The sequence below is a fragment of the Megalops cyprinoides genome, chromosome 8 (assembly GCF_013368585.1).
Source record: "Megalops cyprinoides isolate fMegCyp1 chromosome 8, fMegCyp1.pri, whole genome shotgun sequence".
Lineage (NCBI taxonomy): Eukaryota > Metazoa > Chordata > Actinopteri > Elopiformes > Megalopidae > Megalops > Megalops cyprinoides.
Genome location: NC_050590.1, coordinates 6,631,709 through 6,775,887, shown reverse-complemented (window position 1 = coordinate 6,775,887; position 144,179 = coordinate 6,631,709). Strand labels below are relative to the sequence as shown.

Genomic DNA, 144,179 nt, shown 5'->3' with positions numbered 1-144,179 from the left:
CCACAGAGCTGCTTCTGACCAGTATAAATGTGGGCATATGAGGAAGAAAACTCCATACAGACAGCGCTCTCCCTCCCCTCCCCAATATGTTGGCAGAGCAGACCTGTGGGGTGGCAGTATCTGGGGCAGCCTCGGTGCATTGGCCCCGGGTGCGGAAGACGCCCGACGCAGAGCGCTCTCACCCCTCCCTCCGTAGGCATGCACGCCAGCACCCTCCTCGCTGGGCCGCTCCACTTAATGAACAAAGAGGGCTTTAATCGTTCCCCCATCACGCGTTGCAGGATGCGTCGCGGCTGTCACAAGCTCTCAGGAATAAAGTCGGTAAAAACCCCCACCGCTTCTCTCCAGGGCTTTGCATACATTTGGACGCCTCCTCTCTGTGCTCCTCCTCCTGAATGCAGATGCCTATCACCAGCGGGATTATACCCTGCCGGCCGACGCCATGTCCCTCTCCCCCGGGCCCGGGTTCCCTGCGCTCTCCCTCGGGTGTCTGAATCACAGATCTACCCCCACTTCAATCCACGCCACCACCCCCATCGCCCCGTAGCCCAGTAGCGACAGAATTCCCAGCATTCCCCCCCCCCCCCCCCCCCCTTTCCATCCTGCCAGAGTTAGAACAAAAAAAAAAATGAACGCACTATGTGCGGAGAGGCAGCTGGAACTGCAGCGACTGACAGCCGGGCAGACCAGAGGTATGGAGATGGCAAGGTCAGGGAGGAGTAACTTTGGGAACTCCAAAATGGGATGGTAACAGGGACAGGGCATCAGCTCGCTCCGCATGCCCTCCCCCCCCCCGCCCCCCCTGACAGCGCACGCTTCCCGCCCGACTCTCCCGCTCCCTGACGCAGCAATCCGAAAGCAATCCGTTTACCGCGCTGAAAGCAGCCAGCCCTTTTACCGTAATCAACCCGCAGAGGACACGCTCATTACAGAGAGATGAATCGCACTCGTTACACGGAGATAAATCTGCAGCTGGGAACCGGCTGTAGGCGGTTCCCCCCCCCCGCCCCCCCCCCGACAGGTGGAGCGGGGGCTGCGATCAGGGGGGACAGGGATCCATTGGCGCGTGGGTCCGAGGTCCAGTTCTCGTATCTGACTGAGCCAGGAGCGAGAGCAGCTCTCTAGGGGACCTGTTGCACCCCTCCAGAGAGAGTAGTGTTTAAAATGACACCAGCCTCTTGGGATGATGGCATCACTGCATGGTTGCAGAGGCGGGGCTTCCCAGATACAGAGACGGAGCTTCCCAAGCATGTAGGTGGAGCTCCTCCGGTATACAGGTGGGGTTGTCTGCTTGGAACAAACAGCATCTTAAAGAGATTCTACCTCAAACATCACCCTCAAGAGAGGCGTGGACTTGACCCACCAGCTAGCCTTTCTGATGGAGATACAACCAGCAATCTGCAGCACCTCGCTTGTGTCTGCAAAAAGATACCCGGCTCAGAATGCTGAACAGCAGCAGATGGAGTTGAAAAGATCTAACACCAGCCCAGCGATCTCTGAGTCTCTCCATCTCTCTACCTCTCACTACTCTCCCTCTCTCCATCTCTCTAGCTCTCTCTCCCCTCCCTCTCCCCATCTCTCCCTCTCTTCCCTCTCTCCATCTCCTCTCTCTTTCCCTATCCCTCTCTCTTTCCCTCTCCCTCTCTCCAGGCAGTGGATGTACAGCAGCGCTTCAGGTGAGCACGTGGTGGGCAGGGACACAGTATGCATCAGCAGGAGGGTTCATTCACTAATCAAAAGTCTCTTCTTTCACACCCAGCTGTGACTCTCAGAGGGTTAGCGTGGGGACACTCATCAACACACGGCAGCCTGTCTGACACCGGCCTACTCGCTGATCTACTCTCCTGTCACAAAAAAACGGACTGCAGTCTCCTGACAGTTATCTCTTAATAGTACCCTTTTTAATTAGCACTGCATGTGTTTAACAGCTAATTTGTTGTGGACAAACGCATCAATTTGAAACACGCTGTCAGCAGCCATGACACACTGAAAAAATTTTGGGAAAAACAAGAAAAAAAGAGGGCAAGTCTGTTTGCTCTTTAGCACCGACGGAGTCAGACCAGGAAGCCAACACAAACATATCCTCTGAGGGCTGGGAACCTGTCAGCTGCTGTAGACACAAAATCAACAGTTATATAAAGTGCAGGCAAAAAAAAAAACGCGGAGAAAAGCATGCAATAGGAAACGACAGCGTCCTGCTTAAAGGGATTACTACTTTTATTTAACGCTCCCTCAATATCAGTCTCATAGTCTGGAAACACAGCACCACTCACTCACAGGTGTTGGAGGTGGGCACTGATGTCTGGGAGTGGGCAGAGAGGGTGAGAGCAGGCTAGGCACTTGGAAAAAATACAGAAGGGTGCACTTGCAATCCACGGGGGGGGGACTTCAAAATGTTAAAAAACGTAATAAATACTATGCAGACATCAAGATGTAAGGAGACAACTGGGGGTGCACTGAGGTCTGTCTGGGGTCTGTCACCCCTTAACACCCCCATGGCGCCGGGTCTGGGCGAGAGTGACCTCACTGGCTGCATAAGGCGCGGCACACAGCAGAGGAATATCGTATCGGAGAACGTCGTCTCTGTGTCTGCCTCTGGGGCAGAAGTTGGGTGGGGTGGGGGGTAGGGGAGCTCGAGCTGAAAGGAATCGTTAGAGAAGCGCTGCTAGGGCATGATGACAGCTACAGCCGCGCAGACATCGCCAACCAGTCACCCTGTCATTACCCGCGCCAGCTCACTCCCGCCGCCCACCACGCCGCCGAGACTCCTTCCCGTTCGCTCTCGGCAAACTTCTGACACAGGTTCGAGGCGGCTCAGGGATTCTGGAACGGCGCTGACATGGAGGCGGGTTGGCAGAGGTGGGGCGGCGGAGATCGCGGGCTTGGTGCACCCTGAGCTTCAGAGCTGTCACACCTGCAATATCAGCTCCCACCTCTTCCTGACTGGCACCTTTGCCACTCAACTGGAAAACGCCTGTTTTTTTTTTTGTTTTTTGCCAGCACTCAGCCCCCACCACGCTGCATAATTCAACAGGATCTAACAGGACAAAGATCAGAAACCTTTCCATTCACACTCCCAGCCCTGGTGTCAGTCTTTTTTTTTTTTTTTTTTAACTACGCTCATTTAAATTCAGCTTCAGAGCATATGAGCCTGTTTTCGTCTCTAATGGAGGCAGGTAATGATGTGAATCAAGCAAACGATCCTACTCTTAATGTTGTTTTTTTAAAAGAAAAAAAAAAAAGCCGTTGATTGAAAAATGCGCAAAGCAGCAGGGTTTCAACCTCAACACTAATGTGTTCCCCATTATAGAAGCCCATGAGGCTCCACAGGGTTTGGGGGGAGGGTCATAGGCCTATCAGCTGGGGCTGCACAGAAGACCATCTCATCAGAGGAGGCATAAATGTGATCAACCTTTGCATCTTCTGGAGTAAAATTCATTATCTGTGAAAGGTATGCCTTATATACGCTGCTACCAAATGCTATTAACACAAAGATGAATATTATCTAACATGTATGTTTTCTGTTATATCACATTCTTGTAAGACTTCACATGGAAAGAAACTAACAGCAGTTTAGCATTTTAGTCTGAATAAGCAAGCTACGCATGAGTCTTTATCCCACCTTGTCCATCTACTCCATAAACACATACACACAGCGCTGTCTGGATTGACAGGATTTTAATTGCCCCGCGCCTTTAAACGTCGAACTTACATAACGCCAGTGCATCGATTTGCACGTAAATCTGCACGGGTGGCCAATTTATAAACCTTGATGAAAATTCATGCCTCAATTGTTGTGTCAGAAAGGGTCTCTCCGGGTCTGGCACTGATCTACTACATTTGTAAGCTAGGAGAGGCTGGGGGAGGCTCCAAGAACTGTCAAGCAGTCAAAGATGTCAAGCAGTCAAAACACACAGTTGAGAGGGCAGGGTTTCTTTTCTGGTCTATTCAATTAATGATTGGTACCACCTGACCAAATACCCAACAGGGTTTTGGAAATTTAGAAATTTTCTGTATTACCGTTATGTCTTCTTTCCACCCAGTTACATGTTGAAGGTATGAATTTAACATTTAACTCAAATAAATTCATTATACACGTGTGTAATGTCAGAATTTAACAGAACGTTTTGTACCATGCCTTCTCCCAGTGAACAACAACAAGAAAAACAAGAAAAACCTCAAATTACAGCTAATATTATATTTGCTCATAACCGACAGACAGTGACTGCACCTGCTGATAAACATAATTAAAAGCTCTGAACACTGAATTCATTTGTTGAAATACCTTATAAATGCTGTGAAGCCTCAACTTCGATTAGAAAAGTCCAATTCAACAGACATAAGAGAGCAACACTGTACATGTACAAGTTTCTCAAGCAACTCTGACAGCATATTATATGAAGGCAGCAGGGACGCTGTGAAGAAGCAGCATATGGTGTGTTCTAACAGGTCATGTTCCAGCGTCAGGAACGGTGAATTACAACGCCAACACAAAGCAAGCGCTAAAACTGGAACGAATCATAAGCCGCATGTCAGGTTTTTTCACACACAGACACACACACGCACGCACGCACGCCCGTACACATGGACACAAGTATGCGCGCACACGCACATGCACATCACTACCAAAGCTTGCTAAACTCCAGCAAGTATGTTCTAAGAATTGCATACTACATCTAATTAATGGCTGGATACAGAGGTCACATCACTTCTCATAAATATTCATTACCTCTCCCCCACGCCCCAAAAAAAGATCAAAAGGAGTAAAAACGTGGGTCAGTAATCACCTGAGAGCCGAAAGCCTTTTTCCCCCCCACATAGCACAGACTTCCTCCTCTGATCTGCTTTAAACCTGAAACAGCGTGGAGACCACAGATCTCCCTGCCTGGCACAGGCGTCCACTCCACATCCTCTTAGGAGGCTTCCCATGAGCCTCAGCAATCCCAGAGAGGACCTCCAAGACACCGCGCACCCCAAGGCTCACCCCCCGACAGCAGAATATTCCACTCTGGGAGCCGTGTGCGTGCGCCTGGCCCGTGAGAGCCAAGCCAATGGCGTGTGCATACAGGAGCTCCAGCCCTCGGGCTGAGAGAGAGAGAGAGAGAGAGAGAGAGGGAGAGAGGGAGAGAGAGAGAGAGAGAGAGAGAGAGGGAGAGAGGGAGAGAGGGAGAGAGGGAGAGAGGGAGAGAGAGTGAGAGAGAGAGGCAGAAGGAGAGAGAGAGAGAGAGAGGCAGAAGGAGAGAGAGAGAGAGAGAGAGAGAGAGAAAGAGAGAGAGAGAGAGGGAGAGAGAGAGAGAGAAAGAGAGAGAGAGGGAGAGTGAGAGAGAGAGGCAGAAGGAGAGAGGGAGAGTGAGAGAGGGAGAGAGAGAGAGGGAGAGTGAGGGAGGGAGAGTGAGGGAGGGAGAGTGAGGGAGAGAGAGAGAGAGAGAGAGAGAGAGAGAGAGAGAGAGAGGAGAGAGAGGCAGAGAGGGGGGGGGGGGGGGGGAGCTCCTGGGGATGTTCTGTCAGGAGAACCCATGCATGGCAACCACTCCTGCGCCTTCAGGCCTTGCTTCAAAATTAAAAAAAAAAAAAAAAAAAGCTTTGGCAGAAGCAGCATGCACTGCTATTGGACACAAGGCAGCACAGGTCTTTCATCTAAGACCCTGTTCCCTCCTGCCACTCATGGATAGTGCACAGCAAACCCACTTTCTTTTACCCCCTCTGACGCCAGGACTTTTCAGGAGAGGAATCTCCCAGCTGTTGGAGCTACAAATGACAGTTATGCTAACACTGTGTGCTGGGACCTCCTGCCCCGTTGCTGCAGCTGTGAAGGGCAGCTATTCTCAAAACATACTTCCCCCCCCTTTTTTTTTTGCCGGCCAGTCAGTGCCCGCTGAGAAGAGCTCCAGTCAAACTCCAGCGCTTGCACCACTGAATCCTTCACTTCTATGCTTTTTATCTCAAGCCTGTCTAGTTCACACAGACACCATTTTTGAGCGGGAAAAAAAAAAAAACCCAACTGATACCAAACCGCTCTCGCCTCTTCTCTGGCAGCTCCATCTAATGCAGAATAAAGACATCAAAGACTGCCCTTGAATACAAACTGACTCAAACTTCCTCTTGAATGCTCTCCATTACTGGGGAAAACTTTTAAACTCCTTTCGAGTTTAGAGGAGTAAAAAAAATATATATAAAAGAGCTGGATATGAGAATAATTTTCCACATGAGGAGAAAAAAAAAATGCAGTGGAATTAGGATGAATATCCTGGCAGGAGCTGAGAGCAGTTTTATCTGTCCTTGGCTTTCTGCTGCTGCATATGATTATGTAGTCTGCTGACAACGTGCAAACAGGGTTAATGCCAGCCAATGGGCTTCAGCGTGATGACAGGGCCTATCACAGCCTCTGGGGGCTGTCTGCAAGTGTGCATGGCTGTGGGTGTGTTTATGTGTTTGTGTCTTTGTGAATTTATGTGAGTGTCTGTATGTGAATGTCAGCTGAGTGCCAGTCAACAGTTTGGGTACACCCACTCATACAAGGGTTTTTCTTTATTTTTACTGTTTTCTACATTTTAGAATAACAGTAAAGACATCAAAACTATGAAATAACATTGAAATAATAGAATTATGCAGTGGCCAAAAAAAGTATTAAACAAATCAAAACTACCTTATATTTTAGATTCTTCAAAGTAGCTAAAAAATATCTTTTTTAATTCAATTTTTTGGAAAGAATTTCACACATGGACATCAACTTCACTATTTATATTTGCCTAGGAAACAAATTTCAAGCAATTAAGCATAAGTCTTTAGATCAAAACGTCTTTGAATGCATGTGTTTCGTTATCTTCCCATTATCTTATTCAGATGAGTCTTTTGACTGGTACTGTGTGTGTGCATGTATTTATTGGCTGGTCAAGCTCACATTTACTAAACCTGTCCCAAACCAAAGTTTTTTGGTGATAATTCGTTAAATCGGGGCAACTGTCTCCCTCCATGCCCTGTCCATACAAGCATCACATAGCTCAACTGATCTTGGGGTGGCTCTGTGGTTTGACCCAGACATACCTGAACAGATTTCTACCATAGTGGGGTGCAAAGGGTTAAGCAAAGGGACAGAAATGAAACCAGGCAGGGTGGCCACATATCAGGGACAGGCAATGCGGAGGATCCAACTGACTGCAGTGGGAAGCAACCTTCCAAATGCATTCTGTCAAAATTTGGCTAATGATTTTGTCAAATTTGGAGAGAGGGAGAGGAGCGTAGGGGCGCCACATTCCTCTGGGACACATATTCGGGATGGAGCTTGCCTAAGCTACTTTTTTTTCTTCCTCTCAACAGCAATGTCATCTTCCATTCACTTCCACTGCCAGTTATGGCAACATAAGAATCCACAATTCGCCCCAATGCTCTCAACGGTCCTTCTGCCCTCTGACATACTGCCTGATGAAATATCAGGCCAATCAGTTCACAGTTTGAAATTAGGCGCATCGTCAAGCTGATCATTAACAAACGGGGCCCCACTGTCAGCCAGATAACCGTGAGCATCGCTAATTAGTCCCCAATCAGCAGTCAAGCCACACGCGCAAACACCAGGCGAGCGCGCGTGCGAGGACCAGCGATGTACCACCATCAGTGCTTAGGTTACACACCTTCACGACACGCACTCTGAGTCTATTTTCCATCACAAGGTAAACGGAGCAAAAGTAAAATATGCACACATCCGGCTGATGTATTCTGCACTGAAATTCGTGAGAAACTGGATCCCATTCAAGTTTCTGCCAGGCTAATGGTCGCTCAAGCAAGCGAGCGACCCGCTGGCATTCCTAATTGGCCGATCACTGTCAATCATCTCTATGATGACGGGGGGGTTTGTGTGTGTGTGTGTGGGGGGGGGGGTTACTTCAAACTCCAGTTGAACAAATTAGAATGATGAAACCACGGGCAATAACATAATTATTAACAATTTAGCAAATTGCAGCCTGAAGAGTGGAATTACTCCACGTGAAACTGGCTGTCCAAGGAACAGCACACATTCTCTGCCCAGAACGAAAAATTTTTTTTTTTAAAGAAATCAGATAGAAAAAAAAAAAAAAATGTCTCTCTCATGGCGACCCTTTCACTTCTTTTGGAAAAGGAAAATTTTAAGGCAATCTGTGAGAGTAATAGTCTCCGCATATCACCCGGGGCGGGGGGGGTGGGGGGTGGGGGGGGGGTATCAGGGTGAAGGGCCGGGCGAGGGGGATGGCTCTGCAGAGAAGCACAACACAACGCCCCCGGAAACGCGTCTATGTCTGCTGTGGAGAACACTGTGCACTGACAATTATTAAAACGATTAAGTGATCAAGATATCACTCCAGGAAAATGTCAGGGAGAAGGGGCCTTCTGATGGCAGAAGATGGGCCAGAGAGAGACAGAGAGAGGCTGAGCGGGAGAGAAGGGCACACACAGTGGCACAGGTCCGCCTGGCTTTACACCGAGCCTCCTGCTGTACTGCTGCTGCAGGCCGTGCCTGTCGGCGGGAAATAAGCTGTTACTGAGATTCAAATATACTTAAGAGTATAATTTAAGCACAACTTTGTAATTGCGCCGGTTTCTCACCTTAACTGTAGTAGAAATGCACAACAGAAGGCCATTATTTTATTTATTTCTTTTTTTTTTTTTTATATATACAGCAAAAATGAAAGCTAACTTGGGAGTTATTTTGTGGTTTCATGACCAGCGAGCTCTCTGGTAATGGAAGTCTCCTAGAGACTGCGTAATGCATTTCACATTCAAATGACGAGATGAGGCTCAAACTGTTTTGCTATGCCTGCTGTGGACCGGAGGCAGAGAGCAGTGAACCTGTGAAGGGATCACTGCCCATTTCAACTGAAATATTAGAAAATAACTTCCCTATTGAACTATAAATGGTTTAAGCGGTCAAAGTACTTGTCTCAGGGAATCAGAACTCCACTCACTTCTCACTTTGTGGATAGTGATATGTTGTTTGCGAGAAATTCGTGAACAAAAATGGGCAAACCAGTAGGAGAATTCTCTGCTCCCAAGAAGATACAACGCATGTAACTTCCATGCCAAATAAAGTGAAAGGTAAGGAACATCATTAGAACAGAGCTGAACAAAGGTTTGGGGCCTAGTCATGAGACATGAGGGGTAGGAATTATGTGTTATGCAGATATTATGACCATGTAGCGAAGGGTGAGAGCAGTCACCCCGCCCGGCCTTGAACCCGGGTCTACAGGGTACCAAACATGCGACTTTGACCGCGACGCCAAAGAGCCAGGCTCGTTGGTATGGCAGTCAGAGCACATACTCAACCGTAGTGACGGCACTCCGTCACAGACCACTTTACACATAAATGTACATCACGTATTACCAAATACCATTTTTGCAATAAATTTCCTCTACCATGGAAGTCTGTCACTGCCCCGTGATTAGAAATATCACACTCCTATAGCTGTTCTCTGTCTCCCATCACCTGCGGACCTCAAGCGATTTTTGCACTAGGGATCCGGTTTACGGCACACACCTGGCAGAACAGCGTGAGCCTACAGGTAAAGACCTGCGCAGCGGTATGAAGAGGACCGTCTGTGCTGTTAGGCTTCAGAGAAGCCTCCACGCCGCTTCTACATGACTGGAAATGTGCAGATAATCTCACCTTGACAGCCTCGCGCACTCTGGGTTGTTGAAGGTCAAGACACTTATCTCCAGGCCACAGGAAGCCAAATACAGCAGTGCCAGGTGTTTTGCTTCCCTCTCCACCCCCTCAACCCCCCACCCTTCGCCCCTCGCCCCCCCTCCTCCCTGCCGTACCCCCATTGTGCTGCACAGCACTGTCAGCCATTCCAGAGACCGCTCGGCTAAAGCAGAGAGCAAATTTGCTCATAAATTCATGAGAAAAAATATATTCCAATTGTTCTTCTTTCCCATCGCTGGTTGAGTGACAACTCTCTGATCGAGGCATCTTGCACGAGCTGCCCTACAAGAGATTCCAGCTTTTTTTTTTCCCTCTTTTTTTTTCCCCCCACCAAAGACCAATCCCACCCACTCAAAATCCGTCAGGGAGCCTGGGCCGCGCTTTAATGACATCTGTCCCGGATCGAACACGTCAAGCGGGCTGCGACTGTAATAGGAATGAGGAAGAGAGGGGTTCGGGGGGTGGGGGGGGGGGGGGGGGGGGGGGGGGAAGGGGGTTTGGGGAGTGAGGAGGCGAGGAAGGAGGGGAGAGGGGGGGAGTCCTAGGGGGTGGGGGGTGGGGGGGGGTAAATGCGTATCCCTGCTGTGGACAAAATGAGACAGGGGTGATTCACAATGACGATCAATATTCAGCCGACGCTCCATTTCCTCCTCCGAGCGCAAGCCCCCCCCGCGCCGGGTCACACTCCCTGAACAGATACCATCATCCCGGGGAAACGAAGGAGCGTGAACCCAGCAGGGCGGCTCCACGAAGCAGGCGAAGGGGCCACCACCAGTCACTTCTGCTCCTCGACCCGAATCAATGGCACGCCGCACGTGTCAGGCTAGACCACTTTCAGAGCTCAACTCTACAAATAACCTGCAAAGAATAAAAAGGTATCGGCTAATGCTACATAGTACTGCTACTGAGGCAGTACTGCTACTTACAGCGATAAGGAGCAAGGCTCTTAACCAAAAGTTGCTGGTTTGATTCCCCACTTGGACACTACTGTTGTACCCTTGGGCAAGGTACTTAACCCACAATTGCCTCAGTAAATATCCAGCTGTATAAATGGATAAAATGTAAAAACTGTAACTGATGTAAGTCACCCTGGATAAGAGCATCTGCTAAATGACAATAATGTAATGTAATAGTGAAAAAACTACTGAATGCAATTTACATTTAGCTACCAAGCAATGCTGTGCTATCCACTAGCCTGTTGTTGTCGCCGCGCATTGTCGATAATCCATCTTCAAAGGAGGTATTGTTTTGTACTGCATGAAAAGCCCCCCCTCTTCCATCCCCTCAACTATGTATTTTTATAAATGTATGATAATTTTTGTGCATCTAGTCCTTGTCTCAAATCCCTGTGAAGGTGAGCGTTTCTTTATCCATTAATTCAGTTCACGGTGGGCTGTGGTTACATTTCTGTTTGATGGCAGTCAAATCCGCCATGGCACACGTCCTGAACATGTCCTACCCTCTCCTGCTTGCATAGGTGTCCCACAGACAGGTGACCCCTCACCCCCCACCACAATCGTGCCAGTCCACAGGCTTTCCCTTTCACGCCCACCTACAGCCAAAGGAGTCTCACACCCTCGTACACCATGTCTCCCCCTCCCTGCAATAGAGCTCATTTTGCCCAGGAGTGTCCGTTCTTGCTTTCGGGATCTGAAGGTGATGGCACAGGGTGAAATTCTATTCATCACGAAGCCCTGTGGACACACCGGGCCTCTGTGCTGTGCGGCTGGTCTGAAGCTCTTCTTGCTCTGTGTTTGGGGGAGATAGCAAGCAGAGGTGGGGGAGCCAGTGAGAGGTCTGGGCTGAGGCACCTCAGAACCAACCCCCCCCCCCCCCCCTCCTCCCCCAACCGCAGACAGCAATGACTATACAACCCCCCCCCCCCCACGAGGACCTACGGTGGTGCACGCACCCTACTGTTGTAGACCAGGTTAGGACTTGAGTCCTGAACTGAAAGGACACGATCGTGACACAGTCAAGTTACTGTTTGCAGTTAGATTTCAATCAGCCCAAACCAGGAAGCCTTCAATCCAAGGTGTGTCCTCCTCCTCATTCAACCCAACCCCCGGCGCATGGAGCATGGCTCTAAGCACAGACAGATTCACCTCATTATTTGATTATATTTTTCTGGGCTTCGCAGCTTGACATTCAAACACAACGGAGGACAAATCTACTCCTAAGTTACCTACAGGGAGTGATTTTTTAAAAATGATTTTAATCAGAGAAGCCCAACTGTTTAATCACAAGATAAACACACACTGACACAGCAATTCAGGTTTTTTTCTTTTTTTTTCCCCCCATCAGACCGATGATGCCAGCGAGCAAAGAGACTGTAGCTGCCTCAGACAGGCATTTGATACACCAGTATTCACATAACATACTTACTATACTATGATAATATTATATAACGCAACAAATTATTCTCATTATTATGTTATGCATTATTATATCACAAAATGACATAATATTTCCATTATTATGTTAAGAATTATTACATTATAATATGCTAATGATAAAAATACTGCATATGCAACACTTAACATTACTATACTATAGTAATACACTATACTATATTAATGCTAAGGTGTTGGTGTTTCAGCCATGGCTGGTGTTGGCATCACTGAGGGGGGGTTGGTAATCCATCACTACTCTCCCATGTTACTCCCCTGCTGAAATCCCTCCACTGGCTTCCTGTCGCTGCCAGGATCAGATTCAAGACCCTGACCCTCGCCTTCGCTGCAGTCAACAGGACAGCCCCTGCCTACCTCCAAGAACTCATCCAGCCCTACACACCAGCCCGACCCCTGAGCTCAGCAGCAACTGGACGCCTTGCTCCCTGCATGGTCAAGGCAGGAGGTGCTCGTTCTGCCAGACATCGGCGTTTCGCCTACATCGCTCCCCAGTGGTGGAACGAACTCCCGGTCTCGCTACGGACAGCTTCTTCACCCCAGTCCTTCAGACGGGGCCTGAAGACGCACCTCTTCAGACTCTACCTGGACTGACCCAGCACACAATTGCTGCCCCCCCCCCCCCCCCCCCCCCCCCCCCGCCCATCAGTGCTGTCGTAAATTGCTGTGCTTTTTAAATTGTGCTTTTAAATTTCTCTTGTTGCCGCCTTTACCCTGACGCTCATTGTGCCATTTGAAGTTGTTGAAGTTTGCCGTTTGAAAGTGTATCGTATTAGTTGCCCTATAGGCTGTAATTGTACAAATCTGATAGTACTGCGTCCTCAAACAGACCTTACTCTCAGCTGAGAACTGTCTCATTGTGGAACTGTACACATCCTGTCCCCGTACTGTCGCTGTACTTACTGTATGCACTTTTGTAAGTCGCTTTGGATAAAAGCGTCTGCTAAATAAATAAATGTAAATGTAAATGTAAATGATGGCAGAATCTGCCTTTGCCATGGGTACCGTTTGCCTGTAAAACCTGTGCTGTCTCACCGGTGTGACGGGGAGTGACCCTGGGGGGGATGCGGGGTGGGGGGTTATGGTTAGGGTTAGGGTTATGTTTTGGGTCGGGGGAGGGAGAAAGATCCAAACCTCTGTGAGGTGAACTAAATACAGGAGGACACCTGAGCTGTTTTAGGGGCACTCACCACAGGTGACAATACTCCCACACATAAACAGCAAGCTACGGACGGCTTAGTAGCAGAGGCAATCGAACATCTGGCGTACTCCTAGCTTGGGATCTTCATCTATGGTCTTTAGCTTACCGAGCTAATGGTATCTGATCAGTCTTCATCATACTGGTGCTGTGACTCGGATGATGACTGACGTCTATGGCAAGGACAGTGTGGGAGTTTCCCTTGGGAGAGCGCTGAGCAGGACTCAGTGGCTGGAAAGGGCATGCAAGTGCCTGCTGCAGGAAGTGACTTCATCACTTCCTAGAGCCCATATATGAATCTCACGGGCTCTCTCGGCTCATGAACAGTGGCAGGCCAACGGCCAATCACGTCTCTCGACTGCAGTTCAAACCCCGCAGCAGACCCATTTCTGCCATGCTGGGTTATGAGTCAACATAAAAAATTATTTCTGGGAGAGATGTCCTTAAGCAACTTTCCCCAGAGCCCTGAGCCACCCTTGCAGTCTCACAGTAAAAGCAACGCCCGTGCCCCCGACCCTCTGGCCTTAACTCAACCTACCAAGGCTTTAAATCAAACTATTACATCCAGACAAGCTCAACTTAACCCCCTCCACTCTTCAACTCCCCCGCGACCCCCCCCCCCCACCCCCCCCCCAGCTGCCCTCCCACACCTCATCGTCTATTTCTAACCTGCAACATGGACGCTGTATTGATCACTCGTGCGATGGGTACCATAAACCTCTGCTGGATGCTGGTTTTATCGATCCCGCAAACCTCCAATCCATTTAGCGTGTTTTACGCAGACGCCCCCCTCCCCCCCTCCTATTTACGTTCCCGCTAAAACACATGAGCCTGGCGTTTCGACACGCTTTCAGGGATCTGTGCAGGAGGGGTGTACAGTGCCACCACGTTGCCTGCAACGGCTAATGGGCCGGGCTCACACTGGTCTCCTTTTAGCCAGGTCAATCCGGACCAGGACCGAGAGTGGGGCAGGCGTCCTGTGTTACTCCATTATTAGCCACTGCGGGGGACCTGGCTTTTCGCCTCGCCTGCCTGAAGTCAACACACACAATAAAAACCCTATTTAGGTATTTAGCCCAGGTCCAGACCTTTAAATCAGAGGGCCACATAAACTGGCACACGGACGACCTATAGAACAGAAAGTTAAGACAGACAGAAAGCGAGAGAGAGATAGGATGGCAAGAGAGAAAAGGGGGGAGAAAGAGAAAGACAGAAAAGGTGCTGGAAAAAGAAGTTGTGGGAGAGAAGAAGGAAGGCAGAAAGAAAGAGAGAGAAAGGGACAGGGAGAGACAGAGGGAAGGAGAGAGAAAGAGGGACAGAAACAGAGACATCGTGAGAGTGAAGACAGGAGTGGGAGAGAGACAAAGAATGAGAGAGAGAGAGAGAGAGAGAGAGAGAGAGCCAGCGAAAGATACAATTTCTTGCAGCTTTAAGTCTTTAACATTGCTTGGCAGGGCTGAGTAGAGGGGTGCCAGTGTTATCGAAGCCGGACCGTGGGGGCCACGGCTCAGTTCGCGCCAGAGCTGACGATGACATTCAGCATCACCAATCAGCTCGCTGGGCAAAATGCTCTTTGCTCCTCTGCTTAATTTCCTCCAAACTGTGTGTCTAAGATGCTCATTACCCGCGCACAGCATCATCGTATTAAAAATAGCCTTCGTTATCAGGGAAAGCGAAGGCTAATTTACTCTCCCGATTCCTCTCGGTCTCCTTTGTGCTCAAAAAAAAAAAAAAAAACCCTCCTCACCAGAGATCACAGTCAACAAACTCCCCAAACAGCACAGCACCCAGTGCAGTAATTAGTCCTCAGAAATATCATATGCATCTTAATTAAAGGACTTTGCTGGCCTTGGTGGAGTCCCTGATGCTTTTACCAAAAGTTAACTAGATAAAGGAGGAGTGCCACATCTAAAAAATGCCAGGCAGGTGAAAGATTACATTTTACTTTTATTTTATTTTTCTTATCACAGCTGACCGCTTAATTATGATTCGATAGCATTTAATTCGTGTGCTTTCGACGACAGCCTCTCTGGAATGCATATTCATCACTGCTGACACAGAGTGTGCATGAGAGATGGGGAATTACTGTTCAAAAATCCAGACAGAATTCAAATGAGCCGTTCAAATCGGATGTCTGGACCACCTTCACAAAACAAATCCTTGAAGCTCTTTTCTTTTTTTTGAGCTTCTGATGCACCATCCTCCATGAAAACTGCTGCATCATCTTCCAGTGCAAAGTAGTCCTTATCTCCCCAAAACTATAAAAGGAAAGTCTTCACAGCAAGGAAAAGAACTGCTGTGTGACAAAAATGGAAGTTTCAGTAATGATTCACACAGACGTCAAACGTGGAAGGACAGTTTGGACAGGAAGGACAGCGTTTTGTTTTTTTTTTTTTTTTTTGTTTTGTTTGTTTCATCAATCAAAGACGGATTCTTTTCAACAGGCAATAATGCCCTCTTTTCTTACTCTGGTACATATTAACTTGTTTCATATTAAAGCAACTCCTATTCTTTTTCCCAGACGTTCTCAAATTAAAACGGCACTGCCGCCATGGTGGAATCTGAGAGGTCAGTCATTTGTTTCAGCCCCCGAGTCCAATAATGGCTACCGTCAGCTTTCATGTCATTCTCAGAAGCTATTGTGCAATAAAATACCGCCTGGATAGAAAAAAGAAAAAGAAAAAAAAAAAGTTCCTGTGATCCGCTTTCAATAGATGAGAACGCAGACATTCTTGTTCAGCCAATCAGTTTAAGGGGTATGGTAGTGACATCGCGGCTAGCTTCCTCAGGAACTCGTGAGGCAGCTTCAGGATTAGCAAAGAAAAAAACGGGGCAGAGCTGGCAACCAATGACAATATTTTATTGGAAAAAAGACACAGAGCTGGGAATTTGCTTGGAACATAATTTAGGCGGGGAATTGGCTTCGAGACGAAGATCATTTTCAGCCTTTCCCTCTCACGCCTTGCACGGTTTCGCTTCCCCCTCCTGCATTTGAATATCATACTTACAGAGGTACGAAGCACAAAAAAAGCGCCGCTCAACAGATAGACGCTACAGCGGCAAGGCTGGGAACAGGAGCAGATGGCAACAAAATGGGCCAAAACAACACAAATGACAGTGTCATTTGTTTTGAGACTATTTAAACAAATCTTAAACTAGAAACGTAGCTAATTGCTATGACAGCACTCCACGCTCTGTCGGAGACGTATAAAAAGTTTGCATTCCCTGTTTGTCAGAACCCGGCTGTAGTTTCAGCTACCAGACCCACATCAGTGTTATACAACTCAACACCAGCAGGTGGCTTTAAACAGCTTGTCAATTAAACCAATATACAGCAATTAATTTAAACAACTGACGGAAGGACACTGATCACAGCTTATGATCACACACAAAATCGCATTTCCAAAAAAACGCCTCAGTTCAGTAAAATAGTACCGTTTAGTGCACCACTTCAATATCATAATATCCTCAATGGCCACCCCATCACAGTGGGGATTCAAGTAAAAATAGCAGAGATTCAAATATACGCACGAGTTTAAATGCAAGGCCTGTGGTTCCTCCATCAGCAAGCGTAATGTAGATGAGGGGTCTAGTAAGTGTGACCCCTAGAGAAACATCCCACTTCTGGTTCTGATCCTATTAAAAATAAACTCAATGATTACATCGCTAATATGAGGTAAGTTTCATGTCTGGGTTGGAAAACTCCAATTCTGTCAGGGTGACACACAGCCTGCTTTTTGCTCCAAACCCTGCTCTTCATTAACCCAACCTTTTTACTCTTTTTGACATTTACAACACCTCCTATCTTGATACTGCACTTGTGCTACACACTCATGTATTACTTTCCTGCAAAGCATCCTGGGAAACACACGGGGGTTAATGTATACAGCCAAATGGTTACCGGAGCAATTAAGGCAGGGCAATTGGTGAGGGTGAAAACCAGGGCAGGGGTGAATACACATGCAATCTAGGGGTGTGACACCCAGTGTAGAAAGCTGTAGTAATGTGGTGCAGATGGAATGGCAGAGTTAGCCAGTGTGTTGCAGTGATGAGTGACACTTTTTACATTTTAAATTGGTGCAGCCATTTGACCAGCTAATCTGGACATGTAAATTTTAAACGTTAAAAAGAATGAAATGCACTTCATTAGATGGGCATTCGTGAAATTATATGCTTGTAAATGTGAAAAAACGTTTTTTTTTTAAAAAAATTGTAATGGTTAGTGCTGATTACACAAATGGCATTTAGAGAAACAGTTTACTGTTCACTTCTGGAAATGCTTCTATTTTATCTGCAAATAAAGACGACCACTTACATGATGACTGTGTCTGCTTATTCACAGCTGAACATTCAAATGCATCCAAATCCAGTGTTTCTGTAGGTCAGCTCAGCAAAGCAAGGCTAAAGACACAGCATCTGCTGAAGACCAAACAATCAGCAGTATCATTTCAACACAGGCTGTGGATGAGAGGGTGGTGGCTGATATTTAAGATACGGGATAAAATCCAACAACCATTCCTACCCTTATACAACAGCCAAAGCATTAGACACCTGTCATCTTCTACAGCCAGTAAATCAGGGAGCAAGGTGTAGCATAGCCACTTTATTGCTAGGTTCACTGCAAATGTGAAAAGCAATTTAAAGAAGATTTCCTGGTCAGCAGCAAACAGCAGGGGATAAGCAGCACAGAGGGGACCATCTGCCTCCCGGCCCCACAACGATGCCACCTCCAATAATCCCACTACTGCCACCACGCTGACCCATGTAGAGCATGGGTCAAACCACAGGCATTACAAGAAACCACCCACCCCGTTTTATCTCCGCCTTTCCATTAAAAAAAAAAAAAAGGCACTGCATAAGAAACTCGTGAATGAGAATAAATTCCATATAATATTTTCTCTTTATAAAGAGAGCACCTTCAGAATTTCACTTCAGGGCTTAGAATTCAGGGCATTGTTAAGATATGCTTCCCGAGGTTCTATAACAGGATGTCAATACAGTTTCAGAACTCCACCCAAAGTGGAAGAGAAAAAAAAAGAGAGAGGAATTCTGTGGCCGGATGCTTCCCTTCCGCTGTGCAGTAAAAACAGACGCTAACAAGTGGGTAGGGAGCATCATGCTACAGCAGGCAGAAATCACTACACATGTAATCAACGTAGCGACACCGTTGCACTAAGCTCCAAGGTTACAAGCTACAGACACTTCCAAGGACACAACGTAAAAAAAAAAAAAAAAAAAAATCTTACTCCACGAATTCCATCAGTGGAAAAATACATGCCAGAATATCTGGTGAGATCCAGTTGTGTTGCAACATAACATAAGTTGATACCAGTCCTGACAAAAGTGTTGTGGTTGTTTTTTGTTGCTGTAGCAAACAGGAGAGCTGGGTCGTCCGGTCACCTTCAGGAGCCACGGGCAGCCCCCGCCTGCACTCTCTGTATGTCTGAGAAGCATCGCGGGCAGACACAGCAACACCCTGACGCAACCTCTCTCTGCCTTTCACCATGCCCACTTCAATGCAGTCGCAGAACGCAGCATGTAAAAATAACAACGGTATCCCGGAAACCACAACTGTAGGCATCGGCTGCAGGTGGATCAGAGAGAGCAACACACGGGAAGAGGGTTCAAACCCGTGTCTTAGTTCACCAGGAGACGCTCAATGTGGACACTCTTGAGATACACGTCTTGGGTTCTACAGAACCCGTTTACCACATCAGACTTTGGGGCGCAGACAAAGCCGAGACTTTCGAGATACCAAAGCCCTGACGCACCACACAAAAACTCCCGACATGTCTGAGGTGAAAATTTAACAGACACTCCCTTCTTCAAAGCCATTGCCAAGGCAACATAGGGTGACACTGCCAGAGAAGAGTACTGTTACTGCACCAAAGAGCAGAGGAGGGAAAGATAGAGGGGAGATGGGAGAAAGAGAGAGAGAAAAAAAGGATCTGTCACGACGAAAAACACAAGGATTCTTGACAGGATAAGAGACACACAAGCGAGACTGAGAGCAAAAGCTCTTGAGACAAATCAGGTCAAGATTTTAAATAATGCAGGCAGTTTGTTTTGTGCCAAAGTCCCTATAGGAGCTGCCCTTAGGTTCTTCAGCACGCTGCTAAAATAACAGACAGACAACAGGCCACTCACCAAACCCTTCAAATAAAGCAATACGTTCTGCCTTGTGCTACTTCTTAATTAAACTTTTTGTTAAAATTAACCAATTAAAACTTTGGAAAAACAGATTTCACGCTGAATCACCGATGGCTGCTAATTAGCACTAGCATCTGAAAAATTATTCATATTTAAAACGCCTCAGCCTTAACTGACATATAACTCAGGAAATTAAATGGTGATATAAAGCTGTATTATTCACTTGTATGTGAACCTCTTAGCCAGACACAGTCATCTTGTGCGTGCGGAGCCATGTAGTTTTTTTTAAATCTGCTGTTACTGAGGAGTCAAACACTGAGTCTTTGAGCAGCACCCGCCAGAAGACCAATACACATTCACTCTTTGAAACACCTTAAAAATCAGCCATGAAAAGGAATCTCTAAATGCACAAAGACTTTTCCTTTTACTGATAGATTAGCACCACAGCATCTTAATCCTTTTTCTACATCACAACTTTCAGGTTCACAGTACAAACAGGGCTGCATTTGGCAAGGGAAAAAAAAAAAACATGCCAGCGTGAACTATAATTTAAATGATGTTATGAACCCCCTGACATTTAGCTTACATCACGGATAATTAAAGTCTCAGCAGAGTGCTTAAACTGATAATACACTGCTTAAGAGATCATAAGGACAATCTCACATTCCTTATCTCGCCTGGCAGTCTTTGCTGTGGTTTATCTGAAACGAGGGCCGGAGTTTTCTCCCCCCTCTATAAATTTCGGTGCAAAACCCGCAAACGGTGGCCACAGGCCACCCAGCAGGGAGGGGAAAAAAGACGACTGAATATTGAGCGGAAACCGTCAGCGCCGGAGAACCTTTGGAACGGCCAAGCCGTTCCGAATCCCTCTTTGACGCGGGGTCCCAGATTGCAGCTGTTACCGCTGCCAGCTGGTCTCCAGAGTCCAGCACCAGCAAAACCTGGCAGCCAGATGTGACTGATCCTCACTAAAGCCCCGAGATAAAAAAGACTCAGTCGAGGGCTGGTCGTGCCCACCTACGTGAGAGCAGGCTACATGATCGAAAACCTTGAGAAAACGATTTTGGAAAGTGGAGTGCCCACACTGTGAAGTGAGACGTAACCTTTTCAGGTCTTACAGACATAATTTAACCTGCCAAAAAATGAAGCTATGCAAACCATGCGCACTCAGAAGGGCAAGCCAGTCACAGCTTGCACTGTTTAATGTGCAAAATACAGGCCCACTTATTGGAACAGAAGACAGAGGGAGACAGGCAAAGCCAGAGTTGAAACCACACAGAGGAAAAAAATGGCTGTTATTTCAGGTTATTAATGTAGGCCTTTTAGCTTTTACCACTGCATTCTTAAGCTTTTGTTCAAATGGCATTTAGAGGAAATAGATTATTTTATTGAAATATGTATTGATCTTCATCATTCATGCAAGACCACGACATCGATCCATTTGTTCTTCCTCGATTTCAGTATGCACAAAATTAAACGCCCCCAACTGGAAAAGGGGATCTATTTTTGGAAGTGTGTAATAAAATGCCTTGCTAATAAAAAGGACATTCATTAAAGTGAGGATTTTGAATGGGGTTTGGAAGGACACACATCAACCATAAATCACATTCATTTAGATAGCAGAGTGCAGTCTGCCAAAGTCTGACCATGGCTCTTTTTTTGGACATTAAAAATCAACACAGCACACAGACCTCCACACTGTTACCAGAAAAGAACAGAACCAATGCAGCCCGGTTGCACAGCTCAAATAAATGAAGCTCACAACTGTTACTTTACCTAGATTAACAGAATTCCTTCTGGGGGACAGACAAGGGGGAAAGCAGGCCAGATGTGGTATTCCTCCAGTGCTGAAGAATTTTAGGAAGAAAAATGACACCGATAATAAGGAGAATTACAGTCTAGACAACGCCTGGATGAAAGGAATGGAAATGAACTTCAAGCATTCCAGTTTCTGCACTGATAATCACCAGAGTAAGCCACACATCGAACAGGAGTCCTCGGGCTTTAACTTTGATTACGATGCAAAATGCAGTGTCTATAACCTGTAACTGCGTAATGCTCAGGCCTGTACAGGTAACACGTTGCTAGATTAAGCCTCGTAATGCTGTCTGATGTGGCGTGACAGCTGGGTGATTACACAGAATAAGGAAGGAATACGACGGCGGGCACGAACGTGGTGCTACTTAGAAAACCCAACCGTCTCCGCCGGATTTTACATGTGAGCGGCATATGACAAGCTGGCCGTAACAGAGATTCGTTGACTCTCCTTTAGTCCTTCAACGCGGAGAGCAATATTAAAATATGTAAAGCACGAATTAAAGTCATCGGTTAAATAAATAACGACATCACTGTACAACGGGGACGCGAGCAACAGTGCCAGCGTGGAACATCACTGAAAGAATGAATCTCAGATTGATAGTGTTACTGCGAGGACTACCCCCCACTACATCAAACCAAGTTCCGCAAAGCAGAAATAAGCGGGTGAAGGGGAAAAAAGCCGATAACTAACACGGATCTCACAATAAATGTGCCAAGGGCTGTTATGCGCTATTACGCATACATTTCATTCTTGGTGTCACAGAACACCCCATGTGGGACGGAGAAGACGAGGTTTGGTGACTACAGCATGAGCAAGGAGTGCAGAAACTGGCCGACTGGCTCGACTTCACATCAGCAACATCTTTCGCTCGCTCCACGAATGTTCAGATATTGAGTTACACCCTTAGCGCTACTTTTTTCCCGACCCATCCCGTGTAGCTACTTAGAAATAGGAAGCTTGGTAGCAAGCTACAACGGTGAAACACATCGTTAGGGTAGCCAACGTTCGCTCGGGAACGACACACTGTCCTCGGTACACGTAGCTAGCTAGCTGAATTATAGCCTTCTGATGTCTGCTTAACGGAATGTCAAATGAAATAATCTTAACTAGAGGGAGGACGAACGCAAACAATAAGACATACAGCTAGCTACGTTTTACAGCTAGTTGTGCATAAGGGCATAACATTGGCAACCTAACTATCAAGGTATCTATGAATGTTCTCTCCCTATCCAAAGCAATGTAAGGTTAGCTTACTAGCGATCCAGCAAGCGCCTGCAAAGAGAGGGAGTAAATTAAAGGATATTTATTATAAACTGAAAAAAGCTTTGCACCCACCTGTAAAGCAAACAGGTTGTACCCTCTTCAGGTCCTGGGCTGAGTGTCAGACAATATCGTGAGGCCTCGGTATACAGTATAGGGCAATTTATACCGTATCTTACCAGTCTTCCTAAAGAAAAGCAGTGCCGAACTTCTCACCGAAACCACATAGTACAGAGCGCACTGCCCTGCCTTCTTAACCTGAAAGCACAGCGCTAACGCGAGAGAGTACGAGAGGGAGGAGGATAGAAGAACCAATTAGAAGGCTCGGTGGGAGACACAGTCACCAATAAAATTTGCGCTACCCTCCTCTTTTTGACACCACTCTTATTGGTGGGGATGTGTTGATGGATGTGAGAAACAACGAGTCAGAATTCACAATTTGGATCCAAACAAAACACAGTCGCCAAAATCAACACTGAAAATTGAACTCTGAATTATGCTTTGATGTGAATGTTGCTGATTGCATGACTGAAATTCGTTTTTTTTTTACCTGTTTTATTATTACTTTTTGGACTTATATAACATTTTCGCACAATTTATGTTTAACTCGATATTATTTGATAAACTACTGATAAATTGTGGCTTTGATATTTAAAAACGATGCAAAATATACTTGAAGTAAATTAGCCAAGGTATTTACATTTTTAAACATGTTTACAATTAAAGACAAACAAAACAGGATTATGCTTCACATTGTGACTTCTACTCTTTGTGTGCTCTTTTGCTACATTTAAAAGGTAAATGTTTACTGTACTTAAAAGGCAATAATACCTGGTAAAATTAATGGTTTTGCCTTAGATTACACATTTAACACATTCATATCATTAAAGAAATAGTGATAAACCTGTAAAAGATGTGATCAAATGAGCAAGCCATAGAAAACAATCAATTTCCTTTCCATTTTGTAAGGCAAGGAAAGATCTCATGTACAAATTCTTTTCTTGCCTCTTTGAAGCCCTTTAAAAGTGTAAATCATCTGGGATTAAAAGAAAATTTTAGGCAGTATTTCAGCATGTTTTTTGTAATCCCCTGGAATGATGCTCCTGGTGATAAAGATGGATACACAAAGCTTCATGATCAGCATAATAGCTGGAGCAGCTGTGTACATTCAAGAACTGACTTGTCTGTACCAATCAAAAGACTTTAGCCTCCAGAAGAAGGAGAAAAAAAGAATATGATTGGCAAACAAGATCAAGGAGTCATTGACGACATCATAGCTCCACCTTGATTGTGGTTCACCCTGCTATCATGACCTGCAGTTGTTTTCCTCAGTCTTCCTTGCTGGTCGGCTCAGCAGTTCAGAGGCAGAGAGACAAAGCTGGCAGGGGGATGGTGTTAGGAGCAAGCCACAGTCCCAACCATGGGCTTCAGCAGTCTGAGCCCTGGGTCTGACTGCTGATCTCCACCGAATCACACCAGTTCAGCTGGGAGTCCCATTAGCAGGGCTGCAATCAGCCATACAGGGGGCCACATTCACCACTTAGACAGGCTCTCAGCTCATTATGACCCCAGGGAAGGTTCACCGGGCAATTGAGGGGGACAGTCTCCAGGGTATGTATGCCTCCCAAAAGTCCACTTTTTGCAATCATCTGTGCATTTTCAGAAAGACAACTAACAGGGGAATAATTCAGTCACAAGGGAGGCGTGTGTGCCAGGCACGAACAGTTCAAGGATGTGTGCACTGAAAGAGAGAGATTCTTAATGTATACCTTTGCTCTGTTTCTGAAAGCCCTCTGTGTGAAAAATGGGTTGTTATCTTTAGGACACAACCGGCTACTCTCTGAAAAAATTAACAGCGTCTGAACATACAGTCACCATCTGAGAAAGTGTTTATTTGGGTGTACAAAAGACAAATCAAATCAAAGGTCCTTTAAAAGACTGATTTGTATCATTTATAATGTGGAATATTGAAATATATCCAACTAAGCATTTCATTTTCTCAAAGAAAGTATCTAGGTATCCTCTAAATGAAGCAGATCTGCACGACAGAAAAGCTGCTTATGAAATGCTTCCTTGCACAGTCCTTGGATTTGTCTGATAACATAAGCAGACACATGGAACAGAGTTTCTAAGGCCTTTGGTGCCAATCTGACAAAAGCTGATGTTTTGTTTTAAATTAGGTGGTTTAGAAAGCCTTTTCTGATGAAGATGAAAACACTGGGGGAAGTAATAGGCAAATAATTCTATATCAGACCCTATGCTCATGATTAAATCAGCCTTCCTATGGCCAGATCCCTTGACCCAGACAAACAGCCAATCAAAGTAGAGATGGAATTAAAACAATATTTAAAAGCCATAAATATGTTAGGTTAAAGCCATATTTGAAGGAGTCTGGCCATCTACCCCAGCACAAAAAAAATGAATGCCTTCCTTTTTCGTAAATTGCATTTCCGTGCCCTTTGTTGATAATGCAGCAGTCTGTAATATGGCCATAAAGTGCACACCCTGATGTTGAGGAAAGAGAGCTCGCAGTCCCCCAGCAGCATGACATAACCCTGTCATTGATGCGGGCACGAGGTGCATCCCTCTTGATTCCTTTGACTTCTGAGAGGACAGAACAAGGCCACAGTGTGCCGGCCACAGCAGCTACCTTCCATGCAATACCCTGAGGCTACTTTGTGCCTCAGCTGTATCATGCAAAAGGGTTTTTTTTTTTTGCTCTGTAATGGGACAAAAAGGATGCAAGTATTCCACTCGAAAGGAAAAAGGCTTAGACAATAGACCCAGTGCTTTTCAATTTCATGGGTGGCTGTGTGATTGCTTTTCCCTCTGTGCCCACGTCTGGCTGTTGTTTCAGGAGTCAGACAGATTTTGAGTCCTTGCAAAGGCAAACTAGAACGGGGTCCTCTTGTGTGTTGCTGTAGCAGATTCAGGGTGAGCACCCAGAGCCGTTGCGGTGATAAAGGAGAAACACATGGACAGTTTTGCCATTACGAGCCATATTTACTGTTGATTGCACCATAAGTTCTGATCCCTCATTGGCGTTAATCAATGCCGAGCAGAGCATTAAACTGAATGATGTCAAATTAAATATGGAAGTAAAAATGCAGTTTGTTGTTTCATTGATCAATGTGAGATTTATTGTTCTCTGCGAGAGAGAGAGTTGCGTGAGTGAGAGAGGGATCAATCCAGATGGTCTGACTGTGATTACAGAGTGTTATTTGGAGGGGTGGGGTTGCGGCCACAGGCCATAATTAAGCTAATGAACTGGGTGCTCTAATGCCACTTTTTTTTTCTTTGCCAATGCCACTTTTTTGTTTGTTGATGAATACCAGTTTTTCTGTGACAAGGACAGATGCATAACATAATGAACATCATTATGCCCCTAATGCACTGAGTGCCTGCCTGTTGCTATTATTATGTACTTATTTCTTTATGTAGAGTTCAAAGAAAAAACATTATGGTAATATGTATTAAATGCATGTTGCAGAGATGATGAGAACAAGAAATTGAGTACAGAACATCCAGTAACACAATTAAATAAGCTTAATCTAAAAAAAAACTGTGAAAATCTATGCAGACAACCACAATCACCTTACACATTATGCATAACAATTATCTTCATAATTAACATATATAAATATTACTGATGTAAATACAGATTAAACCACCTAATTATATCTATAAAAGCAACACTCCTTTATATAATAGTACTCACATGGTACAAATAATCCGTTTGACATTACCCCATCTCTGACTAATTTACTTGTAGTGCTTTATAATCATCTGTAAGAGCAATGTAACACTGCATCAGAATTCACTCAGAATCTGGAGTGATTCTGAGTGAACTGGATGTGATAGTGAATGGATACATCCAGATCTGTGAAGTCTGAACAGGTCGGTATTTAGCAGACATTGGCATATGATCAATTACTTTGCAGTTGTTGCAGACGGCCTACGTCATCACTGGGGAACCAGTGAAGAAAAAAGTTTGAGATGTGTGGCCACTGGAGAGAGGGACTGCCCAGATTACCAGAGATTTTTGGGTAGAGAGCTGTTGCTGGGGTGTAAGGGGTGCTGGGAGATTGATGAGGTTGATGGGAGGAAGGCACTGTGCCCTGAACAGCTCAGTAGACTAGTGCAAATGGCTGGAATTTTATGTGAGTTGTGATCAGAGGTCAGTGTACGGGAAACAAGGAGAAGCAGGACATGGGAAAACTTAGGGAGATTGATAACCGGCCAAGAAGCAGTCTACAGATTAGCTGAAACACAGGCGGTCAGGCCAGCTGCAAAGAAGGTGTACCCTTCCAGACAGGAAAGTATACAGGCTGGAACCAGGTGCTTGAACAGACTCCTCCTATAATGCTGAGGAGAAACCTGCCGGACTGAGTGACTGATGCAATATTCTCTGTAAAGGAGTCACTGTTCGTTGCAGTCTAGGAGGGGAATTTTGTAGAGCTGTCCAGGGTGATGTACTATATACTGGTAGGTTGTAAGGAGGATGCAAGATCCTTAATCTCTTTAGTCTCAGCAAAAGGAGACTCATGTGGGATTTGATTGTGGTTTTTACATTTTTAAAAGTGAGCAACAAAGCAGGCTACAAAGGCTATTTCAAGATGAGCTCTGTCAGCAAGACATGCAGACACAGGTAGGCAGCTAGTTGAAGGTAAATCTCACACTGACACATGGCGGTATATTTTTTTTTTTCTCTCAGAGAGCTATAAATCCGTGAAATAGCTTACCGGGATTTGTAGTGAGAGCAAAGACCCATAGAGCGTTCAAGACAAGGCTTGACACAGTGCTTGATAGGCCAAATGACCAGCGTAATTGTGCTGAATAGCCTTCTCCCGTCATTAGGCTTGTTATGATCTTATAGGGAATTCACCGTCTCTGCTCTGTTGCTCCTGGGCCAGTTGCTGTTTTTAAATCCACAGGATAATTCAGGCCAAGATTTATAAATGCTTGTGAACGGGATGTCTGCTAATAAATATCTGGACATCTTTTATAGACAGAGGTTTGGCATTGCCACCTGCAGCTCTCTCTCGGCTGATACCTGGCAGAATTGTAATGCCAGGAGAAAACGGCCCATTTATAGATTATTTAAGGATGTGAAGTCCATCCAAAGAGGATTCCGAGCTAAGCAGTAAAACCCAACCGCCAGTCTGAGTTGTAAAGCATAATGATCGCTATATAAGTCGTTGCTGTGTTTTCGCCCTATTACCAGCCACCTATAAAGCCGATCTTCCCCACACAAGGCCATTAATGCTTTTCTCTCAACGGCCGGCCATGCAATATTCAGCCAGCTTGCCCACGTTACGCCCTCGTCAGCCCTCTGAGTGCAGCTTTAACCCTACCGAGCAGTCTCCACTCCACACAGCAATGCATGCAGTGTAATTAGCACCTGCGGAAAAAAAAGAGCCCTGATGTCCGCGCGTTTCAGCAAGGTGGAATGTACCATTTTGTGTCAATGGAAGGAGGAGGGGTAGGGATTCAGATGATGGGTTAAGCGCTGTAGCCGTGTCCTTCAGTAATGGTGTGTCTACCTGTCATGCCAGCTAAGTGCTGGGTGTATGTCCGCTTGGTCACCCAGTGTACCTGACAGTGAAATACCTTAGACATGTAAAAATAAGGGGGGGGGGGGGGGGGGGGGGGGGGGTCTTAAAGTGCATGACCACAGATATAATTTATGAACAGACGGTCTGCCTGCCTAGGAGGTTCTGGTGCTGCCTGCACTGCTATGCTGGGTCTTCTGTTTTAGAAAATATCCCCTCAAGAATGTTCATGAGGAGTCTGAAGATCAGAGCAACTATCTTCAACAGTGGCAGAGGGAGAACTTTCAATGTGGAATAGAATATCTCCAGGGAATTCAATATGCTTCTGGTCTTGGTTTTAACTGGAAAATCACTGAAGCTTTTAATATTTTGCCCGCACAAATCATGTGACATTCTTTTCTGTGGGATCAAGATTTTCTTGTTTCTCTGAATGGGCTATGAGAAAGCCTGAATGTTTTTGTTCATTCTTTTATAGCTATTTTTTCATCCAGAAGTACTTGCATCTCCACTGTAGTTAATACAAATCCCTAATCTCTGGCTAAGCATGCACGACTGTTTAACCTCTGGACAGAGGAAATAAGAAATTCTGAATTAATGTTTGTCTCAAAGCTCATTCTTTCCAACAGTGGCTCCTTAACTGTTAAGTACAGTTTGTTTACTACTTAATCAGTTTGAATAAATTGCTTTGTTGTTGAACCCAAGGTCTTGTGATTCATTTTGTTTTTTTATTCCTGTGGATAGAAAAAGTGTCTTGCACAATGCTTTTTTTAAGATAATGAAGCGATGCAATGGTGAGAAATACAGATATTTTGGGGGGCTGTTAACGAGCTAAATTTTATACCTTCTGTGTGTTCCAGAGCCGGTCAGAAGGACGTGACATTGACATTGTTTCAGAACAGCTTCAAGGTGATGAAAACAAGGGACTTGTTGGGAAACGGATGCGGGGAGAAGGTCATTAAGCAGCAGAGGGCATTGTGGTACCTGATCACATTTCCTGGAAGACGCTGTGCATCTGAGCTTTCCTGTCCAGGGGAATATTTTATCCTCATTAATAAACTGGGTTTGTTCCAGGTCTCTGCTTTCACTGGCTAACGAGAAACTTCATCTGAAGTGATACTTGGCACTCATTATGTTCCACGTACTGAAAACATAATATGCTATATACAGAGGCTTGGTGGTACAGCACATAACGTAGTCAAAGTAGGGCATTCTGTGTGGCTCTGTGAGCTTGTGTGCATGATTAAAATTTACCCAGAGCTTCTTGTCTGCCAATCCAACACATCTCACAGCAAATAATGGCTTAAAATCCCTATCAATGAAAACTGTATACTTTTGTATACAATACAAAACACAGCTGCTGACAATGTGCGGGTATTATCAGAATGATATTTGACAGCAGTAATGTAAGTGACCTTTAGCGGTGAGGCCCTCCAATCCCCTGATTAACTAATTATCCTAAATACAGGATATCAGGCATGCTGTCTCTGGCTCTGGACCAGGCAGAGAATGTAATTGGCCATTGGTTGGCATAGCATGCAGGACTGTACACTCAACATGAACATTATCCATCATCCTAATCAGTAGGTGTTAGAACTGGACGCCTGTGGAAATGGGCAGCCGGCAGGAGGTGCTCCGCATGTTCGGACGAGTCAGTCTCTGTGCAGAGTAGTGACACAGCAGGGAGACACCTGGCTGTAAGGATCCATTCATATCCAAGGCACAGTTTTAGATAAACCCATAAACCCATCACAAAATGCATCATCACCAGAAACGACAGAGTAGGACGTGTCTGGTGCGACTCACTGAAGAGACGAGAAGATAATTAGTTCTCCCATGACATGGATCTGTTCACCCAGTTTCAAGAGCTGCTTAATACAGGGTCTCAGGGAGCCGAACAACTGGGAGAGAGACTAGCAGAATGCAGGAGTTACAACAGTAAATGGGCAGAAATCCAGTCCATCCCGGGGCATCTTCCAATACACCCAGGTTAATGTGGCAATTCAGTCTATCTTCATCTCTTTTGGCGCAGGGAGTGAAAAACCAACAGGCAATGAAGTACGAGACCATATTGAGCTGAAACATTAATTACAGTAATATTGTTATTGCCATATTGCTACAGGAGTGCTTTGTTCAAGCACATCTTGGATGAACAGCAACGCTTGATTCACTGAATGCTGAATTCTTTTTCACAACTATATTTTTAGGAGCAGAAGGCTGAGAACTGAAGCCTTATCATCATAGTCATAATCCCACACATTGCCTCACACGGCCGTTCAAAGCCAAAGTTAGCCAACACATACTCTCATTAGACTTCTCCTCTATTTGAGCCTGACCTAGTTAATTGTGTGAAAAGAAAAAGACAAGACGCCATTGTGCCGAGTTAATTGGAAAACTGTTGAAACGGGAAACAATGTTCTTTTCATTCCTGTATTTTGCAGTCAGAAAAAAAATATAATCCCCCGAGATGATTCATGCCTCAGTATTCTCTGTCTCTCTCCCTCTCCCTCTCTCTCTCTCTCTCTCTCTACCCCCCTCCCTTTTTTCAACAGCAAATGAATTACAAGTGAGGAGAAAACAGTTGGGAAACATTGATTGTGCGGCAGCAGATGGTATCGTGCCGTGCGTTGCCCCGCGGAGCGGGACAGGGTGAAGGAAGGGCCGTATCGCTCTCCCGGTCTCCGCTGCTTGTCTGTTCCGCCGGTGACTGACTGAGAGCGATAATGCGCCCGCCCCCGAGGCGGCTTCGACCCCGGCTGTTTGTATTCTGCCAGTCTGTCATTTTCGCTCGGTGAAAAAAACGGGGGACGAGCACCGCAGCCTGTCGCACGCCGCACGCCACTCTCGTTCTCAGATGTTAACCTTTTTTTTTCCCCTCTAATTCAAAATATTTACAGTCACAACCAACGCGGACCGTGGTATGGGAAGTGCGAGTACTACATGGCGCCAAGGATGTGTGAAGCACATTAGGGAACAAGCACGCTTTCAGAACAAATTCCTGGAACAAACTTTCTCTGGCTCGAAATGAAACCTTTTTTGACAATCTTTTCCCTGTCTATTTTCACAAGTAGCATTAACCAAAACAATATATCAGATTCATTATCCTATGAATGTACATGTTTTTTTTTATTTCAAAAGCACAGATAATGTGTCATTGTGCTACAATATCGTACTGTCTAGGCCCTTTCATGTTTATTTCTATTCAGAGCACCTCCTTTTATGGGTTTTTTTTTTTAGTAAATAATGTGTCTGCAGTTGTTTAGTCAAACACAAACAGAATAAAGTCGAACGTGAGGGTTTATTTGCTTTACCAAAGGCTCCTCTGGTAAAGTAAGTGATTTGGGGGCATTGCCAGGTCGTGCTGATGTCAGAACCTGCCCACGTTCAGATACAAGGCCGTGACTCATCAGAAGCGCACAATGGAGAATGGAGCGAAACCGTGGAGGTAGGCAGCTGCTGTGTGGCTCAGAAAACAGCCGAAAAAACAGGCGCACCTGAAACGGCACGGAGGTGGAAAGGTACGGAGCAGCACCTTAACACGCGGGCACAAGCACGCACACACGCTCGCATTCACGCACACCCGGTCGCACACGTGTGAGCGCGCACACACGCTCGCATTCACGCACACCCGGTCGCACACGTGTGAGCGCGCTCACACGCTGTGCAGTCCCGTTCCGCTGTCTGTGCTCGGACCGCCGGGCCCCGCCCGTGTCACTGGGTCTCCTCTGAAGCCCAGTCAGCTGCTCCAGTTTACCCGGCCGCCCCCCGGGCCTGGAGCAGAGAAGGGCACACGGTGCATCAGGGGTAACTAAGTAATAGCCAGCTGCGCTCGGCAGCTCCGCTCACGCGCGCCCTGGGTCTGTGGGCCAGCAGCTGACAGCTGATTGGTTCCAGGGCCTCTGCGTGTGCGTGTGTGTGTGTGTGTGTGCGTGTGTGTGCGCTTGGCACAGCCCTCCACCACTTCTGCCTGTTTGCTGTTGTCTTTATTTCATTCCGTCTCCAAGGTCATGAAAGATTCATGCGCCCCTGCTTACGGTGTTTGTTAATGTACTTTAAGCAGGGTTTTGCAGGGGCCAAGAGCACAAGTGCTTGGCCTTTATGAATATTTACTGTGCCTATCTCTCTCTCTCTCTCTCCCTCTCTCGCTCCCTTCCCGATAGCCCTTTTTACCAGCCCAACCGCACAAACATTCACTGGCATTGACTTGCGCTATGAAACACAGGCAAGGAAAAGAGAAAACTAAACGAAAATGATCACTGGAACCCATTCATCACCCTTATATAATGTGGTGTACTGTATCTGGTTGTGTTATGCCATCTATTATTGCATTGTCACTACACGTGCATAACAAGTCTTGTGATATGCCAGCACACACTGTTCAACGGGCGGCAGTGTAGCATAGTGGTTAAGGAGCAGGACTCGTAACCGAAAGGTTGTCAGTTCAATTCCTCACTGGGGCACCACTGCTGTACCCTTGGGCAAGGTACTTAACCCACAATTGCATCAGTAAATATCCAGCTGTATAAATGGAAAACAATGCAAAAAAAAACTGTAACTGAAGTAAGTCGCTCTGGATAACAGCGTCTGCTAAATACCAATAATGTAATGTTATTCTGTGCTGTCATTGAGTGTTCTCTGTTTCTGTGAAGGTGTGGAACCAGGACTGACTGTTCTCTGCTTCCCCAGGCTTCATTTCCTCTCGTGCCTAGCAGACAGGTTGAATTCTGGGACCACGGAGGCAGCAGCAGACCTGAATAAAGACAGTGGGTAGAAATGGTCTGACAGGAGAGAGATAGCTCTGCTGGAGGAGAGCATGAAAAATAAACGCTCTCCTTTTTTTTTCCCCGGCGTTTCTGTGAAAGCATCTTGTCTCTGCAGGTTGGGCCTGGGAGGCGCAGCAGCTGCTAACCGTGTCATGTTTGTTCTTCCTCTGTGGTGAATAACCCAGATGAATTCCGGAATACTCTCAACCACTTTAAAGCAATTTCGGCTCTCACTTTATCTGAAATGCTGTGTTAACCTTTTCAGTTTTTTTCCCGCAGTAAAAAGGCAAAAAGGCAGATTTTTTTTTTTTTTGGATGAGACATCCCATCGCTGATGACACTTATTGAGTAGCACAGAACGTAGTAATTCCAGAATCCTCCCGTTTCAGTGCTTATTGTACGTTGATCTGCCAGAGTGCTGAATGCATCATTACATGAATAAATCCTCTAGTATAATTACAAGTGTATAATAAACATTATTGGCAATAATTACATATAATAAATAAAATAAATATTTCCCCTTTAATTGAGAGAATATAGCTGTAGTGTCAAAACCTTGCAGAGTCGAAAATGTTTTTGATATGCTGAAATACCTGAAATCCCAGTAAATGTTACCGGTTGCCAGTAGAAGCACTGGGAAGTGTCTGTGTAAGTAGGATAGAAAAACTGACCTGCTGTTCAGAAGCTACTATGAGTTTCGAATGTGATTTGAAATAGCAGAATTATGTCTAACTAAATGTTTTATGTAAAAAAAAAAAAAAAACTCATTAAGTGACAACCATTTTAAAGGTTTCAACGCAGTATCTTGTGACAGTGTGCAGCAGCCTAAAAGAAAATGAAGAAACGTGAACATGCTTATCGGATTCCTGCAAGCACATTGGTCTTCATGAAAAGAGCCAACATTTCAAGTGTCCTCTACATTGTTGTTTGGGATTGCTTGTCTTTTCTCTGTGATTGGCAGTGGTCAGAGCTGGTAATGCGGATCCAGAGAAGGGTCCAGGCCTCTTGGAAACAGCGTGGTCTCCAGAAACGCCTCCCTCGTCCCTGATCTTAATGGCTTATCTCTGGCCGCCGTCCTTTAGCCTTTGCTGCCCGTTGGTCTCCGACTTTCAGTTGGAAGTTCAGTGAGGTTTGTTTTTCTTGCTGCTTTGAGGTCCAACTCCATGTCAGCTAACCACTGGCATTCTGAGCAGCCGCTAACAGCCACTCCGTGTCACTTTACTGTTGGCCCTCTCAGCTGTGACTAGTAACAGCTCCATGTCAGTTTACTGTGCCAGCTGTTAGCAGCAACTCTGTATTTGGGTCACTGTAGGCTGTCTGAGATGTAGTCAGCAGCAACTCTTTGTTACGTTACTGTAGGCCCCTCTGAGCTACGATTAGTAACAGCCCTGTGTCAGTTTATTGTGAAAGCGGTTAACTGCAACTCTTTGCTATGTTACTGCAGGCCCCCTTGAGCTTCAGTTAGCAGCATCTCTCTTTCATTCTACCTGTAGCTGCAATTAGCAGCAGCTCTGTGTTAGTGTAACTGTAGCAGCAGTTAGCAGCGGGCCTGCAATAACAGCGCTATTAGGAAGCTGTAGGTCCTTGGAGCTGTAGTTAGTGGCTCTGTATCAATTTACTGTTGAATCCACTAAGCTGCGGTTAGCAGTAGCGCTGTGTCTGCTTTGCTGCTCTGAAGGCCCCTCCCTTTTCCCCTGTAGTTCAGCCATCCTTCAGATGGGCCAACCTGTGTAAAGGGTGTGTGGTGTGTGGTGTGTGTGTGTGCATGTGCGTGCACGCGTGTGTGTGCGTGTTGGGGGGTGGGGGCAGCCCCTGTAAAGAGACACCGGTGTGCCTGCCTCTGTCTCATTTTACACAGCAAAGGAACACCTTCACTCGCATCCCACAGAGACTTGTGCTGCACGTTGTTTCTAACACACAGTAGCCGCCGCCCACCGCGTGAGTTCAGGGAGGCGCCGCTGTAAACGCCAGAGGAGTGACTTGTCTCACACACAATGCTCCCCAGCCACCTTGGCAGGGACGGGGAGGTGGGGGTGTGTGTGTGTGTGTGGGGAGGGGGGGGCAGTGTGGGAACAGAGGAGTGGAAATAGAAACTGCCTCCAGACAGCATGGGCCTCTCAAGTCAGCTGACAAGTCGAACCGTCCCGGCTCCCACTTCGAGACGGTTCTGCAGGCGCGCCTCTCCGCCTCTTAAAACACAATCCGCTTTGCTCTGCCGTCTTTGGTGAATTAGGGCCGCCGCACGGTATTAAATAGGCCCCGAGTACCACTTAGCGGCAGGCTTTGTAGTGTGAAATTGACCTTTATTGCATTCAATTGATGGCGCGCTGTCTGAGCGGAGTGTTACAGTGTCGTAACTATATATATATACCCACGTGGGCTGAAGGGTTGGCCGCTCGGCATCCATGCCAGTGCACCACACCGCACACGCAAAAGCATCCCTTTTACTTCCACGCAATTTAATTGTTGCGCTGAATGTGATTTAGCATGGAAAAGATCAGTGGTAATCTTTATCAAATGTGCTGCAAATGCGATTCCTCCGCAAATGCTGAGGATCGCGAAGAATCCACACAGCTGGACATGTGGACAGCAGTGTGGTGTGGTGAGGAAGGAGCAGGGCTTGTAACTGAAAGGTTGCCGGTTTGTGTAGCTACTGGGACACTGCTGATGCACCCTTGGGCAAGGTACTTAATCCAAAATAGCCTCAGTAAATATCCAGCTGTGTAAATGGGTAATAAGTGTAGCCTGCTGTATGCAAGTCGCTCTGGATAAGAGCATCTCCTGAAAGAACATAATGTAATGTAATGCAATGAAGTATATACACTTCTCATGGTTGTGTTTACTCCCCACTCAGGTTAGCATGCCCAGACAAAATGCCATGGCATAGCCATGAGATCCTGCAAGCAGACGTTATCCATCTGCTGGAGGTCTTAGGTAGGTCACATAACTCTAAGCCTTGTAAATCTGATGCTAGGCTGCAGTCATTGAACTGAACCTGAAATGACCTTACCTGATATAAAACTGATTTACCGGAGGAGTTTTTCTGCCTAAAGCCTGCTTTGTGAGAACACGCCGGAGTGAGAGATTCAGGCAAAGCACTGTCTGAATGCCACACTCCTCCCGAAAAAGGATAATGGAAATTATGTAAATCGACATTGGCCATGAAAATGTAACACAGGAAGCCATGCAAATCAAAAAAAGAGCCCATGAATACCCCAGAATGGTAATTACATTTACCTCCATACAATCCCTCTTTTATTGTAGCTCATTCATCATAATACTGAAGGTGTGGGGGTGTGTGTGTGTGTGGGGGGGGGGGGGGGGGGGGGTGGGTGGTTGGTGGTGGCGGAGGGGGTGAATATTCACAGGCGGATGATGAGAACATTACGGCAATCTCATTTCAGACTGGATCCATTCAGATGACTGGTGTCTCAGTGCCCTCGGTAGCAGCAGCAGGAGAGTATCAGCCCACATTCATGTGGGAGCTCTGTGGGGAAGTGAGTAATGCCGCCGTGTGGGGCAGCAAAGCGCAGGGACGCCGAGCCGAGGCCAGGCCGCTAAAAACCAGGCGCCTTTATGGAAAGTGCTGGGTGGGGCCAAGGGGCAAATTTTCAGCACACGTTGCAGACGTAGACTGGACTGGACAGGAAGGGAATCCATGTCTGTGTCGCGCCCATGGTAAAAACAAACAGTGCGTTACATTACATTATTGTCATTTAACAGACACTCTTATCCTTACACACTTACATAGGTTACATTTACATTTATTCATTTAGCAGACGCTTTTATCCAAAGCATTACATAGGTTACAAGTTCTTTACAATGTTATCCATTTATACAGCTGGATATTTACTGAGGTGTGGGTTAAATACCTTGCCCAAGGGTACAGCAGCAGTGTCCCAGCGGGGATCGAACCGGCAACCTTTCAGTTACAAGTCCTGCTCCTTAACCACTATGCTACACTGCCAGTTACAGTTACTGTAACTGCAGTTACAGTAACTGCAGGTTACAGTTTTCACATGTCCATTTATACAGCTGGATATTTACTGAGGCATTTCTAGGTTAAGCACCTTGCCCAAGAGTACAGCAGCAATTCTCCAGCAGTGAAGCGAACCAGCAACCTTTTGGTTACAAGTCCTGCTCCTTAGCACTATACTACACATGCTCTTACCCAATTGGCTGGGCCCGCTGAGGAGTCCGGTTTCCTCGGCGCCGACATCTGCTGCGGCCACGCGGTTCAGCCTCGTGTCCACGGCGGGGGCGATCACTTTGGCGCACGTCGGTGAGCAGCAGATATGTAATTACGCACATGCTGCTCTCCCTGCATGTGATTAGCCAAGCCGCGGGAGAGTGAGAGAGAGAGAGAGAGAGAGAGAGAGAGACAGGCGGACAGACACTGGACCATGAGGGCACCTCAGTCGTATTAATGAACCGTTAAGATGGAGCAGTGCTGTTCACCAGGAGACACACTCCTGCCTCATTGTGCCTTGCGGTGGGATTGATTAGGGAAGAAGCAGTCAGGTCACTCCCAATGACCAGTGTTAGTGGCCGCCCCATAACTGAAGAATGTCCTGTCGTCTGTGAGGTCTGCAACAGAATGGGGTTTCATTAAAATGAGGTGAAAAATTGAGCACAATTGGCTACATCCCCCTGGGCTGAAGTCAATTACAACAGCCAGGTGTCTGTGGGTCACTCAGAGCTGCGTATAGAGAGAGTTTGGACAACTCCAACATAGGGCGCCATTTTGTAATCTTAAGTCCGAAGGTTCTACAGTGCGTTCCTATGTACTAACATGCTATGTCGAAGTAAAACGCTGTTTTCGCCACTAACAGGCTCATAAATGTCATTATATGTGTCGTACAAGAAGGACAGGATCCCGAAAAAAATACTCCCGTGCCTGTGTACCCCAACAAGTGCAAAGAAACCGCAAAACAACTATTGGTAGTAAGTATAGTAGTAGTATAGTATAGTATAGTATAGTAAGTCGTAGAAGCAGTCAGTGTTTACCTTTCTCTTCTTCCGTTCCCAATCTTGTAGGCTAACAGTGGTGTTCGTAGAAGTTCATTGCAAGGGATTAAAATCACTCAAAAATCACGAAAGAAATATTATTATTATTATTATTATTATTATTAGGGCTGTCAACGTTAATGCGTTAACGCTCGATCATGATTAATCTGGAAACTGCAACGCGTTAATTTTTTAACACAAATTGATCATATTTTCAAGTTTGACTGCAACTTCCTTCCTTAATTCCAGCGTGGATATTACCCTGAGTGAATTTCGTTTTAACCCTTTCGCATGTAAATTATTTGTTATGGTATGTAGAGCACGTGTTACCTTATATGGTTAGTTATGTTTTCATTTGCGTTGTTAAGTTTCTCATAGATTTCAGTTAGCATTTGCTATATTTTTAGAGTTAAATCGTTGTTTCCTCAAAGATAAAATTAGCTAGAATTTCTCCAATCTAGTGTTCTAATCGCACCAGTTTTAGCATATGCGCTACACGGCTAATCACACCAGTGTGACCCTACGTGCGAAAGGGTTAAAATAGATAGAAAAATAGAATGAACCACAACAGGTTGGCACAGATAATCGGCTACATAACTGCTTCATCTGTAAAAAAAAAAAAAAAAAAAAAAAAAAACTGGAGATGTGAAATATAAAGTCAATGTTTAAAAAAAAAACAGTAGTAAGCTCTAGGTAGCAGTGTAGCATGGTGGTTAAGGAGCAGGACTCAATCCCCGCTGGGACACTGCTGCTGTACCCTTGGGCAAGGTACTTAACCCACAATTGCCTCAGTAAATATCCAGCTGTATAAATGGATAACATTGTAAAGAACTATAACCTATGTAAGTCGCTTTGGATAAAAGCGTCTGCCAAATGAATAAATGTAAATGTAGTAGCTTGTGTGAGTCCTGCATAAAGCTGGTTGGGTAGCAGATAGCAGCACACTTTCAGCAAGGGTGTCACTTGAGTTGTTGTCTATGGAGCAAGGGGCAGTTTGCCTCTAGTTCAACGGGTAGCGATTAGAGTTTATTATGCAACGAAACGGGGCATTCCATTCTCACTCTCGGTGTTGTGGACCTCTTTTATGTTGGTTGCATTGGTGCTATGATCCGGATAACTGGATGAAGCTCAGCTTCACTGCCAGAGGTTGCTGCAGGGAAGGAGGTGAGGGCAGCAGACCTGAAAACGGTAGCATTTGTGAGTCCTGCATAAAACCGGCAGGAGGGGCAGGTAGCAGAGCGCTTTTAGTGGTGATGTCACTCCCTGAGACTTAGCGTGCGCCATTGCCTATGGAGCAATGGGCAAATTGCCTCATTGCTCAACCAGTAATGGAATCGGTCATTAGAGTTTAGTTGTGCAACGGGAAGAGGGGTTCTGATGTCACCCCTGGAATTTCAGACCCCCTTTAACATTTGTCACACATAGTCTATTGGCAAAACCAAAATCAGGGTGAAACAGATGGAAAAGAGGAAAAAAAAACCTAGCTTGGATCCAAGAGTTGGGATCCAAGCTTCAAGAAAAAAAAAGTTTTAGACGCACTGAATCAGCCTTGCTGGTATTATATGATCCATTATATGGCTACTATTGTTCCAGTGCTGAGTTATAAGTGCAATGCAAGTGCTGAAAGAGCCTCCGAAAATTACTGAATATCTACGGTTGTTCATTTCATTAAGTACATTTACGGCTGAATCACAGCTCAGAATAAAAGCATAGCTAAACTAATGTCCCTAACCCCACAACAATGGCCCAGCAATCTCAGTGCTGACAAAACACAAATACATTGTGTTGAATGCCGTTTGCCTCCGATTGTCCCTGCCTCTGGTTTTGTCAGTTTACCCACTTAAAGGGAATTCACCGAAATACCACATTTGGGCTCTTTGTCACTGGGTCCTCTAGCAGGGCTGGCATTGATTTTGCCATTATGTCTTCAGGAGGTGCTCTCATTGACTGAAAAGCATTTGGCTTCTTTGTATGGACCTCTGAGTGGCAGATGAGCTGTTTGTGTTGGTTCATCTGAGGTGAGTTTTGTTCCAGTCGGATTTCAGTTTGACACGGGACAGCCTTCAACTGATAACTCAGAGAGGTCCTCACATCTTTCTCAGAGGATGGGTCTGTGTACCCTAAATGAATTTTAGGGCCCTCGGTTATTTACTCATTAGGTAAATAACCCATTTATGGGTTAGGTACATTGCCAAAGGATACAGCAGCAGTGCCCCAGTGGGGAATTGAACCAGCAACCTTTTGGTTATGAGCCCTGCTTGCCATAAACCCTCAGCCCAGTTGCACTTTAACACCAGTGCCCACTGCCTCTCCCTTTGACTGTCAGCATTAAAACAGGGAAGGATTGTGGTAATGACCCTGTGAAAAGGCTGGCAAATTCATATCAAACTGCGTGACATCTCAAAAATCAGGATAATTGCTGGCCCAGTCTCTCAAACAGCCTCCATTTATGTAACACCCACTGGGAGGGTTAGCATTAGTTTATATGACAGCTTTGAATAAAGGGTTACACTTTACGGTAACCTGCTCAGTTTAAGTCTATAGAGGCTCGTTCCTTTACTTACTCATTTTATCCACAGATATATGATTCGGAAATTCACGGCAAGGAAAAGATAACCATGACCAGTCTTTTGTGATGTCACAAAAGAAGGCAAGTTGTCTAATCCAACTAGAATATGAATGGGTGAAACCTGGGTTTTTGTCCAAAAACATTGTTTTTTCCCCAGAATGTAATGAGACAAAGGGGCTGCATTACATCATATTATTGTCAATTATCAGATGCTGATCCAGAGCCACTTAGACATGTTTCAGTTTTTACATGTTATCCATTCAAACAGCTAGATACTTACTGAGGAAATTCTTAGTTAAGTACTTTGCCCAAAGGTACAGCTGCAGTTCCCCAGCAGGGAACTGAACCAGCAACCTTTCGGTTGTGAGCCCTGCTCCGTACCACTACGCTACGCTGCCGCCACGTGCCTTAGAATGACCCGGCCCTCTATGCACAGTGAACAGTGTGACTCTGCGGTGCTGACGGAGCACGAGAGAGTTAACATCAGCAGCATCTTGCTGGACCTCAACTCCACCAATACCCCAAAATACATGGTAGCCAGAGAGGCTTGGGGCTGTGTGTAAAACACCCCACCGGGGTCATAGTGGAGGCTCCAGCCCCGGCAAGCATCAGCCAAACAGACACGTTGTGTAATATCGCTGCAGAGTCACAGGGGCCTGTGTGTGTTACTTAACGCCTGGCATCCTGTCACTGTTACGCCCCTGTACCCAATAAATTCGCAGCTGTGAAACTGTGAGCAGCTGTGTTGGTTGGAAGTGTTGCAAGAAAGGCAAGGTCGAATGACATTCAGAAAAGCACGATTCCATCATTTGTTAATTCAGGTACGTGGCAAATATAATGCGACAGCTTAAGGAATGATAGCTGCACACTGGTATTTTTTCAGTACCTGAAAGTGACAGGCAAAGCAAGCACAAAAAAACAGCAATGTGTTCACCATATTGATCATTGTTACTTTTTTGGGTGTTTAATACCGGGGTGTGGGTACCATTCCGGCAGACTGTATATGACAAGATTTAAGAGTAGCAAAGGTCAAAGGCCCCAGAAGAAGCACTTATAGATGTGGGACATGAGGACATGAGGAGCTTAGTAGAGTCACATGCACCCGTCAAAAGCGCATGAAGTACTGTTTTGGAATGTTCACTCTGGGGCATCAGTGTGGCATAATGGTAAGAGGCAAGGCTCGTAACCCTAAGTCTGCCTTTGCAACTCTCCTGTGAGTCACTAATGTTGTACCTCTGGGCAAGGTATTTCAGAATTGCCTGAGCAAATACATCCAGCAGTAGGAAAGTACATCTATTGTTTGCAGTATGTGTAGGTCGCTCTGTGTGAGAGCATTTGCTAAGCAACTGTAATCAGTCAATCACTTTGGTGGCGGGGTGTACTCATTGTTTGTTGTGTACATTCTAGAATTCTGGTTCATTCCACGCTCTGTTCCGCAACACAGCAATGAGTGTTCCCAACACTGAGAGCTTGGGGGGAATCAGCAGTAGTTTCAGGGAATTCTGTGGGCCTACAGTAATTTCCCCTATGGAGCCATTTAGTGGCAATAATTATTTTGCAGAGCACTTGCTCCCAGATCGGTCATTGGAGAGGCAGGTGGCATAAATATCTTTAGCTCACTCCTTCGGTGATAATGGCTGTGCCACTGGTATGCTTATATCTGTGTGTGATTGTATTGGGTGGAGCGGGGAGTGGGAAGGCTATCAAGATTCAGAAATTCATTGTTCTGTTGCACTAGTAGCAATTCTTTCATTGTCCTCATTCACACCTCAGCCACAACAAACAAAATCACTTACCATGCCCTCTCTATAAGTCATGCAAAATCTTGTGCAAAACTCATGCAAGTAATCCCACCTCTCCCGCTACAAGCGTTATAACTTCCATAGGAAGAATTTACTACTCCCTACTCTACACTCCTCTCCAGCTTAAGAGCTGAGGAGACACAGCATGCAATACAAGCTAAGGCTTGTGGAGGAATTGTTTTGGCCATGTTCTGACATTCAGCTCAGACAGTCTGCATTGACCCTGCCCAGATGTTAATGCCCATAGTTTAAACTGAACGAGAGCCTATTGTTTAAAGAGCATTCGATTAAAGACTTGAGTCTGTTGAGTGTCGGTCAGAGAAAAGGCAGTAATTTTAGCGCAGATGGTATCTACAGAATGTGGTAACCTAAAGTAACACCTTTCTGAGGGCCCACTACTTCAAGTGTTAGATCAGATTTCTCTCATCTCTCGTGGGTTATTTGCCGCGCTAATCTTGTTTACAAATACCACTAATACTGTAAGTGGGATGACATTTAAATCAAAACCACTGTTATAATTGCAGGAATGTTAATCAAGAGATAAATTAAACATTCCAATGTTTTTTTTCCCTCCTTGCTCGTAAGGAGCACTTATGAAGGTAATAAATGTATATAAATGTAAACATGTGGTCCCTGTTCTGCCATGCCAATACAGTGAAGACCATTCCAGGGTAGCTATTCACAGTCTAAAACGGATGGAATCCATCAATAATATTCTGGAGGCTTTTTTTAGTCTCATGATCTTTGTTTATTATTACGAGTCGCCATCTTGTGGTCAATGTATGTCCCTACATACAAATACTGTCATCTAACACAGTAGTTTACTTTTTTGTCTCAAAACAAATACATCCAAACACTTCTACAGCTATTTATATCAAGAGTCACAAGGTTGCATGCAATTTTATTTACAATGTACAATACATATCTCTAATGCTACTAATTGCTGTATATTTGGACACGTACACAAGCTTCCTTCTATAGGACGCTTAGAGAAATAAATACTAAATTGAAGAAATAAAATACTGAAATTGACAGAGAGATGACTTTGTTCAGAAATATTAAAGCAAATAAATATGTTATATTTTTAACACAGTAACAAGACAGCAATGCAAGTTCTTTATCAGTTGATTTGACAAATGCAGGGGCACATAGCACAATTTGCTCTGTTGCTACATAACTAGTAATTCCTTGTATCCTTACACTCAGAAGTGCTTGTGCACCATATAACATACAGGATACTAACTTGCATTCTAAGCAAATGTAGTGGGAGCAATTTAAGGTGTAGCCGATCGCAAAATGCCCCCTATAATACAAGGTAAACAACACTCAAAGATCAATCTAGCTAGCTCTTGATGTGTAAAATTTGCCATAGCATGCGATGATGAGTCGTTGCTAGTCCCTCTGGGGTTGAAACAGATGCGTTTCAGATACGGATGAATCTGTGTTCTGTCTGTGTACACGCGCGCCGATGCCAGCGCAGCCGCGCGACCCGGCTCGAGTAGCAGCCGGGCGGCAGCTCGGGCCAGCTCCGGTCACGGGGTCGGGCTCGGCTCAGAAGTTCTCTTTGTAGAACTTGAAGCCAAACTGCTCGCAGTGGGCTTTGATGAGCTTGGCGAGGGCAGGCGAGCCGCAGTAGAACACGTGGACCTTCCCCTTCTTCTCTTCCGCAACCTTCTGGAAAACCTGCGAGCGATCGCAGGTGCATCAGATAACGTAAGACGCGGAATTAACCTGGACTGTCTCACCTTGCAGTTAGAAGTCTGTCTGCTTTTTACATGGGAAGACTTCATAAGGGATGTTGGTCATTAACAATTTCCAGCTAATTTATATTTTTTGTTATTAGTTGATTAATCAACCGTTTAGTCTCTTGACTGCATACTGTAGGTTGAGAACAATATATTTGATGCAATATCGTGCAGTGTACTTGTTGTCTCTTCAATTTACTTATTATTAATTATTACTGGCATCTTACTTACACTACTCTGTAGATAGTAATCCTATCTGCAGGATTACTGTCCTGTATTGAGATTGTCCTTGAATTGGGTTTTAACAGCTACCTTCTCGTCAATCATATTAAAAATAAAGTTGCTAATGACCCTCCATTAAAGACATCCAAGTCTGAACAGAGTATTGCATAGAGCGGCAGCTGATCTGAGGCTCCCCCTAGCGAAAATTTGTACCACCTCTTGACATTGCATTTTGAATTTGAGAACCTACGGTGACATGAAAGGTGCTGTGTAAAATAATGTGCTGGCCCGACCTTGCCCCACTCTGGTCTTCCTGGCTGGGTACGGGTGCGCAGCCCTGTGATGGAGTCTCGCTTCTCCTTTTTGGCCAGCAGGTCCAACGCCATCTGCAGTCCAATAGCCTTCATGTCGTTTTTGCTCAGGGCTGATGTCATGTACATATGCATCTCCAGGAAGCGGCCTGCACGCACACACAGACACACACACACACAAACACGCACATGCATGCACACACATGCACACACACACAAACACGCACATGCACGCACACACACACACACACACACACACATATACACACGCACGCACATATTCATACACATACACACATATTCTCACACACACACACACAAACACGCACATGCATGCACACACACGCACACACACACAAACACGCACATGCATGCACACACACGCACACACACACACACACACACACACAAACACGCCCATGCACGCACGCACACACACACACACACACACACACACACACACACACACACACACACACGCACACACACACACACACACACAGACACACACACACAGACGCAGATGAGCACAAATCTGTCAGATACCTAAAAACTACAAACAATTCTTCAAATTTGAGTTATGGTCTTTTTACATAGTTACATAGTCTTTTTACATTTTGACATACTAAATATCAAACTGTGAGTGGTGCAAGAAATTCCTTTTTCCCAAAACACTAAATGAAAAAATATAAAATAAAAATATATATTAAAAATAAAAAATTATTTAATATAAATTAAAAAATAGATATCAATACATATCTAACAGCCTGTAAAAGGACTCAAGAACTCAAATTGGGTTTATTAGAATAAGAGGAGTTACACTGTCTTGCCAAAGCAGCTTAGGGTATGAGCACATAAAATCACACTGAGTATATAAAATCTCTCTCTTGCCTTCTTCACAGTAAAATAGAACAAGATAATTATGAGGGAACAACAGAAGTAAATATATGATGCTAAAAATACACATAAAAATAATGATGATTCAAAAGAGAGAAAATTAAGTACCGTCTTACCCTCTGGCTCAGCATCTGCTTGGTCCATCTCTAGTTTTGTCAGGAGACTCACAAACCACTCAAAGGATTTCTGGTCTCTGTTGATCCAAATGAAATCCACCTAGCAAAGCATGTAGATGTCACAGTGTGCAGGCTAACTGTAAACCTACCTGGACTTTCCTGGTCTGTCATGGAGGTCTGTGATGGACCAGCAATCCGCCTTACCTTCCGCAACTTCATCTCACTGTCCTTGATGGTCTCACACCACGAGTAGTTGCAGTTGGGGCAATTCTGCTTCCTCATTCGATAGCTGGGGGGCAAGAAACACGTGTGCAATATTTAATTGTATTTGATGACAAGAGGGGGTATATCTCTCCCACATGCTATCTAGGAAACTCAACAATGTGTGTGACTATTAGCCTTTGTGCAGGTAAGAAATTACTGAGCAGGATACTGAAAATGAGACTTCTGGTTGGTTGTACTCTGCACTAGGAGTCAATAGTCTCAGTGGCACTGTGTGATTTAAGTGTGCTGTTTTAGTGTGTGCTGTGTTAGTGATGCACTGTGTGATTTAAGTGTGCTGTTTTAGTGTGTGCTGTGTTATTACTGCAGTGTGTGTACAATGTGCTGTTTTAGTGTGTTTTCAATTAGTGCTGTTGTCTATTTGGCTTGTGCCCTCTCTCAGTCCACAGGGGTGTGGATCTCAGTCTCACCGGTACATAATGCTCTGCAAGATGGAGGCAAAAGGTGTGATCCCGATTCCGGCTCCAATCAGGACAGCATGCTCGGAGGCAAAGATCTGCCGTGTAGGGGTACCATACGGCCCATCTACATAACACTGAGAGACACAGCGGTCATGGCAGAGGGCTACAGGTCACTCATGGTCACCAACTGCAGTGAAAATACATGCTCTGAATATTATCAAATATTATCATATTTGGTAATCTCATAAGAAGGCATCATGAACAAGTATATGACATAAAAGTAAAAAGTATTCTGAAATACATTCAGCTTGTATGAGACTTGACTAATTTTGTGTTTAATGTACCAGTGCAGTATGGTGGAAATACATTATTCATCCAAACGCAGTACTTATGCAGGAGTTCACACAACTCACAACTCGTTTATCAACATGGCACATGGTTTTAAGACGTGTGACAGAGAGAGACAGGATATATAACAGAATCTAATCAACTTCAATAACATTTAAGATAAACACAATAAATGAGTACTTACTTTTATGTTACAAAACCTGTGATTGTCGTTTAGCTTTGCTGAGATCTGTTGGATGAAAATAGAAACCTTTTTATCATCAGTCCCATAAAACAGACCGCTTTAAAACCAAATGCGTTTTCACAATTGTGAATCTGCTACACCATAAACAGGAAACTGCCTAACACTCAGGCCTTAAGTATGGTCAGAATAATTTTCAGAACAGAAACAAACACTTTATATATTGAATATATATAACTTACAGTACAGAGAGTATATGTATGGTGATGAAACATATTTGTAATATCCTGTTAGCATGAATCACTTTTTATCAGGTATTTTTTGTCAAGTCATCTGATATTATGTGAATTCCATCAATTCTGTTGCTGTTAAGAGTGCATCCTCACAACAACTCACAGCAAAGGGTTGATTTTTAACAAAGGGCCCTTCAACGTGAATAGGGTTGTAACAGCACTAGCCTTGCATTACACTTGCATTACACAGTCCACCAACAGACCCAGTTTTGGAGGCATGTTCTCTTTTGGCCAGGGGTCTCTGGTCTAGAGGAGCTGGCATGTAAAGGTCTCGGCACAGGCCCCAGAATAAGTCTGTTCCCTTCCCCTGCTGTGAGCCCCAGGGTCCCGGGTGGGGGGGTGGGAGGGGGCAGAGGGACTGGCACACACCTCTCTCAGCTGGGGGGTGTCTCCTCGCTCGACCTGGGCCAGCTGCTCTGTGTGGGTCCCCTGGCAGACCCCAGGCAGGCCCCGGCTGGGCCGGTACAGGGTCAGCTCTATGGCGTCGTCTCTGTTGGAGGCCACCGTCCCGTTGCAGCTCAGCGAGTTAAACAGGTCCTGCTGCAGAGAGAGCATTAGTCTTGCATCACCTCTCTCGCTCTATTTGCTGCACCCTGGATGTGACGGTGCTAAGGGATGAAAACAGAAATCACGTCCACTCTCTCTTTTTTTTTTTTTTGAATGTGAAACTTGAAGGGAAACTGCCTTCAGTGGATATATGTGTGCTGAACATCAGAACCTGGGAGCCCCGCGAGATTATAAGGAAGATTTCTGTTCCACACATACACTTTTTTTTTTCCTCCAAGAAACCAAGAAAAAGGACAGACACACATACAGACAAAGATGAGGAAAGACAGAGACAACAAAGAAAGCTGGGGAGAAGGAGAGGGACCTGGGTTTTCCTCTGATGTTGTCGGTCCCTCAGGCTGGTGGTCAGTCTTTTTGTGCTGACCGTCTGGGTCTCTGGCTGCCGGAAGTACTCAAAGAGGCGATTAGTCCACTGGCCCATGGAACGGACATGAAGCCACAATGTGTCTGGAGAGGGGAGGGCAGATTTAACGTTAGTTGTGCAGCTATATAGCTAGATGGATTACATTACATTACATTATTGTCATTTAGCAGATGCTCTCATCCAGAGCGACTTACGTAGGTGGATGGATATTTACTGAGGCAACTGTGGGTTAAGTACTGTCCCCAAGGGTACAGCAGCAGTGCCCTGGTGGGGAATTGAACCAGCAACCTTTCAGTTATGAGTCCTGCTCCTTACCATTATGCTACACTGCCGCCCCAGGTGCAGGGTGATATCGCTGTGGAGCTGAATGCATGGGCTATATTTCAATGACCCACAACCTGTGTCACCATGGCAGCACAGTGCAGTGGGCTCGAGATGCAGGTGTCTGCTCAGCTTGCCTTGAAGACCCTACCTTGCTGCTCCGGGGCACTGCTGATGGTGAAGGGATGCCATTCATACTTGGCGATGACTGGTATGTTGACATAGACGTAGTCTCCCGGCTTGAAATGGAAAAACTGCGGTCGTTTGATCACCAGATGGGTCACCTGGAAACCCACGGGACAGGAGAAACCTCAAACAGTAGCCCTGTGTGGGGGTGCACTGCAGCCACACATTTGGAGACTTAATGTTAGCGCTTCATGAGCAACAGGAGGACCTATCAGATGGTATCAGTTACTCACCGGCTAATCGCAGTGTTTATGTTTAAGGGCAAAGCATTATCCATTAGTCCATTTGAGCCAAGGATTGAGAGAACATGGTAGCTCCTCTCACTAAAGGTGTAATGAAGCCTCACTCTCTGATAGCCACTATGCACTGAGCCTGTTTCTCTGAAGTGAATTAAAAGTAATCACGGTCTAGTCGCTTTTAAAGGGGAAAATACTGTCAGTACTTCGGCCCCCTAGCTGTTGTTTTTGTGTTTCTCCCTGTCTGTCAGTATCGTCCATGAGCTTTTGTTTACAGTTCCCTTTTGTTCCGGCCCCGCCCCGCTCTCCGCCCTCTCCCGGCCCACCTGATTTCCAGATCACCTCCACCTGCCTGCCTGCCCCCCTGCATCCCATCTCCTCATCAGCCCAGCCCTTTATATTCCCTGCTTGTCTCTGTCTTGTTGCCAGTTCGTCTCAGTGTTTTCTCTGTTAGGTTCCCGCCTTGTTACTCATGTTATTGATCCCGTGTCGACTTCTGCCTGACTGCCTACCTCGTCCCTGCCTGCCATCCTGCCTTGGTTGCCTGTTCTACCTGCCTGCCCGATTTTGACCCAGCCTGTTCCTGTCTTTGATCCCTGCTCCTGGCTTGTTTCTGCCTCAAACTGCCTTCCTAGTTTTTGACCCTGCCCGTTCTGCCACCACGACCTTGCCCTGTGATTTCCTAATACGCCTCTTGGAACCTGTACATGCCTGGTCTGCGTTTGAGTCTGTGCCTGTGCCTTGACAAATACACCCTCAATAGCTTGAAAAGTCTACACTACTTGCAGAGAATATGTGCTCACACTGGTGTGATTATAACACTAGACTGCAAAAATTCTAGCTAACGTTAGCTTTGAGGAGACAATGACGTAACATTACAAAGTATAGCAAATATGGTGGTGAAAGCTATGAGAAGCTTAGTAATGCCATTGAAAACACAATGAATCATGTAATGTAACATGCGCTACATAGCATAAGTCAGGTACAAAAGGGTTTAAAATGTAAATGGATAAAGTGTGTGCTTTCAGTGGATGTTGTATTAGAGGCTTTTGGACTGGAGCGGGAAGTCACCTTGGATGGCAACAGGTTGACCTCCACTATGTAGAGTCCACCCATGCGAGACACCGCAATGCCCACCAGCTTCTCCAGCAGGAAGATCACCCCTGGTGCCACAAACCACTTCCAGAAGTTGGCGCAGTGGACCACCAGCAGGGCCCACACCCAGACGTAGGACAGGTGAGACCAGTAGAACACCTGTAAAGTAGAAATGACTGCCATGTGCTCTCTTACACAACAGATTGAGAAAGGGTACAGCAAATGTGCTGGCCAACAGGGGCAGAGGCAGCGATTAGGTAAGACTCACCACAGGTGTTTCAGATGGAGAAACTGAGGCAGGCTGCATTTTTTGTGGAAGCTACAACAGACCCAATTAGCCATGATTCTGGAGAGATGCAGTGACTAAAGGCTTTGATTCCACTCGCCTCCAGACGCCTATCAGCCTGATTCAACTGATTGTCTCGGTTGATCCAAGTGTTTTTCCCTTCCCAATTCTGAAAATGGCCATTTTTTAAAGAGACCCGGGAAACCCTGTCGGACTGCAGGTCCTCCAGAACCCGAGCTGAGTCACCCTGCTACAAGTGCTCTCTTATTGCAATGGTGCCCCCTGCAGGCTGCTGCTGCATATTACTCAGCGGCTGGTGCAATGAATGCACAGCGCCCTGCGATGACCAGGGCAGAGGGTGTGACCACGGCCCTCACCTCAAAATGGCCGCTGCGGCGTACGAATGTGCTGGAGCACACCACCATGAGGCTGATGATGAACTGCAGTACCACTCCGGTGATGGAAGCTGTCCCGCCCACCCAGCCGATCCCAGGCCGCGTGGTGAACAGGTACTCCCACAGCTGGTGGGCGCCGTCACGCTGGGACAGCGTCACTAAAAACACAGAGACACTGTTAAGCATGGCACTCACCACCACAAGGAACGGACGTGCCCGATGGACACTCACTGTGACACTGTGAATCTGACGGACAGCCTTATGCAGGGTAACACATGACACAACACAACAACAACTGCAGCGTTAAACTCAGTTAGAAACACAGTTTTTTCACATCTGGAAAAAAAAAATCAAGACTAACTTGTGCATAATGGCTCAAAAAAACTTCTGAGCTGTTTCTGTTCTGTTTTGACATTTAGCAAATTACCTGCGCTAATTACCTCCTAGCTGATGCAACTGTTGTTTACTTTGGTGGGCAGCTATCATCATGAATGTTACATTACGTTACAATCATTTGGCGGATGCTTTTATCCAGACCAACTTTCGTGGGTTACAATTTTACATGTTATCTATTTATACAGCTTGAAATTTACTGAGGCAATTGTGGGTTAAGTACCTTGCCCAAGACTACAGCAGCAGTGGGTACTTGAACTGACTTCCTTTTGGTTACGAGCCCTGCTCATTACTACTATGCCACACTACTGCCCCTATGTTGATATGTTGTCGGTTTTTATGGGCGGGGCTATCAGAGTGGAAGTATGGTACCGAAGTTGAAGACGTGAGCGGTTGTGTGCAGCAGGGTGAAGCTGAAGATGGCGTAGCCCACGATCTGATGGAGCAGGATGTTCTGGTCCAGGGGCAGCACCCGAACCACCCAAGTGGCCCTGAGCCAGGTGAGGCAGCGCCGCAGCATCAGCACCTGGATGCGGTAACCATAGAAACAGTCACCACCTGCACTCAGTCACCACGGAGACACTCGGGGCTTGTACACAGTCACCATAGAAACATTCAGCACCTGCACACACAGTCAAAATCGGAGTGCTCAACACTCTCACGCAGAGTCACCATGGAAACACTTCATGCCACACTGATCTCCAATTGGGTTAATTATAACCTCTAAAAACAGACAATGAAGAACCAAACAACTGGATTGAAGTGCGCCTATCCATTTCCTCAGATAACACGCAAACACTTGCACATACATTAGCACCATGAATAATGCTACAATGCAGGGATTTGCTTTTAGTGACAGTGACCGTCAGTGTGGCCGTAACTGCAGCTGCCAACATCATGCAAACAGTGCCGGCGTGCATGATGCCTGGGCCCAGGACAAAATTATTTCAATGGGCCCCCACCCCCACCCCAATTACAATGAAAAATATGCTTGACAGCACGCTTGGCATATTCAACGACATGCTTTATTGTTAGGACAACTGAAATGTCATTCTAAAACATTCAAAACACAGTCATCTGCCACACATTTTTTTCTAGCAAAGTCATGTATTATGTCCTTAAACTCCAGATTCTGCATCAAATGGCTCTCTATTGAAAGCCGTGCCAAACCATTTAATCTGTCTTGAGACATAGTAGATCATAGTAGATTTTTGTTTATAATTTTCATCTTTCTGAATGCACTTTCACCACCTGAGACAGTCACCAGCAATCACAGAAAAATGCACAGTAAGACGCACAAGTCACCATAAATGCTCTGAAGATTCAGTATATATCGTATACACTAGCTAGTGCGTAAGGAACCTGGCATGTCTCGACCTTATAACCAAGGGCAGATAGGTAGCTACCACGTTAGACTCAATAGTTACAAGAGTTTAAAATACAACAGCATAAAGTAGCAAACTATTCTAACTGCACATTAATAACAAATAATGCAAACCGGCAAGTCAAAGTAGTTACCCTACTGAAACAAAAGTTTAGCAAGATAGCTAAACTACCTCACTAGCGTCTAGTAGGGTTCTCATTTCGCTAGCAAGCTAATTTGCTGTTTTCAAACAAGACAGTGCAATGGGTAAAGTGCGTTCCTTACTTCAAGTTTTAATTTCCAGATAATCTCATTAAACAAACAGTCACAGCAAACGAACCAGCAAACTTCTGCGCTTACTTGCACGAGTATGCATTAGCAGGCTAGTCATCTTTTTTCTCTTTTCGTTTTTCGCTTTTGAGCACCAGATTTGTGAGTAGACATTTTGACAGCTCGATTTGGTAAAGGTGGTGTGGACAAATTAATGTAGGACTACCCTTAAGACCAAACCAATTTGCAATATAATAGGGGGACATGTTTAGGCTACATATTGTAGAATGAAGACAAATGATTTGCTGGCAAGCATCATTTATTCAACAAATAATGCAAACACTTTCTGAAAACATATAAATTTGTCTAAGTATTCCACCAACCAATGGCCATCATGCTGTTGATATGAGTGAGGATCACTCTCTCTCCTGGGCCCCCCCTTGGGCTTCCCCAGTTGTCCCCCCCAGATGCCGGGCCTGCATGCAAATATCCAAAAACTCTCATTCATTGTATGGATGAGCATGGAAACGCAGTCTTCCTCTGTCAGGAAAGCGCGCTTTTCGAGATGCACCATGTCAAATGTGTCGTTCCCCCCGCATCCCTCCACACGCTCTCACCATGACGAAGGTGCAGTTGAAGTTGAGGCACTGCCCGCAGCCCTTGGCCACCATGAGCCAGGGCCCGCCGGGGGCATTGTGGAGAGCGGCCACGATGAAGAGCAGGGCGTTCAGGCAGGCGTACGCGCACAGGAAGAGCAGCTTGCGGCTGTTGTTGTGCCAGTAGGCCGGGGTCAGGTACCGCGGCGTGTGGCGCTTCTTCTGCTCCGTGGCCGGGGGCTTCAGCCAGTTGGCGGCGCTGGGAGTGGACACACACAAATGCGGGCACACACACACACACACACACGCACACACACACACACACACACGCACACACATACGCACACACGCACGCACACACACACACACGCACACACACACACACACACACACACACACACACACACACACACACACACACACACAGCGGGAAGATTTACAGAGAAAATCATGGAAAAAAGGGTGGCGGAGTAGTGTAGTGGTTAAGGAGCGGGGCTCTGAACCAAAAGGTTGCTGGTTTGATTCTCCTGCTGGGGCGCTGCTGCTGTACCCTTGGGCAGGGTGCTAAACCCACAATTGCCTCAGTAAATATCCAGCTGTATAAAGAGATAACATTGTAAAAAACTGTAACTGACGCAAGTCGCTCTCAATAAGAGCATCTGCTAAATGTAGTTTAGTGGAAGAAGATGCCAAACCACCCACTGTGACCAGGGAAGCTAGTGCCACTACTCTACTCTAGTGACACTTTATTATTGTTATTTTTTACATCTTTTAATGCTTTTTTTCCCCCTTTATGTAATAACCCTGTTTTGGAACTGGCAATATTATATTATAGGCCTGCCGTAGTCAGATGAATGAAATCCTCCGATACACTCACACACAGCTGATGGATGTTTTTCACACTGATAGTCATGCAGTGCACTTCAGTGGAGTGGGCACTCATTGGAGAATAGGTGCTACCTCACTGACATCATTCAAGCAACATCCTTAATAAATTGCAGGGTGTCAGAGCAGGGGAGATGAGGAAACCCTGGCTGGCATACACAACCCTCTCCCCGGCGGAACGGTGCTGCAGGATCCTGGTCATTTTCAGCAAATGTAGGGCCAGTTACAAACGCCAGCTGTAGGGCTCAGCCTGCTCTCCATGTGAATGCCTTGCCAACTGAACCACTCGGGACTGACGGTCCCATTTTGTCACCGTAAGGAATGTGGAACTCACAAGATTGTGGAAAATAGCAAAAAAATAGGGGGAAAGACCGGGAATTATGTAATCCAATTCATTTTTCGTGGAATAAATCATTCCATTAAAAGAGTGAACTACCTGTATGTCTCCAAGATGTTAGACTCTACAGCTATCCTATTTAAACTATTCAATGTTAAATTGCCCAGTTAGTTGTGGGTGTGTGTATATACATGAACATGCATGCATTTGACTATGTATCTGTGTGTGTGTTCATGCTTGTGTGTGAATATGTTTTTTTGTGTATGTACATTGTGCATATGTGTGTGTGTGTGTGTGTGTGTGTGTGTGTGCGCACGTATGTGTCTGTGTGTTTATTTGGGATTTACCTTATAGTGAGGTTCTCCATGACCTCAGGGAAGCTCTCCAGCTCCGCCTTCAGCTCCTCAAAGGTGATGGAGCCGCTGTTGTCCTTGTCAGCAGACTCGAACAAGGCCAGGGTCAGGTCATCCAGCTTCTCCTCCGGCAGAGAGATGGCGCTCTCCCGCAGGCAGGACTTGAGCACCGTCCGCAGCTCATCCGGGTCAATGGAACCGCTGCCTGTGAGACATTGTGATGTCACACTGTTAAGAACCTCTAAAACGTAACAGTGCAGCTGTGTTGTTTCTTCCATACAAGCCAAAGGTTGCTTAATGGAATGATTTACCTCAATTTTTTTTTTAGGTTAAGGTGTATAACAAAAGATTTACCACCTCTAGCGAACATTATAATTAAAAATGATTATTATTTTAAAATGTAGGTTTGGTTTAAAATTAAAAAAAGGTTTGGTTTAAAATAAAAAAAAACATTAAAAGTGACTGATGTGCAATAAAATTCCCCTCTCCCCACTGTTTTCTGCCAGCAAAAGAAGATCAATTCGATGATCTTACACTATGAAGATAATGCTGTAAAAATGCTATTCACGCTGGAACCACAGAGAGAGCGGCAGGTTTTTTAGATCAGTGCTGCACAGGTTCATTGCTCCTTTAAATTATCAGGACAGCCTTTGACATCGACTGCACACACTACACCTGCCAACACACAGACCAATTAAAGATCAGTTATTCTTCCCAGTGTCTGTGTAGCATTGATCCGGAAAAAGAAAACAGCACCGCAGACGGACACAGACATCACTCAGGTGTTCTAACCATCGACGTCGTACACCTGGAAGAGGAACCGCAGCTTGTCGGTCTCACTCCCATGGATGAGCAGGTCCAGCGCCTTCAAGAGCTCGTCCAGGCTGATCGTGCTGCTGCCATCCGAGTCAAACAGGGCAAAGAACCGCTCCGCAAAGAACGACTGTACAAAGACACCCCACAGCGCTGCTTTAACACCGGTGGCAATAGGCCTGTCTGTAAATGAGACATAATGTAACGTCTTGGAGGGGCTGATGGCCTGGCACCCAAGGTGTTAGGCAGTGCCATGTCTGTACTGGGGGTGAATGGGTGAAAAAGGCATGAGACCTGGGGCAATAGTGTAGCATAGTGGCAAGGAGTATTGCTTGTAACTGAAAGGTTGCTGTTTTGATTCCCTGCTGGGGCACTTCTGCTGTATAGTTTGGCAAGGAACTATACATGGATGGATGACATTTAAAAGCTGTAACCTATGTAAGTTTCTCTGAATAAGAGTGCCTGCTAAATGACAATAATAATGTGAATGTAACATGCTTAGGTTTGACCAAAGTCGTTTAGCAAGGAGGGGTGCCTACACGCAACCTTTGAACACACCAGATGCCTATCATACAATCTAAAGGAAGTTTTGGAAGCTTCGATGAGGATGTTGCAACAGTGTTTCTAAGTCCCCTCTGGGTAACATGTGATAACAGCACAGTGCTGGGAAGCTCGATGTTTGATGTCGGGGCACCTCCTTGACTTTGAGCGCGGTCTTGAACTCATCCAGGTCGATCTCCTTGTCCTCTCCAGCGATGCTCTCGAACTGCTTGGTGACCCATTCTAGCCAGCGTGCATCCTCATCAAGGCTCATGGTGCTGCAACAGGAAGTCAAGGTGGGTGGTGGGGGGGGGGGGGGGGGGGGGATGAAAGCATCACCAGGAGCATGACAACACAGTTTCCATCTCTAGTACCACTCCCAGCTTCCTCCCTTTAGATTAACCAGGGCTACAGCAGCTAAGGCCACTGATTAAAATCTTCTGGCTAGAATTACACTAATGGAATAACGGGGTCTGTGGATGTGCCTGGCCTAGAAACACATTATTTAACATTGTAGTGCAAGTGCCACTGTAAAACTGTGCTCACTAGTATTCTTTCTTTAAATAAAAGAACATTTGCATGCACTTTTCTTTATGTGCAAATTGGGTGCCGTGCACACTGACAACAGATAATGAAATAAGACAAGCAGATGACTGTTGTACATCAGGGTGGATGTAAGGAAAGCAGGATTCACACCAGTTTGTGGACCTGAGATAACACTGTTTACACCTCTACTGGTGTGTCAGTGTTTAAGAGGATGATTATCATATCTGCATTTATTTTTAGCCCTGATCTCTTTTGAATTCCCCAAGCTATCATAAACATCTGAAACACTCTGGGGTTTGTGATAATGGCCCTCCTGGGAAGGGGGGTGTCACAAGAACTCAACATTGTTGATGTTACCATGGAGATGTCAGAAGCAGCAAGTGCACGGCTGTGATATCATTTGCGTCCACTAATTAGCCTGCTTAATTAAATTTCTAAATGGAGGACCCAAGCCTGTCAATCAATATATGCCACATGCATTAAAACAATAATAATGCAACCGCAAAAGCAGCTAAGCATGCATGCGCACTCACACGTAGGCACACCCACACACAGGCATATCTGCATATGCGTGCATGCATAGATTATTGGCTATCTCACCAAATAAACTCCATCAAGGTTTCAGTGTTTTTATGAAAAATATCAAACCAAATAAAGCACTCAAATAAAGAATTATTTGAAGAATAAAGAATAATTTCTTGAAACATTAACATGAAAATGATCACATCTACATGACTATTTAGTGTATTTTATGCTTTTTAAATTCAAGTCCCAGTTTTAAGAAAATTGTTAAGTGATTTTATCACTCATGGAAACCATATAGTTTAGCTGATCAAGATGTGATATTCTCATAAGAATTGCATGGCCTTGCACACTGAGTTAATAAACTATATGCATTATCGTTTTTCATTACTACTGGAAGTACATACACTACATTGTGAGATTGTGACTACATTGTAACATATAGCACATTGAAATGTGCGTTAGCTTTCTAGCTGCACTAGTCCAGAAAAGTCCAGTCCGCAATAATATTTGTGGAACTGTACCCTGTAACTTTACTCTGTTCTTTGTTGTTCATTCTTTTATTACATCTCAACATGTGCCCTGATGCTCTCTGCTTCTCCAGCAATGGAAAGTTCGTAATTCTAGTCTGATCACTTTACCTGGTTGCCAAGTTAACAGTATACTGAGATAGCATATCTCTCCGGTCGCCATCTGCTCATGCAGATCCATCCGAACATTAGCTATGCTGCGCTCCAAAACGTATGTAGATATGAAATCATACAAGGCAAGTAAACAGAATTCTCCTCTTACCTGTCATTACTTAAACCCTCTTATAAAGAGCCTCTTGGTGCTGCATGGTTCAAGTGGAAATCCGAGGGGCCGCTCCGAAACTGGGTCCGAAAATGATGCAAGGTGAGTCTGGCATCCAGGTCTGAAACGCTTGTATGAAAACCGCTAGGGGTGCACAGTGTGTGGGTGATGAGTGAGAACTGTGGTTGCCAGACAAGCAGAGGGACAGTGATTTAGCCTGTCTCTGGATCACAGCAGCTGTCTGTGACATCCCCCAGTCTTCCAGTGTAGGCCTGCCTATAGACTTCTCCCTCTCTTCTAGGGAACAGCTACAAGGCCACTCTTTGAGGAAAACCAATCAATCGTGTATACCCAGATGAATTACCAGAATGACCCTTTGTTTGATACCATTCTGACTGCAGCTGTCTTAATGCATGTTTTGAGCTGAAGCTTCAGTATGAGTTGAGGGGTTCAGTGCAGGCAATGGGGTCTATGTAGGCAGTAGTCCTAAGTAGGACCACAGTGAGTTTTACTGTGAAATTTTAAAAAGTTTGAAATTTAAAATGAAATGTAATGCTTTCATTGTAATAGTATTTTTAAAGTAATATAGTACAAAAACAAGTTAGAGGAGAGGTTAGGAACATTAAGGGAATAAGAAAGGGAATAGACCTTTCTTGATATTGTTATAACATAATTATAACATATATGTCAGACACACTCAGCCACTGGCAAACATGGATAGCAAAGTAAATTCATACAGCATGTTGATTACTTATTGTCTGCACTTTCATCTCATACTGGCAGTATCAGAAGTACTGGAAAATGTGATAGAAATAAGTCAGGAAGCCCTTATGGTTTATCCTCAAGATAGCACTAAAGAAAATCATTTATAAAACTTGGCACAAAAATTGGCATTCCTGATGACTAGAAACAAGACGGTGTAATAATACCAATATATAAGAGTTATCTGTAATTTGAGTGAAATATTCGCTTCAGTGTAGAACACAAACAATAAAGATAAGAGGGATCATATCTGACCAATTTTGTTGTGTAAGGTGAAGTTATCCAGTACATTACATCATTTATTAAAACACACACACACACACGCACACACACACAGTAATAAATATTTGGATGTATACTGTTGCTTGTTGGCACAAAAGACGATGGCAAGGAGTGACAAAATGATGTATATAACACAAAACTCAGAGGTAGAGAGACTGGTTTGGAAGTTATTAAATAATTCAACACAGTTTCAAAAGAATGTAAAACTAGGCAGACACCTAACAAATGAAATTCAACATTGCTGAATAGACAGTCTTCAATATAGGCAATTACAATTCAAGGCAAGATTATATTATGGACGGTACTAATTATATGATAGGATATGAAATATGAAAAAGACATTGGTATAGAACCAAGTCTGTATGGATGTATCAGTAACTTTTAACTTTACAGTAACGTCCTTTTTTTGGAAGGACCGCGCACCATATGTGGGACATAGTCTACGTGCGGAAAAACTAGCACTAGATGGTGGTATTGGGCTATTTTAAAGATACAGCAAAAGCATTACGGCCTGTATTGAATAGCATGTGCGGTTATTCTTGTGGACGGCGTGGCAGCTTCGCTTGTCTTAACTTTGAAAAAAAAAATGTTATCATTTCGTCGCGTATTAACATTGATGACTATTTGTGTTGAACAGTAACGTTCCATTACAACAGATCACAGGAGTTCATTAGTACTAACCTGGCGTCAGCGATAGACAACGCAATAACGTGTGTCTGTGTGTGGTGGGCTCTAAAGTTGGCTAAATATTAGTTTATTATTCCCCATATGGAGAATAATCGTTTTATGAAACAACCTAGAATGCTGGCTAAATCCAGTTTTGCGTGTTTCTGCTCGACACTAATTGAGTTTTGTTTTGGGATCCTGTTGCTGTATCAGAACTTCAGGAATACTAAAAAAATAATAATAATACGTAGTCTATGATATCCCAGTGAGCAAGCAAACTAGTTAGCTAGTTACTGGTGATGACCAATCAGCAAAATAAGCACAAAAAGCACACCCTTTACACGTTTTCATGTCGTGTTGTATCACGTAACTGACCACTAGTGAAAGTTGGGCACATGCATAGGCAGCTATTGTACACAGCGAGCTCGCTGGTTGGAAATTCACAAAGAGAGAGAGGGAGAGAGAGAGAGAGAGAGAGAGATTGTGGTTTGCCTAGGGCCGTGCTGTGTGTACATTTTGCGCTGCGTGCACCGAGCACGCAAGCCTACTGCTCGCAGCAGCAGCAGTGCAGGACAGCAAGTGAGACACACCCAGCGGAAAAATGGTCCTCGCTACGCAAGGAGACCCAAAAATGGCTCCACGTAAACCTACAGTCGCGGGCTGGAAACTGTCCACAGCGGCAGACGAAGACTCGCTTTCGCAGCAACGGCTTAAAATATGTCACGAAATTGACAAAAAATTATGACATTCGTTCTAACGACAGAGGCACCATGTAATTGCGCTTTTTTTCAAGCCAGCTTACCAAGTCGGTGCATTTGTGAAAACAATAAAATGCCAAGCAGTTGCTGTTCTCATTTTCCGTGCCTTTAAAAGCGGCAGCGGAGCTCTACACAGAAATGACCCGAATAATAGGTAATGTTAATTCATTTCTTTCGTACATTTAATTAACATGAAATGTTTTGTTTGCAATGTATGCTATATAGCGGGCAAGATGGCGCCGATGTAGTCAGGTGACCCTTTTTTCCAGCCAGTTCTTCTTAAACAAGGGTCGTAATGCGTGTGCAGTGGGGGAGCGGAAGTGAAGGATTTCAGTTGTCATCTGTAAGGGGATAAAGTGTTTCGTTTTTCTCTTCGTTCAGAATGCGCTCGCTCATTTGATTGGTCAAATTGCCCCATGTGACATCTCTGGGCCAATCATTGATAAGCGCGCGTTACAGGGCGAGGTGAAAAACAACGTTTCCCCGCTGAACCGTGATTAAGGGCGTAAATGCTTGTGACTGGTTTAGCGATGTGTCCATCAAACGTATTTTACGGGGTTTCCGTCGATGCGGTGCAAGGTTGTTGTGTTTGTAAGCGACGTTAAATTTGAGCTGTGGAACGGAACGAGAAATGCCGATTGGGTTCCGATTGTAGTTGTTAAATACAGCTAATTTATTTCGACGAAGTGAAATGTAAAACGTTACGCATGTTGTTCAGACGTCTATAGCGATGTCTCCATAAAGTTATTGCACACTAGCTAGCTAGGCAGATAGCAAAATAGTTCGCTAGCTAGTAGAAAAACCAGTGCGGTTCATTTGACACTTTGAGGACTCAAATATGACGTGGTAATTGTATAATTTGCTGAAATTATATAATTTGAAGTCATACAATGAAGTTGTGCGGACATGTATAATTTTATCGGGAACAGTTGCTAAAACCGCGTAGCTAGTTTGCTAGCTATAGTACAACTTCATTTTGAATACGACGGTGAAGTCACATGCGTGCTTTTGGTTTGTATCTCCTATTTATAATATGAAATTTCCATAGACCCCCATTTACCCCATATGTTCAAAGCACATCAAGCAGTGTTATTATCTACGAGTTTTGAGTTTTGGGCGAACCGTTCCAAAGACAACCTCAAAGATAGCTGGCTAACGTTACCTACTTGCACGCAAGAAGCTGATTTATAACTGACGTTTACGTTAGCTTGCCATCAGCGTGACGAATGCAGCACCCGCGGCACCGAACAGCCGTCAGTGTTACTCAAAAAGTTGTATGCATGTTCAGACGAAGTAGTTGGCGTTACCAGTTGTTGGTTTTGACTTAAGATTAAAATGTCGAACTTAGATTGCAAGCCGTCTAGCAAGCAATCGGGTTTTATCGTTAAAATTTAAGGAATACTTTCGGTAGGGCTATGGTCCACACAGCGGGGACAATATGTTAGCCAGCTAAAGTGTAACTTAGGTTCTTTAAATTTAGAGACCATTGGTTAAAACGGCGGGTCATTTGTGATCATAACAGAATTGCCCATTATGGCCGTTATTGCCATAGTTTGACATTTGCCCAGTTGTTTTTATCAGGTAACTTAAGATAACCTTAAATACAGTAATGGGTATGTAAATTTTGCTGGCTCCCGGTGTGTTGGACGTACGGCGTTCCACCGAAGCACCGGGTGTAAATAGTAGTTTAAATGTCGCCCAGCTGATGATGAATCCGCGTGTCTTCGTGAATACACTAATGAAGTGATTAATGTTCCAAAATTGTGTATTGCAGACAAAGTTATGAAATCGTTTTTTTTTTTTTTTTTTTTACATTACAGTAATCCATCTTCATTTTATTCTCACGACAAAAAAGATGGAAAGGAAACGAGCGTTGCTACCAAGCTAACTTCATAAACCCCATTCGCCTGCTCTTTCAAAGTCAATATGCCACGTGGTGTGACCTGTAATTCTCGAAGTAGGACAGCTGAAGAGGCAAACCGCGAAGGAACGCCTTCCAATTTGTGTTGTGGAGGAAAAAGGCTGAAATTTACGGTCTGTTGTTGTGTAGTTACATCGATTTTGCGCGTTGCATTTAACACAAGCACGCACGTTACACTGGGGAAGGGTGCCCATCAAGTGAATGAATAACAATAGGAAAATAATAAATAATAATAGTGTATGCTCAGTCTTAGTAGTTTTTGTTAGGTAGTGTGAGTTTAACTATGTTGTTAGCTATCGTAGTTAAATGACGACTCCTGACTGCATCCATACATACGGGCAGTATAGGCATGATTAGGTTTCCTGTAACTACATTATCAAAATACCGTCAGTCATAATAAATAAAGCGTGGAAGTGTTATGCACTACGTAATCATGGCCAGCTACATATCATGACCGTCATAACTTAATTGCATTCGAATTCAGCTAGCTTGCCATACATGTCACTGCTACATAATATATATGTATTTTTTTTTTTTAAAAATACTTGATATGCTTTATGATGTGGCTTTCGCTTTGGTGTTTGTGTCCTTATTTTTCATGTTTGCATTAAGTCTCTCCTTAACCAAACCAAAAGTGATGGCGATTGAATGCAGAAATGACAATTAAATGTACACTCTCACCAGCTCAACCGAACTTAATCATGGTTGCTCCGCCTTATTAAATAACTGGTTCACTGTGGGGGCTGGGCGTGCAAAGAGGCGCTCACACATTATTTCGAGTTTATGATTGGTTAGTGGTGACGACAATCGAACGGCCCGCTCCTGCCCCCGAGTGAGCATGTTAGAGTGAGCAGCGACAGTGGTTGAGGCGGTAGCTGTGCGTAAAGAGCCGTGCAAGTGAAACTGCTTTTGCTGGGTTGGTAGAATAATAATATTCAGTGTAGCTGTCTCCCTCAAGATGGATATGAAGAAAAGAATTCATCTAGAGCTGCGGAACCGAACACCGTCAGACGTAAGATTTCTTTCGGATAGTTGGGTTTTATTGTTTTGTAACAGTATGCTATTGGCTAAGCACTGCCCTTGATTTTGGGGGAAAAGCGCACGCGTGTGCAGTGTGGTTTATGCCTATCCATTGAATGGGCAGTACAGTAGAAAGAAAGTTTACTGGCGTGTGCTGTTTTCCGACTCAAAACCGATTAAGTCTCAATCGCTGCGCAGGGTTCGACAACTTTTAAGGGGCAACAGAACTGGCAGGCTTTGTGTGCGGCGTTACAGTGTGGCGCTCCTTACTTGCTGAAGCTGGCTATAAACAAGGATATCTGTGTGGAGCCATATTTGTAACTTTGTAACGTTAGTCCCGAACGCGCCCTTTTCCCTCTGATCAATAGTGTACGGTGACTGACGATTTGGGCAGTTTACCGAGGGCTTTGGCGGTTTCACTGATGTTTTTAGCCGCCAGTTTGCCCGACGCATGTCGTTATTTTTCGTCTTGTGTGCACAATCCAAGCGTCTCGAGTTATTTAATAACTTAGAATGGGACAAAAATAGTCTGTGACCGTGCCGCGTAATTTACTGAATAATTTTGACGGGGGTACTTAGCTAGCTGGCTAGCTAGTTAGCTAACTTAACTAGAATTATGACCAACAGCCATCTGTTTACTGAGAAGCATCAGTCGATAACCTTATCCGTAAGAAAAATAGATGATATCGCGGCTCACTTGGAAAAAAAAGTCGGTATTAGCATTGTTTCGACAGATGCAATTATTTACGTAGGGCAAAATTTCGAATTTCTAAAGAAAATTGTAGTCTCCGAAAAATTACCGTCTCAGTCGACATAGTAGCCTATCATGTCAAATGGCGTGAGTTGCCAACTAATTCGTTAAGTACGCGACTGATATGGACTGGCTCGCGAATGTAAGGTTATTTATTATGGCTTATTTGGCGTGTAGCTCGCGTGTACATTTTCGGGATGTGTTTACATACTGAGTTCCTCCGCATTTAACCGTGTGAGCGTGAGGATACTCTCCGCGTGAAGTGCCCGTGCACTTCTCTTGAGCGTGATAAACGGCGCAGTCACCAGCATGAACTCGCAGGCTTTTTGCCCCATGTCTCCGCCTGCCTGTTTGTTCACGACGCGATCTATCTCATCAGCAAAAGATAGCCCAGCCAGTCGCCAGTGTCTGTTTGACCTGGACGTGTGTATCACGCACAGCATTTCGCAGGAACCGCTATTAGGTATAAACTTGCAGATCGAAACCGGCGGACGTTGACGTCTCAGACAAATCGCATCATGCTATTTGTAGTTTTATTTGTTTGGTTGTGTTTAACTTCGAATTGTGCTGTGGTAGTGTGTCAAGGCATCCTGGACAAGCCGCCATTTTACTAAGCAACAAAGCCAAACGATTAACGTTAGCCTGCTAGCCAGGTAGCTAACTACGCAGAAATGAATTGCTCGGGTTGAGAGTCGTACAACACAGAACTCTTTTGGGATCCCAACATTTGATCTGAAACGTAATTATGATAACATTTGTTGTAAGGGGAAACTGGCTAGCAAGCAGATGTTAGCTGCACGGCCGAGGCTGTCAGCAAGCTAAATTACAAATTGGGATTATGCCGCCCCCCTCCCTCCTACCCCTTGAATTCCTCAGCGCACGAATCATATGTCTCCATGTTTTAGGGCTTTCAAGTACAATCTAATTTGTCAAGAATGTCTCTCTTTAATCGCGCAGTTCTGCGCAGAGTGAGAAGGGGTAGTAAACGATCTCATACAGAATCACGGCGTAGTCAGCCATTTTGTCTGTGGCGTTGTCATATTGGGCAAATGATCATTATTGAACGCATTAAATGCATTTAAAATAACTTAAACGGTGCAGTGCTATGCGCGAAGCATGTTGTTGGGGAACGTCTTCCGTTTTAGGGTTACTAGCTCACTCATGGCGAATCAAAACCTGAGTTGCGTGTACGGTTGTGAAGGTAGGGTACATAAACAATTGCAAATGTGAAATGATTGTCGTGCGAGGGTTGTCCGCGGTATCTTGCTGTTTAGCCGGTGTTAAACGGGCAAAATCTTGTCTCGCTATACTGAAGACTTGCCAGTATGGCTCGCGCAGTTTAAATTCCGTGGGTGTTTATCCAAGTGGGTGGTTTATGCGTCTGTTGTGCGCCGTTTAATGCTAGCCATAGCTACATCTTGGTGTGGCATGTCAGACTGGATCAAATTTAGAGTGCAGGCGTCTCCGTAAACAGTAGTTTATAGAGACGTTGCCTATGAGTGTATAGAAGTGTGTGACGTATTGAATTATTTTTCTGGCGTAGTTGCCTAATACTTAGGTGCATTTATACTGGCAGCTACCTAACTACCAATCGCATCGCCTTGGAGGTAGTTTCTGTATGGAAACCGTTACTTTCTGTAAAAGTTTTACTTGTGAGATGTTTGTAGAATTACAGATGCTTTCAGTTTGTACTATTTTGTGCCGAAAATATCGCGATCTGTGATTTAATTTTGTGACTTTAAACAGGCTCATACAGTGTGCAGTAATAGAGACAACGCTTTAGTGACTCGTGTTTGTAAGAATAAGGGTTCATCAAGAACAAAGTAGACAAATGTTTTTTAAGTTCTAGGAATATGCAGCTTCACCAAATGTGCGCTTTCATTTGTTCATGTGATGTAATCTGGGACCCAGCGGTGATCTCAAAGAGTAAATATTTGAACTCTGAGTGGAACTTTGGTGAATGCATTCATGAAGGGGCTAAACCTTGTATGAAATACCGTACTCACCAAAGTAAAACCAGCACACATGGTTAAATTGTAAAAACCACGGGTTTAACAGATGAAATGGCTAACGCAGTTTGCCACTATTTATTTAGAGTGGAGGTTTGACTTGAGTAGTTTGCCTGTGTATCGTTCAGTAGGAATGACTGTTTTGTTGTGAATTTCATTCAGGTGGTAACTAAGGGGAAATCAAACCAATTTTTTTTTTTTTGCCTTTTGTGTACCTGCTGGCATATGGCCTTTGTTACTGTGCATAAACAGTTGCAGACTGGCTATGCATCAGATTCTTAGGAATGATTTATGAACTCTGCAGTGAGGAAAGCTATTTGTTTACAAAGTCAGAGCGGTTTAGACTTTGTTCAGCCAGCCTTGGGAATATGACAGGTAACATTAACAAAACCACAACTTTAATTGCCATTGCAAAGTTTAATCTAAAAACAAGACAGGTGTGTACAGTAATTTGTTAGTATGCTACAGTATGTCAAACTTTCTGTCAGCGCAAGGGTGCTTGCGACACACCTGTGAAGTAAGGGTCTTCTTGCATTCAGTGAAGCGTCTCACAGTTTGGTGTAGTGTGGGTCACTGAGTTTGTGTTGAGCATTTTGAAGATGCTGGTTAAGTATTCACGAGCATTGGGCATTTGGAATTAGCTGTACTAGAAAGACCCTCCCTTTCATCAACACCATATGATGTTTGGGGAATACTTGCTGATGTCTGTTGTACAGTGCAAGCTACACTCTGTGTCAAAAGTTGGAAACAACAGTGATTTGGCTCAATTTAAGCTTGCCACAGTAAAATACAGCCTGACCTATTCCAGCAAACTCTTGTCAGTTAAGTTTGTTGTTATACAGGCTGTTACATTTATATCCATAACAACAGATTGTCATATCGGGTTTGTTTTTATTGAATCCTTAATAATTTCCCCTTTTCTTTCAGGTTAAAGAACTTGTTCTAGACAACTGTCGTTCAAATGAAGGCAAAATCGAGGGCCTCACAGATGAATTTGAAGAACTGGAATTTCTGAGCACAATTAATGTAGGCTTGACATCAGTCGCAAACTTGCCCAAGTTAAACAAACTTAAAAAGGTTGGTTTTTGTCTTTTCCAGACTGCTCAGTTCAATTTTCCTTTTAAAACGCAGCGGGTTATCGACCGTTAAGTTTGCTCTTTACTTCGCAGCTTGAGCTCAGCGACAACAGAATCTCAGGAGGTCTGGAAGTGCTGGCGGAAAGATGCCCGAACCTCACACATCTCAACCTCAGTGGTAACAAAATCAAAGACCTCAGCACAATGGAGCCCCTGGTGAGCGAGAATGTCTGCTGGCTATACGGAGAGTGTGGTGGGATCGGGGGAGGGGGGGGGATGTTTGAGACTGTTTGTAAACACATATGCGTTTATTCATGTTTTTTTTCTCCTCTGTCTTTGTCGATTCTCTTTTGTAGAAAAAGTTGGAAAGCCTAAAAAGTTTAGACTTGTTCAACTGTGAGGTAACAAACCTTAACGACTACAGAGAAAATGTGTTCAAGCTGCTTCCTCAGTTGACGTACCTCGACGGGTACGACAAAGAGGATAAAGAAGCACCAGACTCGGACGCAGAGGCTTACGCGGGGGAACTGGATGATGACGATGACGACGAAGATGGTACGTCGCAGTCAGAATCTTGCTGAGGACCATGTAGCTTGAGCCACATAGCTTGAGCAAATGTGTTTTTGTAAATCTATGGAATTAATCTGATTATGCGATGGTCTGAAGTTGATTAATTTACACCATGCAGAACGGTGAATGTGTTGTTTTTTTTGTTTATCTTAAAAAACTTGACCAACTGACTCTCAAGTGCTGTTTAGAAGAATTTTAATTCACAGCACTTTTGTGAGATTGGCACCTCTCAATTTTTGCAGAGGTAGATGAGGAGGAGTATGATGAGGCCGCTGCGGGAGATGAGGAAGAAGAGGAAGGTGAAGAGGAGGAGGAAGATGAGGAAGAAGGAGAGGAGGAAGAGGAGGATGTTAGTGGAGAGGTAAGGTTTTGGTGCTCGGGGTGATGAAGTTACCAGGTTAAACAGTATTTGTGCAGGGTTTATTGTTCGCTTACTGTAGAATGTCAGTGTCTGCATTGCTCCTGCTCCGTTATCAGAATTGTGGAAGTCGAGTCTGCTTCCCCTGCAGTCACCGTGATTTGCATGAGGGTATCACTTCAGGTTCACTGCAACATTGAGCATGCCCAACTAAGCACATGCACTTGCTGAATTTCCCATGGTTTGTCTAACCGCAAGGTGTTGGTTCTGCATTTGTTTTTCTTTTTTTTTTTTTTTAACTCCGTAAATCTTTAAAATGAGAGCCGTGGTCTCAGTGGCAAAGATATGGATGAGGCTAGCACAGGTTCTTTATTTGTCCATACTAGATGGTGAGGGATGGCACGTGCAGTGTTACGGCCATGAGGCAAGATGTCTCTGTACACCATGGGGTCACAGGGCACTGCTGCACCTGTGTTTCCACTCCCTGAGGTACACAGACAACACACAGACCCTGAGAGAGGACACCACGAGTCAGGGTGGTCTGGATTAATGGCAAATGACAGCATACTTGGTGGGAGATTTCCAAGGCCTGTGTCACAGACATGCAGATAATCAGAATTGTAGACCCACAAATTTGTCAGATGTGAAAGACTGTGTGAATTTAGTAGCATCAGCAGGTGGTTAGGTCTGTGCAAACCAGTTAGGTGATCAGAGCATTTTGCTGTCATCACAGATGCATTAACTAGTGTAGAATTCATGCGACTTGTCAGTGTTTTGTAACTATATCGTTTTAGTTTAAAGTCTTTGCAAGAAACTTGCTCAGTGTAGAACAGTGTCTTGTCCCAGTTGTATTATCAATGATGGTAGCAGGAATACAGATTTCCTCCTACTATGTGGAGCTTCAGGTGTAATGACTGTGTGTATCTCTCAAGTTGGGATAAGGTAGCTATTTCTGCAGTTACTGCCTTCAGCTGCATCTCTTGAATGGTTCTTTTCCCGTAGGAAGAAGAGGAGGAAGAGGAAGAGTTAAATGATGGAGAGGTAGATGAAGAAGAGGAGGATGACTATGGTAAGTGATGTGGTGAACATTACCTGTAGCACACTAGAAGGAGCATTCAGATTACTGTACGCCTATTTACAACTGGTATTTTGACAATATGGTATTTCAGTTCTGTTTAAAATATACCTTTGAATGTTCCAAGTTCTAAAGAAGATGCAGGGAAGATAATGAGAGGTCTGTGTGAGTAATAGGTTGGATGCAGCTATGAAGCAGAGACCCGTTTAGTTGAGGGCAAGGTTTTATAAACTTCGCAGGAAACTAGGAAGGGTGCTGACAAGATGTGTTTTTTTTTTTTTTTCCTTCAGAAGAAGAGCGGGGGCAGAAAAGGAAAAGAGATACAGAGGATGAAGGGGAAGATGAGGATTAGACCTCAAACCCACCCTTTCATCCTTAGTTGTGACCTGACTGTTTAACCGTGTATTTTCCCTGTATTTTCTAAGATGTTATGTTGCAGTGGGAATGGGCGGTGTTATCTTGGTTTGGTATGGGAGCGAGGGGTAGCCACACTTTTTTTTTTCTAAATTGTAATTCCCATTATTTCTCCTTTACTCTGTTTTCTTTGAACTGTACAGGAAAGACAGTAGCAGTAATTTCTTCACGTTGGAATGGACAGTACACCCAGTGTAAAGACTTTTTCCTTTACTGTGTTATTGATGCCTAAATGTGTATACAGATTGCTGATGACTTGTGTATTTAAAGATAAAAGAAAAAAATATACCAAAAACTTTTTTTTGCATTAAGAGTGCATGTCTGAATATAATTTTAATGTTGACCTCTGGGTTTTCAGAAATCACCTTTACGTACTTCTACTCTAAAATTTTTTTTAGTTTTTTTTTCTTTTCTGTTAGTGTAAAATGTGCACCTGTGATGTCATCAGAATATTGTATGTGCTGTTTAGGCATGGTGACAAATGCACCATTCTGTCAGTTGGAACATGCACAAAAATCACCACAATGTGAACTTTTTTGTTTGTTCCGGAAGGAATGCCTGCCATTATCAGAAAATAATTGTTTCTCCCCCGCTTGGTAGTTTTTGTTTGTTTTTTTGCTTTTCTTTTTTTGTAAATACTGACCAAAACTTTTTCTCTACTCCTTTTGATAATGGCAGATATTTAGTTTCAGTTGTAACAATTAATCTGTAATAAAAGAAAGTTGAAAATACCCGTGTAACTTGGCCTGTAAACTAGAGGTAACCTACAGTATTCAGCGTAGAGAGAATCTGTATATTTCTTGGTTCATTTTCTTTACAGATACAGAGTACAGACACATTTTAAGCATAGCCTGATATTTGGGCTTGCTTTATTACAATAAATAGCATATTACTAGTGCAAAATTGTATTTTCTTACCCTTGCAGTGAATGGCTCAACATGCCTCATGAATGTATAGTTTCTTTTCCTATCCTTAAAGGTAGTTTCTTTTTGTCATCTGTACAAAGGCAAACATTTGTTAAACTTTCTCTTAAGCCAAACTTAGTTCTCTTTTGTCATTCATCAATTTCAATAAATTTTTTTTTGTACCTTTTGTGGCTTATTTGAGTCCCTGGGCCACCAAGATAACCACACCAGGGCACGGGCATCCATGTATTAGCAGAAACATTTCAGAGAAGGTGGTTTCTGTAAATGGCCGTTTTCCCCTGAAATCATGCTTTTCGACATTGGAGAAAGAAACTAATACTTTCTGGATGGTCTACAAAGGACGAGTATGTCCTTGGTGTTGGATCTCGTACATTTTATGCCATGCTTACCCGTGCACAACACGTTCCGTTGAGGTTGACCGTACTGGCGGAGAGGACGATAAACTTGGCATCGGTCTGCGACCAGATTAGACAACACTTAAGGGACGTTTCTGTCAGTTCTGCAGATGGAACTCGTGCAGGTGACTGACAGAACGTTTTTTTTTCTTTTTAGGAAAACATAAACAGCACAATGATCCACAATCGGATAAGGTTGACGGTATATGTACGACAGACAAAATCAAACGAATTTATACCGAACGAGTTAAACGTAAACCGCAGTATGCTATTCACGCATTGTGCTTTGAGCTGACCCACAGCGGCCATTCCCTCCAGTTAGGGTTTTCAGATTCTGCAAAGCGTTCAGATTCGCCGCATGTTGACATCTGGCACGGGTCGGATCAAGGAGAATTTAAGTGACCTTCATTCCAATGTTGGCCTCCCCCACATTTTTCCAAATGAATATAGCTATATCCTTCTTGCAGTGGTGGCACTCCTGCCGGGTGATGCGGGACAATAATGTAGACAAAAATGTGTTTACTGACAGTGGCTAATACAACGTCAGAATATATCCGTTTGCATACTGTGTGCTGGTATATCAAAATCACCCCCGACCAAAACTGTATTCCTTCCATAGTTAATAGTGAAGCGACCGTGGTAAAGCTGGTGACGTCACACGGATGAACACGCGCGGACAGGGTGCGATCATGAGAAAGGTCTACCCGAGGAAATGGGGACAGTTCAAAGTACGTAATGGCACCATCACTGCGGGATTAAAAAGGGAAAGTATGCCTCCTGGTGGCAAGTCGTTTGAAATGATAAGCAGAAACGTTGGATCGGCTTTAAAAAAAACCGTGCTTCTGTGTGGAATGAGTGACAAGATTGAAACATCCATCCAAATTATCTGTAGTATTTTTAATATGTACAGTTGGTCAGTTCTGTGTCGCGTGAATTGTCTTCTCTGTCATTATTTATCAGTTGTGAGTCTGGTTAAAGATGAGGTCACCTCTTGCCCCGCCTGGAGCAAATTAACATGCTTTTTCAAACAATAAACGTGCATAGGAAGACTGAATGAACTGATCAGGTGACCTTCTTAAAACATCGTATGTCAGCCATCAGTAAAAAGACACAGGGGAAGCCTGTATTAGGTGTGACTTTGTCACGCGCTGAAATGGTGCTTTTAAAGATTGTGTGATTTAAATGATATGGGACACGGTTTATTAATAAATATCCTTTAATTGTGTTAAAGGTTAAATTAGACAAAACGTAGCAAAGCTGGGTGAACAGGACCAGCAGAGAACAATATATGTCTGAAGACTCTTTTTATTAATGCCAGTATTACAATCATTCCAGTCAGTGTAGTCATAAGCACGAACGTCTCCAGTTTAATTTTACCTACGGTGATGGTTGTGGTCTCCATTAAGTTGCTGTCTTACGGTCTGTCTTGCAGAATTCGTCTGGCCTGTTTCTTTGTCTTAGAAAACATGTTCAGACTTGTCTATATCCAGGGTCATATACACATATACATCATACATACGGGTGTCTGTCTCAGAATCAGTCTCAATGATGAAGTATTCAAATGGTTATGGGTCTTGCAGTTGGCGATGACGGTCTTGACTCTGGTACAGCAGCACCCCCTAGTGTTAGAAGAACACATGGAACAAGAGCGTGCCTCCTCATACACAAGAATATTCACTGAAGGCATGGAAGCCCTTTGTTTGAAGCTCTCACCCTCCCCTTTAGTACGGATGTACTGTACACAGCCCTTCATTCCCTGAACCCTATAGTCACACTGAATAAAACATTATATTAATACTTTAAAGTTATTTTTTTTTCCTTCTTTACATACCATTAGCATAGCGGGTTTTGATTTGTTGTTGAGTGAAGAGAAGATTAGGTTTAGCTGTCCCCATATGTCACAGTGCAGTGGCTGATCCTGCTCTGTACCCTTTCCTGTCATTAGAGCCTTCATTCTCTCAGTTCCCACCCAGGGTGATCTGACACAAAAGTGCAGGGTACTTGTGGGACAGAGAGGTTTCAACTCTTGAGTGGACGGTTCATCAGGTTTTACATGCGGGCATTGATGGAGGATGTCTACATAGCCCAGAAGAACTGTTTCGCACCCCCACTTTAAACACTACCTCCTGAAACAAGGGATAAGCCAGTGCACCGATAACCATTCTAAACCGCACGCAACAAGACCGTCTCTGTAGTCCAGCTCCTTTCATGCACTGTGCTGATGCTAAGCCCAGTCCTATCTCTGCCTAAGAACAGTGCTCTATCCCTGCAGCCCAGAGATCACTCTGAACCCTCAAAGCAGAGAGACGAGAGGTGCTACACTACAGTGAGCTGACGGAACTCGCCACAAAACAGAACCTTATCAAAACAGGAACTTTTAATATATGGGGAAATACATTTTAATATTTGGCCCTTACAAGTCTTCAAATGTCTCTTCCCTCACAACTGTCCCTTTTCTTATTACATTTTCCAATAGTCTTGCAGCAAGTTATATACAATATTATGCAACGGTGCTCTACAACAGACAAAACTGCCAGTCCCCAGGGACCACTGACAAGCGAAATTAATGACGCCGCGGCTGTGAAAGGCTAGTCCTGTTCACTACCTAACAGAAGCGAGAGCCGACCGTGACTTACCGCCTATAAAGCATGACTCAGATGCACCGTTAACGGAGTATGCATCCTGATCTGTCGTCTCCCCAGCATTCTCTTACCTGTCCCCACCTGCTACAGCCCTCGGCCATCAATCACCCACCCCACTGCCTGGCCACTCTCACTGCTCTGACCCCCCCCCCCCCCCCCCCCCCCCCCCCCCCTTCACCCCCCCCCACGAATCCTCCTTCCTGGCCCCTCCCTGCCCTGCCTGTCTCTCAGGGCTACTATGGAACAGTACTCTCCAGACCCCTTGCCTGGACCACAGAACTACATTCACCATATTACAGAATGTATGGGGAGGCTAATTTGCACCTTGAAGCCTCTATCAGCAGTGATCCCTGCTTGATCACCATCTACACACAAGTGGATAATGACATCATGCTACAGATGCCCCAGGGGCTATTGCTCTTCTTTGTTAGGGGTACAGTAGAAAGAGGCCTAATAGATCTACTGGAAATGTCACAGAGAGGTGGTCTGTTCCCCAGGCGCTGGCAAGCGCGCGATACCCTGGATTGTAAGAAGGCTCATACATTCACAAAAACTGAACAGTGCTACAGGAAGGTAAAACAAGGAGGAAGGAAGCTTTGGCGTTTTTTTGGTTCTGTCTGTCCACCTGTCCATCTTCAGCCCGGCGTTGGGTGCCTCTGTGGTGCGTCTTCCACCGCGACAACGGTGCAATTTTTTTTGCCCCCTAGTCGCAGATCTCCGACACAGCTGTCTGGCCTTGAGACTCTCTGGGGACGTCGCTTGTGTGGCTGCCCCGTTGCCAGAGCAGACTCGAGCAGAACTGCGGAGAGCGCCGTTTCAGTCACTTTGTCGCCCTTTTTTCCCCATTTAAAATATTTCCTCCGTTACGTGTAGATTAGCACTGCCCTCAAACACCTTTACAGCCAGGCTCTTGCACTAAGAGGCATGTCTAATGAACTTACTTTAGAAACAGAGAACAGTAAGGGAAACTAACATATGCCATTATAGTTAAAAACATAGCGGATTAAATGATTAAAAAGAAAATGGAATAAATAATTACCATAATAATATTCCAAAAACGTATGTAAAAAAAAACAAAAAAAAAACAACAATGAACAGTACCAGATGATTTGCCTGCGTCATTGAGTTGGAACTGCTGCACGCCAACTGTCCATGACCTGTACATCATATTGACCTGTGATCGCTGAAAGGAGGGGGGCAAAAAAAAAAACAAAAAAAAGGAAACAGACCCTGCTATATCTCTGGTTTACATCACAGTCTAGCACAGTTCTCAGGCTCACCCGGAGGTGAACTACAGGCAAACTCTGCGGCTAGAGGATGGAAAATGATCAGTGCGCGACTGTGACAGCTTGCAGCGGAGAATTAGACTGCAGGGCTTGGGGGGGGTGAGGAGGTGCGTGTTGCTTGCTTCAGTGTGTGGCTGACTGTGGCCATTGTTGAGAGAAGAGTGCGCACTCAGCCACACGAGGGGGTGTGAACTGACTGACTTTTTTTTGGGGTGGGGGGTGGGGGGGGGGAGCGGCATGTGCAGTTGGTTTTGGCAGTGATGGAGGCTCAGTGAGATTATTCTAGGGAAGAGAGCAGGGTGTTATGGGGTCTCTCCCTCTGAGTCCGCTTGGAGGACGTGGGAGCGGTGGGATTTTTGAGTGGGGGGGGGGGGGGGGGTACGGTTAGGGGTCACATGTTGTTTGGGGTGTTCCTCAGGTTGTTGAGCTCTAGCTCCAGCTGTCGGATTCGAACGTCCCTCTGCGCCAGCTCCTCCTTCAGCCTCCGCAGCTCGTCCTGCTGCCGGAAGTACATCCGCAGGAGCTGCCAACGGCAACACGGCACAGTGTCACACACGTGTGCGCAAACACACACGCACACACACACACATACACACACACTCTCTCACACACTCATAGAGTTCCTTCTGGTTTTGATAAAGATATGCTGGCACACAGAACCAGCTGACCCTGCGCTGCATCTGTGTAAACAGGACAATGAAGTGACTGAAGCCTAAGCCTGTATGTGCAAACACACACATATAAACACAAATGCACACACACACACACGCACACACACACACACACGCACACACACACACACACACACGCAGACACACACATACACGTACATGCATGCACATACGTAGACACACTCATACACATGCATGCACACGTACACACATATACGCACGCACAGACATACACACACACACACACACACACACCCACACACACACACATACACACTCGTCAGACAAAAGCACACCTCATTCTCTGTCCTGGGGGGCACGTTTTCCAGCAGGTCAATGCCGTTGACCACCACACCCTTCTTCTCCCTCACAGGGGCTTTGAAGACTATCTGAGCGGGACGCTGATAGCCCTCCTTCAGGGACATGAGCACTGGATCTGCAAACAGACAAACAGGTATGCAGCCTGGAGGTAGTGAACGCCCACCCTCGGTAATGAGAGCGCCAGGCGTCGGCCATTTTCTTACCTCTGTTGATTCCACTCAGCCACTCCTCAGCTGTCAGTGCTGGCTCCGTGCCCGGGGTCATGGGATAGATGTCTTCCTGGTACGTCTCCGACTGCGAAGCCACAATCAGATAACCATGACAACTCTCATCAAGGCTGACAAAGATGCTATAAAGCAGAGGCCCAACAGCGCTTCGCAGCATCTTATTCCTTCATGCACCGGACAGACACAAGAGTCCTCTGATGCAATTATCATGGTGTGGTGCATCCTCTGCGCTCATCAAGATTAAGTTCTTATCCCTGACGTCATGAGACTCAGTATGTGAAACGCATTATAAATATAAGAGGCGAAGCTGCATCATTCAGTGGTTTCAAGGGGCGACGGTGCCCAAAAGCATCTGAAAACGAACCCAGGGACTGGACCAAGTTGGCTATCCTCTGGATTTGCTAGACAGTGTAATTACATTTACTTTTATTCATTTGGCAGACACTTTTATCCAAAGTAACTTACAAGTGAGACAGAGTACAACACAAGCAAAAAGCCATTTAAGGAGTCAGCGACATTAGAACTGCTGCCTGTCCCAAGTTTCAATAGTTGGCCAGACAAGGAACAAGCTATGTAGTAAAGATACAAGTGTATGAAACCATACATTTGAATTTTTTGTAGGAAAAGAAAGATTAAGACATAACAAAGTGGTTCAGGTGGTAGTGTTTCAGGTGTTCAGGTGAGAGCCAAAGAGCTGTCTGATCCATTCCTTGGAATGGTCCCTGTTGCTGTCTACTATCCAATTCCCAAATGTAGCTGTCTTTTTGTTATCTTACCAAAGCCCTGCCTGGGAGAGGACGGATTACAAAAAAATCTGGTATGTGACTGTCTCCCCTTATCAGGGGGCATGAGGCATTTGCGCAATATTAGTTTCAGCCGAGCAGCAGGACAGTCACAGCGTCGCTTTTCGGTCTCTGACCGGGCGAGCCCTTACCCACCCATGAGCCGGTGCATCTGCTGCTGCTGCTGGTAATGGATGCTAATGAATCATTATCGACCATATGGAGCCCCGGCCCTAGCATTTCGTTCTGAGCATGCTCGGTACTGCCCGTCGCTGCCACTCACCCTCCTCGGCACGATCATGGAGATGGGCTCGATCAGACCCTTCAGTGTCACCAGCTTGTAGAAGCGGAAGACCTCGCAAGCAGACACGTCCAGCCCATGCTTCGGCATCACGCCTTTGGAAGGGGCGGGGGGTGGTTGGGGGGGGGGGGGGGGGGGGGGTGGGGTTGGGTTGGTCATATTTATCATCACATACATGTCCACCAGCCAACTTCAGTTTGTCACCTGTGAGGGCTTCTACATTTACATTTACATTTATTCATTTGGCAGACGCTTTTATCCAAAGTGACTTACAAGTGAGGAACAATACAACGCAAGCGAAAAAAACCATACGGAGTCAACAATATTAGAAGCACTGCATGACAAAGTTCCAAAGGTTGGCCAGGCGAGGTACCAACCAGCAGGTAAAGTTAATGAGTGGGTTAAACCATTACAACCAAGCTATTACATTTTATATGTTGTTTAGTAGGAGATGGGGGGTTCATTCCACCACCGGGGGACAATGGCGGAGAAAGTCCTGGATAATGATTTAACACAATGATGCGACAGGACCAACAGGGACCACCAGGCTTCTCGGGCTTCATAAGCCTCATGTGTAATATGATACATTACAGTTATTATTATTACATCATACAAAATTATATTTTCCAACCCATTTAGATAAGGACATCTTACTACAGTAAATAACAATTCTATACACATACACACATCTGAGCAAGTACAGAGAACATTTACTTGCATTCCATTTGTAACAGCATACACAACATACTATGACATACGCATACACATACACGCTCATTAATACAGAGTATTGTACACACATATTTTCATAACGTCCCTCTGCTCATAGTAGCAGCATACACATGTCCAACAGAACAGGGTGTGTCCTACAGCAGTTTGGTGTGGCAGTGTTTCAACAGTGGCTGCTACTCTAACTCTCAACTCCAACAGCAAGTACTCACTATGACTGTGTGGCCTTCCATTGATGGCCTATAGGGGGTGTCATTAAAAAATCAACCAACAAGAGGGTGAAAGGTTCCACACTACCAGCTCCAATACTGTCACCCAGCAGAAACATGGCAGGTAACCTGGAGGTTGCAGTCTTGACTCTGGGAGCTGCCATTCTGACTTGACTGCTTAACTTGGGTTGTTCAGTGAACGCCCAGCTGTACATGGACAATTTGTAAGCAAGAAAAGTAACTTGTTGGTTACTTTCCAACATTAAGCTGGCTTAGATAAGGGCTCTATGAAGGGAATTATTAACACAGCCGATTGGTTTGATTCTTAATTGACCTACGCTGGGAAAAGAAGAGGGCAAATTGGCAGTGCATTATGATTTGAACTGTGGGTGTGCATTCTGACTTTGAGCAAGGTGCTTAACTTGAACCTTTCAATGAATGTCCGGCTGTACATGGACAATGTGTAAGCAAGGAAAGTGACTTTTTGGTTACTTTCCAACATTAATTTGGCTTAGATAAGGGCTCTACACAGGGAATAATTAACACACTTGATTGGTTTGATTCTTCATTGACCTACACTGGGAAAAGAAGGGGGCAGAGTGGCGGTGTGTTATGATTTGATCTGCGGGTGCGCAGAGAGGCAGGCTAACTTACCAAGTCCCTTCTGAGGGGCTGGGGACCTGAACTCCATCAGATACTGCAGGTATGGCTTCTCAGAGTTGATCTCGTAGTATCGGATGTTCCCGTCTCCCTGTGGAAGAGCCAGACTCTGTCAGTCCCCTCAGAGTGACACACACCCTCTGCGTCCTCAGCTGTCTGTAGTCACTCGGTGCTTCAGTGTCCTCTAGATTCTTTTCCCACACTCTCACACCCACCTACCTCAGCGCAAGGCACTGATCCGCTCATTTTGATCTTTTTGGGTGGATGTGTTTGGTGGAGGTGGCAACATCGCCTTGTGGCTGGTTTCTGAGATGTCAGGGTAGCAGTGTGTTTCCTGCGAAAGGCTGCACCTACCTTGCCCGCCAGGTAGAGCATGTGTGTGTCAGCATCATAGAAGGGGAAGAGCAGCCCAGAGAGGCCATCAATCTCCTCTTCGATTATGGGCATGGAGAGGTCCTCCTAAAGGGGAAACACACAGTGTGAGTCATACACACACACACACACACACACACACACACACACACACACACACACACACACACACACACACACAGAGTCCCTTCTGGTTTTGATAAAGATATGCTGGCACACAGAACCAGCTGACCCTGAGCTTTATCTGTGCAAACAGGACAATGAAGTGACTGAAGCCTAAGCCTGTATGTGCAAACACACACATATAAACATATATGCACACACACATGCACACACACACACGCACACACACACGCACACACACACACACGCAAACACACACATATAAACACAAATGCACACACACACACACACACACACGCACACACACACATGCACACACGCACACACACACATGCACACACGCACACACACACATGCACACACACATCAACACACAAGCTCTCTCTCTCTCACACACACACACACACACACACACACACACACACATAAACACAAATGCACACACACACACACGCACACACACATACACGTACATGCATGCACACACGAACACACACACACGAACACACACATGAACACTCAAGCTCTCTCTCTCACACACACACACACACTCACTCACCTGGTCCCACAATGCAATCTGTCTGGTCTTCCATCGTGACACGCCCGTTGTCAGAAGGCGCTTCATGTTGCCCAGAAACACAACTCTGTTCACTTTGTGGTTTTTACAGTTCGCTTCCTGTTGAGTGAGGAAAATTCTTGAATAAATGCTGGAGAAGATAGATCAAAACAAGATGTTTTGTCATCTCTTTTTCTCCTATTTTGTTATCTTTGGCCTCAGTCTTCTTGACACATTGCACACTTAAGAAAGCTGACCCTGGATTAAATTAAAAAGCCAATTCAACATCAATATGCAAATTACTGAGTTAAAGCAGGGGGCAATGTCTCGCCATGGGCAAGCCACAAAAAGATCTGAGAAAAAAGCATTGAATCTGTCATCAGAGACGGAATGTTAAATCAAACGTTTTCAATGGATCCAAGCACAGGTCAGGGACTGGACTACAAAAAGGTCTACTCAAAAGATGATTTTCTTTATCAGTAAAGGGTTATGTTCTTTCTTTGTATCCCAAAGGGTATGAACATGTCATGAAAGACATTGCATTTCTCAGTCTTTAATGTCACACATCCAAAGTCTCTGAAGGATTAAAGGAGAAAAACCCTCTTACTATCCAATGTCAGTCAGCTGTTTCAATGCAGTGAAAATGTAATGGAGTTGGAGAAAGGTTGACTAAAATCACGTGACGCAGTATTAATAATTTAGGCCAGGCCCCAAAAGAGGACCCTTCACTCAGATTCCTCGGGCAAAGAAGGCTATTTGAAGTTGACTTGAAAAGGACTGATTCATGAGAGGAGCGTTTACCTCATAAAACCCGGTGAATTATTAAATGTTTCATGTGACCTTAACGCAAGTTTTGACGTTCATTCTATTGATTCGCGCGTAGAGCTTTTTTAAGCGAGTTTGCGCGCTGTTAAAGAGCTCTGTCATTGTGTTAGGGTTTTTTCCTCAGTGGTTGCTGTGTTTTCTGTCTGCAGCTGCTCTGCTAAGTCTGACCTTGGTGGAATGAAGAGGTCTATTAGGAGAATGTGCGTAACTGGCTCCGTTTACCTCATTTGCAATCAACTACCCGAGAAACCTAACCCCTGAAATGGTGGTGATGCTGATGAGTTGGGAACCACCATGGGTAGCTGATGAAGAGCGTCTGAATATATCTCTGTGAGGTGGCACTTGGTGGTTCTGTGATGCTTCTGACTCAGTTGTCAGGTCATGCTTTATTACCTCAGCCAGCCTATGTTATGAATGCATCGAGGACTCTGCGTATCAGCATATAAGAAATACGTAACCAAAATCTCTATGACTCACTGAAGAGCCAAGTGATAAGCTAAAATAACAAGCAGGCCTCACAGTGGGTAGGTACATTCCTTTGTAATTGCACAGGAAAGGTAATTGTGAGTAAATTTAGTATTGTCCACATAGAGATTGATCTATGTGTGTGTTTCTGTTTGGTTGTGCTCCTTAACCACTATGCTACTCTGCTGCCCTACCAAATTTCAGTCTCCAGTCACAGACAGCAATCCATATACAGAGGGAGAGGGGACTACCATGGCACAGCTAATGGTAATGGTCATGGTCAACGGTTATGAACACACATGCACGTGCAGACGTGTGTGTTTGTGTGTCTGTGCGTGTGTGTGTGTGTGTGTGTGTGTGTGTGCAGGTGTTTGTGTGTGTGCAGGTGTGTGTGTGTGTGTGTTTGTGTTTGTGTGAGCAGGTGTGTGTGTGCAGGTGTTTGTGTGTGTGCAGGTGTGTGTGTGTGTGTTTGTGTGTACAGGTGTGTGTGTGTGTGTATTTGTGTGAGCAGGTGTGTGTGTGCAGGTGTGTGTGTGTGTGCACAGGGGTATGTGTGTGTGTGTGTGTGTGTGTGTGTGTGTGTGTGCTTGTATGTGTTTGTATTTGTGTGAGCAGGTGTGTGTGTGTGTGCACAGGGGTGTGTGTGTGTGTGTGTGTGTGTGTGTTTGTATTTGTGTGAGCAGGTGTGTGTGTGCGCAGGTGTGTGTGTGTGTGTGTGTGTAAGACCCACCTGCAGCACCCTGCCGGAGCGAGGCTCGATCACGCGCAGCTTCTTGTCTTTGCAGCTGGTGGCCACCAGGCTGCCGTCCGTGTTGAAGGACATGCAGAGGATGACGTCTGAGTGGCAGTCAATCATCTTCACCGGCTCGCCAATGTCCAGGTTCCAGATCAGTATCTGAGCAACACACAGGGAGACATTGCATTACATTACACTCATTTAGCAGACACTCTTACCCAGAGTGACTTCCAGCACAACAGAACAGAAGTGTATCCATTCAGGTTAAATCAGCAACAGTGCCAGACCAGGCTAACAACACTCCCAGACCACAACACCATTTAGGCGCTACCACAATTTAACCGGTGCTTGTGCTTGTGCTAGACAGGAAACAGAAGTAAGGGAAGATGAGTACATACGCTACCAGATATCACACAGTCACTAGGACTATCGCAAACAGAGAGAGAGAGAGATGGAGAGAGAGAGAGAGAGAGAGAGAGAGAGAGAGGGATGGAGGTGGTTGTTTGATGTCATTCAGGTGGCAGCCCTCCCCTTCCCTCCCCTCCCCTGATCTCCCAGGGGGCAGAGTGTGGTGGTGCCAGCTCTGCGGCAGTACCTTGTAGTCGTAGCCAGCGCTGAAGAGGATCCCGCTGCTGGTGGGGTGCCACTCGATCAGGCCCACGCGCCGGCTGTGCCCGTACAGCTCCAGCACTGCCTCTGTCATGTTGTGTTTCAGCCCGCCTTCGGGAATCTCCCATATCCGCACCTGGGGCGGGGCACACACCTGTCCGTCATCGCCCTGGCCTCCACGCTCTGAAGCTGAACGCTTTAGGGTTCACCCGGGCATGGGCCACACACAGTGCTCTCTTTTTATATTGTATATTTTAATACTTACAGTTAAATATATCTATGAAGTTATATACTAATCGAGCCTCAAAGGGTCCAATATATATAGATACATACAGTACCAGTAAAACATTTGGACATAACTGATGAAGACAATGGGCAACATGCATTCAAAGACATTTTGATCTAAATACTTCATCTTAAATGCTTGAAATTTGTTTCTTAGACAAACATATATTGTGAAGTTGATGCCTATGTATGAGTTTCTTTCTAAAAAAATATGATAGTTTTGATTTGTTTATAACTCTTACAACTCACATTTGTGTTATTTTATAGTTCTGATGTCTTTACAATTATTCTAAAATGTGGAAAATAGTAAAAATAAATAAAGAAAAGTGTGTTCAAACTTTTGGCTGGTACTATGTATATATATATATATGTAAACATGACACTTTAAAGTCCTAAGGATTTGATAGTTTAACGCTGGTGCCCTTAAACATTAAGCTGTATTGGTAACAACTCTTGACAGACTTATTAAAATTACTACGATACTGTTACTCAAAACTGAACCTCGGAGGAGCGTTTTAAAGAAACCTTCGCCACGACTGACACAGCGAACATGTCCCGAGTGCGACCAGCGCAACATGTCAGCGGAGCGCGAAGAAAGATAAGCGAGCGGAGAACAGCAGTCAGCCCAGGGTGATGCATTAGAGCCCTGAGCTCTTTGTAAGGATTACAGCCATGTGTTGTAGAGAAGGGGGCTTATCCACGGTTAGCTGACAGGCAGCGCGGCATGACAGGAGCACAACGCACACCTCCCGCTGAAGGTCAAACTCCGCCGCGTCTTGCCTGGTCTGCTGGGGGGGGGGGGGAGGCTCGGTACCTACAGCAGTCTGGTAACCTGTCTCAGCGTGACACATAGAGCTCTACACACACCAGCCCGCAGCTGATGTTGCACACCAGTGAGAAATAAAGTGCCCGGCGGTGACAGGCGGCGGCAGGTAATGGGGCATAACGGTTGCACAAAGAAATGGCTCTGCAGTTGTTCTTTTGTGTTCAACCGCCTGAAATTATTTCCAGTTACATTTACCAGTTGCAGTTTTTGAACCCAGTCTTTGCGTTCAAAGAGCGGTATTGGTAATTTAGGAGATGGGCTGAGGTAAGCACCTGTGAAGGCTGTATGTGTGTGTGTGTGTGTGTGTGTGTGTGTGTGTGTGTGTTTGAGTTTGTGAGTGTCTGTGATAATATACACGTGACATGTGTGTATAACTGTGTGCGTGTCTGTCATAATATACGTGTGCGTGTGTGTGTGTGTGTGTGTGTGAGTGCCGCACAGAGGAGTTCCGTGTGTTTGTGTAACTCACCGAGGAGTCCTCGGAACAGGAAGCTATGATGTTGTCAATGAAGGGGTTCCACTTGATGTCCAGCACATTGCCCTGGTGACCACACACCTTGGGATGGTGGGGGTCAATCCGGCCAGTCTGGAGAGATGAGCAGGAAAAGAGAAAGACAGCACAAAGCAATTGGAAAAGGCACCTTGTTCCATCAAAGTTAAATGAGCAACAGTGGCAGGCCAGGCTATCAACACTCCCAGACCGTTAAGTATGAGCACAACACCATTCAAGCACTACTACAATTTAACTTGTGCTTGTGCTAACCTGAAACTAGACAGGCTAGAAAACAGAAGTCAAGTATATACACTACCATATGTCACACAGTCACTAGGTCACAGTATCCATAACAACTCAATGTGTAAACTATGCAAACATACCCAAATGTGCTTTATTTGAGTTAGGATGTACAGTACAGATACAAACTCAACATGAGGAGTTAATGGCTGTACTAGTATTGACTTTGTTATACAATTAAACATCAATCAATCATTCAAAGCAGGCACAGAGGACTTTAAAAAGTGCATACAGAGAGATGATGCATGCAATTACGAACTGGAGCTTTAACAATGGCAGTGGAAATCTAAGGAAAAAATAGTTAGTATAGAAAAACAAAAGTAACTTCTTTTCAGACTCTCACATACAGGTGCTGACAGTCCATTTGACAGATCAGGTTTGTTCTTTATCTAGCCCTGCATCACCACAAGCCAATGAAAACCCCTTTATAATTGGGTATGGCTACTGTGAAGTCAGGGGATTCAAATATGACAGTCCTGACAGAATGAAATTAATATTTCATAGGCCATCTATGAAAAGTCACTCTTTAAATAAACCTAGCTCCCGCCACCCGAGTGACACACTCACTGCTGTGCATAATTCTACCCACCAGGTGGCGCTGTGCAACAGGGCGCAGACCCGTTCATTTCCCTGAAATCTCCGAATGTCGGTCACGATGGCACGAATGTTTGATACCCCCTCGATCTGCTGACCTCCTTCTCAGTTCCTGTGTTCCTCTAAGACACAACAGTTCAGGTCATGCATGCTGGAAAAGTGCCAAATTCTGTCCCTGTGTGTCAGTGTTCTCCCTGTCACAGACAGGCGTGCTGGTGTCACTGCAGACCATACGACCGCCAAGATGGAGACATCTTTAGCGGTTGTCTTCCTCCCTGTACATCACACACCCCCTCTGCAGCTCATTAGTATAAGCTATCTCTACCAAACAGTGTCTGAAATTCACCATCTTGAGGGCAACTGTGCTGAGATTTATAATGACCACACAATTTAGGCTTGTTGTTTAACCCCAAACCAAGATAATTTGCCATAATCTGTGAGAATATTTATGGAACTGCTCTCTTTCTCAATCCAGGCTAAACACTGTGGCAGAATTCGTGCCAAGATGGACGTGCATAAAATTCGGAGCACAGTTACGCATAATTAGCGTAGTTGCGGCTGACAGTTTTTGAACGCGAGGACAGAAGACAGTGAAACATATTAATTCAGCGTGTCACCCTGTCGCTGTTACCCACGGCAGCAGTAAAAAAGATAATCCAGTCTGATCTCCCACACGTCGATACAAGGCCGTCCATCTTGCTGATTGGAGGTGACAGGCCCCTCTATATGCCACAGATCTGACTGGTCTGGAGGGCACTGAATTGTGTAACCGCCACCCACCACGAATGCTAACCGAGCCTCATAGACTAGTGTGTGTATGTTACTTCGCCGCCTGTGTCTGTTTGCATCTGATACCAAAGAAAAGGGCTGAATTCAAAGGCTGGAGGGAGAGGGGGCAGTGGGGGGGGGGGGGGGGGGTCATGTGACCACTAATGGTGTGAATGCGACACTACCCTGTACCAGTCGCACGTACCCCCCCCCCACACCCTTGCTGGGCTCTCAAGTGCTTAAAACAAGAGAAACTAATTGGAGAGGCATGAGCTCATCTAGCAACTGCCACACAATGGCTTTGCCTCTGGAGAGTTCCCTCCTTGGAGTATAGCCCCTGCCACATTCACGCTTAGCAACGCAGAGCAACACAACCTTCGGCTCTGTGAAGCAAACAAACACCCCCCCCCGCCTGCATTGAGAGAGGCTACTTACCCCTTGGCCTCTGTGGGCATGAATATATAACACCACAGCCAGACAGCGCACGGTGTGTAAGTGCGTTTCTGACTTTATAGAGTGTATCATTTCTGCAGTCTCGAGGGACGAGATGCTACAGTTGGCCGTAGAGTTCCTTCCGTTTTTGATAAAGATATGCTGGCACACAGTGCCAAAACCGGCTGACCCTGTGCTGCGTATGTGTGAACAGGACAATGAAGTGATTGAAGTCTGAGCTTACATGTGCAAACGCACACATATACACACATGACGCACGCACACGGACGCCCGGTTTCAGGCACAGCACAGAGCAGCGCAGAACGGCCACGGGCCAGACAGGAAGTGACTCAACAGGAGGAGATTTCAGTGGGAATCTTCTCAGAGTGAGTGATTTCCTCTGTGAAGTCTTTTTGCATTATGTCTTTTTGGAGGATGGGGGGTTGGGGGGGGGGGGGGGGGGGGTGGATGGGGGCAGGGGGAGGAGAAGGGTAAAGCTTTCCTGCCTTGCTGAGACTGGAGGAGTGAGAGTGAAAGATAACCACCCTCTCAGGACCCAGTCCACTGCACTGTGTACTGTGAGTAGAGACAAGCCTGCAGTGGTTCTATCTACTTGTAAAGATCAACAGCTCGGAAGCACATGCAGTCTAGAGTGTGTTACAAGAGCCGCTCACGCCATCAGCAGCACTGGTGTGTGCTGGTTCAGCCATGAACAGTGATGTGCCTAAGCAGAGGAAACTTCTTTTATTGTATTCAGCACGTCAAGTACTGCCACATACAGCGCCAAAAGTTTGGACATACCCGATATTTAAAAGACATAATGCCAATGTATGAATTTCTTTCCAAAAAAAAAAATTTGTTTTTAAATTTTTTTTTTTTTTGCCTATTTTGAAAAATCTAAAATGCAAGACATGTAAGATAATATAAGTTTGATTTGTTAATAACACTTTTTTGGTCACTGCTTAATTCCATTTGTGCTATTTCTTTACCATCTTCACTAATATTCTGTGTGTGGAAAATAGTAAAAGTAAAGTAGAAGTTGAGTCTAAAATTTAAATGGTACTGGAGGTATAATGCAGACAGTGACCTTAGAAGCATTCATCTTTTTTAATGAGTTATCCTTACGTCCTCACCATGCCATTATGTCTATGCTTCATGTACCCGGACATAGCGTGACAACCCATTTTTTCCCTCTTAATAGAGAGGCACAACACTGGAATTATTGCTAAACATCTACTTCTTGTCTAAAGATCCTCTCCATACTTAATAATTAAACCAAACACACCTCACATTACGAAAGTAGCTCTCCTCAGCCACCTCTGCTCATTTTAACAAAGACAATCTTCCAACCTAATTCTGTTCCTGCCACAGCAATTCTGTTCTGCTTGTTCGTGGGAAAAGGATTCCCATTAGCCCCACTGAGAAATGGAGAGAGAGAGAGAGAGAGAGAGAGAGAGAGAGAGAGACTGTATGCTGCATTGGGCAGGGTCTTTCCACAGTATGATGCTTGTTATTGATTTGGCTGAACTGGAGGTCTTGGCTGTGCTTTGCTGAGTCACCCACGCCAATTCAGCCTAGCCTCCAAGGCACTTAGGCCCCACTGGATACAGGCTCCATTAGATACAAGCTTCTCCACACAGGAATTTCAGCCCCGAGATGCACTCCACTGAATCATGTGACGTGGTCCAGGGAGGCCATTACAGAAAGATTGACCTTTTTTTTCCCCCGAACTTTATTTTCAGTTAAAGCTGTGTGAATAAAACAGCTGAGTGCCATATCTCAGAAACAGCACTATCTCTGTTCCACCTCTAATCTACGACCATGACTTTGGTGTAGCATCCTGATCCTAGATCAGCATGAGTCCCTGCCTGTGTGCAAGCTCTGATCAGTACTTAATATCTTTCCCCTGCCTCCCAGTCTCCGAAGGTTAACTTCATTCGGCACAGTGGTAATCCTTTGTCTGCTGTATCTCCAGACCCCAACAAGTTGCTTCATTGTTGCCTGGCTATTGACACTTTCCACGGAGAAGGTCAGCAACTGTGCTACTCATATCAACACAAAGCTGCATTTTCTAAACTCTTTTTCAATGCAAAAGAATTAGCAACATTTTTCTGGCAATGAAGAGCACAAGCCACAAGAAAAGTTCATGGGCATAGATTCTCCATGGAAACTGGAGCTGTATTCACCGCCAGTCTAACAGTCATTTTTATGCATAAGCTACCTTTCAAAAAGGTACTTAAAGGGGACAAAGGACCATTCTCTGCAAAAGCACCATTAGTTACCTTATGATTATCATTAAGCATGTGTATCTGATTTGAAACAAAATTGATTTTAAATTTGAAAGATTTGAAAATGAACCACAGGGGATAAGGAGAGCACTGTGGTCACTGGCCATTAAATGCTGCTGTATAATTGCTTGGTGCAGTATATCAGCCTTCCCTGTATTTTTTTCATAGACCCAAGCTGGGTGGCTTTTGACATTATGTATAATTTGTCCAAGAACGCTGCGGTGCCAAGGTCGGTGCCAGTCTGTTTATTCGAGGCAGTCTGGGCAGTGTGAGACCTGTCTCCGACTTGCTGCAGCCTGTCACGTATGTGTGGGTGTGTGCATGTGCGTGCATGCACACGGGTGTGTGTGTGTCTGTGTGTGTGTGTGTGTGTGTGTGTGCGTGTGTGTGTGAATGCACATGTGTGTGTGCACATGTGAATATTTGGACCCCCACACCTGCAGATGAGGGAACGCAGGAGGCTAGTTTTAATCAGAGTGAGCTACCTGTGGTGGAGCACGCTCATTAACACTTTTTCTAATAATAAGCCCTGCTGGTGGCATACTTCCTGTGCATCGCAGTAACACAATGGCTGCCCTACCACAGCAGGATATATGCTTGGCCAAGCCAGCCATCAATTACGGTGTGAATTAAGGTGTGAAGCACACATTTCAGACTAGACAGCTGATCTGTCCCTGTCTGATGGGAAGTGCACTTAATCTAAGTGCACTGTCTTATCTAAGCCCTCAGCAATGCCACTGGCCACCAAGGAGCAGGACAAAGTCCCGCTGTTATAGCTCTCCATCTCTCTCTCTCTCTCTCTCTCTCTGTCTCTCTGTCTCTCAAGGGTGACCATGTGGCCCTCTCTCGGCTTAGGGGGGAACAGATGGATGCTTGTGTCCTGGTTTTTTGGATATAGGCCCTCAGTGGATACCAGCTTGGTCCGTCTTTCGTGCCTGTGACCACTTTGCGAGGCAAAGAGTCAGAGTTTTCCGACACTTGTTTATTACATCATTATTGCATACTGTTTTTTTTTTTTTTTATACCTTTTTCCGTTTCAGTTTTTTCATCCCCTTGGCAGTAAAGTCATAGTTACAGCATGCAGTTTCCACTCTATGATTCAAGCCCTGCTGTCACACGCTTCCAGACAGAGTTCACATTATGCACCGTCTGCCTGTGTCACCGACACACCATGAAAATGACAGGTTGCCATGACCACAAAAATAATTAACAAAATTACGGTAGTACATAAAGGCACCTCTGTTACAGGTAATTGCAAACTTATTCCTGTACCTAGTTATTCCTCTATGAACAAGTTGTCTTTTTGCAAGTTTTCAAATTTGTATGATTTAAATGTACTCCCGGCCTATTTTTTGGTAGTTTTTTGTAGACATTCTTATGGGGAGAAACACAAGGTCACTGGTTTATGCAGCAGGACCATTAGGAGAATAACAGGAATGGAAGATGGAGAGGCCTGCCAGGAGTGATTGAATACCTACTGCTCCTCATGCCGATACCAACACTTGAATGAGAGAGCGGATATTTACTCGGCTGTGCTTGGCAGACAGGCAGCAATAGCCGTGTTCTTACTCGAAGGACAGTTCCGCATTGAGATCAGCGGTGGCGAAAATATGAAATGAGAGGGGGGAAAAAAAAGGAGCATCGAATGGTCACTATTCACTCCGCCCTCCTTCAAGATGTCTGGGAACAGGGCCAATATCAGACACCACAAAAATGAACTCATTAATACATAAAGGGCATTTGAGATGCCCAGACTAAGCACACAAACTGAATGGCTTTGAAGAGCAGTTGACAAAAGTTCTGTTGAGGACGGATCCAAGTTCTCCAGCGAGGCTGCCAGGGGTGTGACCACATGCCGTGACCGGGAGTCAGTGCCCCCATTGGGCACAGGAGGGAGTCAGAGCAAGGAGTGGGTCAGTGTGACAGAGGGTGAGAGGAGAGAGTGTCAGTGTGAGAGACTGAGCGAGAGGAGAGTGCGTCAGTGAGAGAGAGAACCAGGGGAGAGGGAGTCACTGTGAGAGACTGAAAAAGGGGTGAGGGAGTCAGAGCAAGGAGTGAGGGGATAGGGTCAGTGTGACAGGGTGTGAGAGGAAAGAGTGTCAGTGTGAAAGACTAAGCGAGAGGAGAGGGAGTCAGTGTGAGAGACTGAGTGAGAGGAGCGGGAGTCAGTGTGAGAGACTGAGTGAGAGGAGAGGGAGTCAGTGTGAGAGAGAACAAGGGAAGAGGGAGTCAGTGTGAGAGATTGACGAAGAAGTCCGTCTGAGTGAGACCAAATGAGGGGAGGAGGGAGTCAGTTAAAAAGAGACAGCGAGAGAAAGGAAAGGGAGGGACAGATGGAAGAGCTACAGAGAGGGGAGGATCAGCAGTCAATCAGCACAGCTTGGTCTCTCAAGTCTACTTTCATGCAGGAAATAAAGGGAATTGTCACAACAGCCCCTCAGTTGACCACAAAAATCCAGACAGCTTGCATAAGAACTTAATTTTTTGCAGAAGCAGTGGCGAGGCGTGCAAATCCAAAAAAATAACGCTGCACTTTGTGTGCCCCGCATTATTGGCTAGCCATAGCCTGGAAGTAAATCATAATGTCTGATTCAACAGTGTTCTTTCGATTCCTTTTGTCCTCGCAAGTTTTTTTTTTTATAGACATTATACATTTCACCAAAGAAAATCCCCACAGAAATGTTTCCATTACTGCGTGCGCGACGGCCTTTTAATTTCGAACCCCGTTGCCTAATTAGAACCCTGCCTCCAGAAGGATCATTTATTTTCGCACCATGCAGCCCCTACAGGCCCGCTGGCGCTGTGCTCCTGCCAGCACGGGTCTCTCTGTTTGGGGTCACAAAGGTTCCCGACACAGAAAGCACACCGCAAAAGTAGGGCGGGGCACTCGTGATTAGAGGAGGCGAAGCCGCAAAGTGTTTAAGACGCGCTCTTGCACGTGTGACATGGAGGTATTTTTAGATATTTCCTCCCAGCCAAGCAGAATGAACACTCCTTGAAGGTCACTAAAGAAAATAGTTATTACATACATATACATTACATTACATACATAAATTCACAGATATAGCAGTAAAATAGAAGAGAGAGGTTCTGCATAAGGAAGCTTAAATTCCCCTCTCTTAACAGTGATGTCCTTTAGTCCTAATTTTAAGGAACCCACTCATTGTTACAACTTTGTGATTGTGATCCCATTGTGATGGGGTAGCACTAATACATAAGTCAAAACAAAAACACAGAAAATATTGATTGGTTGTGGAGCAGCACCGCCCATAACGTTGTGTGACCTATTGAGTGTTGGTGATCGATCGGCAAGGCAAAGCCTCTATCCCTTTGATTTCCGTAACTGAAGCGACTGGTTTCCAGCTGACTCAAGTCCAGCTCCGGTGTATGGCATTAAAGGCCAGATAAATGTACACTGTGCCTTGGTAACGCATTTGGTCTGCAGTCAGGATAACAGGCTTTGCTGCGAGGAGCTTTTTAAACAGACCAGGTCGAACCTTAAAACTACACGGCATTCAGATATTTCTTATTCTCACAGCCTATGAAGAAGACTACCACTTGGAATAGCAGGGGCCATAACCAGGACTCTGGGATCTCTGGTGCATTGCATATGTGTTATGTGTGTGTGTCTCTTACTAACTTTTAATTAATTGACTTAGTTCTCTTTACTGTGACAACCTGGGCAAACAGGACAAGTATGAAATGTTTCGCAGCAAATCAGCTGTCACAAATATTCAGGTAATTGTTTGCATATAGGCCCTCTGTCAGTATTCTTCTGATTAGAGAGAGTGCACTGGGTTACGGATAGCCAGTGGCACTTGGATCACCCTCTATCATACACACAGAAAAATGCTAAACTGCAGTTGCTAATCAGCTATCCCAAAAAGAGAGGAATTTAATCACCATACACGATCTATGAAAGAGGTTTTTCCGTTGCTTCAGAGTTGTGCTCAAAAAGTGCTGGAAAGTTGTCCTGAAATGGGTCATGACCTCTGTGTAGAATTTTGAGTCCATTCTAGAATGGCTACACATGGTAACTTCTATCCTTTTGTTTCCAGTGCATGACTGTTTACATGGGAGGCATTTTTGAAGTAACAAACCAAGAGTCTGTAGAAGAGATTACTGTTTTTGGCCAAGGCTTATGAAAGCACCTTAATATCTCATAGTTTCCATTACTGTAGAGAGTGTCATTATCTTGCATCATTGAGGAAATATAGGCATTAATCTCTGCACTATTCTGGGTACTTTTTGTAGGTCTTTATAGAATCTGAAGCAGTATGCTGTCCAACCATACATCTTTACTGCAATCCTGGCAAAGAAATTATTTTTCACAGCCTGTTACAATGTCCATGTGATGTTATATATGCTTTGCCCAGGAGAAATATGACTTCTAGGCGCATTTTAGAATGTGTGTTATTGTATATTGTATGCTATTGAGATATTGTATTTATTGAATAGATAAAGAAACCTGGTGTGCTTATCATTGTAAATACAATTGTTTAACCTAAAAAAGCTCTGATCTGCTGCCTTTTCGTGAATATTTGTGAAGGGGTCTGGAACAAAAAAATATCCTTAGAAAGGCAATTTGCACTGAAATGTTCTGTTACCACTGGACCCTTTTTAACACGGAACAATAGATTGGTAAATCTAAATTCCAGCTCAGTAAATAGAATATCTATGGTTTTGACATGTACAATTGGTACCACGTTCCACTGAAATGTTGCAATGACGTAATTCTGTTACTGCTTTAATCCAGAAATCCAGGCGTTTCCTGACACTGGAGGCTGGAGTGGTGTGAAACAGCCAGTTACCTGGGTGATCGGGATGACGAGGAAGGACCCTCCGCCCGCACTCTCCGTGACAATGGCCAGGTACTTGGCGTTGACGGCGCAGAAGTGGTTGTCATGGACATTTTTGGTGATGGGGATGCCTTCGAAGCAGTGCTCCCGGCTCCCGACTTTGCCGTAAACGTTTCGAAACTTGGAGCTTCGGTATGTCGGACGCCATGACATCTGTGGGGGGAAACATTAAGAGGTTACAGTGTATTCAGGAAAGCTGAGCTCAGTTAAGAATTGGGACATTTTAAAACCGCCATGTAGTCGCTGTAACATCCTATCATGACAACACATTGGAAGAGATAATTCAGGTCAAACTGAATGAAGCAACAATCTTTCATAGAATCCAAAGGATAGCCAACGAGGGGAGAGAAAGTACAGCTAGCCAGGGACAGGAAGCCTCTTGTGAGAAAACGATCCAGATGTCCACAGTAATCCCTAATCTCTCTGAGGTCCACGAAAATCCTTCATACACAGGAGAAACCGTCAAAACTTTGACACACTCTCAGCATTCCAGATGGAAACTTGTTGTTTGCAGTCAAAATCACTATGATCCACCCCCATGTTCCCGAAAAAAAAACAGTCTGTTTGTATTTTGACACCATGGGAGGAAACCGGGGGAAGTCTCTTTTCTTATCATGTGTGCAGAGTGAGGGGGAGTGGTTAGCTAAACAAGTCCTCTCAATAAAACAATCAATCAAGACGCTGGGATAAAATGCCAGCCAGCATCTGTCCCTCCTCATGGGGTCCTGTGCAATGATTCATTGTGCGACATGCAGATGAATTTTGTTTAAAAGACTGTTTATATTTCCCTCTGTTTTTGCAACACATGCCTACATGAGTTGAGAGGTCAGGGCCTCACAGAGAGTGGAAGTGGTTTACTTAATTAAACAAAACCCAAAAAAAAAAAAAAAATCTGTAAAACTAAAACCTGCCACCCCCAACCACCCCTGCCCCCCCCTCCCCCCCCCCGACGCAATTATCTCTGTTGCACAACATTACAAGAGCTGCTCTTTAGAGGAGTGCATCAACAGAGGTTAAATTCTTTTCCCCTGTCAGAATGGCCTATTGTGGTAGTGGCTGGAGAAGACCAGCCCGGCCCAGTCCAACAGGGCCCACGCTCAATGACCCCCATTGAGAAGAAACAGCAAGGCAGGAAGCGGCAGTAGCGGCCAATCTTGTCGGACCGATCTAATCGAGCCCACTCTCGTGGGATGACATCACGACCAGGACTCCAATCGGGAATTGTCGGAAGCCACTCTCTCTCCAGGCACGCAAAGGGAGACACGCAAAGTCACAGTGCCGTTACACTGCGTGCATTGTCTGTCTGCTGGGACCAGATATGGCCCTCGCTGAAACAAGCAAACAGTCATGCCCCCAGGGGGTGGGGGGGGGGGGGGGGAAGGGGGGTGGAGCGGCTAATCACTTTGTTTCATTAACTGGAAAGAAGCGGCACAACATCGATCTTGCTAAAACATCACTCGCGCAAAGAGCCGTCACTGCATACCCCCCCGCCCCTTTCCCTCATAAAGCCCCGTGGCAGATGCTGCGATCTAATCTTCATTCCATACGCTGCCCAGAAACCCATCACCCAGCCTCTCCAAAAAATGCTCTGGAATACAGATCCCTCTGAAGCTGTCCCTGCTGTGTCCAATCACATCCAGCCCTGTATCTCAATTTCTTTCACAGGTTCTGATGCAACAGACCATGCCCACAGTGGCTGTTTAATTCTCAAAACAAAGGCACAATGTTGAGCAGCAGAGTCCGGCCTGAGGCGCTGGCATTGAGTTCTCTGCATGGGGATATTCGATTCATGTGTTGTTGCTCATACACAGGCCAGCAGAACTGCTCAATGTAACTGTTCTATTTACTAAGTGGGGCAAATGCCTTGTCATTCTGTGAATTCTACGGCTTTACCCCTCTACTTTAACCTCCAGGGATATTCCTTATCTTATCCTTATCTGCCTCTGCTCTACCATTGCATTACATTATTGGCATTTAGCTCTTATCCAGCACAACTTACATTGGTTAGTTTTTTCACGTTCTCAATTTATACAGCTAGATATTTACTGAGATAACTGTGGGTTAAGTACCTTGCCCAAGGGTACAGCAGCAGTGCCCCAGCGGGGAATCGAACCGGCAACCTTTCGGTTACGAGTCCTGCTCCTTAATCACTATGCTACACTGCCGCTGTTAGAGTGCAAGAGCTGAGCAGCCAGCCTGCTCTGCAGTACACCTCAAACTTGCGCCCGCATCCAGGATGCGCCCACTCTGCGCTCCCCTGAGCACCTCTTAATGAACCACGTCTTACCTTTCCGATGCAGCGTGAAGCAACGCGCGGTGTGGCCCGGCAGGCAGGCAGGTCTCACGTTACAGACGGCTCTCCCTCACAGAGAGGTAGCCCGTCCCCCACGTTTATCTGTACCTCCGGTGCGCTCTGACCCCTGCTGCCGCCTCTCATCTGCCTGCTATTTCCTCCCAGCTGATCCTCACCCCCCCCCCTTGTCCCGACTTCCACCTCCACCAACACACCACCACCACCACCACCACCACCCCCCGCCCTCCTCCGTCCTGCTCAGACCTCAGACTCAGCACTGGAAACTGCAGCAGTGGCCTGCCAGTTAGCTCAGCTCAGCGCATGTGGCTCCTGGCTTGCACCAGCGCCCTCTCCCTCTCTCCCTCCCTCTCTCTCTCTCCCTCCCTCCCTCCTGCTCTGCTGCCGCTGTGCCTCACATCCTGGTGCCCTCAGACAGCTTTGTCATTGGCTGAGGCAAGCACAGGCTGCGGGCTATTGTTAGTTGACTTCCTTGGAATGCAAAAAAGGGATGCAAGAACACAATCAGTGCTGCCTTTCTGACTTGGTTTCACACTCTGGTCTGGAGTGAAGAGATGGTGAGAGATGAGCGTGATAAGACCGCTGGACAAAGAAAAGTTATTACTCACATTTCATGTGTGCATGTGTGTGTGAGTGAGTACGTGTGTGTGTGTGTGTGGTGGTCTGGTTTTGTTTTGAGATGTGCATTAAAGGGCATTATCTCAGAGATGACTTGAGACAGTGCGTTTCTGGGGAGTAGGACAGTGGATTTTGCATCTCATAAATTGGTCTCTGAATATAAAAAAATGACGTTTTTTTATTAAAAAACATTACTTCTGATTTTGTGCCACTGATTTTCATAACTTTCTTTTATATATTCATACAAGGTCTCCCAAAGAAATTGGGACATTTGTCAGTTAACTTGTGATTACATTTATTTATTAAATTCTCAAACTGCTTTGAGTATGTGTCTTGTCGAGATGCCTCTCCTGCTGCTACCGCCGATGAGCTAATGAATATTCATGAGAGTTGCAGTTCTCTTGGTTTCCATAAGAGGGAGAAAATACCCATTTTACGTTTAAGTCAGATTTGTACGTATTGAGAACAATGCGTGATTGGGAGATTGGGAGGCGAGTGAACGTACCCATAGTTCACTGGCCATGACACAAATACAGTACCATACCATATGTATCATACTTGCAGATGCAGGGGAAGGGTGTTTCTGGTAGCGCATTTTTGACACACTACACTGTCACAATTTCAGTGATTTGGCAGGAGGGGTGGCCTTTGTAACTCACATTGAAATGCTTACAGTGCTGATTGAGTTAGTTAGTTGAAAAAGTAGGGTTTTAACATTTTAACTCACACCCTTTCTCGCCACGACCTTCCCCAACAGTGTTACGTATTCTTTGTGCTCTCTTTCTTCAAGAAACATCTGAAGACGCAGCTCTTCCACTCTCACCTGAGCACCTGAAACACTACCCCCTAGAGGAACTTCTCATATCTAAAACTGTCTCCTACTAAACTTTAAAAAAAGTAATCTAATGGTTCAATGCACTCATTAGCTTTACCTGCTAGTTTGTACCTTGCCTGGCCAACCATTGAAACCTGGTCATGCGGTGCTTCTAACATTGTTGACTCCGTATGGTTTTTCACTTGTGTTCTATTGTTCCTCACTTGTAAGTCGCTTTGGATAAAAGCCTCTGCCAAATGAATAAATGTAATGTACAGGCTTGAAATGGAGAGACAGCAGAGAGACAAATCAATCTGCAGGCAATTATGTGATCATCCTAGTACTTTTGATTCATAAGGGGTACACACTGTTTTGATTGCACATTGTAGTTTGTATGTCAATTTTTAACAACAATATTGGCAGTGGTGGTGGTAACAATGTTCATTTGGACTTTTCAGCCAGTGCTCATCCATTTTGCACTGATTGAGAATTTGTAGGCTTTAACATTACACATGAACAAAGTGGCCAGCAAGAAAATGAGATGTGCATTAAATTAATATAACCTAGTTGGCAGATGTAGAAATGAGAGCGACATGAAATGTTCAGAACATTTTACATTACATGCACTTGAATCTTTCTAATGTACATGCATGCATGTGTACTGTTTTAGCCTGTAGAAAGCAACACAAAATTAATCTTATCCATTCAGGCTACCTATTGTAGGTAAGATACTGCAAAAACTATTCTCAACCAACAATTGTTTAAGTTGAACACCACAGACAAATTCTGTAAGATAGAGCAAAAAAAAAAAAAACCTTTCTGTCCACATACCATTTGAATTGATAGGACATTCAAAGGACCATTGACATGTTTCACAAGTCAATCAGCAGGAACGTGCGGCAGCTACGTCATAGCTACGCTACTTCAGGAAAAACTCGTAAGGTTCATTAGACTATAAGGCCAGTGCAGAAAAGGTTTTCCCTTTCTTAAGAGAACCAAGCCTGGTTCGTTAAAGTGTTAACATTACCCTGTTGGACTGACTAGCCAGCTAGCTAGCTAATGAACACGCTACCTAACTTAATTGCCTTATGAGACGTGGTTGGTTGGTTCATGTTACCGTTACAGACTAGTGTTCAAATGCGGGCTACTTACACACTCCCTACTTTTGTTGCGACTGTTATATTTGTACATATCCATTCACGATTCAATTAAGTCAATTAATTAGTCAGTTTTGCCGCTAGTTACAGTACTTGCAACACTTGACAATGAACACGCGCGCTTTCTTTCCACCACCATGCTTATGTAGCCTATGTTACATGTTTTCATCTGGTATAACCTACCCATCCAAGACGAACTGCTTGCGTTCAAAAACAATAAAACTGACAACTGCTGATTCCCATTATATTATCAAGTCCCTGTCGGGTGCGGAGGCACGGCGCTGCATAGGCTAAACGTTTGCCTAGTAAGCCTACTCGGAATGTTGAGGTAGCCTATAAAAACAAACCTCTGTTACGGTCGCGTCATTCGCAGCTACCGAGATGCGGTAAATTAGCGCTGCAGTGGTATTACGTATTTTTCTGAGAGTTCTCACATGGGTGGCTTCCTTTGTGCGCTGACATATTTGTCTGCTTGCCTAGTTGTGAACAGTAACGTTAACTGATGAAGCTTGGATTGCTGATTTCGTCTACACGTAGCGGAAGATAATGTAACCCTATGCACCGCCTACACGTGCAATCGCAAAAGGCACACACGTTTATGCTTCCTCAAATATCATTTGGAATGAGCTCTCAAAAGGTGAATAAAACAACATAAACGACAGAGTCGCCATTTGACTGATGTTAATCTCTACCCTGCAATTTTTTTTATTTGATATAACAATCGCGTGGATCGTTACAATGGCAGTGTGCACATTACCGACAACGTGTGTGGCATAGTAGTAAATAGCAGGGCTCATAACCGAAAGGTTGTTGGATCGATTCCCTGCTGGGGCACTGCAGTTGTACGCTTGGGCAAAGTACTTAATCCAGAATTTCCTCAGTAAATATCCTGCTGTGTAAATTCTCTGGAAAAGAACAAACAAAGGGGAAAAAGATAGATGAGCTATCTATTGGTAGCAATACTGTTACACTTGATTATCTTTAAGATGTGAGCACCTGCAAATGTATACAATGAATTTCGCAATGTGGCAAATGTCTAATGCGTGATTCATTTAGATATATTTTTTCCTGTAGCTAAATAGCGAGGGTTGTGTTACGGTAATGCATGTGTTTACAGATCCCACCTAGCAGTCAGTTTGTACACTGACAGCAGCTTATTGGGAAAATTCATTACTGTATCATTGCCACAGAGCCAAATTTAATTGCCACCACTGTATGATGGTGCAGCGTAGAGAAACACAGTAAATTGCATTACATTACTGGCTTTTAGTAGATGCTTGTATCCAGACTTATCCAACTTACATTGGTTACAGTTTTTCACAATGTTATCCATTTATACAGATATATACTGAGGCAATTATGGGGAAAGTCCTTTGCCTAAGGGTACAACAGCAGTGTCGCAGCAGCGAATTGAACCCGCAACTTTTTGGTTATAAGTCCTGTTCCTTAACCACTATGCTTTACTGCCATGGTGCATTTGTGTATATGGGCATTTAAAGATGAATGGATACACTTATGCTCAGTTGTGCTAGAAGTCGCTCTGGATAAGAGTGCCTGCTAAATGAATGTAATGTAATGTTATGTAAAGACAGAGTGTCTTTAAGCATATCTACCAGTAATCATCTATTGTCTGTCTCTCTCGGCTTCCTGTATTGATTGCACTTTCCGTAAGTGGATACGTTTCCGCAAGTTACGGCTTTCAGCTTCTCTGAAACTCCTGTACTCCCCAAGCAATGTACTCACCCACCTCCCGTCTCGTTTCAGCCCAGACGCAGCAGGCAGGGAGTTTCCCTGAGGGACCTCCTCACCTCATTTCGTGCACCCAGGGAACCCTGTGATCCCGCTGTAGTTTTATAAGGGAAACCGGATGCGGCCACTTCATCAGTGACATCCCCCTCAGACACAGCCGCACTCTCCAGCTCGTTGAGCTCGGTTCAATTTTTTTTTTTTTTTCCTCTCTCTCTCATGATGGCCAACTGGTGATTTTCAGCAGGCAAAAACGCAAAGCAGTATTGCTCTGCAGACCGGCGGAACAGGATATTGACTTACAGTGCAGCGCATGCTTCTCGGACAGGAACTGTAATCACTCATGTCCTCTGAGCACTGAGCCCTGAGAATGGTGGAGTAATGGTTTGGGACCTGGGGACTGATTTTCTGGTCAGACGGTGCGCTTATTTGCTGAACTGCTATTGCTGTACCACCCAACCAGGCATATAAGTGAACATTATAGAGAGCACTGATTATGTAATTTGCCCCGGGTATAAGGGGCTGCCAGCCTCTCCGCTCACAGAGGAAGATGAACTGCAGAGCTCTGGCCGGCTGCTAAGCCCAACAGCACAGGCATCACATCCACTTAGCCCGTCACACCTTTGCAGTGCTTTAGACCAGAATCCGAGTGTGAAAGCCTCTCTGTACCACAGTGCAATTTAAACGGTGGGGTGGGGGGGGGCGCAGTTAGAGGTCCGCTGCATGACCAGGGGAGGCTGTTACTGGAAAGCCTTCTTTTTGTCTGCCCCGGAGCAGAGAAAGACATTACTCACCCCTAAGGCGCATTCCAAATGAATTTTCTCTGTGTGCTGTGTGAGATACAGTGAGCTGGCTGGCCAGCTGGTGCGACCACCAGCACAAGAGCCCATTCCCATGGATGTCTGGGAGAGTGGGGGGATAGGGGTGGGTGGGGGGGGGGTTTGATTGATACAGAGGAGAACGTAATCTGGCTTTTGTGTATCCTTTTTTATGGGGGCTAAAATGGTGCAAAGCTACAGCCTGCCAGACCACGTAGCCCGCTTTTTTATCGCTGCTCATTTCTTACTTCCACAAGATTGCAGTTTCTCTGTGTAATTGAATGGATCCAGCCGGGAGGTAAAAACCAAGTTTTTTTTTTTTTTTTTTTGTGAGATAAAAGGTCAGCGCTGGGCATGTTCTGTATTCATATGTGGTGTGAGCGTCTTTTCTGCCCCGTCTCTCGCCTGAACAGGCCTCAAAGGCCCGCTGCGTCTCGGTGCCCCGGCCTCCCACTGCCACCCCGGCATCACAAGACCCTTCTGGCCCTGGCCCAGACGCACTACCCCTCACTCCACTCCCTCTGCCTCACTCTTTCTCCTCCTTCCTCCTTCTACCTCCCACGCCCCCACAACCCTCCATCCCACATTTTCTCACTGACTCTCTGTCTCTCTCTTTCTGTCTCTCTGTCTGTCTCTCTCTCTCTCTCTCTGTCTCTCTGTCTCTCTGTCTCTCTCTCTGTCTCTCTGTCTCTGTCTCTCTGTCTCTCTGTCTCTCTCTCTCTCTCTCTCTCTACTAGGCTAAAGTGCTTCACTTATGTGCTGCGTTCAATAACCGCTGCCAGAGATTTCCTCGGTCAAACGGAATCACAAGAATCAACGCGTCGTGGCCTGAGTTCAGTAGAGCATTTCTCACACCACTCCTTAACAAGGAAAAAGAAAATTACACCCAAGCAAATTCAACAGAAAATGTAAATATAACCTCACAGAAAAAAAAAATGATTTGCATTTATATTCAACTGACATCAGACTGGAACAAATAATAATTGTGTGTGCGGCACTGGGTCTAACCCCTGCTGAGATGCAAAGCAGACTCCCCCTGGATCACTTTGCATACAGTTCACTTCTTAGAAAGCGATTTGCCCAATAAGCCAAGTTAAGACCCATAGCCCAGGAATAGGAAATTATAATGACTCTTACACACTCTAAGTCATGAGGTGATGTTACCATTTACTGTTGACGCTTTTTACGGGGAGGTATCCCAGAAAGGTGATTTAAGAAATCCTAAACCATAGCCTGAACTCCAGCTTGACTAGGCGAGATGTGACATTTCAGGATTTTTTGGTTCCATAAAGGCTGATTGCAGTTTAAGTAATCAAGTTAAGTCAAACTTGGATAGGTTGAATTGAAAACAAGAGCATCTACATGGTATTTAGTAAGCTGTCACCTGTCAATCACAAAAATAATGATTAATCGTGGATTCCAACACCGAACCAAAACAGTGTCCAGTTTAATTTTAGAAACCATTATGAGAGCATACAAAGTACTTTCACATATTTTCAAAAAAGCAATACTTCAGCATCAGCAAAAGAAAGAGAGCAGACTTTATAAAAAAATCGCTGATAGAGCGAATGGGTACATTTTTCAATGAAATATGTCTCTTTCGAGATAATTATTTTAATGTTTGTAATGAATTTAATGAATTTAATTCACCAAACATTTCTCAACTTGTGTTTTAAAATGTTCTCCAAAATCACCCTTTTTTATTTTTGAGGGCTGTTAAAATAATTATCTTGAAAGAGACATACTTCATGGAAAAATGTGTGCTTTTCAATAGCATACTGAAATGAATTTATTTTCATGCCTTTTGTTCTGTTGTAACCCTGGGGCCGTCAAGTGAACTAGTTTAAGTCAGGTATAAGAATATTATTCAAAATGGTAAGGTCCTCAAGTGATTGCTAGCCTTTATATCTCCCAAAGCAGCACCACTTTAAATGTATAACTGCTGGAATAATCAAGAGCAATATAACCGCACTTTTATTCAGTAGCCAACAGGTAAAAAAAACTGGAGCAGAGGACAGGACAAGGGCCTTCACCAATGGCCAGTAAAGGAAGGAACAGTGATTTGAATTTGAGGGTTAGATTTTGTGAGGGTTAAAACACCAGATTCAGTTGGTACCTCTACATTAAAGAATGTAAAAGGATTTCCTGTTCACAGAATCTGCCTCGTTGAACCCAGAGGGAGCTTTAATGGGAATGCTGGTTACATCGATGCACCCAATCACATTTGGAGATCCTGAGGAACGCATTAAATTTCATCATTTATACATGCAGAGTTTAACATTAACAAAAAGCTTGAAATATGCATGGATTGTAGGATACAGGAGGTTACCAGTGATTCCTATCTATGGATTTATGTCCAGGTAACAAAAAAAAAAAAATGTGCAAAAAGTGCTTTAACGCAAGACAGACTCTCCCAATAGCTCTGCATACTGTGACTTTTCCAACATGTTCTGCATCACGAATAGTATAAATAAAGCTGCCTTTGGAAAAAAAAAAAAAAAAAAAAAAACATAGGGAAATAAACAATGTCTGTAAGGGAAAGAGTGCAAATCTGCAGCATGCAAAAACACAAATCTATGGTTTAGGTAGGTTGGTGAGATGAACAATCAACTGTGCTGAAAAAATGATAACGCTCATAAACATAATGTTCTGAATGAGACAATACACCTATTAGAGGGCTAATAATTCTTTCATGGTGCAAAGCTTGTCAAGTAAAGCGAAGCACCTATGTCAATAGGATTTTCTGAAACTGACAGGCCATGATGACTAAAGGGCCTGAAAACACCATGGGTTTTTATGCTTGGCCAGGCTTAACTCAAGTTAGCTTGCCAGATAGAAGGCTAGGTTTGAAGGATGGGTAATATGAGGTTACTTTGATTTTGGTTTGATTTTGAACTTTGGAGATTTCTTCAAATTCTCTCTAAAAAGATCTCGATTACTTGCTAATCCAACTTTCTGGAATACCCCCAGTGCATCTCTGTAAGAAACAGAAGCATAAACATGGACAGTCCCCAAAGAGATCACAAGATTAATGTGCACCATTATCAACAATGCTAAATTCAAAATGTAGGGGGAAAGGAGGCAGAGAGAGGTTTAATGTACAAGTTCTCACTGAGTCTTATCTTTTAACTGTCTTTTAACTTTCTAACTGTTGGTTCTGTTGTTCCTCAAACACCGAAAGCTGCAAACCTCTGACTACTGACCTCTGACCTCATTTAGTCACTCCTACAGGCTAATCAGCTCCAAGTTCAGGCCCTGGTCCTCTCATGCCTGGACTACTGTCATCCCTTCTTCACTTGTCTTCCTGCCTGTGCCATCAAAACCCCCTGCAGCCAATCCAGAATGCAGCTGCACGACCACAGCTTCCTTAAACATAATCTTTTCACGCCTCTCTTCACCACAGTTCACTGGCTTCCTGTTATCATTCGCCTCAAGTTCAAAACCTTGGTCCTGGCATACAGGACGGTGAATAGGACATCCCCCTCATACCTACAATCACTCTTCAAACCGTATGTACTGCCCAGATCACTACCCTGTGCAACCATAGGCTGTCCCATCCCAACTGGGTCGCAGGATGCCAGATTTAGTTGTTTGTAAATGACAGCTACATCCAACAGACAGAGAGATGGATCAGTCTGTGATGTGTAAGTGAATATCCCTCAGTTTTGATTTGCTCTTGTGCTCCCCTGCACAGAGACCTGGGTTCTCCTAGGTCAGAGTAATGATGGTTTAGAGGACAACAAGCTACTCTAGCTTTGTCACTTGGCAGCTTTCTACCAGCAAGCAGCCGCCACTGTTCTAATTGTTCGGTCGGCCTGCAAGATTTCCTCTGACTCCAGCTGACAGTTCCCTTTGGTCTCTGGGGGAGGTTGGGAACACTCTGGTAATTTTAGAAGTTGTGTGCAGGGCTCTGATACTGGCACCATTGTGTAAATTACTGTGTGATTTCTGGTTCTGGTCAGATGGCTGTGATAAAGTGCAGGCTGTAATTAAAAACAAGGATGCGACGGGGGCTCTGAATAAATCGACGCAGCCCTTGCCCAGATGGCTGACTGTTCTCCTTGTGTCTTCGCAGGCCAGTGATACATTTTCTGCAGCTGCCCAATGCCCCCATGCCATGTGCTTCCTGATACAACAACAAGGGTGTTCTGTGCTGTTCTGTCATCCCCCTAGCCTGGTGTCTCACCCGTGGATCCTGCCAGGGCACTTTGCGGTGTCCCTGCAGTCATTAACGCCTGCCCCCATGCTCTGTGCGGCTTGGCCGCCTCACAAATCCCTCTGCCCCGTTCGCTTTTAAACCGCTTCCCTGTCGTGTCTGCGGACCGCAACGATGACACTTTTATAGCCTGCGGATTCTTTTTGAGTTTTTTTTTTCCTCTCTTTTGTGTGAGATAATTTCATACCAGACTGGAACTCTGGAAGCTGTTTTCTCCAACAGCAGACACTTTGACGGGAGAAACATTACGTCACGCTCTGAAATATATAAAAAAAAAAAAAACAGACAAAAAATAATACATCTGTCAGCCCTGTGCAAAAAATAATGACAGGCTGATGTGGGATGGTGGGACAGGCTAGTGCCAAGCGTTTTAAGCTGAAGATCGAATTCCTGACAGAGTCTTTTGTTGATAAGGACAGCTGGCAAGGGTCTCCAGCTCCGTGCCGGTGTGGGAGAGTGAGGCAGTGCTCCGGTGCATCCTTTTCTGTTGAGAGCATTTGTTAGTTTTTCCCCCCACTTTAATTGAAACCACAGCAGCGCAGTGGCCTGTCCTGCCAGCGGAGGCCACTTGGCATGCCCGGGGGGACTCCAGGAATGCGACAGGCAGGGAAGTTTTAGCTGAAGGAGGTGGCCTGCACCGCCGCTGCCATCTCGAGCGGATAAGTGCCTGCTGGCCGCAGCTGGGCCTCAACTCCCCCACCCCCCTCCACCCCCCCCCCCCCTTTCACACTGAGCCGCACCGCAGGGCTGCTGCTGCTCTTTATAGCCGGCTGTGACTTTACCTGGCTGTGCGGCTTGCTTGTGTGGCTTTATTTGCAGTGTTATGACGCTCGTCCCTTTGCCTGCCTTATACATGCCTGCCTACATGACGTTACGCTACATTATTGCCGTTTAGCAGACGCCTTTATGCAGAGCAACTTACATAGATTACAAATTTTACACGTTATCTATTTATTCAGCTGGATACTTACAGAGGCAATTCTGGTCTACGTACCTAGCCCAAGGGTACGATGACACCTGCCCAGTAGGGAATCGAACCAGCAACCTTTCAATTACCGGTCCTTACCACCACATGCACCACACTGATGCCTACATTCCTATAAAGGTCAACACAGGGTTCAGCAAGTACACCTGTCTCCATTGCTCTGTGAGTTGTCAAAGGGATCAGAATGTATTTTCTGGAAAGGAAGCCCTTTCTCGAACGAAGCTCTGTGGTGCATTGCATTGTGGAGGGGTCAAGTAGGAGCAGATCTACCCAGACCGGATGAAGAAGGGGGTTTGGGCACGGGGAGCAGTATGCACTGACTGTGGCACCAAGGGATTCATTTAATACCTGGTGGACATTATATCCTTTAGGCAAAAATAGAACAACAAATAATACCACATTGGGACTCTCACAGCAACCAAGCAATGTCTGGATCTTTCTTTTCCTAATCCCCTCTGCTTTCTTTGAGCTGGGGAAAGATGTCTAGCTCTCCTAATTGTGCAAGATGTTGGGCCTGAGGTTCAAAGGTGAGTCTGACGACGCAGACGGCTACAGGTCCTGCACTGGTCTGTATCGGCTTTGTTTCTGAGGGTGCGAGACGTGGCTCGGAGGCAGAACACTCCAGAGAGCGCCGTGCGATTATTGAGTTTTCTGCTCCTTGCCTGCGGTTCCTGTATTGCCTGTACAAACCTCCCCCTACGCCCCTTTCCCCCCACACGGTGGAGTTTTTATTCATGTATTTATTTTCTCGTTGTTGGAGGGTTTAGTGCTGTTCGATGCTGAAGCTGTCGGAGAGAATGCAAACTCGGCCCCTGAGGTCTCGCACCGGCTCCACAGCCCAGAGGTTTCCACCCACGCTTCAAGCACAGAGTGAACTCAGCCCACTCACTCAGAGGAATCATAACCCCAACCCCCCCCCTAACGACAAACACAAACACACGCACACACACACACACACACATAGACACACACACGTTCACTCACACCAAGGATTCTAATCCATTTGTGCGCCGTTGGCCAGCTCACACATTGGACACATTGGCCAGCCAAAAAAAACTCAAAAGCAGGAAGTTCCCCTTTTTAGCGTGTTTGAAATCCCCCCGGAGCGTATTGGCCGCTCAGCAATCAGGCCTGCTCCTCTAGAGGGATGTTGTGCGCATTTTCACAAGCAGTGTGGTTCACGGCACCATGAATGGCAGTCCCCTAGCTTGCTCAGGGTCTCCCCCCCCCCCCCCAGAGGAAGAGGATCTTTCACAGGGCTGGGGATGAGAGACAAAGGCCTGAATGGAAGTCACAGCGCTGCTGTCTGGATCATCACCAAGGGCTCTTGTGGGGGGGTCTTTGTGCGTATCTAATGGAAGCGTTCACTGGTCCGCCTTCCCAAGCCGCACGGGTGCGGAGTCAGTTCCGCTGAAATTCACTGGTCGCTCAAAATAAAACCGCTCTGAAATCCCCCGCTGACCATTTTGGCAACAAGTATGCGACCCCCCCCTCACTACACCCCACCCCCCCAACACCACCCACCCACCCATCTGTGGCCATGTGGTGAATTTCACAGGAACAGTTTAAACCAGGATAATGGAAGTTCTGTTTGTAAGCTGCTGTATGGTTTTGGATGGAGAGGCTAAGTAAGAAAACTAGCTTAATGGAGACAAGAAAAAAAAAAACATTGGCATCCGGACTGCGCTGGGACTCCTCCATTCTTTTTGTCCATTCCATGCTGTGTAAAGGGGCTCTGCTTAGCTGCAGAGGTGCACACCAGATCAACTCAACATGACGGATACTCAGGAAACACACAGCTGGGGACATCTTGAGACCACTAATATGTGAGAAATTCATCCTCTCCAATATTTTCAGCAATTGATATGGATGATTTACCCTTGAACAGAACTAGATACCCTGTCCAAATGCACTGCCATGTCAATACATTAAGTGCTGAAGTACCATTACACTGACGTTTTTTTCTTTTTCTGCATGAGATCTGCAGCTTTTTGAGATGTTTTCTTGGTGTAATGTATACTACCCCTACAGATGTTATGGGGGCGTTGGGGGGGGGGGGGGGGGGGGGGCACACTTATATTCTTTCTGCTTGGCAGTTTCTGACATCAGCTGTTAATAATCAGAAAAATGCAGGAGGAACCGAGACAGTCGTTACATTCACAGAGACGCAGACCACATTGCTGAAACAGGCTGCGGAGGCAATTATTCTACAGATTGCGCTTTTTGTGATCTCATTGTGCCGCGCCTCGGTCAGAACAGGAGTTCATGGTTACGGAAGATGATATCTCTGCTATTGCTCATCTCACCACGAGGTCTGAGATTCCTCATCCTCCATACGCTCTCCCGTGGGTCTGTGGGTGATATTCAATGAGAAAGTACGGTTTTGAGAATCGCACGCATGTGTAGTAATACACATGCGTGCTGCCTATACAAGCTGGCAACAGCAACATCGTCAGAGATGGGACTGACATACACAATTCAGATTGAGATTGGGGCGTCAAAGGCTGTGTCCCAAATTGCCACCTTCTTCACTTGTTCACTCATTTTGGGAGTAAGAAGTATTGTCCCTGTCATATTGGAGGGAATCCCGATACCATAAGAGTGCAAAACTGAGCAAGAGGAAAGGGGGCAGTTAAGTACTTCAAGCTAGCCTGCGAAAGTTCAGTCTTCAAGCTAAGAGAGAAGCCAGGAGGAAAATGAAACAGGAATAAAGGCAGACACACCGTTGCGCTACTATAAATTTGCAGATGTGCTATTTGCCTACCAAATCAGCTGTGAAAGTAACATTTCAAACTGTTTATTTAAGTTAATTTGTATTAGCTCAGGAACAGCGAGTCGCTGGCAAGCTAAATGGGCAGAAAGTCTATTTTCTGCTGTTGGTAAATATCCTTGCTTGCTAAAGGCTAACATCAACCACAGCTGATTCCGTGGTACACATTCGCTTTCCAATGGCAAGGAAGCAGCTGGTGGGCAACAAAAGAAGGAAAACACAATGGAAGGACATATTCCAAAGTGAAAAACATGTTGAACAGACGTGAAAGATAAGGCCCCAGATCAATACATAGCCAAAATCCCAAGATGATGATGCAAAGATTTCAAATTTCAGATTTCAGAACTGGTATGGTATGTCAGTCCTGACCCCAACAACCCTGCAGAAATAAACTACTACAGTGTGACAGGTGCTCACCTACAATGTTTAAAAATAATAACGCATAATCTAGGATTAAATGCAAGATTAAATTTTTTTACTTGGCAGAAAGTGAATCACAGCTCACAAGCGCTGCAAAAGCTATTTACCGTAGCTCGTGAGCACCTAGCAGCTCAAGATCCACACAGCGAAGCCAAAGTACAGTACAAAGTACAGTACACCAAAGCTCCAGCGCTAGCTGCAGCGAACTTGCAGGAAACTCATCCGGCCTTGAATTGCATTGCGCTCAAGGCTTAACTCAATCAGACGTGGAAGTTCACGGGTGCGCAGTGCGGTTTAGGGAGCAGCTGCGCTGTTCTTTGTTCGAGAACAGAGGGCATTGACAGAGAAGGAAGTGCCAGCCCAGAGAAAGTCTTCCCGCTCAGTATGGCGGGACCCCGGGGGAGAGGGGGTGGGGGGGTGGGGGGGACAACATCCAGAGGTGAAACGCTCTTCCTGCAGCGGAGCGGGAATCCTCACGGCCGAGCTCAGCCCAGACATTGAGGAAACAATCATCTCACAGCCCTGTCTGAATAGCAATGACAGTGTCATTAAGAAACACTCGATGGGCCGTCCTTCCTTACGTTTCACTAAGCAGTCATGCATCTCGCATCTGAGGTGCTGTAAGGGGAATCGGATGTGTGTCGCAAGATTCAAACTCGCGGTTTTTAAACAGCTCGAGATAAAGAGAAAGAGGGGGAGAGAGAGAGAGAGAGAGAGAGAGAGAGAGAGAGAGAGAGAGAGAGAGAGGGGAGAGAGATGTGGGCCCCGTTTTAAAGATGTGCACTCTGTGACAGAGAGGCTCCCTGTGTGGGAGATGTTTGCACTGTGCCAGGGATTTGTACACTGTGTGAGAGATGTGTACTCAGTGGGGGAGATCTGTGGCCTGTGCTCGGAGCAGCTGTGCACTGTGACTGCAGTCACGGCCGCTGAGGATGCCTGACGCCAGTCAGCTGAATGAGGTCATGGTCTCGTGGTCTTGAGATGAGACAGCAGGAGAGGCAGAAGTGTAGTATAGCGGTAAGGAGCAGGGCTTGTAACTGAAAGGTTGTTGGTTTGATTCCCCACTGAGGCGTGGCTGTTGTACCCTAGGGCAGGGTACTTAACCCACAGTTGCCTCAGTAAATGTCCAGCTATATAAATGGATGTTACTGTAACTCGCTTTGGATAAGAGCTTCTGCTAAATGACAGTAATGTAATGAGACAGTTATGTGATGGTCTGCTCCTGTAAGTGCCCAGCCCATATGAAAATGAAATATATTTCATATATAATTTATTGAATTTTTTTCTGTTCAGCCTGGGAAGATATTGTAAATGCATTTAAAATATTTTACTGCAACGCAGAAATGTTTCATTATACCAAAATGACAATAATTTACATGTTTTCAATATATTGGTTGAAACTTAAGTTATATTCTCTAAAATCTGTTTTCAAAATATTTATTTTAAATAACTTTTTTGTTTTTAATATGGGAGATGCCAGTGAGATCTCATTTATTGATGTGGGCCATGTGTGGGCTGCTGATATATCTGCACTGAGGTCTGTTACACACAGGAACCCAGCCTGTCCCCGAACCCTGGCATGAGGCATTCTCTGATGGTACTAATGTGCTTTGGAATCAGGCTATGATTATACTAATGCACTTTGTCGAGGCTTATGAAGGTAAACATTATCTACATTTTTTAATCTACTATACTGAGAGGGCTTATGCAGTGTGTAAAGCCTACTATTGAAAATACAGTAGCAGTGGGTGAATTTTTTATCCTGTTCTGTTTTGATCAGCAATACAGCAGCGCTTATAATCTGACACATTTTGATAGGGTCTGAGTTGCATTACTCAGCTGCCTGTGTACAATGGAGCCTTAATCACCACTCCTCTACTTTCTCCCGAAGATATAACCCAACAAAGCTCTACCCCGGAGGTCAGTACAGCACTGTATATACAGTACTCAGCAAAACAGCACGACCAAAAATACACTAGTTTCCCCACAGCGAAACACCGACCTTCACAGGGACTGCACATGTAAGAAATGCAGAACACTGCAATTCTGTGAAGCTCAGAGTAAAGTGAGGTATATAAAGCTATATAAACATCCACACACATACGCACACAAGCATACATATATACACACACACACACACACACACACACACACACACACACACATTCACACACACACACACACACACACACACACACACACACACACACACACACATTCACACACACACACACACACACACACACACACAAATACACACACACACACGCACACACACACACACACACACACACACACACAAATACACACACACACACACATGCGCATACGGATGCACACACGCACACACACGCACACACATGCATGCAGACACATACACACGCACGCACACACACATTCACATGCACACACACACAAATACACACACACACACGCACACACACACACACATTCACATGCGCACACACACACACACACACACACACAAATACACACACACGCATACGGATGCACGCACGCACACACACACGCGCATGCAGACACATACACACGCACACGCGCACACACACACACACACACACACACACACACACACACAAATACACACACACGCATACGGATGCACGCACGCACACACACACACACATGCAGACACATACACATGCACGCGCACGCACACACACACACACACACACACACAAATACACACACGCATGCAGACACACACACACACACAAACAGACACGCATGCAGACACATACACACACACACGCACACACACACACACACACACACACACACATGCACACACACACGCATGCAGACACATACACACACACACACACACACACACACACACATACGCACACACACACACACGCACACACACACACACGCATGCAGACACATACACACACACACAAACACACACGCACACACATACACACACACACACACACACACACACTCGTGCACACACACACACACACGCATATACTCGCACACACACACACACGCACGCATATACTCGCACACACACACGCATATACTCGCACACACACGCACACACACACACACACACACACACACACACACACACACACATATATACATACACATACAATTGCAGAGCAAGCGCTTTGTCTGTACAGGATATGGAGCTGTGAAGGGCATATCCTCACCAGCACATTGTGCTGAGTAGGCCTTCTACACACTCATTTGAGCCTGTCACACGCAGACAAAAGAGAGATGTCTGTGCTGCCTTAATGACATGTAATTACTCCCTTCCCAGCCTCCCTTATTTATGCCTCTCACCTTCGCAACGCTGCCGTGTCAGAGACGGAAAGGAATTATACAGTGCCACAGATTAAGCCTGCTTAAAAAAAAAAAAACATAATTTGATGGCATTTAAAACGTGAATTCGGATGTTAATTTTGATCGTTCTGAAAGAGCCGGGGAAGGTTAACAAATTAAGACAGCGTTAATAGCGGACTCCGGCTGTGAGCACAGCTCCTGCCAGCATGATTTTTTTTTTTTGGGGGGGGGGGGGGGCGTGCGCGGATCGGCTGAGCATGCCTTGCTGCTGAGGAGCCAGCTCACGCAGGGGGGGCTTCTGAGCAGAGGGAGCCGTCTGAGGGAGTGGCTCGCGCCAGAGAGAATCGATGCAGTCTGGACGACCACCCCGCTGTTGTCGAGGAGACAGATTCTCCTCCGCAGACAGCCGGCCTTTAATAAAACATTGCAGCTCTGGCTGGCGTCCGCCTCGTGGTCCTCCTAACAGGTCTGCTCCTTTCTGCTGTGGGACGAGGCATCTAATATACATGATCCCTGCCGCAGAAAACTGGCAGGCAACAGGGTATTTTTTTTTTCTTTTGTGTGAAGCGAATTTTTTACAAATTTTACTAGTCTGTCTGCCTTCTTCAGCATCTTGTGAGTGACAGCTCTACCAGAACCCTGTGTCAATCATCCATGTCAGTATTGTCACAGTTTGTGCTTTCGCACCCATGCGGAAAACTCACCTTGTCTCCTCAAGGTTTTAATGTGACGTAACCAGTCAACGGCTGTGTCTCGGTGAAATCAGAGAAAGCAAAGACTTTCTGCCTTTATGAGTGACAGCGAAGTCACACCGCTGTCCTCAAAGGTTTTCAAGAAATAAGCCAGTGTGGATACAGATCCATTGCTTTGTCTGGGAAAGGCTTGCTTTGTCTCATCAGGGCTTTGCTGGTTGAAAGGTTTAAGTGCCAGAAATGACTCTTATTTCATAGGTCCTTAATTGCCAGCGCTATCTAGTGGATATGAAATGAGACAGCTTGACCGCACTGGACAATGGCCCAATTCGGTGTCTGGGTCACTGCTTTCTTATGGACACACCCCTACAGGAACAATGGGGGCTGCCGGTATTGTTCATGCTGACCAGAGAGGTTAGGGGTCAGAGGGAAGAAGAGAGCACAAATTTGCTAACATTTCTCACCCCTCATTTTTGTTTGTATAACTGTCCATTCCTCATTGTCTCCAGATACAAAAGGTTCTCGTGTTTGCATAGTATTTGTACAAACATGGAAGATAAACAATGAAAAAGCAAGCTGAGTCTAAATTCTTACTGCTATTCTTCACTACCATCTGAATCTTTTATAGACTTTCCCCTGGATACTAACAAACAAAGCTGCCAATTAAATGTAAGGAAATGTGGTATTTAGTAAAAAAAAAAAAAAAAAAAAACTTTCCCACTATTAATCCTGCACCGTATTACAACAAAATGACTTTTCCCTCAAGTAGATTTTCTGGTTTTGATTGAATTCAGAAGTCACTTTATTGTAATACCATGCTGGATTCATGTGCAAGAGGCTTCTCATTGACAGAATAGCACTCTGCCTTAATATGACCTAGACGTTTTCATTAAATACAGGGGTAAGGACCATTCCTGTATTTAGTCAGCAAAGAAGAGCACAGATTTGTCACAGTGGTGAATATTTTATGAATTTCCACACGCCTCCTCCTGTTACCACAAATGAGCCATCTTTAGAAATAACATCAGATTAAAAAAAAACACAGATCAAACAGCCCCTTCAGTGTAACTCTACCACCTAAAGCAACTTCATGTATCATCTTCAACTTCATGTAATTTTGTTTTCCTTTTTTTTTAATAAAAATTAAAATTTAGTGGTTTAATGCACTCGTATCTCTACCAGCTAGCTTATACCTTGCCTGGCCAACTATTGAAACCTGGTCATGCAGCAGTTCTAATACTGTTGACTCCTTATATGGCTTTTGCTTGTGTTGTAATCTTCCTCACTTGTAAGTCACTTTGGTTAAACGTATCTACCAAATGAATGAATGTAAATGTAAGTGTAACTGTGAGGGCTGCCCCCTGTTTTGTCCCTCGAGTTTGACGTGTGGGTGTGGCTGATGAGGTGATTGAGTGGAAGGTGACCTGAGGGAGCAGCTCCTCTTTGTTGTACTCAAACATCGTTGGCGGGTTAAAGCAATTAGTGGGCAGCGTAACAAATGAGCATGCATAACAGATGGGCAAACAGGCTGGAAAGCAGAGGGTGCGTGTGTGTGTGTGTGTGTGTGTGTGTGTGTGTGCGTGTGTGTGTGTGTGTGTGTGTGTGTGTGTGTGTGTGTGTGTGCGCACGTGTGTGTGCACTCTGAGCTGCACAGAATTGCAATATTCTGCATTTCTTACATGCGTAGCAGTGTGAAGATCAGTGTAGCATGTGTGAAGATCAGTGTTTCACTGTGGGGAAACTAGTGTATTTGTGGCCATGCTGTTGCATTGAGTACTGTATATACAGTGCTGTACAGTACTGAAGTGTGTGTGTGTGTGTGTGTGTGCGTATGCATGTATGTGTGTGTGCGCGTGTGCGCGCGTGCCTGTGTGTGTGTGGGGTGGGGTCGCCTTGACAGAGAATATAAGGTAAGCTGGCGGGGGCTTTTTCGGAGCAGGAGGGAACAGATTGCGACTCAGCAATCTTCCCATCTCTGTCAATCACCATTTATTTTGCCCTGTCGATTTTCATGGTAATGTTAAAAGGAGCTTTTTAGGAAAATTGTCCACACTATTAGCAAAAAAAAGGCATACATCTCTACAGATGGACAGCACAGCGGCGCAGGGTACAAACGCAGGGCTATTTTCCTGTTCACGCTGCTGAGATTGAGTGCTGGGCTGGCGTATACCTGCTGTCACACAGCCTCTCGCTTGTTTCACGCCCAGCTCCTAATACACAAACACACTGGTTTTACTCAGCCACTAATAGAGGGGTACTGACTGTTTGCCATATGCTGCAGCAGGCCATTGCGAATGAGATTAATACAACCGGGACGGACATTCAGACAGAGGGAGCAGGTCAAGTGGTGCAGTGGAGCTGAGATGCACGCTGGCCGTTAAATGTGATGTGATTCAAAGTGGCCCAAACATTAGAGCAAATTAGTGGTAATAACTCTCTAATAACACTCTAATAACTTTTCAATGACTTTTTTTTTCACTCTAACTTTTCGCTGAAACTTCCTCTCAAGCGTAACTGCTCCTCATTTCCTGTGTTATTGCAATCTTATAGACAGTAATGCTTAATGCAGAATGTATTAGTGATCACCACAGTAATGCTTAATGCAGAATGTATTAGTGATCACCACAGTAATGCTTAATGCAGAATGTATTAGTGATCACCACAGTAATGCTTAGTGCAGAATGTATTAGTGATCAAAACAGTAATGCTTAGTGCAGAATATATTAGTGATCACCACAGTAATGCTTAGTGCAGAATGTATTAGTGATCAAAACAGTAATGCTTAGTACAGAATATATTAGTGATCACCACAGTAATGCTTAGTGCAGAATGTATTAGTGACCACCACAGTAATGCTTAGTGCAGAATGTATTAGTGATCAAAACAGTAATGCTTAGTGCAGAATGTATTAGTGACCACCACAGTAATGCTTAGTGCAGAATGTATTAGTGATCAAAACAGTAATGCTTAGTGCAGAATATATTAGTGATCACCACAGTAATGCTTAGTGCAGAATGTATTAGTGATCACCACAGTAATGCTTAATACAGAATTTATTGGTGACCACCACAGTAATGCTTAATGCAGAATATATTAGTGATCACCACAGTAATGCTTAGTGCAGAATGTATTAGTGATCACCACAGTAATGCTTAGTGCAGAATATATTAGTGATCACCACAGTAATGCTTAGTGCAGAATATATTAGTGATCACCACAGTAATGCTTAGTGCAGAATATATTAGTGATCACCACAGTAATGCTTAGTGCAGAATGTATTAGTGACCACCACAGTAATGCTTAGTGCAGAATGTATTAGTGACCACCACAGTAATGCTTAGTGCAGAATGTATTAGTGATCACCACAGTAATGCTTAGTGCAGAATGTATTAGTGACCACCACAGTAATGCTTAGTGCAGAATGTATTAGTGACCACCACAGTAATGCTTAGTGCAGAATGTATTAGTGACCACCACAGTAATGCTTAGTGCAGAATGTATTAGTGACCACCACAGTAATGCTTAGTGCAGAATGTATTAGTGACCACCACAGTAGTGCTTAGTGCAGTAATGCTTAGTGCAGAATATATTAGTGATGACCACAGTAGTGCTTAGTGCAGAATGTATTAGTGACCACCACAGTAATGCTTAGTGCAGAATGTATTAGTGACCACCACAGTAATGCTTAGTGCAGAATGTATTAGTGACCACCACAGTAATGCTTAGTGCAGAATGTATTAGTGACCACCACAGTAGGCCACCACAGAAAGGACGTGTGGGAGTCTCAGACCCAGGCAGTTTTCTCCCTCTGCTTCCAGCACCCAGCTTCCTCCCTCTGCTCCTGCTTCCTATCCCGGTCGTTCTAATCCATGAAAGCATGTACAGCAAGGACGTCTGCCCCCACCTCCCCCTTCTCACTGTGCCCCATACGCGAATCAGCACTGGCCATGTCTGAATCGGAAGGGGGGGGGGGGGGGGGGGGGCACTCTCCTTTGAAGCTCCGTGCAGGGTGGGGCCACCATGCGCCAGCCGCTCCTGGCTGGCTGTGATAACGAGCAGCCTGACGCTCACCGCGGGAGCGGGGCTGTGGGGTAGGAAGGGGGCCCCGGTGGCTCTGCAGCTGTCCCAGCTCCTGACCATCTGTCCGGGGGGATGCGTGCCATCCGCCACACCCGGTCCACTTCCAAAGCTACTCCTCCTGCAGGAGGTGTCACTGAACCCAGCCCCTCCCCCGCGGACTATTTTTACAGAGTTACAGAGGGGGGTGGTGGTGGGAGTGGGGGGGATTGGATGTGGGGTTGGTATAATTTTTTTTGCTTTGATCAGCACACCGGTTTTCCTTTATTTTCGTGACGCACACGGGGAATAAATCTCAGCCTCCTGCAGCCTTCAGAGGTCTCCGGGACCCGGCCTGCTGTAAGCCATGATGAAAACAGCACGGTTCAGACTAGCCTGTCATCTCCTAATGCAATTACCCTGCCCCGCTGACGAGATTTATGTCCCCTCATACTGACATCACGTTTCACTATATCATATTAGCCCCCCCCCACCACCCCACAAAGCTAATCCCCTTAGTCCTCCCAACCTATCCAGAGTCCTTTAGTCCTTATCCTAAGACTGAGTCCTTGTGTCCCACGGTAACTACCTGTGTAGTCATCATCCTAATTCAGATAGAAGATACACACACCAACACACCGAGACACTGACACACACAAACACACACACACACACCTGCAAACACACAAACACACACACACAGGCACACACTCAGACACACAGACATAGGCACACACACACACACACACACACACACACACGCCTTTTAACATCTCTGCCTCTCACTTCATAATTACTGATGGAAGGTGGGGAGGGCCTTTTGTTTCTACATCAACATAGAAACACTTTACTGCGTGTTCATTTTTGTGGAGAGAGATAAAAGGGTGAAATTAATTTTTGTGGCTACTGTCACATTTTTCATTGTTATTTATTATGCACTAGACTGTGCTTTGTCAGTAGCTTTTTTTTTTTTTTTAATTGTGTCTTTCAATTGAGTTGTGTGTGTATCTGTGTGTGTGTAAAATAGAGATGTACAAATGTTTGAATGCCAGCACAAGCCAAGATTACAGCAGAGTGTGAAACATCAGCAGCTAGCAATGGCTATACAGGAACTACAGTTCAGCTCTTTTATCTTTGCAGGAACTGTCTGGGGGTGGAAAATGGGGGGCAGAGAAGAACAACTGTCAGTGCCCCTAATATGTAGCTGTGGTCGTGCATTTCAAATTGCATTATTTCCCATAAGGACGGCGCACAGTGAACTTGACCTATTTCCGTATATCTAGTCCATTTAGCTGTGCTTTTAACCAGAGGGGAAAGGGCTCTCAGGGATAATGGTGATGACGATGTGGCTGCTTTCATTTTGTCAAAACACAGTGTGAAATGTTTATGCACAGTGCAGATGTATTAGTGTGTATTTTGGACTGTGCCGCGTGAATCCATTACCAGCAACTGAACCAACCGATGAGAGATGCCGGTCTCGGTGCTGGGTGCTGCGGGGTTCTTTACATTGAGTACAGTAACGACTCACACTCAGAAACAGTCTGTCATTAGCAGCGGCATCGATCCCCCTCATTGCCCGTCTGTCAATTCTACTCTCGCGGAGTTTCCTGACCTGTCCTACTTTCCGTCCCACTGGTGTGATACAGTCCTCTTTTTCATTAATCTCTTGGGTGGAGTGGGGAGGGGTGGGGTGGGGTTGGGGGGGTGGTTTTAATCTGGCCATTCATTCTAGAAACAGAATTAGAAATTCTTACACAACACCCATTTTTATTTGCCCATGCAGCTGCGCAGGTCAGGTGGTGCTTTCCCTTGGCTGTTATTGTGTAGTTTTACAAAAGCCCCTCCTCTCTAGTGGTGACTGAAAGTGTGGGAGCAAAAGAAAGCACAGCTGGACTGGCACCTACTCTTTAAGAAAGTTATTTGTGGAGCTTTTAAGAGATTAATTAGCTTTCTACCAGTCTCAGTCCCTCACACTTAAGCAATTAAAGGCAGGGATACAGACCAAACCCCCCACAGCAGCACAAGCCAGCTCATAATTGCTTGAATATGTGCACCCAGGATAGGCTATGAAATGAGTATTCTGTGCACTGTGCACATTGTTCCACCCGAGCTACTGATCCAGGGTCAGTCTGAGACAGTCTGAGGAGCCTCTGCTATCAGCAGTTTCCCCAAGTGGATTCAATTTCCCTGATTTTTTTTTTTTTTTTTGTCTTTAATGAGGTCAGGTTCACAGCACGAATTTCCCTTTGGCAGGAGGATCACTGTTGTTTTTACCTGGATGCACAGGTTCAGGTGCAACCAGACACACAGACTATTTAAAGAGAGCTGTCTGTTGAGCTGCACCTGGCTCCCTGTCTGTTTTAACCTTAAGGGCTGTCACTGTTGGCAAGATGACGAACCACACGTCTGTGTGTTCTCAGTGAACACACACACACACACACACACACACACACACACACACACACACACGCAGACACACATACACACACACACACACACACACACACACACACACACACACACACACACACACACACACACACACACACACAGGGTTACCTTAGAAGCCTAAGATAATGTCAGGTCCTTAGCCAGAAACAATAACATCTGATCACTCGTAACCGGTTCATATCCTCGACACAGTATCCTAGCCTGCAACCATCTTAACTCACTGCACTTGTGTTGGTTAACACAACACATGCCTTTATGCACTGTCTGTCTCCAGTGATGCCTAATGCATGACATAAAATGGTTATTGCAAGTGTTGTATGATCACAAGGTTCACATATCCTTGCCAAGACCGGAAGAAGTGTATTAAGGCACTAATTGGATTATATTTTTGGATCACATTAAAGTAAAAATGTAATGTAATGTAATGTAATGTAATGACTGTGTAACTGGCATTGCATAGAGCATACTTCAAAGAAGGAACCGTCTAATTTATATTGACACAAAGCGGAAAGAGGAGGGAATAACATGTTAGGTTTGCATCTTTCTGAAGCTCTTGTCAACACCATCAAAACACTACTGCAGTTAGTTAGCGTTTAGCGTTCTGAGCCAAATCTGTATGTTAGCGCAGCCCTGCACCGGCTCACTCCCCTGTCCCAGACAGCGGGCCTGCCCCTCCCTTCTGCAAGAGCCTGTATTTAGTTCATTAGCATCAAATTACCTCTTCTGATCTCATTTGCGAGGCTGATCTATTGCTTATTTGGAAGGATTATTTATTTTGCGTTTTTCCCATTTCCACTCCAACTTCAGAATCTAATCTAGAAACTATTTTTTTTACTAGGCTGGCAATGCCAGCACACCTCTGTGGATTCTGTCAGGAAGCACTAAAGCGTGATTATCCCCTTGAGAGATCCCCATGCTGGCAATATCTATTTTACTCACTACGACTCACACAGTGAGCTACAGGTGAGTCAACGCCAGCTGGAGGATTGACAGGTGTCTGTGGTTCCCCTGACAGGTCCCTGACAAGAAGAGGAACACCAGCATACGGATAATGTCTCCTAGGGTGCCTTGCTTCATCACTGTGAGTACACCAAAAGTAAGACATTGGTGGGCCAAGGCCAATTATGTCCCACTACTGTGGACTCCAACTGAGCCATTGAGGAGTCTCAAGTGAGCATAGTTTGAGGACAAGGGGGCAACATTATACATTGGGGGGCAGCAGTGTAGCATAGTGGTAAGGAGCAGGGCTTGTATCTGAAAGGTTGCTGGTTTGATTCCCCTTTGGGGCACTGCTGTTGTACCCTTGGGCAAGGTATTCAGAATTGCTTTAGTAAATATCCAGCTGTATAAATGGGTAACATATTAAAACTGTATCCTTTGTAAGTCATTCTGGATAAGAGTTTCTGCTAAATTCCAATAATGTCATGTAATTTTGAGGGGGGGGTGTATGCATTTGGTAGAAATTGATTCTCAAAGTGTTACCTGCAAGTAGGCTATTGTAATATTCTCAGAAAAAGAGATTAATTTACATTTGTAGGTGTGCACTAAATAGATATAACTAAATAGCTAAATTAGTGTGTTGCATTCACAAACACGTCAAACCCGTTTCAGTTTCATGGTATGTTGTCGGTCTCATACATGTATACATTCCTCATACGTTTTTTAAAAATATTTTTTCCCAGTTTCTCCCATTTTGGAGTGCCCGCTTGTGTCATAGACTCATTGCCCCGGTGCTGCAACCCCCATTGCCAATCCAGGAAGGCTAATTCAAATAAGTGCTCTCCTTTGAAACATGCGATGTCCCTGCCACTTCCTTACACACCACATTCACCAGAGAAAGAGACTTCATGCACAGCTATATACAAGTTCCGCTGCTTTGGGCACCCGGTCATTGTCTGTTGATGACATGGTAGGGATCAAAATCAGGCCATTGAGTTTAGCCTTTGAACTTTGAACATCAAGTACTTTCCCCGACTGCACCACTCGGGAGCCCATCATACATTTTTATACTTTTATCTTCCACTCCTACATTTTGGCATTGACCAAAGACTAAAAATTCACCTTGTCTAAGAATAGGCCCCATCTTTCAGTGTCTTTGAAGTCTAAGCTTATAATTGATCTCTTCCATCATCCCAGATCTTTCTGGCAATGCAACCCCCTCCAACTGAAGCATCTTTCTTTCAGCCAGTTCAAAGTGATAGTGTTCACAAGAAGGATCGGTAAAAGGTAAATGTATTTTTTTACTTCATAATATTAGTTATCAGTTAAAATATTGCAACCTAGGAACCTCTTTTCACAACTACCCAGACACATCACTGACAGCATTAAAAACAAAATCCCAGAAACCAGCGGAAGCCATTTGCCATATAACCACATCACCACATTTCCAATAGCGATTTTTTTATTAGTGTTTTTTACAGTTTATCTTTGCCCTTATTTTTACCCATTATCTGTGAGTCCTGAAAGACTGAGGAAGAGAAAGGGTCCTAAAATTAGATAATCATTATTGTCCAAAAAACCTAGAAATTATTTCCCACTAGAAGTCTCCCAGCATACTTGAGTTATTTTTGAGATTAAACACGTTGTGGATGTTTCCCTGTCATTTAAGTAAGTAAGTTAAAAGTAAGTTAAAAACACACATTCTGTTTGCACAATTTGTTCTTCCTAGCAGGAGTATCCTTCCTGTCTCTCCACGACCAATGATATTGTTAGGAGAAACTTTGGGGAGCACAATTCCAATTGCTTGGTAAGTGTTATAGTTCTCCAAAGTGCTGATTCAATTCACTGCATTCCATTGACTTATAGTTTATTTTAGAATTCTCCTGCTTACAAAGAGACAACATAATTTTTTTTATCACAGAATGGTCTGTTCAAAAAGCAACAATATATGCTCTGCAAAACTGTAACTACAAAATGCTTCACTTATTCTCATGCTGTTTTTGAATTGATACTTACTGTGTCAGCTAATTGGTTGGCAATGATTTTGGAAAAAAAATTCACATTTATGGTTGTTCCAGGCGGATACGAGGGGAGAAGTTCTTTAACTTTTGTGAGTTTCCCATTAGTTTCCCATCAGGACTTTTCATCATTGGGAGGTGTCTGTAATCTCTTACTAACTCACTGTATAGTAAAGATAGTCCCAGAGTTTGCCACGTTTAATGCATTAACTGGGTGTCTCCCTCATTTCATGTAATTATACAGGGAAAGGTCTAATTAACTTTGATTCTGCAGGAAGTGTATTGTCTTTTGTCTTTGATAATTGGAAAAGCACAGAGGTCAGCAAAGAAGCTGGTACACAAATTTCAACAAAAATTTTAATTTTAAAAGCAACTCAATGACTGAAGTGAGAGAGTGTTAAATTCCCAACTCTGGTTCTGAATAAATGCAAATCTATCTCTATTTTTTCTATTACTCCAGTGCCCACTTCATCCAAACATTACAACTATTAATATATTACCTACCAATGTGCTAAAGACAAAGTTTCAGGCCGTAGATTTTTATACTACTCTAGTGTCCAGCTTGTCCTAGGTTTACCATCGTAATGAACTTTTTAGCCATCAACGGGCTGCACACAAATGCTTGGATTGTACATTGTTCTCAATAGCAAGAGGATGGCTTTTATCTCGAAGGGTGGAATTTCTCCTTTGGCTGATCTGTCCCTCTCACGTCCACGAATTCCCCGAGCAAATAAATGAGTTGGCAGAGAAGAAGCCAGGCAAAATGCTCCTGCAACCGCAGCGAGAACGAGGGCCAGAGAATGCTGCACTGGAATGCATACCCAGATGCTTCTCAGCTGGCCCTCGTCTGAGAGAGTTTACGTTAATTTTATTCCCCCCCCGTCGGAAAAAAAAAACAATAACATCGGAGGGGACGTCCGTAGGAATGAAGCGAGCGCTGTGCTGTGGCGGAGCAACGGGGCAGCGGTTTATTTTTCTTTATGTGAAGTTCCTTAATCTTCATATCAGACGGCCTACCGGATTACCGCAGCCTTTTGGCTGTTTGTCTCTGACTTTGGACGCCATTCCAGATTAGAAAAAAAAAAATATCTGAAAAATGTGTTTCTAATTAGAGGGCTGAGCGGGGAACGCTTCAGTTACCGTAAGCTTGGTTTCACGGGAACAAAGCAAAATAGGGCTCACTTCTCTGCCCAAAGATTATGAGAGCGAGAATGGGTTTGCGGCAATTAAGTGAAGGATTAAGTGAGCTACAAAATAAATTGACGCTGTGAAATTTGGGTTCGAAAGAAAAAGCACTGTGGTTTCTCACGGTCTGACAGTTATGGTCAGCATTTCACTCTGTCTTCTCAGTGATAAAATATATGCTGAAAACGTTTTAAATGCACTTGATGTTTTGTGGAATATAAATGAGTGATAGATGCATTATCTTCTTAGCTACACTCTGATCCATAGCAGTGTTGTCTCACACACAGTTAACTTTCCAGCATGTCAGATGAATATTCATGCCTGTTGACATACACAGTGTTAATGCTTGCTCATACTTGAACAGAGCCATGCATTTCAAATGAACAAATGTAGATTATTTCAGAGGGTCTCAGTCAAATCTCGGTCTCATTGTGCTGAAGGGTTTCAAACAGTCATCCCAACTGCGTTGCCATAGGGATGTGGTGAGAGCCCAGATGGTCGTATTCAGTTGCGATGTTGCAGACATTTGAATCGACATTTCTCACAAGAGGTGGCGTTAAGCTGTTTCCGGCATTCCTCTAATCTGTTTGCAAGACCCAGTGAGCCCCGAGGACAGTGAACGAGGAATGTGTTTATGGGGGACAGGGAGCATGATTACAGGCCTATTACTGGCCTGCTGTGTCATCTCATTCTTTCACAGGTACTGTAGAAACACTGCTATGGGTAAACAGAGCCTAGAGCAGAGGATGCCTTTCCTTAAACCCTGTCCGCTGAGCTGTATTAACGGCCTTTATTTAAAACGAGATGCAACCAAAGCCCAATATTTTTTTGCAGATTAGTTGGTGAGATAAGCTGATCACGGTCAGCAGGCAGCACGGGGATAACCAGCGTTGTTATTTACACAGCAGGTAGGTCAGAAATGCAACACCACCCCCCCCCCCCCCACCACCACCACCCCCCGAAAATGCTGGCCTCCGAAAGCAAAGTATTGGAGGGCCGATTCTGTTCACTCTCAGAGTGACTTATCCCAACCACCAGAAGAATGCTGAGAAGAAGTCGCTGCCCCAAATGATATTGCTCTAAATTTGGGGCCACAAAACAGGATCCCTTCTAAGGAGCTTATATATTTATAGCTGAGAGATTACTCTGCATTATGGAAGGTTGTATAGATTTATTCAGAGCCTCAGATGACCCTGGTCGAGGAGGCTCCTGTTATGTTTTCTCCCCTTTGCGTTCCTAAGTTATGGCCTGACTCAGTGGTATACTGGATTTTATGTATGTACATTATCCTACTCAGAATCATGGGTCATGAGTAGTTATGAAAAAACATGTCTTTATTCCAAGAAATTAATAACACGTGGACCTGCCTTTGGCCTTAATTTCTGCCTCAATGCTTCATGGATGACTGTCTGATCATTTTTGGTAGAAGGCTGACGGTATTGTGCTCCACTCCTTCTTTAAAGCATTATTTAACTCAATTTCTGAACAGGGCCATCTTGACCTTGCTCTAGTTCTGTGTCCCAATTCATCCCAAAGATGTTCTATCAGGGTGAGATGGGGGCTCTGTGCTGGCCTTGGCAGTATTATTCTCTTTAAACCACAGGTGTACATAACTCCATATATATATATATATATATATATATATATATATGTATATAAACCTATGTTTTCCTCCATTTCATTGCTTCATTATGGGAAAGATTGGGCTGTGCTTGTATCGCCTCCTTACTGGTTGTGATGTCAGTTACAGAGGCTTTTACAGAGTTCTTTTACAGGAATTCAGCACCTAGCAGAGAGAAAGTGAGAGGGAAGCTCTCACTTTGTGCTGCAGACACACTTTCCTGGCCCTAACTGGATTACATGGTGATCATCGGGCCCTGGAGTGCAGTCTTGTGCATGAATATGTTAAAAGAACACGTTCATTGAACGTGATCATTTTTTTCGGTGAACGGTGAACTTGAACGTATCCGTTTGCAACTAAAGAACACAAATTTGAGCTCCTTCAGGTTTGCGCGAGATTCGGAATCCTTGGGTGTGTTAAAGTCAGAGGTGGACACCCCAGCTTCAGAAAGTAAAAGTCCTGCCACATATTTGTCCTAGTCATTCATTACACCAGCTGAATTTAATTAGCAGAACTCTTCAGCCAGGTAGAGGAGCTAATTAGTGAAATCACCTTGTTTAGTGAATGGCTAGAACAAATACGTGGCAGGACTTTTACTTTCTGAAGCCGGGGTGTCCACCTCTGGTTAAAGTTACTGCTTGATGAATAAACACGGACGGCGTTATTCCATACTTGAGATGTTTTTATTAGTACAACTCATCAGATAGACAGCTCGACAGCTCACAACTAACTGCCCATATCCCGCGTAACAATCACTGCACATGTAGACCGATGCATAAAATAGTCCCTGGAGCAGCTCATTTAAAATAACGGAAGAAATGAACTGGGACTGTGAACAAAATTCAAAATTGTGCACTATGAACTTGAACTTGTTCATTTTAAGCTGTGTGAACTGAACTTTGAGCTAGCCCTTGTGAAGCGTGTGAACTTGCACAACACTGCTAGAGTGCTGGAGGGCAGCAGTCAGGGCGCCCCCCCCCCCCCCCCCCCCCCCCCCCACCACAAGCCCCCTGTCTGTGACAGTGATTCAGCACCGGGACATCCTGAGAAAGGATCTGTCTGGCGCTCCTCTGACACACACAGAGCCGCACTGTCCGGCGAGGAGCGGCCAAACACACAGATCCCATACAGCTGCGATGAGACAATGCACAATAGACACAGCGGCAGCAGCAGCAGCGGCAGCAACAGCAGCACACAGGCTGCTGGATACATGCGCGTCTATAGCCTGCACAGCGAGGACATGCCCACAGAATGTTATCAATAGCTTTTGAAGAGAGTCCCCCCCCTGCATTTCTCCGGAGGTGGGAGTATTTGATGGGAGAGTTAGGGTAACCGGTGCAAGGGGACTGACGGCGGCGCTTCATTGTGAAATATTTAGTTTAAACATGTCTGATCTGGAGCCGCCGCTGCTGCCGACGGTGGGCCGAAGGACCCAGCGGGCCGCGTAAATGAAGAGCTATCGCGGTAGCGAGGGCACGCTGATACAGATGGCTTTAAACGCAGACAGAGCGAAATCCTGCCCCTCTCGCGGAGTAAAGGAGAGAGGCGTGGGCGGCTCTGTTACCTGCTGCGCTTCTGTCAGCCCCTCACCCCCCCATCTCCCCCCCCCCACCATCCGCCGAGATCTAACTCACCGATACCCACCTCCATCTCTCCACTTCTCTTTCTCTCTCGCTCTATCTCTCACTGACAGCTCTCTGATTGCACCCCCCCCTTTCCCTACCCCCCCCCCAATTTCACAGGACTCTGTCTCTCAGTGACAGCTCTCCCTCTCTCCCTGTTGTTACACAACACGGCGGGACGCCCACTGCTGATACCTACAAGAGCTGTCACTGTGCTGAGTGCCGGAATGCCCTTCAGAGGGTTGATCTACGCACACGGCATCATCCGCCTGTGCGCTGTGTAGTGACTGATGCAAAACTCCAGCCACAGTTCAGCCTCAGTGCCAAAACAAGAGAGAACAAGAGAGACAGCCCTAACAAACCATACGTGGTGTGTGTGTGTGTGTGTGTGTGTGTGTGTGCATCTGTATACTGTATATTTGCACATGTAAGCTCAGCTTTCAGTGACTTCATTGTGCTGTTTACACAGATGCAGCACAGGGTCAGCCCCTGCGTGCGTGTGTGTGGTTGTGTGTATGTATGTGTGTTTTTGTGCATGCGTGTGTGTAAGTGTGTGTCCCATCTCTCAGTTTTGAGAGACCTGATGAGCAAGTTTAGTCATGGTTGTGTCTGGAATGATTGAATGAAGCTGTCGTGTTTTTTTTTTTTCCAAGCTCATCTGTGGGAAGCCATGACAGTCAACGATCTAAACAGGACAGACCACACTTTTTGACTCCCCCCTCCCCCCCCACCCCCCTCCCTTCCATTATCTCTGAGAAGAGCCTGCTTTGTCTGGTACTCAGCGCCTGCTTCCAGAGATAGAGTCTTAAAGCACCCAAGTGTGTTCCTCTTGCTCTCATTATGTCCTCATGGGGTTCCTCTCTTCCTGCTTCACCAGCAATACATTCCTTTCTCATCTGCCCCCACCCCCCCCCCCCCCCCACCGTGACATAAGGGCTTTCTGTTGATGTGGCTTTAATTGAATATTTCCTGTATGACCAGAACCTTTTGAACCTCTGACATTTTAATCAATAAATCCAGGTCAGGAAAGATGACACGTATTCCCAGATCTGACCCGTGGACCCCCTTCCCCAAAGACAAGTGCAGTCATCAGAGCTCTGAAAACGAGTTTAGCAGAGTCGGTCTGTGGGTCTGCAGAGCCCTCCTCCTGAGTAACTTACTCTTTATTGGACCCAGTGATCCCAGTGTCATCCGCGGGGGGGGGGGGGGTTGTGGGTGGGTGTGTGTGTGGGGGGGGGGGGGGGGGTCAGGGCTTCAAACTGTTTAATCTGTGTCTGGAAAATTTTCACCATTCTGGGAGCCCCCAAAATCATTTTGATTTCTGCCGTAGTAGTATTATGGTGAAAACTTCTGGATGGACATACATACACTGCATAGTCATTAACTGTCACTCAGATGAAAGCATGAGGTGACCATTCATTACATTACATTCCACTCCCCTACGCTGACCTTAGTTCCCTGCGCAAATGCGTGAGTTTTCCTTGTTCTGACGCAGGTATTTTAATTACATTATTGTCATTTAGAAGACGTCTCTTATCCAGAGCAACTGATATACATGTAGGTTACAATGTTATCCATTTATACAGCTGGATATTTACTGAGGCGGTTAAGTGGGTGTGGGTTAAGTACCTTGCCCAAAGGTACAGCAGCATGTCTCAGTGGGGAATTGAACCAGCAACCTTTTGCTTACAAGCCCAATCTCCGTACCACTGCACCACACTGCACTCTTTGCCTCACCTGTTGCTTTTCACTACAGTTTGTGGCACCTGTGGCACCTACAGTCCTCTGCTACCAGTCCATATCTCATTTACCATCAGTGTGATTAATATATGGAGTCCATTTCCATTTCTGTGGCCTGATTTTACATCTGATAGGTTTACAATAGATCTCAATCTCCTCTCCAGCGTCTAGTACTTCAGTATTCATCTCTCATTCGTCCAGTCATTGCTTTTTCTCTCCGCCACCGCGCCACGCCGCCATCGGGTCTCGGGCTAATCTTTAAAGATTGGCCGGTGATTGAGAGAACCTCCAGGGGAGGTTTTTTTTTTCCTGCCCTCCTCCTTGATGTGGCGTAGAATGAGGAGGAGCTGAGAGCCAGCGCAGATCCATTCTGCTTTGTCTTCATTCAGAAAGTTTTAATCTGCCTTTGTTTGATGACTTAATGGTAATGCGATTTTCACGGGTAGCACAATGTCTGTGCCCACCTCGTCTGCTGAAGCGCACAGACATCCCCCCCTCCCTCGCCACCAGCACCAGCACAGCCACCCACATACTAGTTATGTACCCCCCCGCCACCGCACCCCCCCCCCCCTTCCCCCAACCAGCCACCCACATGCCTCCTAGCGTGCTGAAACTGGTTATATAAAGACTGGCAGAGACCGACAGAACCGTGCTGTCCGTCTCTGTGTCAGCTGAGGAGCTGAGCGGCTCTTTCTCCTTTGGGCTGGCTGATTTGAGTCTGAAAGGTCCCCAGAGGAGAGCTGGAGGAGCCTCCGGAGAAAGGCTGATACGCACACGGCTATCAGCTCATCCCCACTGCGTCAATGCGCCCATTCACTGCGCAACGCAGCGTAACGCAGTGCAGGGCCCCTCGTACAGGAAGCAGCGAAAGGGCCACAGCCGGCACGGAACACTGACACATTTTCTCCACGGCGACGTTGACACGGAATCTCTGCCAGAGGAGGAAGCGCCCCGTCGCAACAAACGGCTATTAAAGTGCCAATCTCCTCTCACTTCTTTTTCCACGCAGGGATATTTATAACTGACACACTCCCTCTTTCAGCTTCCACTTGCTCCACCCCCCCCCCCCCCCCCCCCCCCAATACACTTTCACCAGTTTCCACAGTGATCCTATATCTTTGGCCTGCATTCAGATTTATGAGAAGCATAACCTAATGGTCATGCTTTACTGGGTAACTCATTGACTATGAGAATCTGGATCATGAATTTCATAGGAAGTGGTAATGATGCTGTATTCAACACACTGTCTACACAGTTTGTGACATACTGTACACTCACACACACAAACACACACACACACACACACACACACACTCACAACATGCTAACACACACATGCTCACACGCACACGCACACACACACACACAACACGCTAACACGCACATGCTCACACACACACACACACACACACACACACACACACACACACACACATACACACACACTGGGAGCTGGTTCTCAGACAGGCAGCAGGCAGTGATCTCATCCTCTGTGAATGTCCTTTCAGGAGAATGAATGCATTTTTGTGGCTTCCTTACAACTTTTTTTTTTCTAAATTCATCCCTTTATAAAGGAAAAAAAAGTCTTAATCTCTATCAATACCACTTCACCTCATTCCTGATTTCACCCCTATTGCTGCTATTATTATTATTATTATTTTTTTTTTTTATCATCATTATCATTAGTAGTAGTTATGTTCATCTGTTCATTTATTTTTGCTTTGGCAGGCATCTGTTGCAGTGAGGGGGAGGTTGCGCATGTGCTGGTGTACGTGCGCATATGTGTGTGTATGTGTGTTTGTAGCCCAGATTAATTTAGCCCACCGGGAGAGACAGGGACAGAGGTTAACTCAAGTGGCTCTCCTGGGGGAGTGAGTTAAGCGTGGGGTCAGAGCTGTGGGCTGGCGGCAGCTGAGACCCCAGCGGGTGGTTGGTGGGAGCCAGTGTCCTCAGGATCAATGCAGGAAGGAAGAGACAGACAACCGGGGGACAACACCCCATTCCCTACCCCCAGACCCCTGCATACTGGCAAACTGTCACAGAGACCCTGTTCCCTGTCTGCAAGCTATACCTTTGGTAACACACACATGCAACGCGCATACACAAACACACACACACACACACACACATACACACACACTCCTCCATACTGTGTTCTCCATTGTTGCTGAGTAGAGTGGCACTGCCAACCCCACAGCCCTCTGCAGTTCCGCCCCACATAATACTCCTTAGAAAACAGTTAAAACTCTTAATCAACAGAGAGCCGTAAAGCTCTGCTAAAAAAGCTCAGGCCATTAGAGCTCTTTAGGTCGCATCCCCAGTGGCAGAGATGGAAGGGGCGTAACGTTTAGCGGGTTAACACAGTGGAAACGTCTGCATTATGCTGTCCTGCTCGCCTGTGGAGTGTTCCCATGCGGAGATGCATTCTGCACTTCAGCGCTTTTTCGCCAGCGTTGCCCGGTGGTTTGGAACGCTGCTCCGGATCTCAAAGTGGGGCAGGACCCAGAGAACCAGCGCTCCCGCTTCCACGCTGACCCGGTTCCGGGCCTCGGCTTAGCGTGACCTCCGCCCTCTGGACGGCACCGCGTCCTGCTGCACCGCCGCGAGCCTTTCGGGTTTTCGGGACGTCTCCCTCATTTCCTTCACCCCCCCGGGCCGCAGAAGCTCTGCACCGGCCCGGAATTCTCGCGGGGTTGCCGTGGGCAACAGTAGAGTGGGAGCCTAGCGTTTATTGCTCTCTCTCTCAGCTTGCCCTGGCCAGCAGTTTTTTGGAGTTCACTGGGTTATTGATCTGAAGTGAAGCAGAACAATGCAGGGTTTTTCTTTTCTCTGGAGTCAGGCCAGTGTACTCCAACAGCCACACGCACACACAGAGGCACACACACACACACACACACACACACACACACACACACACATAGAGATGAACACTGACGTACACGTACACAGAGATATACACATACTCATATAGAAGTACACATACTCACACAGATGTACTCATACATACACACAAAGACGTACACGTACACACTCACAGATGTACACACACACACACACTTATATACAGTACACATTTCACTCTAATTGTCAGTTGTACAACAAGTGCCCCCAAACAGGGCATTCTATCTGGCATTAATGTTTTGATTTAAATTCAGTTTCTCATCTGGAACATTATTCCGCACATTGCCCTGTGATTTCTGCTCATTTTTTTACCATTGCTGTCAGTTAAATTTGGATTTCCAGGAAACGTCACGTCTTTGTTCCTTTTCCTGGTTTTCAAGCCCCAGGTTTCCCCAGGAGAGGGAGTGACCTCCGACCCCTTGCTTTTCCTTTTCTCTTCCCCATCTGTCCGTCTGTCCACCTGCCCCTGCCCCACCCTTCTGCCTGCCTGTCTGTGCTGCTTCCTGGTTCAGCAAAGCGGGGTGTCCGTCCCGGCACCATTCATAGCTCGTTATCTAGAGGAACACTCGATCGGGTTGGGGTCTCGGACAGCTCTGGGTAGCCTGCCTACATGTCCTGTATAACCCCCGTACACCTCACAGCCTGTGGCTTCTCCCTGCAGATACACTGCAGCTTATTATTTCAGCGCCAGCGGGCAGAAATGCCGAAGATACCTCCCACTTTCTGTCGAGGCCTTACCTGGGCCTGAGGCTACTGAAGCAGTGTGCTCTGAGAATGTCTTCGACCCTGAATCAATGCTTTAGTCTGGGGGAGATTTTCATCTAAATTGATTTTGATTCTCTACCTGTCTTGCTACTGTAATGAATACCACAGTCAGCACTATATGAGCATGCTTGTATGTATGGGTGTGTGTGTGTGTGTGTGTGTGTATGCACGTACACATGTGTGTCCTTGTCATAATTTGAACTTGGTTTTATAGGATACCAACCTATCATAATTCTGGAACATTTTCCTGAGGTCTAGGGGTTACCAGACTAATTTGCCAAGGCTGAGGACATGATCACACGCTTGCTAATACAAGATGTTATCACGGCTTCTTCATCTCTGCTTTAATCCAGGCCCTGTGGTTACGTACGTGTGAAAGCAAGAAGAAATTGGAGCGATAAGGTCATATCACTGCTGGATTAGCTGCAGACCACTATCTGGCAACCAGTGCGAAGGGCCGCCTTATGGTGTCCGGAGTCACAGAGCTAAAGGGATTATGGTCCTGTCTTATTGGCCGCTGTTGTGTGATCTAAGCTGCCCAGCTCTTATCAAGCCATAACCTCCCTCTCTGTGCCGGCTGAACGTGTGGCTGGGTTTTACTGCTCAGAGGCAACAGCACGATGTTAGTGCCGCCACCACTCATCTCTCTGCCATGGACCTCCACACCCTAAAGTCAGCAGAGGCTGACCTCCGTCCCAAAGTCCCTGGATAAGCACAGGTCTGCAGTCCCCTTTACTCGGCCCATTCGCTGAGCACCACTGTTCTCTCACCCCCACCCTGTCTCTCTGCCAGGGGAACGCATTCATTTCATTGTCCGGAGAGTAGATCTACGTCAATGTCTACGGGGTACGTCTATGCTTCTACCGGATTCGGTATAGCATAGAGGTACTTGATTCTCCAGATGACAGATCTTTTTTCCAGAGCGTAGATCTGGCACATTCTCTGGAGGGTAGATGCTGCTCATTTTCTGCAGAGCAGATCCACCTCATTCTCCAGAGTGCATGTCCATCTCAGAATCTACAGAGTAGATCTTTTTCACACTCTTTAGTATCAGTTTTTCTTATTCTTCAGAGGACAGATCTGCCTCGCTGAAATAAATCAGGTTTTCTCTTTCCCCTCGCAGCAGTCATTGCTCTTTTTGGTGACAGTGACCCCGCAACCACAGGAAAGACAACTCCCTGAAAGAGACCTGCTCGCGCCCTGGTCTCCTGTGAGATGTCAGTGAGAACTGTACCCTCACCAGGACACGCACTTCTCACCTGATTCACCTCCATGAATTTTAAGGTCTTAAAGAGTTCCCTTTTGCTCAGAGTTTTCTATGCCGTGTGGTTGATACATTCTTTATTGACGCTGAAAAATGGCTGCTTTGTCTGAGCTGAAATTCTGAACTCCCCGGCACAGTCTGGCATAATTGCGCACAGAGCCGCTTTCCCCCGACAGCACATAGAGTGGTCTCCTGCCTGTGCTGCCACTTTGATGGAGAGGCTCGAGGAGCTGATGGCAGGGTTTTTAGGAACAGGCACAATGGAGGAGGGCCCCCAAAAATACCCACATGGCTCTTGTTAGTCTCTGGCTGTGCTGCCCCCAACTGACCTCCCTTTTGCCCGCCGGCCAAGCCAAACACACCTGCCTCTCACCCCTCACCCCTCGCCCCTCGCCCCTCACCCTATGCTGCACCACCCACCGGCCCACACGCCCACACACCCGCTGAGCGGATGTGCACAGAGAAGAAGCTCTCCCTTCGGCTTTGTGCTGTAATCTAAGCTCCGGACTTATACACCATCACGCCGGGAGGAATTGTGCCACGCTTCAGCCCTAATCCCTTTACAAAAACAAGTTTTATTCCCTCAGAGCCCTGTGGTATATCACATATGGCCGTGTTGGAAATGTTTTTTTTTTCCCAGCATGCCTCTGGTGTGAGCAAAGGAGATTGTCCGGGGGGCACGAGTGGATCTCTGTAGTGATCGGCACTCACGGACAGAGCTGGAGAAGCATGCTAATATCTCAGTGAAACTCCTCTGCCTCAGTAATTGATTAAGAAGATTTGCCCTTCCGCTGACATCAGCACAAATTCAGATGGACAGCACTCTCATCCAAACAAACAAATACACACACATACACACACTCACATGCTGTTTCACACACCAGCTCCTGTTCCTTAGCTTAAACATTCTCTGCTCAGGTGACAGTATCTGCTTACTGCAGCCGTTTTGTTTGCTGAAGCAGTTGCTACAGCCCTGCTCCCTCGTCTCACCGTCCCTCTGGGGAGACCTTTTTCCTAGCCAGCCTCTACTGTCATTGTCCCTGTCAAAGGGGCACAGACATCTCATCAACGCCAACTACAGAACGGACAAGTTTTAACCCCCTTCCCCGAGTGCATTGCAGGTGTGCAGATGGGTTTCTGCAGCACGGGAAAGAAGTTGACAACAAAACGTTACAGGACCAGCCGGTATCCGGGGGCGGTTCTCAGAACACCTACACCTCCGGTCAGGTGGAGCCGAGACCCGGCACGGCTCGCATTTGTTTTGTTTTCATTCAAGAAGCCTGCCGGTGTGAGGCCGAGCGGCCCAACCTGCATGCGCACGAGTTTAAGCCATGTCAACCCTGCCTCTACACCTGTCACCTCCCCCCCTCCCCACCCCTCTTTGCCTCGGCAACGGCCCCCCCCCTCTCCCCTTCCCTTCCCTTCTCGCTGCATCCTGCGGCAGCATCGTCCGCCAGCGGGCCCCCTATCCCAGCCCCGTGGCGTCCCGTCCCGGCCTCCTTACCTTGGTGACAGTCATGCAGAGGCAGTGAGCGAGGATCCGGGGGGCTGGTGTCTCTTTAACGCAGAGCGCGGGAGTAGCTGTGCTAATCGCAGGTCCTTCAGCCGGAGAGAGAGAGAGAGAGAGAGAGGGAGAGAGAGAGAGAGAGAGAGAGAGAGAGGGAGGGCAGACTACTCTCTCGCTCTCACTAAGTAGAAAGAGCCAATCGCTGCGGCTGCCTGTGATACTGCAGTGAGGGAATGAGTACGCGTGGTTACCACAACAGGAAGAGCTCCGCCAGGTCCCCCCCCCCTCCCTCCTTCTGTCTCTCACACTCCTCCCCTCCTGGCAATCTGATTACTGGCAGCCTGATGGAGCTCATCAGTGCACCAGCTTGCGGAGCGTTGCTGCCTGTGAGATCGTGGCGGCCAGGACAGGCAGGGAGGAGGGGTGAGGTGTCCTCCCAAGGGAGCCTGCAGGACAGAGTCCCCTCTCAGCTGTCGCAGTCTCCACGTGTCAGATGGACTTGGTGGTGTGTGTGCGTGTGTGCGTATGTGTGTGTGTCTGTGTGTGTGCGTGTGTGTTTGTGTGTTTGTGTGTGTGTGTGTGTGTGTGGGAGAGAGAGAGAGAGAGAAAGAGAGAAAGAGAGATTGTGTGTTTATGTGTGTCTTTTTATGTGTATGTGTATATGTGTGTGTGTGTGTGTGTTTGTATACAACTGAAGGTGCCATTCAAGTGACTGACCACACTGGTTTAATTAGCGATTGAGAACATGTATTTTTAATGATTTTGTCATTGTGGCAAGATTGGTTATAGAAGATGCTTTCACCAGATCTGCTGGCTGCACTTTCTGTCTGAAAACAGTCACGCTTTAGCAAAAAAAAAAAAAATAAAACACAGCATCGCATAAAAATGAAGTGGCTTCATTTCCCTGGTGGGGCACTGCCTAGGTGCCCTTGAGCTAAGCAGTTAGCATACCGAATTAAACAAATGGATCACATGCAAATGAGAAAGGGAGCAGAAAGCCAAAGTAACCTCTCAGACAATGCTTTTGAGTCCATTCCTTTGTCAGATAAGAGATAACCATAACACAGCGGAGCTTATCCTCTTCCCCACCTCACTGAACATGATTATAGCTGGGTCCTCTTCATTAATTGCTAATTGTACTTGATGGCAGGCTAATGATCACGAATTTGGCTTGTTGACTCTTTGAGTGAAATTTAAGTGACGCTGTTGTAGCCTTAAGCACACAGCTCCCTGGGCTTTGCGTGCTGTTTTTTGCACATGGACCCAGGTGTGCAGCTCTAATGGAAACACGGCCATCCTCTCACTGCTCCAGCACACCTGCACACCTGCCTCCCAGGCATGTCGGAGCCCCAAACACACACTGAGGTGCGCTCCACGCTCTCAGGGCAGCCAGGGGGGCACTCTCCCCACCCTCACTGTGCTCCTGATCAATAGCAATATGTTTTTTGCTGTAGGAAGGCGTGTGTGTGTGTGTGTGTGTGTGTGTGGGTTAGTGAGTGTATGAGTGCATGTGTGTACAAGCTTGTGTTATCCATCTGTATGTCCCAGTCTGTGTGTGTGAATCTGTGTATGAGAGCGTATATGTATATGTGTGTCTGTGTGTGAGCACATGTGTATGTGTGTGTGTATGACCGTAAGAGAGGCAGAGTGCATATGGATGTGTATGTGTCTGTGAGTTCATATTGGTGTGTGTGTGTCTGTGTGTGTGTGTGTGTGTGTGTGTGTGTGTGTGTGTGTTTTGGTGTCTCTCAGTGCAGGATGTTGTATTTGGAGTTGGGTGTTAGGACAATGGGTCCTGGGTATCCTGTTGGGAACAATGGATCCTGTGACAGCTCCCTGCCCCCAGTGTAACAGCCCCAGTCTGTGGGTCAAACAGCGGCACACAGCAAGGGCCACCAACGCCTTACACCCAACTTGAAACCTTGTCCAAATGAGCATGACAAAACCATGTATGTGCTGCTGGGGACTGAAATGATGAAAACAAAAGCGTCTACAACATCAAGTTAGAGTTGTAGAATCTGCTGAATAGATGATTTGTTGCATTGAGGTTGGCTGGACCAACCTCATACTGGACGTACGCAGTATTATTTATTATTATTTATTTAGTTTTACAAATATATATATATATATATATATATATATATATATATATATATATATATATATATATATATATATATATATATATATATATATATATATATGATAGTGAATAGTTAATATTTTGACTTGTAAAGTGCTGCAGTGGCCACTTTTACCAGCAGTTTGCCCCATGGGCAAGTTGTTTCCTCTGCCTGCCTCTTGTCCTTCTCACCTTCCACCCCCCCCCATCACATGCCACTAACTGCTTCCTGGACAATGCCTGAGTTCGCAGTCTGTGGGGTCATATATTCATGTTCCTTTGGAGTGTAGTCTCCTGTCAGGCAGGGTATTTAAGTCACAAATTCTCATCTGAAGACTGTCTGGCTCTGTTCAGGGCTTGTCAGAAAACCACCTAGAGCAGAGAGTTCTCTGCTCCATCAAATTCAATTTTGTCTCATTTAAATGTTCTAAAAACAGAATGCATTTAGCTGGCGGATTAACTCAGTATCTCAGAGGTTTTGTATCAGTGCAGTTCTATGGCAGTTATTTATTTATTAAAGCCTTGACAATGGTTCCATACAACAACATAACAATCAAAAGTGACATTTTATTTTTTTTTATTAATTGTTATCATCTTTGTTTAATTTTTCTTTCATTATACTAGACTGAAAGTAACGTTCATAAATCTTTTCATGCTTTTTGGAAGGTTGTCATGACACCATATTCTGACACCACCATCTAGTGTCAATAAATAGTACTACAAGAGATGACTTGATAGAGGCTCTTTTGGGAATCAATTTTAACTTTTCTAAAGAATATTTACGTGTCTGTTAGAAAAAAAACACAGTTTGTAATGGTACAATCTCAGCTTTGTGAAACATAAATATATGTAATACAGATCTGTGTGTCTGTCTGTGCGTGTGTTTATACATATGTGGTTTTGTGTGTGTGTGTGCATGTGCTTGAGTGCTTATTTATTCTTTCTCAAGAATGAAATAGTCAAATAAACAATAAATCAATGTTTACATAAAGTAAAATTCACAACATATTTTAACTTTGCATTTGGTATGTATCAGTAACATGGGGTATTTGTCCATTATTCTGGAAATGCAGTCATATAGTCACAGCTAGTTTAATATTTATGACATCAGAGAGCACACAGGGGGTTAAAAAAGGGGAAAGGTGCTGTTGTGCAATTACGAATTTGAGGCGTTTGGGATCGGAGCAGCACTAGGCCTACATTCATGTTCCTGATGACCTTAAGAGCTCCAATTCTCAAAGTGCACATGTTCCTAACACCTGGGTTCTGTGGCTGCTGCAGCTGAAATTTCAGCTTGGAGCATTATCTGTAACTCTGCAATGGCTTTTTTTTTCATATCTCTAGCTAGACCCATCTGTTACATTGTCTCTCTCAGGCAATTACGTAAGTATTTTTTCAGGTGCCTTATATTGTTTCATCACTGTTGGCAGGTAAAAATGTGAATGGGTAGACATGTTGTTCATCTGCTTTCTTCTCCTTTACTCTAAAATAGATCACTTCGGTTTTAATTTTAATAAATTTTTGCTGATTTTGCTGAGCTGTACATTTCAGTCATTCACCAAAAATAACTTCTCCCTGAACTGTCCCAAATGTCTTCTTGAACTGTGTCCAAAACATTGGCTGTATGCTCAAAACTGTTGATCTTACTAATTCAGAGGTAGGTTTGATGATTTGAGGGAGAATTCTATCAGAATACCACTGCAGCCAGACTTCTGAAGGCCTCAGCATGGCAATCTTTGTACTGCCCTCTTCTGGCTGATTTGAACAGCTGTCTTATTTAAAATGCTGGAGCCTACTTTAGGTTGTATACTCTGATTGTCATTGTGGATTCTTTCTTTGTATTGGAATATAGATGTTAACACACTTTGATTTTCTCTGACAAAGTGACTCTTTTTTCCCGGTGGTGCAGTTATTTATTTTTTTTTTTTGTGAGTGTTGCATATTTGTTTGCCTGAGGAAGACCCCTTGATCCAAAAGATGCTAACTGAATTGCATGTATCTCTGTTGTTCAATCATTTAAGCAAAAAATAAGAAAAAAAAAAAACTAGCCACTATGCCACTAAGGAGATGATATAAATCCTTTATTTGTATTTTTCTATTTTTTCATTCCTAACCTTTGAATTCGTAGAACAGACTCCCTGGGTGCCTTCAAGAGAAAGCTGAAAACTCATCTCTTCAAGCTTTTATCTCTTTTATCTCAACCTTCCTCTCTATCTATCCTGTCTATCCCTATTTTCTATTAAAAAAGCACTCTACACTAGTTTAACATTTAAATCAGTATCTTACTGACCTCTTATAGGACTTTTTGATAACTACTCTTAGTATTGTGATGCACTTATTTGGGGGTCGCTCTGCGTAAGAGCGTCTGCTAAATGACGTAATGTAATGTAATGAATCACCAATCAACTGTATTACATTAAACACATACATAGTATCTAGAGTATATAGTACATTAAACATGTCTCATTGCTGTCCCTCTGCACTCATATAGTGAATGCAGTCCTTAAATTCACACACACACACACACACACACACACACACGCACGCACACACCACCAGTCCGTCAGTGCACCAGAAGAGTAAATGCTAAACCGAGGAGAGAGTCATCTGAGCGATTCATAGGCGTCTAGAGAGTTGAATGGTGACAGGAGTGCTGCAGCCAGGAAACCCTGGCTGACGAACCCCCCCCCCGCCCTGTCATAATACAGGCAGTTATATTCTGCCACTGCAGGTTCCCAGCCTTTTCCTTTTCTTAAATTAAACGTAGCTCTCATTGAACTGAAATCTTTTAGCAACCTATGGATCTCCACCACAACTACCTTTTGATGAAAGGCCAGATTTTGAAGTTCCGGCCACTGTTTTGAGCAATACCAGACAAGGTGCTGGCTCTCTGACGTGCACTGAGTGATGTAAGAATTATTGTTATGGATGCCTCTCGAAGCAGTCTGTCTATTTTACTCATGAGTTTTCATGCTTCTCACACTGACTCTAACTGCGGCTGTGTTTCCACTGGAGTTCCTGAAGACGACTCCTGTGAGTGTGATGTACTCAATGGAAACAGGTGTGGAGTACATGCCAGTCACATGAGAGTGTCACAGATTCAGCTCACTATAATTATTCCACAGTCATTTGGCAGATGTTCTTACCCCGAGTGACTTACGTAGGTTACAATTTTTACATGCTATCCATTTATACAGCTGGATATTTACTGAGGCAATTACCTCGCCCAAGGGTACGGTGGTGGTACCCCAGTGGGGAATTGAACCAGCAACCTTTCGGTTATGAGTCCTGCCCCTTACCACTATGCTACACTGCTGCCCAGTGCGAAGGAAACACAGCCAATGACAGTGTTCGATCGCAGATGCTGATGCTTCTCCATGTTCTCAGTGAGGCAACAATGAGAACTATTCCGGAATTCTCATTTTCAGAGCAGGACATCGGAGCAGAACTAAATGGAGCTCATCTCCTCCTTTCAGGCCTCTCATTAAAACCACAGAGAAGACAAGAGCTCGGGTAATGAGCCCTCAATGTCTGTTCCCTAGACCTCCGTAGCTGTGGCAAATCTTTAAGATGCTCTTTTGTGAATTGCAGATAACATCTTCTGCAATCATCTGGATGTTTGTTTGCATCAGTCTGAAGGGATATATATATATATATATATATAGATTTTATTCCATTCATTGCATTTCTATCACACTTGGTTTCACATTTCATAATGTTAAGCTTTTTTAAGTATGGTCCCTTCGTGGGTTCAGAAGAGGACTGGGGGCACGAAAAACAGAGTACTATTTCATGCAGTAAAGATGCACAGTGGATACACACGAGTCTTGTCCAAATACAGATTAATTAAAAACTAACAAGATATATTTACATTGCCATCAAAGACGTCATTAATCAGCACTGTGGATTCAGTATGTATAATTTACCAATGACAGATTAGGAAGATTTAAACTTTAATATTCTAAGCTTCACACAGATTGCGGTGTGCAACTCAGGGGCAGGCGGCTCTGGCCCCAGACTGCTGTAAAAGCCTCTGGTTTCTGTTCCTACTGAGCTCTTGATCATGTAATTGGATCATTTATTACACAAAATTGGTTGCCAAGGTTGCTTACGTCTGCTGTATACAAATAGGCATCATGAGGATAAACGTTGGAAACAATACCGAAAATTGTGGCCATTTCCTTACAATTATAGTATTACATGAACATCCTTAACTGAAGCATGAAATTGTTTGTTGCCCCCCCCCCCCCCCCCTCAGCTAAACATACAGTTATCAGGCTCCCAAACAGATATTATGTGTGATTTGAGCTCAAGCACCCTCCCTGTTTTTCTCTCATAGTAAAATCTTATGTAGGCTTTAATGGATTTTCTCCTTCAATCTGCCTCAGAAAGGCCACTCCTTGTTCCAGCAGCAGGGGGCAGTCTCTTTCTCTGTCCCTTCTGGGCGTCCCGTATCAGTACACGCACAGCGGATCCCCCCCCCATCTCCGAGCCCAGCTCCGGCCCACCGCAGAGTCCCTGCTCACTGAAACCGGTACTGTGGTGGAATTTTAAACACGCTCGTCTGGGCTTACAGCTTCCTGTGAAGGCACCAGAGTGTTCCAGCCTTCAAGCAGTCTGGACACAAACCACCTTCTGAGAACCTGAGAAAGAAAGAGAGAGAGAGAGAGAGAGACAGAGAGAGAGAGAGAGAGAGAGAGAGAGAGACAGAGAGAGAGAGGGAAAGAGAGAAAGTATGGCAAACAAAAGGTGTAATTTGTTGCTTTGAGAAATTGTGTGCAGCTTTTATTTATGATTTGTATGTATAGGTATTCATGCATATACATATAAATGTAGAGCTATAGGTATTTATATGTACAGGTATTAATATGTATATGGATTTCAGCTTTGTGATCCTCTTTGCTGTGTGAATTGAGATTCACGTTGACTGTGTTCATAAATGCATCATTTCATCAGTCAAAGGCACAGCTGTGTGTCTATGTGTCTATGAGAGTGTGTGTGTGTGTGCGCGCGTGTGTGTGCATGTGTTTGTGTGTGTGAGTGCATGTGTTTTTGTGTGTGTGTGAGTGTGTGTGTGTGTGTGTGAGTATGTGTGTGCGCATGTGCATGTGTATGTTTTTCAGTGTCTGGACTCCAGCCCTTTTGGTTTACTCTCCACACAAGTCTGGAGCATTGCTGAAATACTTTCCTCATGCTTCACCTGACGAGTCTCCATCGTCTCGCTCCATCTTCTTCCCGCCTCCCGTTAAATCACACACAAGCCCCCCCCCCCCCCCCCCCCCCCCCCCCCCCACCCCCACCCCTTCCTCCCAGATTCTCCATAGTATTATTTCACCTGCATGTGACAGAGGTGCTGATTTATGCAGGTGTCAGTTGTAAGAGACCCTCTGTGACCGCTCCCCTCAGCACCAGACTGAGGGAAGAGCTGAGATAGAAACGAAACGTTTTTTGTGTAACTTTCCATTTGTGTCATTTTTCCCCACATAAAGCCATCACTAACACTGATACAGATCCTGTCACTGAGGGGGACAGACTCTGGCTGCAGATGCTGGTAGCCATGGAAAAACCCTGGGCAGAGGAATCTGCATACAGCTGCTGGGAGCTGAGGAAACGGGAGATGTAGAAAGATTAGGAAAGCACAGAAGTTGTTACTGCTGATTGATTTTTAGTGAATAAAAGTCTGAAGTAAGCATTCAGTGGTCCAGAGGACCTGGGCTGTAGACCTTGAAGTTCTGGAGAAGAGCTGTATGGTGGAGTAATTTGTGTTAATTTGATCTGTTCTGATTTTGCGTTTCCTTGATAGGTGCTTTGTGGCTCTGTCGTATACCCTGCAGCCCCCAAATTTGAGAAAAATTACTACGCACCCTATCACAACCGCACACACACACACACACACACACACACACACACATACATGCATATGCACACGTGCACACACACGCACACGCACATGCACACACAACCACAAATGCACAACCACACACACACACGCACACACACACACACACAGGCATACACATGCATACTCACAAATACTCCCTCGCCTCTCTCTCCCGCATACACGCACACACACAGAGCACAGCTAATCTGGAAAGCTGCAGAGTGATTTTAATAAACCGCAGCTCCAACACACATGTGGTAGCAGTTAAGAGACATCTCTTGTTAATGCGAAAGACCAAAAGAAAAGAAAAAAAACCACGTGAATATGGACGTTGCTTAGCTTCTTGCTTTCAGCATAAATAGTCACATTAACTGAGAATGATATAGTTACTCACTAATTAGGATACTCTCTTGTTTTAACAGGCCCAGAAGCAGCCATTTTTTTCAGAAGTCTGTATTCAAAGCTAGAGATGCAGAACTATATCCTACACAACAGTTCCAGTTATTGGATTCTGAAGGTGAATATTTGATGCAGGGAAATTGATAATACCAATAATAATGCATTTTATTTGCTAAGCACCTTCCCCAAGCTCAAGGCATTGCACAATACATCACATTACCATCATTTTGCAGATGCTCTTATCCAGAACAACTTTCATAGGTTACAGTTGTTTTTACATGTTATCCATTCACACAGCTGGATATTTACTGAGGCAAATATCCAGCTTTACATTGTATTAAACTATTGGCATTGTCAGTGACTTACAATTTTTACATGTTATCCTTTTATGCAGCTCAATATTTACTGAGGCAATTGTGGGTTAAGTACCTTGCCCAAGGGTACGGTGGTGGTACTCCAGTGGGGAATCAAACCAGCAACCTTTCGGTTATGAGTCCTGCCCCTTACCACCATACTACACTACCACTGCAGTAGAAGATATAATTATGATTACATAACTTATGAACATGAAGACAAAAAGTACTGAATAAAATCTGAATTTCACATTTAATGAAAATGGTACCCAATATAGATTCCCATGGTGATCACTA

General features: G+C 45.2%; 4 protein-coding genes and 1 non-coding gene across 6 annotated transcripts in view; 2 read left to right on the top strand and 3 right to left on the bottom strand.

Moving 5' to 3' along the window:
* The window catches only part of LOC118782100 (D-glucuronyl C5-epimerase B), a 51,807-nt gene extending 29,062 nt beyond the window's left edge, over nucleotides 1-22,745 (bottom strand). The window contains exon 1 of the mRNA XM_036535354.1: nucleotides 22,584-22,745. The gene's annotated coding sequence lies outside the window, so the exon portion shown is untranslated. The remainder of the gene's footprint in view (nucleotides 1-22,583) is intronic.
* Nucleotides 22,746-43,749: 21,004 nt separating this feature from the next.
* nox5 (NADPH oxidase, EF-hand calcium binding domain 5) lies at nucleotides 43,750-56,268 on the bottom strand. Its single transcript, XM_036535668.1, has 15 exons — nucleotides 56,149-56,268; nucleotides 55,434-55,584; nucleotides 54,636-54,846; nucleotides 53,088-53,325; nucleotides 51,210-51,363; nucleotides 50,427-50,602; nucleotides 49,740-49,922; nucleotides 48,398-48,530; nucleotides 47,866-48,008; nucleotides 46,705-46,749; nucleotides 46,182-46,306; nucleotides 45,694-45,778; nucleotides 45,490-45,589; nucleotides 44,459-44,625; nucleotides 43,750-43,881 (listed from the first exon to the last, which is right to left on the bottom strand). The coding sequence occupies exons 1-15, from the start codon at nucleotides 56,266-56,268 to the stop codon at nucleotides 43,750-43,752; spliced, it is 2,163 nt and encodes a 720-aa protein (XP_036391561.1).
* Nucleotides 56,269-63,100: 6,832 nt separating this feature from the next.
* Nucleotides 63,101-70,094, top strand: LOC118782446 (acidic leucine-rich nuclear phosphoprotein 32 family member A). Its single transcript, XM_036535806.1, has 8 exons — nucleotides 63,101-63,255; nucleotides 66,951-67,100; nucleotides 67,193-67,315; nucleotides 67,456-67,654; nucleotides 67,912-68,018; nucleotides 68,110-68,118; nucleotides 69,030-69,096; nucleotides 69,393-70,094. The coding sequence occupies exons 1-8, from the start codon at nucleotides 63,202-63,204 to the stop codon at nucleotides 69,452-69,454; spliced, it is 771 nt and encodes a 256-aa protein (XP_036391699.1). The 5' UTR covers nucleotides 63,101-63,201; the 3' UTR covers nucleotides 69,455-70,094.
* LOC118782513 lies at nucleotides 66,743-66,876 on the top strand. Its single transcript, XR_005005155.1, has one exon. It is a non-coding gene; the product is annotated as a small nucleolar RNA SNORA28 (small nucleolar RNA).
* Nucleotides 70,095-75,156: 5,062 nt separating the features above from the next.
* coro2bb (coronin, actin binding protein, 2Bb) lies at nucleotides 75,157-135,347 on the bottom strand. Of its 2 annotated transcripts, none has more exons than XM_036535803.1 (12): nucleotides 135,125-135,347; nucleotides 93,149-93,349; nucleotides 83,932-84,048; nucleotides 82,338-82,487; nucleotides 81,737-81,901; nucleotides 79,720-79,836; nucleotides 79,020-79,124; nucleotides 78,660-78,756; nucleotides 77,050-77,162; nucleotides 75,961-76,051; nucleotides 75,733-75,872; nucleotides 75,157-75,288 (listed from the first exon to the last, which is right to left on the bottom strand). In XM_036535803.1, the coding sequence occupies exons 1-12, from the start codon at nucleotides 135,137-135,139 to the stop codon at nucleotides 75,157-75,159; spliced, it is 1,443 nt and encodes a 480-aa protein (XP_036391696.1). In that variant the 5' UTR covers nucleotides 135,140-135,347. The 2 variants fall into 2 exon arrangements, with proteins under 2 accessions (XP_036391696.1, XP_036391698.1); XM_036535805.1 differs by lacking the exon at nucleotides 135,125-135,347 and adding an exon at nucleotides 95,484-95,653.
* Between the last annotated feature and the right edge of the window lie 8,832 nt (nucleotides 135,348-144,179).

Excerpts from the sequence above, each read along its gene's own strand:
- nox5 (XM_036535668.1), bottom strand. The coding sequence starts at position 56,268 with ATGAGCCTTGATGAGGATGCACGCTGGCTAGAATGGGTCACCAAGCAG. Across the intron at positions 55,585-56,148 it reads CCGCGCTCAAAGTCAAGGAG|TCGTTCTTTGCGGAGCGGTT; the intron begins GTGCCCCGACAT and ends GTCTTTGTACAG. Across the intron at positions 49,923-50,426 it reads GCCGCAGCGGCCATTTTGAG|GTGTTCTACTGGTCTCACCT; the intron begins GTGAGGGCCGTG and ends TCTACTTTACAG.
- LOC118782446 (XM_036535806.1), top strand. The coding sequence starts at position 63,202 with ATGGATATGAAGAAAAGAATTCATCTAGAGCTGCGGAACCGAACACCG. Across the intron at positions 63,256-66,950 it reads GGAACCGAACACCGTCAGAC|GTTAAAGAACTTGTTCTAGA; the intron begins GTAAGATTTCTT and ends CTTTTCTTTCAG. Across the intron at positions 69,097-69,392 it reads AGAAGAGGAGGATGACTATG|AAGAAGAGCGGGGGCAGAAA; the intron begins GTAAGTGATGTG and ends TTTTTCCTTCAG.
- coro2bb (XM_036535803.1), bottom strand. Across the intron at positions 82,488-83,931 it reads CCTGTTCCGAGGACTCCTCG|GTGCGGATATGGGAGATTCC; the intron begins GTGAGTTACACA and ends GCCCCGCCCCAG. Across the intron at positions 81,902-82,337 it reads GCGCTGGCTACGACTACAAG|ATACTGATCTGGAACCTGGA; the intron begins GTACTGCCGCAG and ends TGTGTTGCTCAG.